Here is a 144,179-nt window from a genome sequence, read left to right on the forward strand (position 1 = left end):
TGGCATCTCACTTTATCCTTTGAAGTTAAGAATGAATGGCATCTATAGGAACTCAGAATCCAGATAGTGTTATTAATTCTCCTAGTTAAGTACGTTGATTTTTAAACACAGCTACTTTATGAGTCTTGGCCGTGATCCAAAGCATTTTGTTTTCCAGTTTTACCACCAGATACATAAATGCCACAGACACAAAACTGGGTGAACCTTTTCAGATTGTGACTCAGCTTTGCTAGAGTCCCCAATTAGAGGTGTCCAGAGCTCTTAAGCACAATTTTTTTGCTTTTGGACCACGACTTTAACCGCTCGGTCTCAAGTTTTTACTTGACACCTTCACGCCACAAGCACATGGTTCGGGACAGCTTGGTTTAGCCGCTTAGGCCAGGATTTTATTCCTGTGGGCCCTCCTATCCACTGATGCTCAAAGCCTTGGATCCCTTTTTTTATTTTACCCTTGCCTTTTGGTTTTAAGGGCTATTGGCTTTTTCTGTGTGCTTTTTCTTTCTCTCTCTTTTTTTTTTGAATCTTTTTTTTTCTGCAAGCTTTGCTATTCACTGCTTTTTCTTGCTTTAAGAATCATTTTTATGATTTTTCAGATCATCAACAACATTTCTCCTTTTTCATTATTCTTTCAAGAGCCAACAATTTTAACATTCTTTAAACAACAAATTCAAAAATATGCACTATTCAAGCATTCATTCAGAAAAACAATAGTATTGCCACCACATCAAAGTAACTAAACTGTTATAAAATTCGAAATTCATGCACTTCTTTTTCTTTTTCAATTAAAAACATTTTTCATTTAAGAAAGGTGATGGATTCATTTTCATTGCTTTAAGGTATAGACACTTAGACACTAGTGATCATGTAATAAAGACACAAACATAAATAAACATAAAGCATAATTTTCGAGAAACAGAAAATAAAGAACAAAGAGATTAAAGAACGGGTCCACCTTAGTGATGGCGGCTTGTTCTTCCTCTTGAAGATCTTATGGAGTGCTTGAGCTCCTCAATGTCTCTTCCTTGCCTTTGTTGCTCCTCTCTCATGGTTCTTTGGTATTCTCTAATTTCATGGAGAAGGATGGAATACTCTTGGTGCTCCACCCTTAGTTGTCCCATGTTGGAGCTTAATTCTCCTAGGGAGGTGTTGATTTGCTCCTAATAGTTTTGTGGAGGAAAATGCATCTCTTGAGGCATCTTAGGGATTTCATAATGAGGAAATTCCTCATGCTCTTGGTGAGGTTCTCTTATTTGCTCCATCCTTTTCTTAGTGATGGGCTTGTCCTCATCAATGAGAATGTCTCCCTCTATGTCAATTCCAACTGAATTGGAGAGGTGACAAATGAGGTGAGGGAAGGCTAACCTTGTCACAGTAGAGGACTTGTCTGCCACTTTGTAGAGTTCCTGGGATATAACCTCTTGAACTTCTACTTTCTCTCTAATCATGATGCTATGAATCATGATGGCTCGGTCTATAGTAACTTCAGACCGGTTGCTAGTGGGAATGATTGAGCGTTGGATAAACTCCAACCATCCCCTAGCCACGGGCTTGAGGTCATGCCTTCTTAGTTGAACCAGCTTCCCTCTTGAATCTTTCTTCCATTGAGCGCCCTCTTCACAGATGTCTATGAGGACTTGGTCCAACCTTTGATCAAAGTTGACCCTTCTAGTGTAGGGGTGTGCATCTCCTTTCATCATGGGCAAGTTGAATGCCAACCTTATATTTTCCGGACTAAAATCCAAGTATTTCCCTTGGACCATTGTAAGCCAATTCTTAGGGTCCGGGTTCACACTTTGATCATGGTTCTTGGTGACCCATGCATTGGTATAAAACTCTTGAACCATTAAGATTTCGACTTGTTGAATGGGGTTAGTGAGAACTTCCCAACCTCTTCTTCGGATCTCATGTCGGATCTCCGGATATTCACCCTTTTTGAGCTTAAAAGGGACCTCGGGGATCACCTTCTTCTTGGCCACAACTTCATTGAAGTGGTCTTAATGCACCCTTGAGAGGAATCTCTCCATCTCCCATGACTCGGAGGCGGAAGCTTTTGCTTTCCCTTTCCTCTTTCTAGAGGTTTCTCCGGCCTTTGGTACCATAAATGGTTATGGAAAAACAAAAAACTTTAGCTTTTACCACACCAAACTTAGAAGGTTTGCTCATCCTCGAGCAAAAGAAGAAAGAAGAGAGTAGAAGAAGAAGAAATAGAGGAGATGGAGGGGGCTTTGTGTTTCGGCCAAGGGGAAGAAGTAGTGTTTAGGTTGTGTGAAAATGAAGGAGTGAAGATGGGTTTATATAGGAGTGGAGAGGGGGGTATGGTTCGGCCATGTATGGGTGGGTTTGGGTGGGAAAGTGGTTTGAATTTGAATGGTGAGGTAGGTGGGGTTTTATGAAGGATGGATGTGAGTGGTGAAGAGAATGGTGGGATTTGATAGGTGAGGGGTTTTGGGGAAAGAGGTATTGAGGTGATTAGTGAATGGATGAAGAAGAGAGAGAGAGGGTGGGTAGGTGGGGATCCTGTGGGGTCCACAGATCCTGAGGTGTCAAGGATATCTCATCCCTGCACCAAGTGGCGTGCAAAAATGCCCCTTTCTGCCAATTATGGTGTTAAACGCCAGGCTGCTGCCCATTTCTGGCATTTAATGCCAGCTTCTTGCCCATTCCTGGCATTAAACGCCAGTCTGGTGCCCATTTCTAGCATTAAACGCCCAGAATGGTGCTAGACTGGGTGTTTAACGCCTATTCTGCTACCCTTTCTGGCGTTTAAATGCCAGTAAGTTTCTCCTCCAGGGTGTTCTATTTTTAATACTGTTTTTCCTTCTGTTTTTGCTTTTTCAATTGTTTTTGTGACTTCACATGATCATCAACCTAAGAAAACATGAAATAACAAAAGAAAATAGAAATTTAACATAGAACAGTAAAGATTGGGTTGCCTCCCAACAAGCGCTTCTTTAATGTCAATAGCTTGACAGTGGGCTCTCATGGAGCCTCACAGATGTTCAGAGCAATGTCAGAACCTCCCAATACCAAACTTAGAGTTTGAATGTGGGGGTTCAACACCAAACTTAAAGTTTGGTTGTGGCCTCCCAACACCAAACTTAGAGTTTGACTGTGGGGGCTCTGTCTGACTCTGTATTGAGAGAAGCTCTTCATGCTTCCTCTCCATGGTTACAGAGGGATATCTTTGAGCTTTAAACACAAGGGAGTCTTCATTTACTTGAATGATCAATTGTCCTCTGTCAACATCAATCATAGCTTTTGCTGTGGATAGGAAGGGTCTACCAAGGATGATGGATTCATCCATGCACTTTCCAGTCTCTAGTATTATAAAATCAGCAGGGTTGTAGTGGTCTTCAACCTTTACCAAGATATCCTCTACAAGTCCATAAGCCTGTTTCTTTGAATTGTCTGCCATCTCTAGTGAGATTCTAGCAACTTGTACCTCAATGATCCCTAGCTTCTCCATTACAGAGAGAGGTATAAGGTTTATACTTGACCCCAGGTCACACAGAGCCTTCTCAAAGGGCATAGTGCCTATGGTACAAGGGATTAAGATTTTTCCAGGGTCTTGTCTCTTCAGAGGTAATTTCTGCCTAGTCAAGTCATCAAGTTCTTTGATGAGCGATGGAGGTTCATCCTCCCAAGTCTCATTACCAAACAACTTGGCATTTAGCTTCATGATAGCTCCAAGGTACTTAGCAACCTGCTCTTCAGTAACATCTTCATCCTCTTCAGAGGAAGAATACTCATCAGAGCTCATGAATGGCAGAAGTAAATTCAATGGAATTTCTATGGTCTCTGTGTGAGCCTCAAATTCCCATGGTTCCTCTTCAGGGAACTCCATAGAGGCCAGTGGACATCCATTGAGGTCTTCCTCAGTGGAGATCACTGCCTCTTCCTCCTCTCCAGGTTCGGCCATGTGAGACGTGTTTATGGCCTTGCACTCTCTCTTTGGATTCTCTTCTGTATTGCTTGGGAGAGTACATGGAGGGAGTTCAGTAATTTTCTTACTTAGTTGACCCACTTGTGCCTCCAAATTTCTAATGGAGGACCTTGTTTCAGTCATGAAACTTTTAGTGGTTTTGATTAGATCAGAGACAATGGTTGGTAAGTCAGAGTGACTTTGCTTAGAATTCTCTGTCTGTTACTGAGAAGATGATGGAAAAGGCTTGCTATTGCTAAACCTGTTTCTTCCACCATTATTGTTGTTGAAACCTTATTGAGGTCTATGTTATTCCTTCCATGAGAGATTTGAATGATTTCTCCATGAAGGATTGTAGGTGTTTCCATAGGGTTCTCCCATGTAATTCACCTCTTCTATTGCTGGGTTCTCAGAATCATAAGCTTCTTCTTCAGAGGAAGCTTCCTTAGTACTGCTTGTTGCTGCTTGCATTCCAGACAGACTCTGAGAAATCATATTGACTTGTTGGGTCAATATTTTCTTCTGAGCCAATATGGCATTCAGAGTATCAATCTCAAGAACTCCCTTCTTCTGAGTTATCCCATTATTCACTGGATTCCTTTCAGAAGTGTACATGAATTGGTTATTTACAACCATTTCAATGAGTTCCTGAGCTTCTGCAGGCGTCTTCTTCAGATGAAGAGATCCTCCAGCAGAGCTGTCCAATGACATCTTGGACAGTTCAGACATACCATCATAGAAGATTCCTATGATACTCCATTCTGAAAGCATGTCAGAAAGGCACCTTCTGATCAATTGCTTGTATCTTTCCCAAGCTTCAAAGAGGGATTCACCTTCCTTCTGTCTGAAGGTTTGGACTTCCACTCTAAATTTTTATGATTTTATAAATTTTTTTGTGATTTTTTGAAAATTGAGTGGAGAAGAAAATAAAGGGGTTCAAAATTTTTAATAAGAGTTCCAGGAATCATTGCAATGCTAGTCTAAGACTCCGGTCCAGGAATTAGACATGGCTTACTAGCTAGCCAAGCTTTCAATGAAAGCTCCAGTCCAAAACACTAGACATGGCCAATGGCCAGCCAAGCTTTAGCAGATCATTGCTAACAACAGTAGAATTGATAGAAATCAACAAGCTCTTGTGATGATAAGTTGAAACCTCGGTCCAATAAGATTAGACATGGTTTCACAGCCAGCCAGACTTCACCAAATCATCATGAAACTCTAGAATTCATTCTTAAAAACTCTAAAGAACAAAATAGAAAATTTTTGTATTTTTTTAAAAAAAATTTTGAAAATAAAAAATAAAAAGTAAAAATACCTAATCTAAGCAACAAGATGAACCGTCAGTTGTCCAAACTCGAACAATCCCCGGCAACGGCGCCAAAAACTTGGTGCATGAAATTGTGATCATCAACAATGGCGCCAAAGGACTTGGAGCTCTCAAACGTGAATCACACTTTGTCATAATTCCGCACAACTAACCAGCAAGTGTACTGGGTCGTCCAAGTAATACCTTACGTGAGTAAGGGTCGATCCCACGGAGACTGTCTGCTTGAAGCAAGCTATGGTCACCTTGTAAATCTCAATCAGGCGGATTCAGATGGTGATGGAGAATTGATAATTAAATAAAACATAAAATAAAGATAGAGATACTTATGTAATTCTTTCGTTGGAATTTCAGATAAGCGTATGAAGATGCTTTGTTCCTCCTGAACCTTTGCTTTTCTATTGCCTTCTTCCAATCATTCATACTCCTTTCCATGGTAAGCTTTATGTTGGGCATCACCGTTGTCAATGGCTACTTCCCATCCTCTCAGTGAAAACATTCCAAATGCACTGTCACCGCACGACTAATCATCTGTCGGTTCTCGATCATGTTGGAATAGGATCCATTGATCCTTTTGCGTCTGTCACACGCCCAACAATCACGAGTTTGAAGCTCGTCACAGTCATCCCTTCCCAGATCCTACTCGGAATACCACAGACAAGGTTTAGACTTTCCGGATCTCAAGAATGACCGCCAATAATTCTAGCCTATACCACGAAGGTTCCAATCTTAGATTAGAAACCCAAGAGATACACATTCAAGCTTGTTTGCATGTAGAACGGAAGTGGTTGTCAGTCACGCGTTCATAGGTGAGAATGGTGATGAGTGTCACATAATCATCACATTTATCATGTTCTTGGGTGCGAATGAATATCTTGGAGAAGAAATAGACTTGAGTTGAATAGAAAAACAATAGTACTTGTATTAATTCATGAAAAACAGCAGAGCTCCACACCTTAATCTATGGTGTGTAGAAACTCCACCATTGAAAATACAAAAGTGATAATGGAGGTCATTGGCTTCAGCCCCAGAGAGGGAACCAGAAGAACCAAGATGAAAATACAATAGTAAAAGGTCCTATTTATAGAGAACTAGTAGCCTAGGGTTTACAGAAATAAGTAATTAATGCAGAAATCTTCTTCTGGGCCCACTTGGTGTGTGCTTGGGCTGAGCATTGAAGATTTCATGTGTAGAGACTTTTCTTGGAGTTAAACACCAGCTTTTGTGCCAGTTTGGGCGTTTAACTCCAGCTTTTGTGCCAGTTCTGGAGTTAAACGCCAGAATTCTTGAGCTGACTTAGAACGCCGGTTTGGGCCATCAAATCTTGGGCAAAGTATAGACTATTATATATTGCTGGAAAGCTCAGGATGTCTACTTTCCAACGCAATTGGGCTTCTGTAGCTCCAGAAAATCCACTTCGAGTGTAGGGAGGTCAGAATCCAACAGCATCTGTAGTCCTTTTTCAGCCTTTGAATTAGATTTTTGCTCAGGTCCCTCAATTTCAGCCAAAAAATACCTGAAATCACAGAAAAATACACAAACTCATAGTAAAATCCAGAAAAGTGAATTTTATTTAAAAACTAATAAAAATATAATAAAAACTAACTAAAATATACTAAAAACAATGCCAAAAAGCGTATAAATTATCCGCTCATCACTAGTTCATTAGTTGATTTATAAATAAGGCTGAATGTTGGCATGACTTTGTGATATAAACTTGAGTTACATTTCTTTAGACTTGAAAAATGAAAAAGGTCCAAAATAAAAGAAAGAAAATACAAGAGATAAGCTTGGATAAATGCCTGTGATGTTCTTGTACAAAGATAAGCTTGGATAACTAGGTTCTAAGTGGTGCTTCATCACCCCGCAACTTGGGTTAACTAACCTGGGATTGCCAACTGAAAGTCCACCATCAAGAGCTACTTTGAGACAAAGCATTTAGTGACCCAAAGAGGTGCTGGGCATCAATTTCCAAAGGACAAAACAAAGCTAAATGCCTGTGATGTGTGTGTGCTAAGGAGAGGCTTGAGCAAGTAAGCCCATAGGGGTGTTTCAACACCTAGCATCTTGAACCAAATGGGGCGGGAATGCTGGATGAAAGCTTACTCTAAAAAGCTGCCTTATCACATAACATTAAGCCTCAATTAAGCAATAAATCTCAATCAAAAGAAAGAGAGCAAGAAAAACTAAGGACCAAGTAATAACAAGTCTCACTTTTTGTGTAATTCAGGTAAGGATCCAAAGGAGTGTTGATGTCTCAGCCATAGAATAAAAATCTCTAAGATATCGTGCATGAAAACCCCATTAACCAATATTGAATGTTTTGTAAATAAAGACTTATACTCTTCTCTGTTTTGCTGCTTGCTTGGGGACAAGCAAGATTTAAGTTTGGTATTGTGATGACAAGTCATCTTACGCTACTTTCACAAGCCTACTTCATTAGTTTTCACTTGGTTTTCTTGCATTTTTAGGCAATAAGTAAGTATTTAAGTGAGAATTTCATGCTTGTCTTGATTCAATCAAACATTGGTAATTTTATGCATTTTCATTAGATTTCTTGCAAGATTTAGTTGATAATATGAATGATGCAAGATTTGCTGATTATGCCAAGGCTTTGATGTATTCATTTGGTTGATGATAGGTGAAAAGATGAAGGAGAAGGAGCAATAAAAGCATTAAAAGAAGAATCACAGACTCAAGGAGGAGCAAAGAGGAGTTGCAACCCTGACCTCTTTACACTCCAACAAGAATAACTCGAGTTACAAAACTCAAAATGAGGTGATTCTAGTGGCATTGGAAAGTAGCAATCTAGAGCTTTCCAAGCATATATGGCATTGCATGGTCGACACTAAATCTGGGGGAGAAAACTTACCCCGAAAGTGCAAAGATGAACATAGTATTAACCTGCAGTAAGGCAAGCTGACCTCTTCACCTTCCAAGGAGGATAACTTGAGTTGTAGAGCTTTAAATGATGCGCTCTCAAATGCATTAGAAAGTAGACATCCAGAGATTTCTAATGATATATAATAGTATGGGGTGAACATTAAGTTTCAGCCTCAGAAGCTGGTGCTAAATTTGGCCTCCAATGTAGCGTTCACTAAGTGAACGCCACGTTCACTAAAGTGAACGTTTTCGGCCTCCAAAACAGCATGACCAGGCCTTCTTCAAAGGACCATAACTTGAGCTGCAGATGTCCAATTGATGCACTTCTAGTTGTGTTGGAAATCTGACATTCAGAGCTTTCGAACGATATATAGCAATCTATATTTGGCATGAAAATGAAGCACAACTGATGGGAATCTTTAAGGCCAAAAAAAAAAGCACGCTCAATAGCCAAACAAAGCTAGCATTCACTTTCAAGTGAACGTGGTGCTCACTGTTCTTAACTTTTTCGTGAATTTTACCAAGGAGGCCACTCAACAAAGGCCAACGCTCAAAGAAGGCAACGTAGCACTCAACCAAGGGAGCGCTAGACAGCACTCAACCAAGGGAAGCAATCACCAAGGAAGGGTAGCGTTCAAAGAATGAACGTGTCGTTCACTAAAGCAACGTTGGAGGAACAAAGGTGCACCAAAGGCATCCCTTAGCAAAGTGAACGTAGAGTTCACTTTTCCAAACGGAGCGCTCCCCTGGGAGGAACCAAGCAACCCTGACCCATGCCACTTGAACCAAGCCATCGGGATCCACTATTCTTCAAATCCAAAGCAAGCAAAGCCCATTATCATCACTCAAAGGCACAAGAGATAGTTAAAATAGGAATTTCATTTAAATTGTAATTTGTTTTCAATTTTAATTTTATTTTTATTTTCTAAAGCCTATATAAAGGCATCAATTTCATTTCATAAAGGAGGCTGGCTCTGCTAGAGAGCAATAGGAGTAGGAGTAGGATAGAATAGAAAGCTCTCTTGTACACTTTTAATTTTCTGCAATTGTCAATTTGGTTTATGAAATTTCAGTTTCTGAATCTTCTCTTTTACAATTTACTTTCTTCAACTTTACATTTAGGCTTGCTGTGATCTGAATTTACTTTTCATGTAATTAAATATTCTGCACTTTTATTTCTCTGCAACTTTACATTTCTGTTCTTGATTCAATCTAATTTATTCTTCCTGCAAGTTTAATTTTCTACTATTGTTCTGAGATCGATCCACTGCTTTCATTTAATTTTCCAGCACCCAGCCCCCTTTACATTTGATGCAATTTATATTCCTTGTTTTTTAGGGTTCTGTCAATTATTTCCTGCAAGCTAGATCTGATGTAATTTTACTTTCCTTGTCATTTAAGCTTCAGCTAATTTACATTCTGCTCTTTACTTTCACTGCAATTTACTTTCTGCATTTTAAAATTCCTAGCAATTTTCTTTCTATTGGTTACATTTCACTTAATTCACCAATGTTAGCTTGACTAAACTAATCACCTCACTAAAGTTGCTTGATCCATCAATCCCTGTGGGATCGATCTCACTCTTGTGAGTTATTACTACTTGATGTGACCCGGTACACTTGCCGGTGAGGTTTGTGTGGAATCATTTTTCCCTCATCATCAAGCTCGGAGGGGATGTCAGCATGCCCTGTCCGCATCATCAGCTTCAGATGCTCATAGTGTCACTTGTTGCGAAGCTCAGACCACTTATAACGCTGCTGGTTGCGGCACTCCATCTGATCCAGGTGCTCAAACTGGTGATGCACAAGAAGGTAGATGGGCTGGGAAGCAGATGATGGTGCTGTGGGTGCGGGAGGTGTGGCAGGCACTGAAGGTGCTACGGAGGATGTGGCCGCATCAGTAGAGGCAGTAAGAGAAGGTGGTCTGTGGCTGAAGGGTCCAAACCACTTGCCGTGTAAAATAATCTTTTTGCATTCGACAACCGGTGGCTTCTCATTCGCAAGCTCCCAAGGCACCTCAGCTCGGCAGGCCATCTGGGTGACCAAGTACGGAAATGGTAGGGTACCTCTGACATGAACTCGAGCCATGTACTTCCTGATGAACCGTGGGAGGTACAGTTCCTTTCTTTTCATAACGCACCAAATGAGAATAATCATAGTGGCCGGCACCTCGGACTCGTGAGTGCTAGGCATGACATAGTTACTCAGTATTTGTTGCCATAGCCTAGCTTCATCATTGAGGTATATAATCATGATACCCTTGGGATTCACCTTTGATTTTTCCATAGCCCATGGAACAGCAGGATCAATGGCTATGGTACGCCTCACAGCATCCCAATCAAAGCTCATAAATCTAATGGACTCTTCATCTTTCTGATAACCATCTGGTTCATCTGATTTAGGTTGGAAGTGGAGGATGTCTTCTATGGCTTCCTCTGTGACCAAGATTTGCTTGCCTCTGAGCCGCACAACATCAAGGGTCATCTTGTAATAGTTATAGTAGAATTCACGTACCCAGGATGCATTAACCTCTGTCAGATTCCTGTCCAGAAGGATCCAACCTCTCTGTTTGATCTGCTCTGCAGTATACTGCTGTAATTCAGTTGGTATTCTGAGAGTCTTTTCCAAATAGAGGTGCCTCTTTTCCGCAAAGACCGGAAATTTTAGTTCACAGTAGCGATTCGCAAACTTGATTGGGTCAATTGCAGGAACTAGTTGATCTTCTTTTTCCTGTGGAGTGAAGTTCTTCTCACGCCAGGATTCATCCCCTAGAATATCTGACAGAGTGACAGGTGACTATCCTCCTTTCCTCTTACCGGAACTGGCCTTAGCCTTTCCTTTTCCTTTTGGATCAGACATGCTGAAAAACAAAAATTCCAGGATACAGAATAACAAATAAAGTGGAGAAATAAATAGACAATTAGTGGGCAAGCATAACAAGCAGTAGATAGGCAAAAGAGGAATGAAAGCTAAAGCAAGAAGTGAGTCATAAAGATATAGAATTTTGGACTGAATGCAAGGTAGGATTCAAAGAAATCAATCAAAAATCACAATTCAAAAATCTATTTAATGAAATTTAGAATACTCGTTTGTCAAGAAACAACAATAAACATGCATTGAAAGGGGTTGAAAAGAGTTACTGTAACCCTAAGAGAAACGTTAGGAAGTCAATGAAGTCAAGAGTTAGAAAGGTAAGTTAAAATTAGTGGCATGGTACTATAGTTCCTAGCTAAAAGAATTTCACAAGATTGAGGAACAAGCAACTCACATTCAAGCAGACAATGCAAATTATTGATGATAAAACATGTAAGGAAAGAAGCAGTAAGAAGAATAAAAATCATCAACAATGCCTTTCAAGTAGAAAGGGAACCAAAAGGAATGGGAATGCTAGCCTAGCATCTCATTTGGTTTAAACCAAATAAATCACAATTTCAGAAGCACTAAAGTCAATTCATGAGTGGAAGCTAAGTAAAACAGATTTCAAAAAAATTGGGCAGCATTTCGACAGTAAAAGGAATGTTCCCGGTGAAACAAACAGCAGAATCAACAAGCCATATGAATTTTGTAAGTGTCAGGCAGCATAAAGAACAAGAATTCAAACGAATCAGGCATCATAAAGCAAAATGGTGAAAACTCAATTTAAACAATTCAGATGTCCTATGAATTCATTAACAATTAAAAACACCAAAACCAAATGTAAATTCATAAGAATTAAACAAATGAGCCAACAAGATAGTGATAGGCAATTAATCCATCACCAAATCAAACATATGCAGCATGCAAAGGATTACAGAATGTTAACATTGGCATTACTACAACATAAATCAGAAATTGTGTATTCAAAAGAGTAGCCAATAGCATCAATAAATCAATTTAGTACCAAAGTAAGTCAATGAAACATTAACAGAGAATGAATAGCAATTTAAACCCATAAAGCAGCATCAAGCAAAGCAATTTGAAAATCAGATAATTCAAACAGCAAGAATGGAGCACTTATCAGACTTAAATCCACTAACCACATCCTAGCTAGCTAACCACCTAAAATCCACTATGAACATGCATCTCTAACTATCCTAATGCAACAGAATTCAAATTAAACTAACCAACCTAATTGAACAGAGGAATGAAATTGAAATGCACGGGTGGAAACAGGGAAACCTGGGGTTGCAGAAGTAGGATTGGAAAAGGAAGTGGGAAGGGGTAGTGATGGCCGGAGATGGCGGCGGCACAGCAGTGTCGGTGGCAGTCCGTGGCGAGATTGGTGAAGGCAGGGGTGGCGGTGGGAGGCGGAATAAGGAGAAGGAGAGAAGAAGAAGAAAAAGAGGAAGAGGAAGGGAGGAAGAGGGAGGGGCGGTCAGTGGCGGTCGGGGTCGCCGGTGGTGGTTGCGGTGTGAGGTGATGGTAGTGAGTGGTAGTTATGGAGGGAAGAGAAAAATGAGAGGGGGACATTGGAGAAGAGAGGAGAAAAGGCACGCGAGGGGGGCTAGGGTTTTCGCGTTAGGGGTTTATTAAAATTTAAATCCACGCATTCGCGTGGATCACACCTAGGCGTGGATGGAAGAAAAGTGCATCGACGCATAAGCGTCGTAGACGTGTGGGTTGATTTTTTTTTTGCAGAATGTAGAATGCAGATGCTGATGCAGACATGATGAATGAGCACTAATAAAAATAGGATAAGATAAAACTAAGAAGAAAACAAAGTAAAATAAAACTAAGATTGAAAAAGAATGATCATACCATGGTGGGTTGTCTCCTAGCTAGCACTTTTAGTTAAAGTCCTTAAGTTGGACATTTGGTGAGCTCCCTGTCATGGTGGCTTGTGCTTGAACTCATCCAAGAATCCCTACCAATGTTTGCAATTCCAATAGCCTCTGGGGTCCCAAACTAGGCACATAAAGCCTTCGAGCAAGTTAAAGCAAGTGACAAGGTTCCAGTAGTGTTGATTGTTAGAATGAATTCCGGGGTCCCAAACCTTGCTTTTGTACCCATCTTCTTGTTGATCATCATTGTTCCAATCGGGTGGCAAGCAATCTGAATTCTCAATGAAGCATCCAAACAACTTCCTAGAACCATGCAATCGAGCTCTACACTAATCCTTGCACTTCAACTTGGAGCGTGCAACCTTATTGAACCTTGCCTGCCAACTCCTACCACTAACCATTTCCCTCTTACTCTTAAAGCCACGAAGAGCTCTAAGTTGACCATCCGTTTCTAGTAAACCATATTCAGATGGGAAAGTAAAGGTTAAGGATAAGAATTTTACCAACTTGAATATTGTATTGGATGGTAATGGCTTCGGGAGAGGTGTTTCTAATGATCTTGCAGGCTCCACTCCCTTGTGCTTCTTCTTCTTTAATCTCCATCTCTTGATCAATCTCTACAAAGTCTTCAACCATGATATGCCTTGGAGGTTGTACACCCTCCTCAACATCAACATCAAACACCTTGGAAGGAGGCTCTATGACTGGACTTTCCCATGGAGGTTCTGCATCTCCCAAGTCTTCAACCACTTCTTCCTCTTCAACTATTATGGCTTCCTCCACTTGTTCCAATACAAAGTAACGTTTCTCATTGTCCACTAGAGTTTCTAGTGTATCCTTCATGCTATGCTCTTCATTAGATTTTTCACATGTAGCTATGGGAGTTCCTTGATTGATCAAATGTTGGAAAGCTAATCGGTTTACTACCTCGGTCAAGTCAGCCATGAATTCTAGTACCTCTCTTTACATCTCTTTTTGTCCTTGAAGGAGAATTCCAATAGTGTCATCCATTGGAGTTTGGGGTGGAAATGGGGGTTCATTGTTTGGGAGGAAAGGTTCATGATAGGAGGGTGGTTCATCATAATAAGGATGTGGCGGTTCAATACTCTCCATCTTTTTCACTTGTTTCACAACACACTCCACGGTTGCTCCTCCACAATCATTCTTGGGCACGTTTTGCTCGTAACATGAATCCCATGATTCTATCTTTTGACGGATGGTTGCTTGAAGCCGATCCATTGATTCTTTGAGACGATCCTTTGACTCTTGTTCTGCTTGGCTAACATAATTAGGATCATATGGCTCTTGGATTGATGGATATGGACATGGTGTATATGGAGGTGGTGGTTCTTGGGAGTAATTGGGTTGGAATTGGGGTGGTTCTATGTATGGTTCATATGGCTCACAGGGTGGTTGATATGGTGGATATGGGTTAAGATCATTTGAGGGTGTTTGGTAGTAGGGGGCTTGTGAGAAGGGTGGTTCAAAATTATGTTGAGGAGGTGGTTCATAAGCATATGGTGGGGCTTGTTGGTAAATACAAGGGGGTCCACCATATCCATCGTCTTGGTATGCACCCTGGAATTGCCCTTGACCATAGTAATTTGGTGGAGGTTGGTTGTCACGAAAGGGTCTACCAAAACTATTGTCTTGGGATGCATCGTAGAATGGTCACTGCCCATGGCACCTTGGAGGAAGTTGTTGCCAAAAGGGTTAATCAAATCCTTGTGGCTCCTCCCATGTTTGATTATTCCGACCTTGATGCATGTTCTCATTATAGCGTCCATTCCCTGCAACATAATTTGAACTAAACTTATAGCCAAAGGGGTGAGAATTCATAGTAGCAAGTAAAAATAAAAACTAATAAAAATTAACGAAAATAAATTCCTAAAACTAGAAACACTAATAAAGAAACAAAAAATCAAATATTTACAATAACCAATAATAAGGCACACATTTGCAATTCCCCGGAAACGGTGCCATTTTTGACGAACGGATTTTTGGCTGGTAAAGAAATTCACAATAAATTCTCGTTGCAAGTATAGTTTCTAAACCAACAATAATCCTTTCATACAAAAATTTGGTTGTCACTAAAGCAAACCCAATAAAAAGAAATTGAAGTATTTAAACCTCGGGTCGTCTCTCAAGGAATTGCAGGGAGGTGTACTTATAATTGGTTATGGGATTTTATCTTTTTGGGTTTTGAAATAAGGAACAAAAAAGTTAAATAACAAGAAGGTAAATCAATAACTAGAAAAGCTCTTGGCAAGGTATGAGAACTGGACGTCCTATCCTAGTTATCCTTATCAATTGTGATGAGAATTGCTCGTTGCTCCCACTTAGTTAACATCTAACTATGAAGGAAAGTCAACTGGACCAATCAATTTGACTCCTCCTGTCTTAGTCAACTCTTAAGGAAAGACTAGCTTTAGAGGGATCCAAATCAACCAGCAACTTACAATTATTAATCAACAAAGGAGTTTGATAACTCCAGAGTCTCCAACTACTCAACCAAAGCCAAGAATTATAAAAAGCTAATTTAAAACCCTCCCAAGCATTTTATCAAACACTTGGAAGGCATAACATAAAAATATAGAAAACTAGCAAGGAATATTAAAATCCAAACAATCAATTGAAAGCATAAAAAATAACAACGAAGAAAGGAACAATCATAAATATGGAAAACATAAATTGCATTAATAAGGAGATTGAATCTAACATCAAAAGTTCATAAACAAAATTGGAAAATAAATAAATAAACAAGAGAAATAGATAACTGAAGTGCTAGAATAAACAAGAGTAGAAGAGAAACTAATTAAACTAAGATAGAATCTGAAATTAAGAAAAGCTAATCCTAAAATCCTAAAACCTAAGAGAGAGGAGAGAGCCTCTCTCTCTAGAAACTACATTGAAAACCTAAATTGCGAATAATGAGAATTTCTTCGATGAATCCCCTATTCTGCAGCTTCTATTCTGTGTTCTCTGGCTTGGAATTGGGCCAAAAAGGAGCCCAGAAATTGCCCCCAGCGCTTTCTGCAAGTTTCTGCACGTGGTGCATGTCATGCGTGCGCGTCGTTTGGCACTATTCCTTGTCACGCGTACGCGTATGCGGCGCTTGTCTTCTGCGCTAGGCACGCGTGCACGTTGTCCACGTGTGCACGTCGCTGCCAATTTCTCAAAACTTCATTTTCGCATGTTCCTTCCACTTTTGTATGTTTCCTTTCCATCCTCTAAGCCATTCCTGCCTTATAAAGCCTGAAAATACTCAACACACAGATCACAGCATCGAATGATAATAAAGGATAATTAAAATTGACAGTTTAAAGGCCTAGGAAACATGTTTTCAATTATATCACAGGATTAGGTAGGATTTATAAAACCATGCAAATTATACGAATAAGTGAGCAAAGAATTGATAAAAACCACTTAAATTAGCACAAGATAAACCATAAAATAGGGTTTATTAGTTCTCGTTCGAGAAACTCCCAATGAAGCGAGGCGATCCTTTGGTGAATAGTCGCCTTGTATTGACTTGGAACCGTCAATAGCCGCTCCCAATGGATTGTACGCTTCTCAATAGCCTCGTATTGAGAGTCGGCTCTTCGGTTAACCAAGGTATCTAGTTTATCACCTTGGCGATTCCGCTAAAAATCAAGAGAGCGGGAGGTAGTTTGCGCAACCGGCGAAGTAACCGGTGCCTTACCCTTCTTTCTCATCTTGAAAATACAGACGAAAGAATTTTGAGACCATAGGGCAACAAATAAAGTAAAATCATTGATGAAGCACTAACAAGATTAAAAGAATCTTATATAGATAGTGTGATTTAGAAAAAAATGCGGTGTATATATTCCCATGATGCGCGTAGTTGGAATACACACACCGGCCGGATATCAGGGCAATCACATCCTTATCAATTAAAGTTTAACACTTCTCGACTAAATGCTTAAATTGCAATGCTAAGTCATGGACATAAAGGCAACTTCAAGCCTGCACGAATTCATTCATCAACATGCTCTGAATGCATTGGGTATTGAGGTTGTTGGCAATGAAGTTCATTAGCAAAAAAATGCACAACAACAATAGCCATTCACTCAAAGTGAAGCGTCAATTGCTCATCCTTAAGAAGTGGTAATCACATATGCAATGTTCTTAATTTAAGGCCTAAAGATGTTTGATCAAGAGATCATCTAAAGTTGAACAATTGTCTAGTGATTACCGAATAAAAAATTCCAAGATGAACAATGACAAATGATCTCATACAACACAATGCATTTGAAACCAAAAATTGCATATCGACAAACAAAGAAATGCATTGGTCATGTCCATCATTACCATCAAAAGTCATAATAGAAGTTGCACAATTCATACAATATGCCTAACAAGAGATGAATTGAACACATATGATGGCCAAGTCATATGAATCAAACAAAATATTCATGGAGGTATTTTATCGAACATTCGGTATGCAATGTGCAAGTTCATCACAATTAAGCTCAAATTTGATCATAACCAACCTGATAATCAAAACAAAACACTTTGCAAATCAAAGAAACAACAAAAAAAGCAATAAATTTAATCTAAGCAACATAAAAGAAATGGAAGCAATTACAAAAATAGGAACATAAAGAAAAAGGAAAAATAAGAACCTGAGGTATAGAGGTTGAAAACAACAAGAACAAGGGAGGAACAATGGCACTTCTTATAGCCACTGCGAAATCATGGCGTTTGGGTTCACCAAAAAAAAAAGCACCGGAAGAGAGAACTCATTAATGGTGAATAAAGAAAAGAGAAGGTAAAGAAAGAAAGAAAGGAAAGAGAAGAGAAGTAGGAGAAAGAGGAAAGGAGGGGTTACCGGCGGTGGGCTAGCGGCGGCGGTGGCTGGCAGCGGCGGTGGCCGGTGGCAGGGACAGGCAGAGCTGGGCAGACAAGAGGGAGGGAGCAGCTATGAAGAAAAGAAGAAAAGAGAGGAGCTGCCTCCTAACAGGGCAGGTTGCCCTGTTAATGCCCAGAACGCGTCGTGTGTGGACACACAAGGGCCTGTGCAGACACACAGAGGGTGCAACTAAGAAAGGTTGCTAACGCACACAACGTGCGATCGCTGCGACCAGAGAGGTTGCATAAAGACGTGCGTACGCACAGAGACGTGCGACAGCACAGAAAAGGCTTTTTTTTGTAAATTATAGTTGGGGACAAAAGTGTATGTGCGTGCGCACACAGGTCCGTGCACCCGCACAGGGGTTAGAAATGGGGGAGGTTGTTCCCACGCACAAGCTGTTCCCTCGCTCCTACCAGAGGGGTCTATAATGGGTCTGCGGGCGCACACGTCTGTGCGGCCACACAGATGAAGCGCAAAGGGGAACGCGTGCGTATGCACGAAGCCGTGCGCTCGCACAAATCAAAGAAAACTGGGCAGTGCGCATGCACAGGCTATGCTGGCGCTGCAACCAGAGGGCATATCAAGGCGTGTGCGGATGCACAGGCGGGTGCGTCCGCACAGATGGCGAAAAACACAGATTTGTGCGCACCCACAGCTTGGTGCAAATGCACAGATGCCCTGTTTCAGAAAATTGTTTTCTCTTCAAGTCTAAGGTTCCTACCCTTAGCATATCAACATACCAGTCCTAAATCATTCAAACAAGTACAATTTCATGGTTCACAAGTAATTTAACTTATTCAATTCAAAATCATCAAACTAAACCTAATCTAACCATTATATCACAAGAAAGCAAATAAGTTCAAAGACTATAAACAAGAGATAGGATTAGAATAATGTCACCATGGTGGGGTGTTTCCCACCGAGCACTTTAGTTTAGAGTCCTAAGTTAGACTTGCATGGGTTCATTGGTCACATGGAAACTTCACCAAGGAGAAAGATCTCCAACTCCTTGGCATTTTCGGGTTGAGTGTGATCCCTTGAGTTTCACTTCTTGGCAGCATCCTCTTCTTTTTGCTCCTTGCCATCCTCAATGACTTGCTCTTCAATTATGTCGCACCCAAAAATAGAATAAGCTTCAAGAACGGGCTTGTTGGACTCCTCCAAAGTGAACTTGACTAACTTGCCATCCGACTCAAAAGAATAGACTCCCGAATGTGCATCTAGCTTGAACCAGGTCGTCTTTAAGAATGGCCTTCCAAGGAGTATAGATGAAGGCTTGTTTGAGTCAATTGGAGGTGTCTCCAAAATGTGAAAATCAACTGGAAAGAGCAATCCTTGAATATTAACCAGGACATTTTTGACAATCCCAACAACTGACATAATACTCTTATCGGCTAGCACAAACCTCGCCTCGGACCTCTTTAGGGATGACAAATTCAATCTTTCATAAATGGGAAGTGGCATAATTCTCACGCACGCCCCTAGATCACACATACAGTCCATAAATTTCATCCCATCAATCAAGCAAGTGACCAAACATGGGCCGGGATCATTGCATTTTTCAGGAAGTAAAGAAGAGATAGAATCATCTACCGGCTTTGTGTTAAGGTTACCAAGCTTATCTTTGTGAGTGCAAACATCTTTAAGGAACTTGGCATATCTTGGCACTTGTTGAATGGCTTAGAAGAGGGGGACGGTGACTTCAACCTTCTTAAAAACTTCCACCATAGTGGGGTCAAGCTCTTCTTTTTTCTTGGCCTTCTTGGCTAAGGTCGGGAATGGAATGGGCAAAGGCTCTTCAAGCAAGGTCTTTCTCTTTGGCTCCTTGACCTTGGGTGGTTCTCCTTGCTTTTATCAACACTCTCGTCTTCATTCCTCGTCACCTCCATTTCATCTCCTGCCTCTTCATTGCTTGTCTCCTAACTCAACTTTGTAGGTATAGCAACATTCTTGTCCAGTTTAGTTCCGCTTCTAAGGGTAATGGCATTGATGCTACCCTTAGGGTTGGGTTGAGGTTGGGAGGGTAAACCACTTGAGGTTGAAGCTTGTTGGGTGTTTTGTCCGGTTTGAGGAGGGAGAGTTAAATGGGAAAGGGCTTCGGCTATTGTAGCTATATATGCCTCTTGTTTCTTATGGAACTCTCGTTGTTCTTGCATGAAGGTGTGAATTGTGTCATTCATGTGAGGTTGATTGGAAGGAAGGGCTTGGTTAACTTTAGGAGGGTAGGCCTACTATGTGGGTGTTGGTACTTTCCTTGAGGTTGAGATTGTGGGGTTGTTGGTATGGTTGTTGGTATTGTGGTTGACCTTAGGGATGTTGATGGTAGTAGACTTAAGAATTTTGATTGGGTTGAGCTTGAGGAGCTTGGTTCCACCTTTGGTTTTGATTTCCTCCTTGTTGATAGGATCCTTGGTTGTGATTTTGTCTTTGTGGATAAGAGTTAGCTACCGCCAATGTAGTGTCCTCTTAGAGCTGAGGACACTCATCGGTGTAATGAGTGTTACAAGCACAAACACCACATACCCTTGGTAGTCCTTCGATGCTTGGAGGTTGAGGTGGAGCACTTATCAAAGCTTGAGGAATTTGTTGTCCTTGGTTGATTTGTTGCAACAAGATTGTCATTTCTCCGAGAGTCTTGGTCAAAATAGCATCTCTGGAGGGAGAAACTTCATTCAAAGCTTTCGGTTGTAGACTCCTTGCCCTTGAGTGCTGAGTAGAGTCTGCTAGATTGGATATAACTTCCGACGCTTCTGCAGCGGTCTTGTTTTTGGTCAATGATCCTCCACTCGCAGCATCTAAGAGAAGCTTGACTTGGTGGTGCATTCCTTGACAGAAATAACTGATAAGAACCAACTCATCAATCCGATGGTGAGGACAAGCCTCCAGCAACTTCTAAAATCTCTCCCAATACTCATACAAAGTCTTCCCATCCCGTTGTACAATGCAAGAGATTTCTCTTTGCAACTTGTCTGTTTTCTGGGAAAGGTAGAACTTTTCCAAAAATTCTTTATGCAACAAGTCCCAATTGGATCTAACTTCACCTGTTTGAGTATAAAACCACTCCTTCGCTTTCCCCTCCAAAGAGAAAGGGAAAGCGAAGACCAACACTGCGGCTTCATTGGCCCATGTCTTCTCGTAGTTGCACATACAACTTGGAAATCCTTCAAATGCTTTAGAGGATCTTCCCCAGGTAGTCCATTATATTTGGGGAGCAAGTTTATCGTGCCAGACTTGAGCTCAAAATTTGGATCTAAGGCTAGAAATAAAATTTGAAGCGGTTGCAAATCGAGATCAGGAGCTCCGGCCTCCTTCAAGGTGATTCTTCGAGGTGGGTCCGCCATGACGGTGACACCTGAGTCACTCAAAGGGAATTCAGTACTCCCCACAGATAAATATAGACTCTCCTCGTTGATTGGAGAATGATAGTCACGGATAGGTGGTAATAGTAAATTGGCTTGCTCCTCAAGGGAGCCCGCTTCACTATCCACAAAAGCTAGCCGGCGCCGAGCTTGCCTTATACGAGTTAAAGTTCTTTCGATTTCTGGATCAAAAGTGGCCAAGCTCGGGTCTGGAAGCGACCGTGTCATTCAACTAAGGAGGCAATAAAACCATGCAATTATGAAAGGCAAAACAAGAATAAACAGGTAAACAAGAACCAACTTAACAATCAAAGACTACTAAAATTAACTAAGAGGGAAGCAGTATCTACAATTAGAGCCAAGTAGCAAACCAAATCGAGTATTTACAATATTCATATATTTACAACAACCAAAATAGAAGCACTCATCGCACTTAAAGTGAACTCCCCGGCAACAGCGCCAAAATTTTGACGAGGGCCAAAATTGCATATGGATTAGGACCTTGGTTATCCAAATCGGGATTAGTGTTGTAAGTATAGTCATAACCCGACAAATGGGACCTCAATCAAAATTGGTAATTCACAAGATGTGTCACAAGCAAAACCAATTCAAAATCGAGAGTATTTAACTCCCGAGTCGTCTCCCTAGGAGCACTTTTAGAACAATGAGTGTGCAATTCCGGTTGTAGTGATCAAGAGGTTGTGAAGGAAGAAATGAACATATAAAGCAATAAAAGAACATGCAAAATTGTAATGATTGAACTAATTAAGAAATTAAAGAACCGACTATGTAATATAAACAAGTAAAGTATGAAAGCGATTAACATAGAAATATATGAAAGCTTAAAAGCATAAAAAAGAGTCTTGGCTTGGAGTGAGCTAAGGGTCCTTTCCTTGTTGGAACCACAACTATGACAATTATGATGGATTAGTCTCACTTGATCAACCCTCACATCGGAAGGTAAGTTAAATGAGCATAAGTGTTCTCGACCCACAAATCCTAAATTGCTTGTTAATTACTTTAGCAATAAATTAGCGTTAGTGGGAACAAGAACAATTAACAACCCAAGAATTGAGACTAAATGTTGGACATCCCAACTCTAGGAAACCAATTTCTCACTTTACCCAAGCCAAGAACCAAAAAATTTAGCCTAAAACCATGTTTGACATTTTGTCAAACACTTGGTGGGCAAAAAGCTTAAACATGGAGAAAATGAGAAAATGCTTGAAAGTAAAAGCAACAATCAATCTCAATCAATAAGAATAACATAAGAAAGCATGAAACAACCATTAAACATCAAATTCATCAACAAGAAATTAAAATTGCAAGAGAGAAGCAAAATTGAATTATAACTTGAATTAGAAGAAAAGAGTAATGACAATGTATCTATAAAGAGTAATAACAAGAGAATACTTACAATGAAAGTAGCAAAATTCCAAGATCAAAATTGGAAATGGCACTTGAATATAAACCCTAATATAAACCCTAATAGAGATGATGAAAAACTTAGAGAAAAACTAAACTAAAACTTTCTACCACTACTCCTAAAACTATACTAATGATATGCTATCTTGTGTCTTCCTTTCCACCTCCAATATGAGCTAGAGAACTTCAGAAATAGGCCTCCAAAGCCCCCAAATCGTGAGGCACATGCTTTTTTAATGAAGTCATGTGCAGACACATGTGCGGACACACAGATGGGTGCGTCCGCACACCACGCGAAAAGTCCCGTCCTGTGCGTACGCACAAGCAGCCGTGCGCACGCACACTAGCGATGCTGGAATTGACACGCGACACGCTCGAAGCAATCCACGCGCTTTTCTTGGGCAGCTGTGTGTACACACAGGTAGCTGTGCGCACGCACACGTCTCTGAGCTCATCTCCTTTGATTATTCTTGTTTCCTCCACTTTGCATGCTCTTCTTCCATTTTCTCCAACCCATACTCACCTTATACACCTGGAATTACTCACAAACAATATCAAGGCATCGAATGGAAGGCTGATGGAATAAAAATAGATCAAATTAGGCACAAAAGAGCATATTTTCATAATCAAGCACAATTTGGGAGGAAAGTTCAAAATCATGCCATTCAAGGGAATAAGTGAAAGTTAATGTGATGAAAATCCATTCAATTCTAACCAAAAATCATCATCAAATATGGATTCATCAGCGTGCCACTTGAGTCTCAGGCGTCGCATGCCAATACTTGAAGAGGTTTAACCAACTACTTGGGCGTGCCACTTTCTGTCGAAGGTGTGGATGCCAATTTCAGCAACCAAAGAAGAAGAAGATTGGGCGTGCCACTTGAGCTTCAAGGCGTGGCGCGCCAAGACCAGAAGACCATGGGCGTGCCACTTCAATGCTGGGTGTGGCACGCCAGCCACTAGAACAAGAAACCATGCATACAATACATGGGCGTGGCACGCCAGCACTAGGGAGTGGCACGCCAGCACTAGGGAGTGGCACGCCAGTAATGTTTTCCAGAGAGGAAGATGAAGCACACACAATACGCGTGGCACGCGGCCACGCCAGTTCAAATTTCCAGAGAATAGGAGCAAGAAGAAAAAGCCTAGGCATTCCACTTGGGTTCGAAGGCGTGGCACGCCAGGGAGGGTAATCCAAGGGGTGTGCCACTTGAGGAGCTGGGCGTGGCACGCCAAGCTAAACTTAGTGGCTAGGCGTGGCACGCAACTCAAACGCCAGCCACACGCCAAGCTTAAGTGTCACGATTATTGAGTTCTCCTTTTTTCCTCCAACTGTAATTTTCTTTTCTCTTTTGTATTTTCTTAATTCTAGTGATAGGAGTAGTATAAATAACCCCTAGAAGTACTGAAAAAGGGGTTGGGAAGTTAGCTCTTGGATTGGCAAGTTTTAGTTTTACTTTTACACTTCACTTGTACTTTTTTCTAAGCTATTAGTAGCTAAACTCCCTCTCATTGGGAGAGGGAGCTCTGTTGTACTTGATAGATTAATGATAGTGAATTTCTTCTTCTCTTCATCTTCTCTTTAATTTGCTAGAAGGAATTTCGTTCTTCATGTTAGTGTTTAATCATCTTGGGAAAGAGGTTGAATATAAAATGGGTTTCATGAGAACCTTGGAAACAGAAACACAAAATCATGCTTGAAATCCTTTCTCATAATTGAATAGATCTGGGTTTTGGGATTGCATATAGTGACCTATAATCCACCCACTATTTGGATCTATGAGGATATGTGGTATAATCAAGGACCAAACATATCTCTCTTCATGAGAAATTAGACCAAGGAATTGGCTAATTATCAAGATTTGAGAGATTGAATCACCAAGGGATTGGGGTTTAATCAATCATAATTGCCAAAAGGTCAATGAGTTGCATGATTGAAGATGAGATAAGCTGGATTTAATCCAAAGAGAGAAACATCTCCTAATCCCAATGAATTTCCCTTATTCTTATCTTCCATATTCTTTATAGCTTTGTTTACATTCTGTCATTCCCTATTCCCATTTATAACTCAGTCATTTATGTTCTAGCACTTTACATTCTTGCCATTTACTTTTTTGCACTTTACTGCTTCTCTTTACTTTTGAGTTATTTACATTTCTGTTCATTTAGAATTCTGCAATCATAATCTATATTGCTCAGCTTGACTAATTCACCCATTGATTAAAATTGCTCAAATCTACCAATATTTGTGGATTCTACCCCACTCCTAGTGGGTTATTACTTGAAGATATATTTGGTGCGCTTGCCAAAGAACGGATTCATTTTATATGGGGAGTGAATTCCGGTCATCAAGTTTTATGGCGCCGTTGCCGGGGATTGGTTTGAATTTGACAATGATTAAATTGATGGATAGCTAGATTAAGCAATTTTAATTACCCTGCTAATTCTTTTAATTTCAGTTCCTTATTTTCTTCTTTTTCATTTGATTAATTCAGCTGTTCATTGTCTATATTTCCATTTTTCTTACTACTCCATTAACTGTTTGATTAATTGAACCAACTAAACTGACCATAAGTCTTAACAAGAGTGATTCCTTCACTTGTCCTCTGCTTTCTATTTGTTTAATGTATGACAGGTAGAAGAGGAGAATCTTCATCCTCTTTTGATAGTGAAGCTGAGAGGACCTTCCTTAGATTAAGGAGGGAAGCAAGAGGCAAAGGAATAGTTGGAGCGGAAGTAGTGGAGGAAGATCTGAGAGTTGCTATGGAGGAAGAGGTGCTTAACCATGTTAGGGAAGATGCTGGCAATCATGTTAGGCAAGAAAGGAGAGTTCTAGGCTCTTACATCAACCGAAATCCAGGAAATTGTGGTAGTAGCACCCTAAAACCAACAATTTGTGCTAACAACTTTGAGTTAAAGCCTCAACTCATCACACTTATCCAGAATAATTTCTCATTTAGAGGGAGTGCCCAAGAAGACCCCAACCAACATCTAACCACATTCTTGAGGATTTGTGACACTGTAAAGTCAAATGGTGTACATCCTGACACCTACAAACTACTTTTATTTCCCTTTTATCTCAGAGATAAGGCATCAAAGTGGTTGGAAGCATTTCCTAAGGAGAGCTTGACAACCTGGGATGATATTGTGAACAAATTCTTAGCAGGATTCTTTCCTCCACAAAGAGTCAATAGATTGAGAACTGAGGTGCAAACCTTTAGACAGCAAGATGGTGAAACACTTTAGGAGGCCTGGGAGAGATTCAAAGACTTGACAAGGAAGTGCCCTGCAGACATGTTCAATGAATGGGTACAACTGCATATCTTTTATGAAGGGCTGTCATATGAAGCAAAGAAAGCTGTAGACTACTCCTCAGGAGGTTCTCTCAACAAGAAGAAGATAATTGAAGAGGCCATAGATGTCATAGAAACTGTTGCTGACAATGAGTATTTCTATACCTCTGATAGAACTCAAAAAAGAAGAGTGATGGAGCTCAATTCTATGGACGCTTTATTAGCTCAAAACAAAGTGATCACTGCACAACTGGTAGCTCTAACTAAGAAGATGGAGAAGAACCAAGTCTCAGTTGTCGAAGCTCAAGCACCTCTATAAGAAGAAAATACCCCAGAAATTGAATGTGAATAGGAGCAAGCTAACTATGTGAATAACCCCTCTAGACCACCATATGATCCCAATGCCAAGACATACAACCCAGGTTGGAAGAACCACCCAAATTTTGGGTGGGGAAATCAACAAAACCACAGCCAAGATCACAAACCATACCACTCCAACCAATACAACAACAACAACTCCAACCATCAATCAAGCAACAACAGACCCTACCATTTTACCCAACAACCATATAACAAACACCCTCAAGATTGTCCTCAACCATGCAACCATGTGATATCAGCAGTAACTTTGCAAAATTAGAGGCTGCCATAGCACAACTAACAGGGACCGTTGCCACTATTTTAGAGAAACAAATGCAAGCTAACAAAAAGATAGATGCAAACCAAGAGGAGTTCAGATCCAACATAAGGAACTAAGGGGTAGCAATTTCAAAACTAGAAGCACAACTAGGGAGCTTGTCTAAACAGATACCAATGCCTACACATACATTCTCTAGTGATACCATGGCCAACCCAAGAGGGAAATGCAAGGTCATCACACTAAGAAGTGGGAAGGTTGTGGAGGAAGCATTCCCAAGTCAAAGCAACCAAGAAGAAGAAGCTGCAAATGAATCTGAAACCAAGAAGGAAGAAGAGACCCCTACACCATCCCCACCAAAGCAAGTCCTAAAGCCTTATGTGCCAAAAGCACCCTATCCACAAAGGCTGAGGCATTAGAGCAAATGCTACTCTATGCCAAGATTTTAAAGGAGCTCATGACAAGGAAAAGAAACTGGGGAGAAAAGGAAACCATAGTGCTCATAGAGGAATGTAGTGCCATCATACAAAAGAAGCTTCCCCAAAAGATGAAAGATCCTGGGCTTTTAAATTCCCTGCATCATAGGGGATATCAACATTGAGGAAGCATTATATGATCTGGGACCTAGCATCAACCTCATGTCCTTGGCCATGATGAAAAGAATGAGAATTGAAGAGGCCAAGCCAACAAGAATGGCACTTCAATTAGCTGATAGAACATTCAAGTTTCCTCATGGGGTAGTGGAAGATTTGCTGATAAAAGTAGTAGAGTTGATCTTTCCAGCTGATTTTATTGTGCTAGATATGGAGGAAGAGGCTAACACATCAATCATCCTAGGAAGGCCATTCCTAGCTACTGCTGGAGCCATAATTGATGTTCAAAAAGGAGAGTTAGTCTTGAGACTGCATGAAGAGAGAATGGTGTTTAATGTTTTCAAAGCAATGAGTTACCCAAAGGAATCCATTGGTGAATACATGATGGTGGACACCGTGGAGAAGCTAGTTCAAGGAGTTCTGGAAGAACAATATGAAGAAGTTATAGAACTAGAGTAACAAGCATCAGGTGGAGAATTTCCATAAGAAATCATAGAAGATTCAATCATGTTGAACCAGGCAAGTACCAAGAGAGTGGAGGTACCAAAGCTAGAGTTGAAAGCTCTACCTCCAAGCTTGAAGTATGCTTACTTGGGTGACAACAACACATACCCAGTCATCATTATTCCAGCTTGAATGAGGGACAAGAAAAAGAACTTATCCATGTACTGAAGCAACACAAGGATGCCATAGGATGGACAATGATGAGCGGATAATTTATACGCTTTTTGACATTGTTTTTAGTATGTTTTTAGTAGGATCTAGTTACTTTCAGGGATGTTTTTAATAGATTTTGTGTTAAATTCACATTTCTGGACTTTACTATGAGTTTGTGTGTTTTTCTGTGATTTCAGGTATTTTCTGGCTGAAATTGAGGGACTTGAGCAAAAATCAGATTCAGAGGTTGAAAAAGGACTGCTGATGCTGTTGGATTCTGACCTCCCTGCACTCAAAGTGGATTTTCTGGAGCTACAGAACTCGAAATGGCGTGCTTCCAATTGCGTTGGAAAGTAGACATCCAGGCTTTCCTGCAATGTATAATAGTCCATACTTTGGCCAAGAATAGACGACGTAAACTGGCGTTCAACGCCAGCCTTCTGCCCAAATCTGGCGTCCAGCGCCAGAAAAGGATCCAAAACCAGAGTTGAACGCCCAAACTGGCACAGAAACTGGCGTTCAACTCCACAAATGGCCTCTGCACGTGCAACACTCAGGCTCAGCCCAAACACACACCAAGTGGGCCCAGGAAGTGGACTTATGCATCAATTACTTACTTCTGTAAACCCTAGTGACTGGTTTATTATAAATAGGACCTCTTACTATTGTAATTGTTCATCTTTGGATTACCTTATGATCCTTTGATCACGTTTTAGGGGGCTGGCCATCTCGGCCATGCCTAGACCTTCACTTATGTATTTTCAACGGTAGAGTTTCTACACTCCATAGATTAAGGTGTGGAGCTCTGCTGTTCTTCAAAGATTAATGCAAGTACTACTGTTTTCTATTCAATTCATCTTATTTCGCTTCTAAGATATCCATTCGCACCCAAGAACGTGATGAAGGTGATGATTATATGTGACGCTCATCACCATCTCCCTTATGAACGCGTGCCTGACAAACACTTCTGTTCTACATGAAATAAGCTAGAATGAATATCTCTTAGATCTCTTAACCGGAATCTTCGTGGCGTAAGCTAGAATGATGGCGGCATTCAAGAGAATCCGGAAAGTCTAAACCTTGTCTGTGGTATTCCGAGTAGGATTCAATGATTGAATGACTGTGACGAGCTTCAAACTCGCGAGTGCTGGGCGTTAGTGACAGACGCAAAAGGAGGGTGAATCCTATTCCAGCATGATCGAGAACCGACAGATGAATAGCCGTGCCGTGACAGGGTGCGTGAGCATATTATTCACTGAGAGGAGGGGATGTAGCCACTGACAACGGTGATGCCCTTGCATACAGCCAGCCATGGAAAGGAGTAAGACTGATTGGATGAAGATAGCAGGAAAGCAGAGGTTCAGAGGAACGAAAAGCATCTCCATTCCCTTATCTGAAATTCTCACTAATGAATTACATAAGTACCTCTATCCCTATTTTACTATATAATATTCGAAAACACCATTATCACTTTATATCTGCCTGACTGAGATTTACAAGGTGACCATAGCTTGCTTCATACCAACAATCTCCGTGGGATTCGACCCTTACTCACGTAAGGTATTACTTGGACGACCCAGTGCACTTGCTGGTTAGTTGTATCGAAGTTGTGACAATTATGAAATAAGATCAGAGCACCAAGCTTTGGAGCCATTACCAGGATTTGTTCGAGCCTGGAGATCACAATTTCGTCAACCAAGTTTTTGGCGCCGTTGCCGGGGATTGTTTGAGCCTGGACATCACAATTTCGTGCACCAAGTTTTTGGCGCCGTTGCCGGGGATTTAATTGTTCCTGTTTGGCGCCAAGATTCGTCTGAGATCCCAATCCCGGCAACAACACCAAGTTTTTGGCGCCGTTGCCGGGGATTGTTTGAGTTTGGACAACTGACAGTTCATCTTGTTGCTCAGATTAGGTAATTTTCTTTTCGTTTTTTTTCAAAAAATTTTTCAAAAATAATTTCTAAAATTTTCTCATCTGTTTTCGAAAAAAAAAATTTTTAAAATGTTTTCAAAAATTTTATTCAAGATTTTTAAGAATGAATTCTAGTGTTTCATGGAGCATGTAAAGCCTGGCTGGCTGTAAAGCCATGTCTAAATTTATTTGGACTGAGGCTTGCAATTTGTTATAAAGAACAATATACTCTCGTGTTAAATGCTGAAGCTTGGCTAGCCATTGGCCATGTCTAGTGTTTTGGACCGGAGCTTTCATTGAAAGCTTGGCTGGCTAGTGAGCCATGTCTAATTCCTGGACGGAAGCTTTAGACTAACATGGCAAGATTCCTGGAATTCATATTAAAAATTTTGGAATCCTTATTTTTCTTTTTCAATTAAATTTTTCGAAAAAAAAAATCCAAAAAAAATTAGAAAATCATAAAAATCAAAAATATTTTGTGTTTCTTGTTTGAGTCTTGAGTCATGTTATAAGTTTGGTGTCAATTGCATGTGCATCTTGCATTTTTTCAAAAATTCATGCATTCATAGTGTTCTTCATGATCTTCAAGTTGTTCTTGGTAAGTCTTCTTGTTTGATCTTGATGATTTTTTGTTTTGTGTCTTTTCATGTTTATCATATGCATTCTTGACTTCTTAGTGCGTAAGCATTAAAGAATTCTAAGTTTGGTGTCTTGCATGTTTTCTTTGCACTAAATTTTTTTCAAAATTGTGTCTATGATGTTCATCTTGACATTCAAAGTGTTCTTGGTGTTCATCTTGACATTCATATCATTCTTGCATGCATTCATTGTTTTGATCTAAAAATTTCATGCATTGCATAATTTTCATGTTTTCATAAAAATTTCAAAAATCAAAAAAAAAAAAATATCTTTCCCTTTTTCTCTCATCAAATTCGAAAATTTGAGTTGACTTTTTCAAATGTTTTTAAAATCAAATTGTTTCTTATGAGTCAAATCAAATTTTCAATTTGAAAATCATATCTTTTTCAAAATCTTTTTCAAAAATCAAATCTTTTTTCAAAATTCTTAGTTATTTTCGAAAATTCCAAAAATAGTTTTCAAAAATCTTTTTCTTATTTTTATACCAAATTTTCGAAAATAACATAATCAATTAATGTTTTGATTCAAAAATTTGAAGTTTGTTACTTGCTTGTTAAGAAAGATTCAAACTTTAAGTTCTAGAATCATATCTTGTGATTTCTTGTGAATCAAGTCATTAATTGTGATTTTAAAAATCAAATCTTTTTCAAAAACTAATTTCAATCATATCTTTTCAAAAATATCTTCTTATCTTTTTCAAAAATTTGATTTCAAAATATCTTCTCTAACCTCCTAACTTCTTATCTTTTCAAAATTTGTTTCAACTAACTAACTAACTTTTTGTTTGTTTCTTAACTTGTTCAAAACCACCTAACTAACTCTCTCTCTCATTTTCGAAAATATCTTCCCTCTTTTTCAAAAATTTCTTTTTAATTAACTAATTATTTTTATTTTCTATTTTTGATTTCAAAAATTTTCGAAAATTACTAACATTTTTCAAAAACCATTTTTGAAAATCACTAACTCTTTTTCAAAATAATTTTCGAAAATTATCCCTCCCCATCTAATTCTATTTATTCATTCATATCCTAACATCTCATTTCACCTCTCTTCCATCCTCACAGTTGTGTTTCTTCCATTATATTACATTCTTTATCTCCCCCTCTTCTTCTACTCACACAGGAATCCCTATACTGTGGTATAAAGGATCTCCATTATTATTATTATTTTTCTGTGCCCTCTTCTATGTCATATGAGCAGGAGCAAGGATAAGAACATTCTTGGGGAAGCAGATCCAGAACCTGAAAGGACTCTGAAGAGAAAATTAAGAGAAGCTAAATTACAACAATCCAGAGAAAACCTTTCAGAAATTTTTGAACAAGCAGAGGAGATGGCAGCCGAAAATAATAATAATGTAAGGAAGATGCTTGGTGACTTTACTGCACCTAATTCCAATTTACATGGAAGAAGCATCTCCATTCCTGCCATTGGAGCAAACAACTTTGAGCTGAAACCTCAGTTAGTTTCTCTGATGCAGCAGAACTGCAAGTTTCATGGACTTCCATCTGAAGATCCTTTTCAGTTCTTAACTGAATTCTTGCAGATATGTGATACTGTTAAGACTAATGGAGTAGATCCTGAAGTCTACAGGCTCATGCTTTTCCCTTTTGCTGTAAGAGACAGAGCTAGATTATGGTTGGATTCTCAACCCAAAGATAGCCTGAACTCTTGGGATAAGCTGGTCACGGCTTTCTTAGCCAAGTACTTTCCTCCTCAAAAGCTGAGCAAGCTTAGAGCGGATGTTCAAACCTTCAGACAGAAAGAAGGTGAATCCCTCTATGAAGCTTGGGAAAGATACAAACAGTTGACCAAAAAGTGTCCTTTTGACATGCTTTCAGAATGGACCATCCTGGATATATTCTATGATGGTTTATCTGAGTTATCAAAGATGTCATTGGATACCTCTGCAGGTGGATCCATTCACCTAAAGAAAACGCCTGCAGAAGCTCAAGAACTCATTGACATGGTTGCTAATAACCAGTTCATGTACACTTCTGAAAGGAATCCTGTGAGTAATGGGACGCCTATGAAGAAGGGAGTTATTGAGGTTGATACTCTGAATGCCATATTGGCTCAGAACAAAATATTGACTCAGCAAGTCAATATGATTTCTCAGAGTCTGCATGGAATGCAAGCTGCATCCAACAGTACTCAAGAGGCATCTTCTGAAGAAGAAGCCTATGATCCTGAGAACCCTGCAATAGCAGAGGTAAATTACTTAGGTGAACCTTATGGAAACACCTATAACTCAACATGGAGAAATCATCCAAATTTCTCATGGAAGGATCAAAAGCCTCAACAAGGCTTTAATAATGGTGGAAGAAACAGGTTTAGCAATAGCAAGCCTTTTCCATCATCAACTCAGCAACAGATAGAGAACTCTGAACAAAATGCTTCTAATTTAGCAAATCTAGTCTCTGATCTATCTAAGGCCACTGTAAGTTTCATGAATGAAACAAGGTCTTCTATTAGAAATCTGGAAGCACAAGTGGGCCAGCTGAGTAAAAGGATCACTGAAATCCCTCCTAGTACTCTCCCAAGCAATACAGAAGAGAATCCAAAAGGAGAGTGCAAGGCCATTGACATAAGCGCCATGGCCGAACCTGTGAGGAGAGGAGAGGACGTGAATCCCAAGGAGGAAGACCTCCTGGGACGTCCAGTGGTCAATAAGGAGCTTCCCTCTGAGGAACCAAAGGACTCTGGGGCCCATCTAGAGACCATAGAGATTCCATTGACCCTCCTTATACCCTTCATGAGCTCTGATGAGTATTCCTCTTCTGAAGAGAATGAGGATGTCACTGAAGAGCAAACTGCCAAGTTTCTTGGTGCAATCATGAAGCTGAATGCCAAATTGTTTGGCATTGATACTTGGGAAGTTGAACCTCCCTTGTTCGTCAATGAACTAAGTGATCTGGATCAACTGACATTGCCTCAGAAGAGACAGGATCCTGGAAAGTTCATAAAACCCTGTACCATAGGCACCATGATCTTTAAGGCTCTGTGTGACCTTGGTTCAGGAATAAACCTCATGCCCCTCTCTGTAATAGAGAAACTGGGAATCTATGGGGTGCAAGCTGCTAAAATCTCATTAGAGATGGCAGACAGCTCAAGAAGACAGGCTTATGGACAAGTAGAAGATGTATTAGTAAAGGTTGAGGGCCTTTACATACCTACTGATTTCATAGTCCTGGATACTGGAAAGGAAGAGGATGAATCCATCATCCTAGGAAGACCTTTCCTGGCCACAGCAAGAGCTGTGATTGATGTTGACAGAGGTGAAATAGTCCTTCAATGGAATGAGAACTCCCTTGTATTCAAAACTCAAGGATCTCCCTCTGCAACCATGGAGAAGAAGCTTAAAAAGCTTCTCTCCAAGCAGAGTCAACCAGAGCCCCCACAGTCAAACTCTAAGTTTGGTGTTGGGAGGCCACAACCAAACTCTAAGTTTGGTGTCGAACTCCCATATCCAAACTCTAAGTTTGGTGTTGGAAAGTCTCAACAAAGCTCTGCACATCTGTGAGGCTCCATGAGAGCCCACTGTCAAGCTATTGACATTAAAGAAGCGCTTGTTGGGAGGTAACCCAATGTTTATCTAATTCTTATTTTTATTGTTTTTCATGTTTTCTTAGGTTCATGATCATGTGGAGTCACAAAATAAATATAAAAATTGAAAATGGAATAAAAAACAGCAGAAGAAAAATCACACCCTGGAGGAGCATCTGTCTGGCGTTCAAACGCCAGAACAGAGCATAGTTCTGGCGCTGAACGCCCGGAATGGGAGCATCCTGGCGCTGAACGCCCAGAACAAGCATGGTTCTGGCGTTCAACGCCAGAAATGGCAGGAAAGGGGCGTTGAACGCCCAAAATGGGCACCAACCTGGCGCTGAACGCCCAGAGTTGTGTGCAAGGGCATTTTACATGCCTAAATTGGTGCAGGGATGTAAATGCCTTGACACCTCAGGATCTGTGGACCCCACAGGATCATCTCAGGATCTGTGGACCCACAGGATCCCCACCTACCTCATCATCTCTCTTTCCATTCATGATCATCCCTTCTTTTTTTTCCATTTACCACTCACATCCATACAACCACTACCTTCAAAATTCAACATCTCTCTCCCACCCAATCCCACCCATATGGCCGAATACACACCTCCATCCATCTCCTCCATATCCTCTTCTTCTTCTTCTATTCTTTCTTCTTTTGCTCGAGGGCGAGCAACATTCTAAGTTTGGTGTGGTAAAAGCATAGCTCTTTTGTTTTTTCCATAACCATTGATGGCACCTAAGGCCAGAGAAACCTCTAGAAAGAGGAAAGGGAAGACAAAAGCTTCCATCAAGGGTCTATAGCTCAGTGGTAGAACATTTGACTGCAAATCAAGGGATCCCTGAGATACCTCAGGGGATACATTTTCTTCCACACAATTATTGGAAGCAACTAAGGGTGGAACATCAAGAGCACTCCATCATCCTTCATGAAATCAGAGAAGATCTAAAAGCAATGAAGGAGGAGCAGCCAAGGCAAGGAAGAGACATAGAAGAGCTCAAGGACATCACTAAGGTGGAATCATTCCTTGTTCTTACTTTCTCTGTTTTTCATTTTCTATGTTATGTGCTTATCTATGTTTGTGTCTTCATTACATGATCATTAGTAGTTAGTAACTCTGTCTTAAAGTTATGAATGTCCTATGAATCCATCACCTCTCTTAAAACAAAAACTGTTTTAATTCAAAAGAACAAGAAGTACATGAGTTTTGAATTTATCCTTGAACTTAGTTTAATTGTATTGATGTGGTGATAATGCTTCTTGTTTTCTGAATATATGCTTGAACAGTGCATATGTCTTTTGAAGTTGTTGTTTAAGAATGTTAAATATGTTGGCTCTTGAAAGAATGATGACTAGGAGACATGTTATTTGATAATCTGAAAAATCATAAAAATGATTCTTGAAGCAAGAAAAAGCAGCAAAGAACAAAGCTTGCAGAAAAAAAATAGAAAAAAAATAGGCAAAAAAAAAAAATTAGAAAGAAAAAGAAAAAGCAAGCAGAAAAAGCCAAAAGCTCTTAAAACCAAGAGGCAAGAGCGAAAAGCCAATAACCCTTAAAACCAAAAGGCAAGGGCAAAAAAAAAAAGGATCCCAAGGCTTTGAGCATCAGTGGATAGGAGGGCCTAAAGGAATAAAATCCTGGTCTAAGCGGCTAAACCAAGCTGTCCCTAACCATGTGCTTGTGGCGTGTAGGTGTCAAGTGAAAACTTGAGACTGAGCGGTTAAAGTCAAGGTCCAAAGCAAAAAAAAAGAGTGTGCTTAAGAACCCTGGACACCTCTAATTGGGGACTTTAGCAAAGCTGAGTCACAATCTGAAAAGGTTCACCCAATTATGTGTCTGTGGCATTTATGTATCCGGTGGTAATACTGGAAAACAAAGTGCTTAGGGCCACGGCCAAGACTCATAAAGAAGCTGTGTTCAAGAATCATCATACTGAACTAGGAGAATCAATGACACTATCTGAACTCTGAGTTCCTATAGATGCCAATAATTCTGAACCTCAATGGATAAAGTGAGATGCCAAAACTATTCAAGAAGCAAAAAGCTATAAGTCCCGCTCATATGATTGAAGCTATGTTTCATTGATAGTTTGGAATTTATAGTATATTCTATTCTTTTTATCCTATTTTGATTTTCAGTTGCTCTGGGACAAGCAACAATTTAAGTTTGGTGTTGTGATGAGCGGATAATTTATACGCTTTTTGACATTGTTTTTAGTATGTTTTTAGTAGGATCTAGTTACTTTCAGGGATGTTTTTAATAGATTTTGTGTTAAATTCACATTTCTGGACTTTACTATGAGTTTGTGTGTTTTTCTGTGATTTCAGGTATTTTCTGGCTGAAATTGAGGGACTTGAGCAAAAATCAGATTCAGAGGTTGAAAAAGGACTGCTGATGCTGTTGGATTCTGACCTCCCTGCACTCAAAGTGGATTTTCTGGAGCTACAGAACTCGAAATGGCGCGCTTCCAATTGCGTTGGAAAGTAGACATCTAGGGATTTCCAGCAATGTATAATAGTCCATACTTTGGCCACGAATAGACGACGTAAACTGGCGTTCAACGCCAGCCTTCTGCCCAAATCTGGCACAGAAACTGGCGTTCAACTCCACAAATGGCCTCTGCACGTGCAACACTCAGGCTCAGCCCAAACACACACCAAGTGGGCCCAGGAAGTGGACTTATGCATCAATTACTTACTTCTGTAAACCCTAGTGACTAGTTTATTATAAATAGGACCTCTTACTATTGTAATTGTTCATCTTTGGATTACCTTATGATCCTTTGATCACGTTTTAGGGGGCTGGCCATCTCGGCCATGCCTGGACCTTCACTTATGTATTTTCAACGGTAGAGTTTCTACACTCCATAGATTAAGGTGTGGAGCTCTGCTGTTCTTCAAAGATTAATGCAAGTACTACTGTTTTCTATTCAATTCATCTTATTTCGCTTCTAAGATATCCATTCGCACCCAAGAACGTGATGAAGGTGATGATTATGTGTGACGCTCATCACCATCTCCCTTATGAACGCGTGCCTGACAAACACTTCTGTTCTACATGAAATAAGCTAGAATGAATATCTCTTAGATCTCTTAACCGGAATCTTCGTGGCGTAAGCTAGAATGATGGTGGCATTCAAGAGAATCCAGAAAGTCTAAACCTTGTCTGTGGTATTCCGAGTAGGATTCAATGATTGAATGACTGTGACGAGCTTCAAACTCGCGAGTGCTGGGCGTTAGTGACAGACGCAAAAGGAGGGTGAATCCTATTCCAGCATGATCGAGAACCGACAGATGAATAGCCGTGCCGTGACAGGGTGCGTGAGCATATTATTCACTGAGAGGAGGGGATGTAGCCACTGACAACGGTGATGCCCTTGCATACAGCCAGCCATGGAAAGGAGTAAGACTGATTAGATGAAGATAGCAGGAAAGCAGAGGTTCAGAGGAACGAAAAGCATCTCCATTCCCTTATCTGAAATTCTCACTAATGAATTACATAAGTACCTCTATCCCTATTTTACTATATAATATTCGAAAACACCATTATCACTTTATATCTGCCTGACTGAGATTTACAAGGTGACCATAGCTTGCTTCATACCAACAATCTCCGTGGGATTCGACCCTTACTCACGTAAGGTATTACTTGGACGACCCAGTGCACTTGCTGGTTAGTTGTATCGAAGTTGTGACAATTATGAAATAAGATCAGAGCACCAAGCTTTGGAGCCATTACCAGGATTTGTTCGAGCCTGGAGATCACAATTTCGTCAACCAGACACTTACTGATCTAAAGGGGATTTGTCCTTCAATGTGTATGTATAAAATCCTACTTGAGGAAAATGCCAAGCCCTCAAGACAGCAACAAAGAAGGCTAAACCCAACAATGAATGAAGTAGTCCAAAAAGAAGTGTTGAAGTTTTGGCAAGCAGGGGTGATCTACCCAATTTCAGATAGCCCTTGGGTAAGCCCAGTGCAAGTAGTCCCTAAGAAGAGAGGGATCACTGTTGTACCAAATGAGAAGAATGAATTGATACCAACAAGAACAGTGACTGGCTGATGCATCAGCATAGATTATAGGAAGCTTAATGAAGCCACCAGAAAGGACCACTTCCCCTTACTTTTCATAGACCAGATGCTAGAAAGACTTGCGGGACATGAATATTATTGCTTCTTGGATGGATATTCTGGCTACAACCAAATAGTTGTAGACCCCAAAGACAAAGAGAAGACCTCCTTTACTTGTCCTTATGGTGTCTTTGCTTATAGAGAATAACCTTTGGATTGTGCAGTGCACCTGCAACATTCCAAAGGTGCATGCTTGATGAGTAATTTTGGTGGAAAAATGAATTTCTCCCAAAATACAAATCTAACCGACAAGTGCACCGGGTCGCATCAAGTAATAAAAACTCACGGGAGTGAGGTCGATCCCACAGGGATTGATGGATCAAGCAATTTTAGTGGGTGATTAGTTTAGTCAAGCTGACATTTAGTGAATTGTGTGAAATTGTAGCCAACAGAAAGTAAATGACAATGAATTTAAAGTTGCAGAATGTAAATTGGCAAGTAACTTAAAGAACAAGAAATGTAAATTGCAAGAATCTTAAATGACAAGAAATATAAATTGCATTTAATGTAAAGGGAATTGGGAATTGGATTTGCAGAAATTAAACAAGGAAAAGTTAAATTTCAACAGGCAGAGAAGTAAAAGATGGATTTGATTGATTCGGAACCAAAACAGAAATGTAAATAAACATGAAAAGCAATAAACAGAGAATGTAAAATTGGAATTAAGATCTCAAGACCCAAGAGACTAGATAACCAAGTCTAGATCTCAATGCCTTCCTAGATCCAACAAGAACAATTGCAAAGGAAATGTAAATTGCAGAGAAAGTAGATGAAGAGCAATTAACAGAAAATTCGATTCAATTAAGCAGTAAAGAAAGCAGAGAGAAATCTCAGAGGGAGAATGAAACAGAACACCTTCAATTCTCCACCCAAGACTCAAAAACAAAGAAAAAAAAATTAAAGAGAGCTCTCAAATCCTCGTGCTCCCTAGTGGAGCCAGCCTCCCCACAAATATGAAAATGATGCCTTATATAGGCTTTACAAAATGGAAATGAAAATGAAATTACAATTAAATGAAATTCCTATTTTATCTATCTCTTGTGCCTTTGAGTGATGATAATGGGCCCTTGCTCTTGATGGAATTGGGTTGATAGAGGCCTTGGTTGATTGCTCTTGGAGTTTGGAGAGGAACTGAAGTGAACCGGGTTTAAAATCATGAAAGCTTGAGTAAAAGTTGGAGCAAAAGTTAGGGTCTAACTTTTGGTCCAACTTTTCATATCAGCCCCCATATTTTGCTGATACTCACGTTGGTGCAAAAGTTAGGGGTCTAACTTTTGCTCCAACGTTGGCCTCCCTTATGCATGTTCATGGCGCCAACTTTGTCCTCTTGTCATGTTGCCAATTTTATGCCCAATATAGACTATCATATATGGTTGGAAAGCTCTGAATGTCAGCTTTCTAACCCACTTGGAATCACGTCAATTGGACATCTACAACTCAAGTTATGATCATTTGAAGAGGGCATGGTCGCTGGCTTTGGTGTGCAGCGTTTGAGGTAAAGTTTGCCTCAAACGTTGGCGAAAACGCCAGTTCTGGAGGCTCAAACGTATTGTCCACCCCATACTATTAAACATTGTTGGAAAGCCCTGAATGTCTACTTTCCAATGCCTTTGGAATCACATCAATTGGAGCTCTACAGCTCGAGTTATACTCCGTTGAAGGTGTAGAGGTCAGTTGGCCTCACTGCAGGTTGCCACCATGTTCGTTTATGCACATTGCGGGGCAGTTTTCTCCCTCAATTTAGTGTCCACCATGCAGTGCCATATATGCTTGGAAAGCTCTTGATTCCTACTTTCCAATGCTTTTTGAATCACCTCATTTGGAGCTCTGTAGCTCAAGTTATTCTTGTTGGAAGTATACCCCTTGCATGCCTTGTGGCGCCAACGTTAGCCAAAAAGTTAGAGGCTAACGTTGGCGCAAACTTTTGCTCCCCTGGGTGTGTTGTTCATGCGCCAACGTTAACCCAAAAGTTAGAGGCTAACGTTGGCGCAAACTTTTGGTGCCCAGGGAGTAACTTTCATGTGCCAACGTTAGCCCAAAAGTTAGGGGCTAACGTTGGGGCTAACTTTTCACCCAAAAGTTTGTGCAAAAGTTTGAGGCTAACTTTTGGTCCAGCTTTTTGCTTCCTGGTTCATTTTCACTTATTCCATTGTCCTCTCTTTACTCCTAGCCATTCCTTCTTGCTTCAACCTTTCTTCAAGCTTTCTTCACCTATCATTAATCAACCAAACACATCAAAGCTATGCTCAAAATCATGAGATATTCATTCTTTCATAATATGTGACAATTATAGCATAAAACCTCATAAAATAGCATGAATTCATACATGGTTGATTAAATCAAAGGAAACATGAAAATCTACCCAATTGGCTTGCTTATGGATCAAGAAAGTGCATAAAACCTATTGAAAACAAATGAAAAAGCATAGAAAAACATGACATGGTGACATGTCATCAATGCTCTCCATATTTTCTGACATGATTGAAAGATTTATTAAAGTGTTTATGGATGACTTTTCTATATTTGGTGATTCATACTCTAAGTGCTTGCACCAACTTGCCTTGGTGCTAAAGAGATGCCAAGAAACCAACCTAGTTTTGAACTGAGAAAAGTGTCACTTTATGGTCACAGAAGGGGTGGTTCTTGGTCACAAAATCTCTAAGAAAGGCATAGAGGTGGACAAGGCCAAGGTAGAAGTGATTAAAAAATTGCCCCCACCTTGCAATGTCAAAGCAATTAGAAGTTTCATAGGACATGCTGGGTTTTATAGAAGGTTTATTAGAGATTTTTCAAAGATTGCCAAACCTCTAAGTAACTTGTTTGTCCCTAATGTACCTTTTATATTTGATAGAGAATGCATGCTAGCCTTTAATGAGCTTAAAAACAGACTTTCCTCTGCACCTATTGTAGCACCACCTAGCTGGGATTTACCTTTTGAATTGATGTGTGATGCATCAGACTTTGCTGTTGGTGCTGTTTTAGGACAGAAAAGGGATAAGCCGGTACATGTTATTTATTATGCTAGCAAAGTTCTTAATGAGAATCAAAGGAACTACACCACTACAGAGAAGGAACTTATTGCCATAGTTTTTACATTTGATAAGTTTAGATCATATCTTATTGGTTTTAAAGTCACTGTGTTTACTGACCATGCAGCTCTCAAATATTTGCTTACCAAAAAAGAGTCCACGTCTAGATTGATAAGGTGGATCTTGCTACTCTAAGAGTTCAATATTGAAATTAAGGATAGAAGTAGAGCACAGAACAAGGTGGCTGATGATTTGAGCGAGTTCTTGTGTTGGTATAGAATTTCCTCAAATGAATGAATTCTCGTTGCAAGTATAGTTCTACACCAACAAAGAATCTTCCCAATCAAAAATTTTGGTTGTCACAAAGAGCAAACCCCAAATAAGAATTAACCGGTGTATTTGGACTCCGGGTCGCCTCACAAGGAATTGCAATGAAGTGTATAATTATTGGCTATGAAGGATGTATGGAGAGGTTTTGATTGATAAGAGGGCAAGAAATTAAATGTGCAAGAAAAGTAAATCAAGTAAGCAATTAAAGAAGACAAGTAAATAAGAGAAAGCAAGTAATAAAGAGAGACATTCGTGGCAAGAATTGAGATCATAGGCTTTCTATCCTAGTCATACAATGATTAATTCATCTTATCTAGTTAACTCCAACAAATGGAAGAAGATATCATGTCATCTTCACGTAGGGAGAATGTCAAACAAGACTAATCAATCATATCATAATAATAAACAAGAATTTATCTCATTACGTCATCCCCGAAGATTGGAAGAAGGTATAAGTTATCTTCCATGAGAGAAAGTCAAACAAGACTAGTTAATCTCAATCTAAATGTACTAATCAACTCACTAATAGAATTAGCAAAAGATTAGAGTCAAAGGAAATCAAATTAACTAACAACTCTAGATCACCAACATTAGTTGGGTATTCATGACTCAAGATTGCCTAATTACTCTTTTCAAGCCAAGAATGCTGAAATCCTACTCTAAAGCCCAACCAAGCATTCTGTCAAACACTTGGTGGGTACAAATGGAAAGCATGGTAAATAAACAAGAAATAGTAAAATCTACCAACTACAATTTGCAAAGAAAGTAAGATCTCCACTCAAATCAACACTGAAAGAACATCGAACATTAAATAGCGTTAGAAGTAAATCAAATCCAACAAGAGCATCCATGAACATAAAAGAGAAATTAACATGAAAACTAAGAGAATCAAGTAGTAGGAACAAAAAATTATCAAAAAAACAAGATGAAAACATGTAATTGAACTTAGATCTAGAAGAATTAACCTAACCTAATTCTAGAGAAAAGAGGGAGTTTCTCTCTCTAGAAACTAACCTACATGATGCTAATCCTACAACTAATTTCTCCCCCTTTGCTTGGACTTCAATTCTGCATAAAATACACTCAGAAACAAGTTGGATTTGGGCCTGGGCAGCTCAGAAATCGCCGCAAGTGTTTTGCCTTTAAGTGGGCCACGTGAGAGTATCGGCGCGTGCACGCCATGTGCGCTTGCACGTCGATTTGGCTATTCCTTCATCCGCGCGGATGCGTCATGTATGCGTGCGCGTCTTTATGTGAAACCACTTCTGCGCGTGCGCGCCCATTAATGCATTCCCAATCTTTGTTTCTTCATGCATTCTCCACTTTGCATGCTTTTCTCCTCATCTCTTCCATCCAATACTTGCCTTATGAACCTGAAATCACTCAACAAACATATCAAGGCATCGAATGGAATTTAAGTGAATCAAAATCACCAATTTAAGGACCTAAAAAGCATGTTTCTACACTTAAGCACAATTCAAGGGAGAATTAAAAAACCATGCTATTTCATTGAATAAATATTAGAAAAGGTGAATAAATCCCCTAAAATAAGCACAAGATAAACCATGAATTTGGAGTTTATCAGCTGACCACTTATCAAGGATCCCATAAGAAGAAGATGAAGCACACCAACTTGCAGTGAATGAGAGCTTCCGTGATGAGCAGCTGATGATGGTCCAAGAAGCTCCCTGGTTTGCAGATATAGCCAATTTTAAGGCTATTGGAGAGTTACCAACCAACATCAACAAGTACATAAGGAGAAAGCTACTCAATGATTCTAAACACTACATTTGGGATGAACCTTACTTGTTCAAAAGGTATGCTGATGGGATCTTAAGAAGGTGTATTTCCCATGAGGAAGGATAAGAAGTTCTCTGGCAATGCCATGGATCTACATATAGAGGACATTTTAGTGGAGAAAGAACTGCAGCCAAGGTGCTGCAGTGTGGGTTCCTTTGGCCAACAATATTCAAGGATGCAAAGGAATTGGTGACAAGATGCAATGAGTGTCAAAGAGCAGGAAACCTACCCAAGAAAAATGAGATGCCACAGAGGTTCATCATGGAGTTGGAGTTGTTTGATGTATGGGGGATTGATTTCATGGGACCATTCCCATCCTCGTACTCAAACAACTATATATTGGTGGTTGTGGATTATGTGTCAAAGTGGGTGGAGGCCATAGCTATATCAACAAATGACAACAAAGTGGTGATTGATTTTTTGAGGAAGAATATATTCACCAGATATGGGGTTCCAAGAGCTCTTATAAGTGATGGGGGGACTCACTTTTGCAACAAGCAACTTGAGACAATCCTCCTTAAATATGGTGTCAAGCACAAAGTGGCAACTCTATATCATCCACAAACCAATGGTCAAGTTGAAATTTCAAATAGAGAGCTCAAGAGAATCCTTGAGAAGACTGTTGGAAACTCAAGAAAAGATTGGTCCAAGAAGCTGGATGATGCGCTATTGGCCTATAGGACAGCTTTCAAGACACCTATTGGCATGTCTCCATACCAATTGGTGTTTGAAAAAGCTTTTCATCTACTAGTAGAGCTTGAACATAGAGTATTTTGGGCTCTAAAAATGTTGAACTTTGATAACCAAGCTGCTGGGGAAAAAAGATTACTACAACCCAATGAGCTGGAAGAATTCAGGAATCAAGCTTATGAAAATGCCAAGATTTACAAGAAAAACACAAAAAAATGGTATGATCAAAATCTAGCAAGAAGAGAGTTTGTAGAAGGTCAAAAATTGCTGCTGTACAATTCAAAGCTCAAGTTCTTCCCAGGGAAGCTAAAGTCAAGATGGTCTGGACCCTTCACAATCCTCAAGGTGTCTCCCTATGGTCATGTAGAGCTTATGGAGGAAAAGACACAGAGAACTTTCACTATCAATGGCCACAGGCTCAAGCACTACTTGGGGAACTCATTGGATGAGCAGAGAGTGAACTATAACCTCAACTGAGGAGGAAGGAACGTCAAGCTAGTAACGTTAAAGAAGCACTAGTTGGGAGGCACCCCAACACTCATATCCTTTCATTTTTTTTCTGTTTTCTAAAAGTAGTGAACTTAGGTAGTTTAAATTTTAGCCTCTAGGTTAGTTAATTAGTTGATAGTTCCTTGGTTTATTTTCAGTTTATTGGAAGTGCAAGGTTGAATAATACACTAATTGAGGTTGATTGAATGGGCTGAGAAACTAGCTAAACAGCTAAGTTTGGTGTGGCCATTAACCCACTAAATTTAGGCTTACAACTAATTGGTTGAAATAACTTTGAAAGTAAGCCCAAAAATTAAATTTGGTGTGGCCACCACCATAGGAAATTGGTACGTGGAATCATGATTACACTTTAATTATGTAAAATTCATTGTTCTTTCTTTCCCTGGAACTGGCGCCAAAAACATGATGCCAAGACCATGGTTCACAACTCCGTGTAACTAACCAGCAAGTGCACTGGGTCGTCCAAGTAATACCTTACGTGAGTAAGGGTCGAATCCCACGGAGATTGTTGGTATGAAGCAAGCTATGGTCACCTTACAAATCTCAGTTAGGCAGATATAAATTGATAATGGTGTTTTCGAATTTAATATAATAAAATAAGGATAGAAATACTTATGTAATTCATTGGTAGGAATTTCAGATAAGCGAATGGAGATGCTTTCGTTCCTCTGAACCTCTGCTTTCCTTCTATCTTCATCCAGTCAGTCTTACTCCTTTCCATGGCTGGCTTTATGTGATACATCACCACTGTCAATGGCTACTTTCGATCATCTCTCGGGAAAATGATCCAATGCCCTGTCACGGCACGGCTAATCGTCTGGAGGCATCACCCTTGTCAATGGCTTCATCTTATCCTCTCAGTGAAAATGGTCAACGCACCCTGTCACGGCACGGCTATTCATCTGTCGGTTCTCGATCATGCTAGAATAGGATTTACTATCCTTTTGCGTCTGTCACTAACACCCCGCAATCGCGAGTTTGGAGCTCGTCACAGTCATTCATTCATTGAATCCTACTCGGAATACCACAGACAAGGTTTAGACTTTCTGGATTCTCTTGAATGCCGCCATCATTCTAGCTTACGCCACGAAGATTCTGGTTAAGAGATCTAAGAGATACTCATTCAGTCGAAGGTAGAACGGAAGTGGTTGTCAGGCACGCGTTCATAGGGAATGATGATGATTGTCACGTTCATCACATTCAGATTGAAGTACGAATGAATATCTTAGAAGCAAAACAAGATGAATTGAATAGAAAACAGTAGTACTTTGCATTAATCTTTGAGGAACAGCAGAGCTCCACACCTTAATCTATGGAGTGTAGAAACTCTACCGTTAAAAATACATAAGTGAAAGGTCCAGGCATGGCCGAGATGGCCAGCCCCCAAAACGTGATCAATAGATCAAAAGATAATCCAAAGATCCAGGATGGTCAAAAAGACTAGTAAAATGTCCTATTTATAATAAACTAGCTACTAGGGTTTACATGAGTAAGTAATTGATGCATAAATCCACTTCCGGGGCCCACTTGGTGTGTGCTTGGGCTGAGCTTGAGTGTTGCACGTGTAGAGGTCCTTCTTGGAGTTGAACGCCAGCTTTTGTGCCAGTTTGAGTGCAGGAAGGTCAGAATCCAACAGCATCTGCAGTCCTTCTTCAACATCTGAATCTGATTTCTGCTCAAGTCCCTCAATTTCAGCCAGAAAATACCTGAAATCATAGAAAAACACACAAACTCATAGTAAAGTCCAGAAATGTGAATTTAACATAAAAACTAATGAAAACATCCCTAAAAGTAACTAGATCCTACTAAAAACATACTAAAAACAATGTCAAAAAGCGTATAAATTATCCGCTCATCACAACACCAAACTTAAATTGTTGCTTGTCCCCAAGCAACTGAAAATCAAATAGGATAAAAAGAAGAGAATATACTATAAATTCCAAACTATCAATGAAACATAGCTTCAATCATATGAGCGGGACTTATAGCTTTTTGCCTCTTGAATAGTTTTGGCATCTCACTTTATCCATTGAAGTTCAGAATGATTGGCATCTATAGGAACTCAGGGTTCAGATAGTGTTATTGATTCTCCTAGTTCAGTATGATGATTCTTGAACACAGCTTCTTTATGAGTCTTGGCCGTGGCCCTAAGCACTTTGTTTTCCAGTATTACCACCGGATACATAAATGCCACAGACTCATAATTGGGTGAACCTTTTCAGATTGTGACTCAGCTTTGCTAAAGTCCCCAATTAGAGGTGTCCAAGGTTCTTAAGCACACTCTTTTTTTTGCTTTGGACCTTGACTTTAACCGCTCAGTCTCAAGTTTTCACTTGACACCTTCACGCCACAAGCACATGGTTAGGGACAGCTTGGTTTAGCCGCTTAGACCAGGATTTTATTCCTTTTAGGCCCTCCTATCCACTGATGCTCAAAGCCTTGGGATCCTTTTTATTGCCCTTGCCTTTTGGTTTTAAGGGTTATTGGCTTTTTGCTCTTGCCTCTTGGTTTTAAGAGCTTTTGGCTTTTTCTGCTTGCTTTTTCTGCTTGCTTTTCTTTCTATTATTTTTTTTTCGCCTATATTTTTTTTTTCTGCAAGTTTTGTTCTTTGCTGCTTTTTCTTGCTTCAAGAATCATTTTTATGATTTTTCAGATTATCAAATAACATGTCTCCTAGTCATCATTCTTTCAAGAGCCAACATATTTAACATTCTTAAACAACAACTTCAAAAGACATATGCACTGTTCAAGCATACATTCAGAAAACAAGAAGCATTGTCACCACATCAATATAATTAAGCTAAGTTCAAGGATAAATTCGAAACTCTTGTACTTCTTGTTCTTTTGAATTAAAACATTTTTCATTTAAGAGAGGTGATGGATTCATAGGACATTCATAACTTTAAGACAAAGTTACTAACTACTGATGATCATGTAATGAAGACACAAACACAGATAAGCACATGACATAGAAAACGAAAAAACAGAAGAAATAAGAACAAGGAATGAATCCACCTTAGTAATGGTGGCATTTCCTTCTTGAGGAACCAATGATGTCCTTGAGCTCTTCTATGTCTCTTCCTTGCCTTTGTTGCTCCTCCCTTATTGCTTTTTGATCTTCTCTTATTTGATGAAGCATGATGGAGTGCTCTTGATGTTCCACCCTTAGTTGTCCCATATTGGAACTTAATTCTCCTAGGGAGGTGTTGATTTGTTCCCAATAGTTTTATGGAGGAAAGTGCATTTGAGGCATCTCTGGGATCTCATGGTGATGAGCTTCATACGCCTCTTGAGCTCCATGAATGGGCTCTCTTGCTTGCTCCATCTTCTTCTTAGTGATGGGCTTGTCCTCCTTAATGAGGATATCTTCCTCTATGTCAATCCCAGCCGAATTGCATAGGTGGCAGATGAGGTGAGGAAAGGCTAACCTTGCCATAGTAGAGGACTTGTCAGCCACCTTGTAGAGTTCTTGAGGTATAATCTCATGAACTTCCACCTCTTCTCCAATCACGATGCTATGGATCATGATGGCCCGGTCTATAGTAACTTCAGACCGGTTGCTAGTGGGAATGATTGAGCACTGAATGAACTCCAACCATCCTCTAGCCACAGGCTTGAGGTCCAATCTTCTTAGTTGAACCGGCTTGCCTTTGGAGTCAATCTTCCATTGAGCTCCTTCTACACATATGTCCATAAGGACTTGGTCCAACCTTTGATTAAAGTTGACCCTTCTAGTGTAGGGACGTTCATCTCCTTGCATCATGGGCAAGTTAAACGCCAACCTCACATTCTCCGGACTAAAATCTAAGTATTTCCCCCGAACCATTGTAACATAGTTCTTTGGATCCGGGTTCTTACTTTGATCATGGTTCTTGGTGATCCATGCATTAGCATAGAACTCTTGAACCATTAGGATGCCGACTTGTTGGATGGGATTTGTTAGAACTTCCCAACCTCTTCTTTGAATTTCATGTCGGATCTCCGGATACTCATTTCTTTTGAGTTTGAAAGGGACCTCAGGGATCACCTTCTTCTTGGCCACAACATCATAGAAGTGGTCTTGATGGGCTTTGGAGATGAACCTTTCCATCTCCCATGACTCGGATGTGGAAGCTTTTATCTTCCCTTTCCCCTTTCTAGAGGATTCTCCGATCTTAGGTGCCATCAATGGTAATGGAAAAATAAAAAGCTTATGCTTTTACCACACCAAACTTAGAATTTTGCTCGTCCTCGAGCAATAGAAGAAAGAATAGATGAAGAGAAGAAGAAATGGAGGAGAGGGAGAGTGGGAAGTGTTTCGGCCAAGAAGGGTGTAGAGGGGTGTGTTGTGTGAATTTGATGAAGAATGGAGGGCTTTATATAGGGAAGGGAGGGGGGGAAAGGTTTCGGCCATGTGGGTGGGTTTAGGTGGGAAATTGGTTTTGAATTTTGAAGGTAGGTGGAGTTTATGAGGTAGGTTTATGGGGAAGAGTGGATGGATGTGAGTGGTGAAGAGGTGATGGGGAAGAGAGATTGAGGTGATTGGTGAAGGGTTTTTGGGGAAGAGTGTTTATAGGGTTGTGTGAAAGAGAGTGGTGAGAAGAAGTGAGTGGAGGTAGGTGGGGATCCTGTGGGGTCCACAGATCCTGTGGTGTTCAAGGATTTACATCCCTGCACCCATTAGGCATGTAAAAATGCCTTTGCACACAACTCTGGGTGTTCAGTGCCAGGTTGGTGGCCATTTTGGGCGTTCAATGCCCATTTGTGTGCCATTTCTGGCGTTGAACGCCAGAACCATGCCTGTTCTGGCGTTCAGCGCCCAGAAGCTGCCCATTTTGGGCGTTCAGCGCCAGAACCATGCTCTGTTCTGGCGCTGAACGCCAGACAGATGCTCCTCCAGGGTGTGATTTTTCTTCTGCTGTTTTTGATTCTGTTTTCAATTTTTCTATTTATTTTGTGACTCCACATGATCGTGAACCTATAAATACATGAAAAACAATGAAAATAAAAATTAGATAAACATTGGGTTGCCTCCCAACAAGCGCTTCTTTAATGTCAATAGCTTGACAGTGGGCTCTTCATGGAGCCTTACAGATGTTCAGAGCATTGTTGAAACTCTCCAACACCAAACTTAGAGTTTGGATATGGGAGTTCAACACCAAACTTAGAGTTTGGTTGTGGCCTCCCAACACCAAACTTAGAGTTTGACTGTGGGGGCTCTGGTTGACTCTGCTTTGAGAGAAGCTTTTTCTGCTTCCTCTACATGGTTGCAGAGGGAGATCCTTGAGTTTTAAACACAAGGGAGTCTTCATTCCATTGAAGGACTATTTCACCTCTGTCAACATCAATCACAGCTCTTGCTGTGGCCAGGAAAGGTCTTCCTAGGATAATGGATTCATCCTCTTCCTTTCCAGTATCCAGGACTATGAAAGCAGCAGGGATGTAAAGGCCTTCAACCTTTACTAACACGTCCTCTACTTGTCCATAAGCCTGTTTTCTTGAACTGTCTGCCATCTCTAATGAGATTTTAGCAGCTTGCACCCCATAGATTCCCAATTTCTCTATTACAGAGAGGGGCATGAGGTTTATTCCTAAACCAAGGTCACACAGAGCATTAAAGATCATGGTGCCTATGGTACAAGGTATTATGAACTTTCTAGGATCCTGTCTCTTCTGAGGCAATGTCAGTTGATCCAGATCACTTAGTTCATTGATGAACAAGGGAGGTTCAACTTCCCAAGCATCAATGCCAAATAATTTAGCATTCAGCTTCATGATTGCACCAAGAAACTTGGCAGTTTGCTCTTCTGTAACATCCTCATTCTCTTCAGAAGAGGGATACTCATCAGAGCTCATGAAGGGCATAAGGAGGTTTAATGGAATCTCCATGGTCTCTAGATGAGCCTCAGAGTCCTTTGGTTCCTCAGAGGGAAGCTCCTTATTGATCACTGGACGTCCCAGGAGGTCTTCCTCCTTGGGATTCACGTCCTCTCCTCTCCTTACAGGTTCGGCCATGGTGCTTATGTCAATGGCCTTGCACTCTCCTTTTGGATTCTCTTCTGTATTGCTTGGGAGAGTACTAGGAGGGATTTCAGTGATCCTTTTACTCAGCTGGCCCACTTGTGCTTCCAGATTTCTAATGGAAGATCTTGTTTCATTCATGAAACTTACAGTGGCCTTAGACAGATCAGAGACTAAGTTTGCCAAATTAGAAGTATTTTGTTCAGAGTTCTCTGTCTGTTGCTGAGTGGATGATGGAAAAGGTTTATTATTGTTAAACCTGTTTCTTCCACCATTATTAAAGCCTTGTTGAGGCTTTTGATCCTTCCATGAGAAATTTGGATGATTTCTCCATGATGAGTTATAGGTGTTTCCATAAGGTTCACCTAAATAATTTACCTCTGCTATTGCAGGGTTTTCAGGATCATAAGCTTCTTCTTCAGAAGATGCCTCTTGAGTACTGTTGGATGCAGCTTGCATTCCATGCAGACTCTGAGAGATCATATTGACTTGCTGACTCAATATTTTATTCTGAGCCAATATGGCATTTAGAGTATCAACTTCAAGAACTCCCTTCTTCATAGGAGTCTCATTGCTCACAGGATTCCTTTCAGAAGTGTACATGAACTGGTTGTTAGCAACCATGTCAATGAGTTCTTGAGCTTCTGCAGGCATTTTCTTTAGGTGAATGGATCCACCTGCAGAAGTGTCCAGTGACATCTTTGATAGCTCAGATAAACCATTATAGAATATATCCAAGATGGTCCATTCTGAAAGCATGTCAGAAGGACACTTTTTGGTCAACTGTTTGTATCTTTCCCAAGCTTCATAGAGGGATTCACCTTCTTTCTGTCTGAAGGTTTGAACATCAGCTCTAAGCTTGCTCAGCTTTTGAGGAGGAAAGTACTTAGCTAAGAAAGTCGTGACCAGCTTATCCCAAGAGTTCAGGCTATCTTTAGGTTGAGAGTCCAACCAGATTCTAGCTCTGTCTCTTACAGCAAAAGGGAAAAGCATGAGCCTGTAGACTTCAGGATCTACTCCATTAGTCTTAACAGTATCACATATCTGCAAGAATTCAGTTAAGAACTGAAAAGGATCTTCAGATGGAAGTCCATGAAACTTGCAGTTCTGCTGCATCAGAGAAACTAATTGAGGTTTCAGCTCAAAGTTGTTTGCTCCAATTGCAGGAATGGAGATGCTTCTTCCATGTAAATTAGAATTAGGTGCAGTAAAGTCACCAAGCATCTTCCTTACATTATTATTATTTTCGGCTGCCATCTCCTCTTCCTGTTCGAAAATTTCTGAAAGGTTATCTCTGGATTGTTGTAATTTAGCTTCTCTTAATTTTCTCTTCAGAGTCCTTTCAGGTTCTGGATCTGCTTCAACAAGAATATTTTTGTCCTTGCTCCTGCTCATATGACAAAGAAGAGGGCACAGAAAAAATAATAATAATAATAATATGAATCCTTTATACCACAGTATAGGGATCCCTGTGTGAGTAGAAGAAGAGGGGGAGACAAAGAATGTAATATAATGGAAGAAACACAACTGTGAGGAGGGTTGAGATGTGAGATGAGATGTTAATAGATGAATAAATAAATAGAATAAGATGGGAGAGGGAGAATTTTCGAAAATAATTTTTGAAAAAGGGTTAGTGATTTTCGAAAATGGTTTTTGAAAAAAGTTAGTATTTTTCGAAAAAGTTTTAAAATCAAAAATAAAAATAAAAATAATTAGTTAATAAAAAAGAAATTTTTGAAAAAGAGGGAAGATATTTTCGAAAATTAGAGAGAGAGAGTTAGTTAGGTAGTTTTGAAAAAGTTAAGAAATAAACAAGAAGTTAGTTAGTTAGTTGGAACAAACTTTGAAAAGATAAGAAGTTAGGAGGTTAGAAAAGATATTTTGAAATTAGATTTTTGAAAAAGGTAAGATAAGAAGATATTTTAGAAATTAGTTTTGAAAAAGATTTGATTTTTAAAATCACAATTAATGACTTGATTCATAAGAAATCACAAGATATGATTCTAGAACTTAAAGTTTGAATCTTTCTTAACAAGCAAGTAACAAACTTCAAATTTTTGAATCAAAACATTAATTGATTATGTTATTTTCGAAAAATTTGGTATAAAAATAAGAAAAAGATTTTTTGAAAAATATTTTTGGAATTTTCGAAAATAACTAAGAATTTTGAAAAAGATTTGATTTTTGAAAAAGATTTTGAAAAAGATAAGATTTTCAAATTGAAAATTTGATTTGACTCATGAGAAACAATTTGATTTTAAAAATTTTTGAAAAAGTCAATCCAAATTTTCGAATTTGATGAGAGAAAAAGGGAAAGATATTTTTTTTTTTGATTTTTGAATTTTTATGATGAGAGAGAAAAACAAAAAAAAGACTCAATGCATGAAAATTTTGAATCAAAACAATGAATGTATGCATGAATGATATGAATGTCAAGATGAACACCAAGAACACTTTGAATGTCAAGATGAACATCAAGAACATATTTTTGAAAAATTTTTGATGCAAAGAAAACATGTAAGACACCAAACTTAGAAATCTTTCATGTTTAGACTCTAAGAAACGAAAAATGCACATGTAAAACAAGAAAAGACACAAAATATGAAAACATCAAGATCAAACAAGAAGACTTACCAAGAACAACTTGAAGATCATGAAGAACATTATGAATGCATGGAATTTTCGAAAAATACAAGATGCATATGCAAGTGACACCAAACTTATGATATGACTCAAGACTCAAACAAGAACACAAAAATATTTTTGATTTTTATAATTTTCTAATTTTTTTGGATTTTTATTTTATATTTTTCGAAAATTATTTAGAAAGAAAGAAAAATAAGGATTCCAAAATTTTTAATATGAATTCCAGGAATCTTGCCATGTTAGTCTAAAGCTTCAGTCCAGGAATTAGACATGGCTCACTAGCCAGCCAAGCTTTCAATGAAAGCTCCAGTCCAAAACACTAGACATGGCCAATGGCCAGCCAAGCTTCAGCAGATATGGATACTTTTCAAGTATAGAGCAACTAAGTGTGTGAGAATCTCTTCTTTTGTGATGGTAAGTTGAAACCCCAGTCCAAAAGATTAGACATGGCTTACAGCCAGCCAGGATTCAACAAATCATCATGAAACACTAGAATTCATTCTTAAAAATTCTGAATAAAAATATAATTTTGAAAACATTTTTTTTTTCGAAAACAAAAGGAAAATTTTTGAAAAATTTTTGAAAATAAAACAAAAAGAAAATTACCTAATCTGAGCAACAAGATGAACCGTCAGTTGTCCATACTCGAACAATCCCCGGCAACGGCGCCAAAAACTTGGTGTTGTTGCCGGATCAAACTTGGCACTGATGTTACCAGACCAAAAGCTTGCCGAAAACTCAAACAATCCCCGGCAACGGCGCCAAAAACTTGGTACGCGGAATCGTGATTACACTTTAATTATGTAAAATTCAATGTTCTTTCTTTCCCTGGAACTGGCGCCAAAAACATGATGCCAAGACCATGGTTCACAACTCCGTGTAACTAACCAGCAAGTGCACTGGGTCATCCAAGTAATACCTTACGTGAGTAAGGGTCGAATCCCACGGAGATTGTTGGTATGAAGCAAGCTATGGTCACCTTGCAAATCTCAGTTAGGCAGATATAAATTGATAATGGTGTTTTCGAATTTAATATAATAAAATAAGGATAGAAATACTTATGTAATTCATTGGTAGGAATTTCAGATAAGCAAATGGAGATGCTTTCGTTCCTCTGAACCTCTACTTTCCTGCTATCTTCATCCAGTCAGTCTTACTCCTTTCCGTGGCTGGCTTTATGTCATACATCACCACTATCAATGGCTACTTTCGGTCATCTCTCGGGAAAATGATCCAATGCCCTGTCATGGCACGGCTAATCGTCAGGAGGCATCACCCTTGTCAATGGCTTCATCTTATCCTCTCAGTGAAAATGGTCAACGCACCCTATCACGGCACGGCTATTCATCTGTCGGTTCTGGATCATGCTGGAATAGGATTTACTATTCTTTTGCGTCTGTCACTAACGCCCCGCAATCGCGAGTTTGGAGCTCGTCACAGTCATTCATTCATTGAATCCTACACGGAATACCACAGACAAGGTTTAGACTTTTCGGATTCTCTTGAATGCCGCCATCATTCTAGCTTACGCCACGAAGATTCTGGTTAAGAGATCTAAGAGATACTCATTCAGTCGAAGGTAGAACGGAAGTGGTTGTCAGGCACGCGTTCATAGGGAATGATGATGATTGTCACGTTCATCACATTCAGATTGAAGTACGAATGAATATCTTAGAAGCGAAACAAGATGAATTGAATAGAAAACAGTAGTACTTTGCATTAATCTTTGAGGAACAGCAGAGCTCCACGCCTTAATCTATGGAGTGTAGAAACTCTACCGTTAAAAATACATAAGTGAAAGGTCCAGGCATGGCCGAGATGGCCAGCCCCCAAAACGTGATCAATAGATCAAAAGATAATCCAAAGATCCAGGATGGTCAAAAAGACTAGTAAAATGTCCTATTTATAATAAACTAGCTACTAGGGTTAACATGAGTAAGTAATTGATGCATAAATCCACTTCCGGGGCCCACTTGGTTTGTGCTTGGGCTGAGCTTGAGTGTTGCACGTGTAGAGGTCCTTCTTGGAGTTGAATGCCAGCTTTTGTGCCAGTTTGGGCGTTCAACTCTGGTTTTGGCTCCTTTTCTGGCGCTGGACGCCAGATTTGGGCAGAAAGCTGGCGTTGAACGCCAGTTTACGTCGTCTATTCTTGGCTAAAGTATGGACTATTATATATTGCTGGAAAGCCCTGGATGTCTACTTTCCGACGCAATTGAAAGCGCGCCATTTCGAGTTCTGTAGCTCCAGAAAATCCACTTTGAGTTCAGGGAGATCAGAATCCAACAGCATCAGCAGTCCTTCTTCAACCTCTGAATCTGATTTCTGCTCAAGTCCCTCAATTTCAGCCAGAAAATACCTGAAATCATAGAAAAACACACAAACTCATAGTAAAGTCCAGAAATGTGAATTTAACATAAAAACTAATGAAAACATCCCTAAAAGTAACTAGATCCTACTAAAAACATACTAAAAACAATGTCAAAAAGCGTATAAATTATCCGCTCATCAGAAATTCACACAGCAAGCCTAACATGGCTTCAGTTTGAAAGCATTTAGTAAATTGGTGGTGCATAAAAGGCTGCTTTATTGTGTACAAAGGGGATGGAAGTGGAAGAGTGTGGATGAATTAAATTTACTCCACCCATTATGTACACATTAAAGTCTAATGATGAAACCAATTTACCAGATGCAATGGATTTAAGTTTGGTATCCCAAAGGACACTCATCAATAGCATTTTAATTATATTTTTAATTAAGGGAATGTGAAGCAATTTTTTTCATTACTGATGGAGGTTTTTGGATTGAATTTTCAGGAAAGGTGGGGCCCACATGGTTGATAGCTCATTGGGTCAAAGAGTCAAAGTGTACTTGCACTCTGGAACTAAACATCTGAAGAAAGCTAAAAGGGTAAGGTTTGGCGCCTCTTCCCACGCTAGGCGCCATTCCTAAGTGGGAAAACATTGAATTCCTTTTGTTTCCCACCTTCCAGAATCTCTTTCTCGGCACTATAAAAGCAACTCACCTTTCCACTTTTCTCCATACTTCAAAACTCAACTTCACACCCGAAACAACCTCTGCACTCCCCCTACTTTTCTTTCTTTTCCTTACTATTCTCCTTCTCTTGATTGGGACAATCAAGTTCTATGTTTGGTGTTGGAGCAAACCCTTGCTTTGCTCTCTTTCTTTGCCTCCTTCTTTATTCTTTCCTTCAACCCTTCAAACCCTCTTTTCTCACTTCAATGGCACCACCAAGAGCCTCCTCATCAAAGAAGAGAAAGACCATGGAAACTACCTCCGGATCCTCAAACTTCAATGAATACAAGTTCTTCTCAGCATTCAACTAAAACCAATTCTATGGTTGGGTGAGTGAGAGGCAAATCATTCCAGAGGTGGACTCCCAACTTGGAAGGAATGAGCATATAGAGATTAATAGAGAGATCAATAACATAGGGTGGGTACTCTTGTATAACCCAGGTGGAGGAGAGCTTAGTTAGGGAGTTTTATGCCAATGTCATGCGATAACTTTGGCAACCCTATGGCTACCTAAGCTATGTGAGGGGGAAGGCTATTGACTATAGCCCTTCCAACATAGATAGAATACTGATGATGAAGCACACTATTCCACCCAGAGCTACGAAGAGAGTGAAGCAGCAAGACCCAGGATTTGAAGAAATCCTTACTGAGATATGTGTCATCAATGTGCAATAGATCAATGACAAAGATGGAAGGCCCAACCAGTTGAGGAGAAGAGATTTGAGACCCCAAGCTAGAGGGTGGCTGGACTTTGTGAGGAGATCCCTCAACCCTACATCCAACACTTCAGAGGTAACATTGGAGAGAGCAGTGCTCATATGGAGCATAATGAGGGGAGAGAATGTCAACGTTGTGGAGATGATAGTCAATAACATCAATAGGGTGCTGAAAAGCACCAAGGATAGCACAAGGTTGGCCTTCCCAAGTATCATCCAGAGGCTGTGTGATGAAGCTGGGGTAGAAGAGATCATTGATGAAGTTCTAGTGAATCAAGAGAAGCCTATAACTGCTAAGAAGATGGCCAAAGTGGTGGCCGTCAACCCAGCACAACAAAGGGTAAGAGGGCATAGAGCTCATGCTCAAGATCCACAAAGTCCACCACAACAAGAAGAAGCTGAGTTTCAACCACAATACCTACCACTTCCACCACCATATCCACAAGTCCCTGAAGGTTTCAACTGGGAGCAAATGCAAGGAGACATCCACCAAATAAAGGGAGATATACACCACTTGAGAGAAGATGTCAACCAACTCAAGGAACAACAAAAACAATGGGACCAAGTGCATGAGAGCATGCAACAACTCCAAGGAAGCATGGAGTATACGAAGGAACAACAAGGCCAGTTCAACTGGGGGGAAATACAAGGCAGCCTCAACAAAATCATGGAGTAGGATAAATGGCAGCAGAGGAGCGTTGCTGAGTTTAGGCATCTTTATGATGTTAGAACTACTTCAAGGAGGCAGTATGACATCAATACACAAGAAAAGCTGAATCACTTGTGCAATGCTGTGGCCGCCTTGAACCCCGGATATCCAACATTCATGCAAGGGATGGAGGAGCTGAGTGCTAGGCAAGAAGAGATATTGGCCAAGCACAAGGAGGATGAGAGGACCTACATGAGAAGGCTAGGATTTTGGAAGCCCAAGGATACAAAAGCACAAGAAGGATCCTCCAAGAAGGATGGTGATGACTCCTCCTCCAAGAAGAAAGACAAGGGAAAGGGGCCAATGAATTGAAGCTGCTCCAAGGATAAAAGGTTGTTGAGTCCCATGGTTAAAAATTTTAAAATTCTGAATTTCTATTAGTATTTTGTTATTAGTTTGCATTAGTTGTTGTTTAGTCTTTTATGTTTTGAAGTATTTTTATGAGTCCTTTATGCTTATATTTCAATTTGAAGAAAGAAAATGCAATGTTGTTCAAGTTTCATTAGCATCAATAAAAAGTAGTTTGTTTTCATATGAGTCAATGGTGAGTTGTTGCAAAAACAAGGGTAAAGAGACTAAGACTAAGTGAGATAATTCAGAACCAAGAGGTAAGGAACTAAGTATAGAACCTTGAATGAATTTGAAAGGAAATAAGTTATAATGAGCAATTGGACTTAGAGGATATGACAAGTAGATGCTAAGGATGACTCTTGAATATCCATAGAATCAAGAAGTAGTGAGCAAAAGACCCAAGGCTCTTAGCATCAACTACTAGAATAAAAGAAAGAAACAAATAGCTCAAAAGAGCCAAAGACCCTAGTAGATGCTTGTGGTGAAGATGTGTCAAGAAGAGAGACCTAAGCAAGTAAATTCTTAGGGGTGTCTCAAAACCTAGTACCCTAAAACTAACTGGTTTGGGAGTACTAATTGAAAGCCTAATCTAAAGGGTCGTCTTGAGACAAAATACTTAGAGTCGTGGTCAATTGAAAAGAAAGAACAATCAAAGGAAAAGGAACAATTCTTGCTACTTCAAGGTGACAATCTATAGAAAGGGATCCGAAGGCAAACACTTGAAAGAATCCTCAAGAGTCTAGGAATTCACTGTGACATGAGAACAATAAGATTCATACATAAGTTAACACTTAGCCCCTATCTCTGTTAATGAATGCATTTCTTTTAAGGTCAAGTCTCAATCCATTTAAGAATACCTCACATTGATTTGCTTGGGGACAAGCAAAGCTTAAGTTTGGTATTGTGATGACTTGCATCATCTACCTCTTTTTCCTATCTAAAACGACCATAAAAAGAGCATAATCTCGTTGAATCAATGCAATTTCATGAACCAAATGATAAATATTATGGTTCATTTCTTTGAAATGGGTTAGTGTTGAATTTTAGGTGAAAAGAGCAACAAAAAGGGAAGGAAACAACAAATAAAGCTGGGCGTGTGAAGCTGGGCGTGCCACTTGATACAAACGCCATGATTTTTGTATGGGCATGGCACACAAACACTAGGGTGTGGCACGCCAGTTGGTAATTCCAGAAAGAAGTTCTTGAAGTTTAACAAGGGCGTGGCATGCCAGGAGCCAGGCGTGGCACGCCAGTTACATTTTTCAGAGAGCAAGATTGAAGGCCACAAAAGGGGCGTGGCACGCCAGGCTGGGTGTGGCACGCCAACCACATCATACACAATTGGCGTGCCACTTGAACTTGTGGGCGTGTCACGCCAGTTCACTAATCCAGAAGGGGACAAACACTTGGGCGTGCCACTTGGTATCGAAGACGTGGCACGCCAACTTTAACGCAACACTTGGGTGTGCCACTTGGGATTCTAGGTGTGGCACGCCAGGCTTGAAGTAGTCACACCAACATGGGCTTGCCACTTGAACACCAAGGCGTGGCACACCAGTTACATTTTCCAGAGGAGGAGGTGAATGTCCAAACACTTGGGCATGCCACCAGGTATCGAAGGCATGGCACACCAGCTATCATCCTTGACTTGGGCGTGCCACTTGAGTCTCAGGCATGGCACGCCAATACTTGAAGAGATTTAACCAACCACTTGGGCGTGCCACTTGATGTCGAAGGCATGGCACGCCAATTTCAGCAACCATAAAGGAAGAAGTCAGGGCGTACCACTTGAGCTTCAAGGCATGGGACGCCAAGACCAGAAGACCATGGGCGTGCCACTTGAATGCTGGGCGTGTCATGCCAGCCACTAGAACAAGGAACCATCCATACAATACGTGGGCATGGCATGCCAGCACTAGGGCGTGGCACGCCAGTAATGTTTTCCAGAGAGGAAGATTGATGAGCGGATATTTTATACGCTTTTTGGGGTTAATTTCATATAGTTTTGATTATGTTCTAGTTAGTTTTTAGTCTATTTTCATTAGTTTTTAGGAAAAATTCATATTTCTGGACTTTACTATGAGTTGTGTATTTTTCTATAATTTCAGGTATTTTTCTGGCTGAAATTGAGGGAGCTGAGCAAAAATCTGATTCAGGCTGAAAAAGGACTGCTGATGCTGTTGGATTCTGACCTCCCTGCACTCAAAGTGGATTTTCTGGAGCTACCGAACTCCAAATGGCATGCTTCTAATTGCGTTGGAAAGTAGACATCCAGGGCTTTCCAGCAATATATAATAGTCTATACTTTGAACAAGGATAGACGACGTAAACTGGCGTTCAACGCCAGTTCTCTGCCCAATTCTGGCGTCTAGCGCCAGAAAAGGATCAAAAGCTGGAGTTGAACGCCCAAACTGGCACAAAAACTGGCGTTCAACTCCACAAATGGCCTCTGCACGTGAATTGCTTAAATCTCAGCCCCAGCACACACCAAGTGGGCCCCAGAAGTGGATCTCTGCATCATCCATCATAGTTTACTCATTTTTTGTAAACCTAGGCTACTAGTTTAGTATTTAAACAACTTTTAGAGACTTATTTTGCATCTCATGACATTTTAGATCTGAACTTTGTACTCTTTGACGGCATGAGTCTCTAAACTCCATTGTTGGGGGTGAGGAGCTCTGCTGTGTCTCGATGAATTAATGCAAGTATTTCTGTTTTTCATTCAAACACGCTTGTTCCTATCTAAGATGTTCATTCGCGCTTAACTGTGATGGAGGTGATGATCTGTGACACTCATCACCTTCCTCAAACCATGAACGTGTGCCTGACAACCACCTCCGTTCTATATACGATTGAATGAGTTTCTCTTAGATCTCTTAATTAGAATCTTCGTGGTATAAGCTAGAATCGATGGCGGCATTCATGAGAATCCGGAAAGTCTAAACCTTGTCTGTGGTATTCCGAGTAGGATTCAAGGACTGAATGACTGTGACGAGCTTCAAACTCCTGAAGGCTGGGCGTTAGTGACAAACGCAAAGGAATCAAGGGATTCTATTCCAACCGGATCGAGAACCAATCGGTGATTAGCCGTTTGTGACAGAGCGCGTGAGCGTAGTTTTCACTTGAAGGATGGAAGGTAGCCATTGACAACGGTGATCCACCAACACACAGCTTGCCATAGGAGGACGTGCGTGCGTGAACAAGAAGACAGAGGAAAGCAGAGATTCAGAAGACAAAGCATCTCCAAAACTCCAACATATTCTCCATTACTGCATAACAAGTAACCTTTAATCCATGCTCTCTTGTTTATTTGCAATTCAACTGATAAACATAATTGACTTCCTGACTAAGATTTACAAGATAACCATAGATTGCTTCAAACTAACAATCTCCGTGGGATTCGACCCTTACTCACGTGAGGTATTACTTGGACGACCCAGTGCACTTGCTGGTCAGTGGTACGAGTTGTGAAAAGTGTGATTCATAATTTGTGCACCAAAGATGAAGCACACACAATGGGCGTGGCATGCCAGACCCTGGGCGTGCCACACCAGTTCAAATTTCCAGAGAAGAGGAGTGATAGCAAGGATTTATACCGGTTCGGGATTCCACAAAATATTTCCGTTGTTAGTATAGTCCAAACCAGTAGTCAATCCTCACATCAAATTAAATTTTGGTTTTGTCACAAGTAACAAACTCCTAAATTTTATAAACCGAAGTATTAGAACCTCGGTGCGTTCTCCCTAGAAATTATAATAAAGTGCCTTGTTATTGGTTATGGAGTATGTTTTGGGGTTTTTGAGATGATGGAAAAGAAATATAAATGGCAAAGGAAATAAACTAACAAAAAGGTCTTGGCAAGGTTAGATGGTCAAGGATCTCTATCCTAATCACTAACCACAACATGAGAATTGGCAAGGATCAATCCCACTAAGTTAACCCCTAACTAATAGTAGAGGAAAGTCAAATGAGTTATATCAATCCAAGTCCATAAGTCCTAGTTCTACACCTAATCAATTGGTGAGATCTAGCATTAATGGCTCCCAATGATCAATCACTTGGACATTAGTGACTCAAGAGTTCCTAAGTTACCTTTCCAAGCCAAGAGCACAAAATTCTACTCTAAGATCCAACCAAGCATTTTATCAAATACTTAGAAGGCATAAAAAGAAAGCATAGTAAAATTTTAAGGAATATAAATCTACACTACTCAATCGCAAGGAATTAAACAACAATAAAGCAAATCAATGATAAAAGAACATGAATCATAAATTGCATTAAAAGAAAATAGAAGAAGGAAGAGTGCATCAACAACAAAGCAAGCAATTACAAGAATGAAATACAAAATTAGAGAGAGGAAGAGTAGAGGAACAAGAAATTGTAAAGGAAAAGTAAATCAAAGAATCAATTAAACCTAGATCTAAGAAATTCTAATCCTAATTCTAGAGAGAAGAGGGAGCTTCTCTCTCTAGAAACTAACCTACATGATGCTAATGCTACAAAAAATTGTTCCCCCCTTGCCCAAGCTTGAATTCTGCATGAAATAGCATTATAAATGAGTTGGGTTGGGCCCAAAGTGATTCAGAAATTGCTGGGGGCGATTTCACTTTAGTGGGCCACGGACAGCATCGGCGCGCACGCGTACATGGCGCGTTCGCGCCCCTGAACGCACAGTAACATATGGCAAATTTTAATCATTTTGAAGCCCCAGATGTTAGCTTTCCAACGCAACTGGAACCGCCTCATTTGGACCTTTGTAGCTCAAGTTATGGTCGATTGGGTGCGAAGAGGTCAGGCTTGACAGCTTTACGGTTCCTTCATTTCTTTATGAGTTCTCCCACTTTGCATGCTTTTCTCCTCACTTTTTCCATCCAATACTTGCCTTATAGACCTGAAATCAATCAACAAACATATCAAGGCATCGAATGGAATTAAAGTGAATTAAAATCACCAATTTTAGGGCCTAAAAAGCATGTTTTCACATTTAAGCACAAATCAAGGGAGAGTTACAAAACCATGCTATTTTATTGAATAAATGTGAGAAAAGGTGATAAAATCCTCCAAAATAAGCACAAGATAAACCAAAAAATTGGGGTTTATCAAATCTCCCCACACTTAAACCAAGCATGTCCTCAGGCTATGAATAAAGAAGGACAAGAAAAGGGTATGAACATTTATTCAATGCAAAGAAACTATATAAACCTATCTACATGCATGCAACTAAATGCAAAATGCTTCTACCTACTTGGTTAAAAGTAAATCAATCTCCAAGCACATACATAAGCAAGTAGGGCAAAGGTCATATGACGACTCACAAACTCTACCAATTCAAATATCAAAATGAAGTTCAAATAGACTTGCAAGAAGAAAGCTCATGAAAGCCGAGAACAATGAATTGAGTATCGAACCCTCACCGGAAGTGTATCCGCTCTAGTCGCTCTAGAGTATAGGGTCGATTCACTCAATTCTCCTCTAATCATGCTTTCCAAGATTTGTTTTTCTTCTAACAATCAACAATTATTCAATGCATGCATACATTCATCATGAGGACTTATTCATAGGTTGTAATAGGGCTAGGGTAAAGGTAGGGATGCATATGGTCAAGTGAGCTTGGAATTTGAATCTTTGATTAACCTAGGATCTCACCAAACACATATAACAACCTATATAATTCTAATATAATACCTAGCTACCCATGATTCCCACTTTTTCACATACTCATTCATTCTCTTTAATTCACCACACATATGCGTTGATTTTTATTGAACTTTACTTTGGGGCATTTTTGTCCCCTTTTTATTTCTTTTTCTCTTATATATATATATATATATATTTTCTTTTTTCTTTATCATCATTTTTTTAAAGTATATACAAATGTATCAATGCATATGGTTTTACATATAGTGCATGAATATGTACCCAATTCCCAAAAATCTTCAACAAAATACAAAAACACATTTTTCTCTCAACCAATGTCCCAAGTTTCCCATACTCAAATGATACACACTCTCACTAGCCTAAGCTAATCAAAGATCCAAATTAAGAACATTTATTGTTTTTCACTTAAGGGTAGTGATGTGCTAGCATTAAGAACAAAAGGGATTAAATAGGCTCAAAATTGGCTAATAATGGTTGATGGGAGGTAGGCTATTTGGGTAAGTGAGCTAAATAAAATGATAGCCTCAATCATATAAATGCATGTATACATGGAGTAATGGACATAAAGAATCAAACAAATCAAAGATCACAATCATAAAAAGAGAACAATGCACACACGAATGGAAAATAAGTGGTTATATGATGTAACCACACAATTGGGCTCAAAACTCACATGCTTGTGTTCTTAACTCAAAAACCATGTTCCAAAATACATTCTTCAAGCAAGTTTGTCACAAAAAATTTTTTTTTTCAAATTGGTAGGGAACCCTAAAAATAATTTTTCTTGGAAAAGAAATCATCACCCTAACCAAGTAGTCCTAACATAAAAAGAAATGGTGAAATATGTATAAATTCTAACTAACATGTAATTTATCATGCAATGCAACAACTAATCTAACAAAGACAAAAATTGAAAAATTGGTGTTGAAAAGGGAAGTTGTTACCCATGGAGGTCGGTCGGACGACCTCCTCACACTTAGGAATTTGCACCGTCCTCGGTGCATGCAAAGAAGAACAAGGTGGACGGGTTGCTACAATTGATGAGCTCCTTCAAAAGGTTGTGCGGATGAACTTGTTTGTTGCCCCATTTAGAAGCTTTTCCCTCCCTTTCCTTCTTAGTGGCCAACCTAAAAGGAAAGAAAGAGAAAGAGAATTAAGCCTACAATAAAGATATCAAAGCAATAAAACATAGGCGGGGGCTAGTGCCAAATAAGAGTAAGGTTCTCCCTACATGTTAGCTACGCATGTAAGTGAAAAAAAACAATATAGGCAAAGGGCATATCAATTAATACTTGATGCAAGGAAAAAGTCAAAGCCTGGGTACATGTCATGAAGAGCATGTTGCATCAAGCTTAATCAATAAATGACACAAACAAGATTAGTGATAAGCATGAGAGCATTTGGTCCCATCCTAACTCAATGATGATGAGGTACAAAAACAAGGGATCAGGAGTCAGGAAGAACTAAAGCACTAATCTTGTGTGTAGAACAAATATTACAATTAATGCCAAACAAGTCACAAAGCACCAAGATTAACCAAGAAATTCTCAACAATTGAATATAAGAATCCAACACCATTATTAAAATAAGAAACTTAGAAAAGAAAACAAGAACAAGTTATAAAAACAAAATTAAAATGCAATGGGTGATAATATGCAAATGCAACATATAAAAGAAAATGAAAATAAAAAAAATAAAAAGTGGAATTTTTGAAAAGAAAAGAAGAAGGGAAAGAAAGTAAGAAAGGAAGAAAGAAAACAGGGGAGAAACAGGGCGCAGAAGGCGACGCGTACGCGTCACGCACGTGTGCGCGTGGGTGGGCAGACGGGACAAGCGATGCATACGCGTGGATGTGCAGATGGCGACCGATGCGAACGCATCATGCACGCTTGCGCGTGGGTCTCGGACACATAGCAGGCACAACTTTGGCACAACTCTCTGGTTTTTGTACCAGAGTGCGATATGCACCACCGGCGCGCGCGCGGATGCCCGTTATTCCTTCTCTTTTCTTTTTTTCTTTCAAAAATAGGGTACTCTCCTAATCTACAAGCATTCTAAAACAATCAAAAATCAAATTTAACAAAAAATCTTTTTGGTTTTTGAAAAATTTTCAGATATACTGAAAACAAAACTTATACTACAAGAAAAATGCAATTCAAAAATAACTATTCTAATCAAAGCATGAATCTAATAAGCAATCAATCAAAGCAAGACATTCAAAAGTATGAAAAGAAGAAAACTACCTAACAATGGCAACTCAATGCATTCATTGATTATATATACAAGAGAATGGAAAGAGTTTACCATGGTGGGCTGTCTCCCACCTAGCACTTTTAGTTTAAGTCCTTAAGTTGGACATTTGGGAAGCTCCTTGTTATGGTGGCTTGTGCTTGAATTTATCTTGGAATATCCACCAATGCTTAGTTTTCCATTGTGCTCCAAAATTTCCAGTGAGTTGCAACAAGTCTTGATGGAGTCCTTCACAAGCTAAGGGTTCCCAAAATTGATCCTCATATATACCCGGATCCCAAATCTTGTTTCCATACCCATCTTCAAGTTGATCATCACAATTCCAATTGGGTGAGAAGTGATCCGAATTCTCAAGTAAACATCTAAACATTCTCCTAGAACCCTTTAGTTGAGAACTATACCAACTATTGCACTTAGACTTTAAGCTTCCAACCATAAAGAACCTTGATTAGCATTTCCACCCACTACTCAATTTCCTTTTGTTGTTAACCCCACAAAGACCTCTAAGTTGCCCATCATTTTCAATCAAACCATATTCAAGTGGGAAAGTAAAGATTAGAGATAAGAATTTTACCCACTTGAATGTTGTGTTGGATGGTGACTTAGGAAGGGACGTCTCCAATGGTCTTGTAAGTTCCATTCCCTTGTGCTCTTCTTTGAATACCTCCACCTCTTGGCAAGTTTCTTCCATCTTCACCTCTTGACAAGGCTCTTCATGTCCAATTACTTTCTCACCAACCTCTTCTAGCTCTTCTCCATTCTTCATATCATAACTTGGAGGTAATGTGGAACTTATCTCAACATCCACCTCAATTTCAAGAGGAGAAGATTCCTCAAATACCAAAGGATCATGTGTTGGTGTGGGCTCATCTCCAAGAGGAAGATTTGTTATTTGCTCTCCTTCTTCCAATTCTTCATTATTCATTATATGCTTAGGAGGTTGCGCATTATCCTCCTCAACACCAAATTCAAACTCATTGGAAGAAGGTTCAACAACTTCCACAAAATCATCAACAATGTCACTTAGTGTGGAAGTGCTCTCAAGTTTGAAATCCACCTCTTGCTCAACTTCGCCTAGCTCTTCAACCACTTTTTCTTCTTCAACAATCTCTTCCTCCTCCACTTGTTGCAAGACATACCCATCTCCTTGTCCTCATGTTGAGATTCTAAAATCTCCTTCATGCTCCTTTCTTCGGTTGATTTCTCACATTCATCCGTGGAGATGCTTTGCTTGTTGCATGAGTCCCATGAGTCCAAGTTGGCTTGAATTTTGGCAAGGTTAGCCTCGATAGCTTCATAATTATTTTGGGCTTCCTCTTGCTCCTTTTGATGGATTATTGCTTGAAGTCGATCCATTGCTTCCTTGAGGTGATCCATTGGCTCTTGGATTGATGGATATGGGTATTCTTCTATAGAGGGTTGTGGTGGAAAGGGAAATTCATTTTGTGGTTGAAAGTTATCATGCATGGGAGGTGATTTATCTTGGTGATAATATGGAGGTGGTGGTTCTTGAGGGTATTGGTGGTGGAATTTGGGTGGTTCTTCATATGGTTCATATGGTTCACAAGGTGGTTGGTATGGTGGATATGGGTTAGGATCATATGGAGGTGTTTGGTGAAAAGGGGCTTGTGAGTAAGGTGGTTCAAAATTATGTTGAGGAGGTGGTTCATAGGCATATGGTGGTGGTTGTTGACAATCACAATAAGGGTCACCACATCCATTAGATTGATATGCAATAGGATGAGAGTTATACCCATAAGAATCCGGAGGTTGTTGTGGCCAAGAAGGGTGATCAATCCCTTGAGGCTCCTCCCATCTTTGATTGTTCCATCCTTGATGCACATCCTCATTGTAGCTCCCATTTCCTACAACATAATTTGAACCAAACTCATAGCCAAAAGAGTGAGAACTCATAGTAGCAAAGAGAAACAAAAACTAACAAAAATGAGAAGCAAGGTTCTAAGACTAACAAAAACTAACAAATAAGCAAAAAGCAAACATATTCACAATATTCACAATAGCCAATAATATAACACCATTGCAACTCCCCAGCAACGGCGCCATTAATTTGATAGCAAGGATTTATACGGTTCGGAATTCCATAAAATATTTCCGTTGTTAGTATAGTCCAAATCAATAGTCCATCCTCACATCAAATTAAATTTTGGTTTTATCACAAGTAACAACCCGCTAACTTTTATAAACCGAAGTATTGGAACCTCGGGTCGTTCTCCCTAGGAATTGCAATAAAGTGCCTTGTTATTGGTTATGAAGTATGTTTTGGGGTTTTTGAGATGATGGACAAGAAATATAAATGGCAAAGGAAATAAACTAACAAAAAGGTCTTGGCAAGGTTAGGTGGTCAATGATCTCTATCCTAATCACTAACCACAACATGAGAATTGGCAATGATCAATCCCACTAAGTTAACCCCTAACTAATAGTAGAGGAAAGTCAAGTGAGCTATATCAATCCAAGTCCATAAGTCCTAGTTCTACACCTAATCAATTGGTGACATCTAGCATTAATGGCTCCCAATCGTCAATCACTTGGACATTAGTGACTCAAAAGTTCCTAAGTGACTGTCCCAAGCCAAGAGTACAAAATTCTACTCTAAGATCCAACCAAGTATTTTATCAAACACTTGGAAGGCATAAAAGGAAAGCATAGTAAAATTGCAAGGAATATAAATCTACACTACTCAATTGCAAGGAATTAAACAACAATAAAGCAAATCAATGATAAAAGAAAATGAATCATAAATTGCAATAAAAGAAAATAGAAGAAGGAAGAGTGCATCAACAACAAAGCAAGCAATTACAAAAATGAAATACAAAATTAGAGAGAGGAATAGTAGAGGAACAAGAAATTGTAAAAGAAAAGTAAATCAAAGCATGAATTAATCCTAGATCTAAGAAATTCTAATCCTAATTCTAGAGAGAAGAGGGAGCTTCTCTCTCTAGAAACTAACCTACATGATGCTAATGCTACAAACAATTGCTCCCCCTTGCCCAAGCTTGAATTCTGCATGAAATAGCTTTAGAAATGAGTTGGGTTGGTCCCAAAGTGCTTCAAAAATCGCTGGGGGCGATTTCACTTTAGTGGGCCACGGACAGCATCGGTGCGCACAAGTACATGGCGCGTGCGCGCCCCTGAACGTGAAGTAACATATAGAAAATTTTATATCATTTTGAAACCCCGGATGTTAGCTTTCCAACGCAACTGGAACTGCCTTATTTGGACCTCTGTATCTCAAGTTATGGTTGATTGAGTGGGAAGAGGTCAGGCTTGACAGCTTTATGGTTCCTTCACTTCTTTATGAGTTCTTCCACTTTGCATGCTTTTCTCCTCACTTCTTCCATCCAATACTTGCCTTATGGACCTGAAATCACTCAAAAAATATATCAAGGTATCGAATGGAATTAAAGTGAATTAAAATCACCAATTTTAGGGCCTAAAAAGCATGGTTTCACATTTAAGCACAAATCATGGGAGAATTGCAAAACCATGATATTTTGTTGAATAAATGTGAGAAAAGGTGATAAAATCCCCGAAAATAAGCACAAGATAAACCGCAAAATTGGGGTTTATCAAGGATCAAGAAGAAAAAGCCTGGGCGTGCCACTTAGGCTCGAAGGTGTGGCACGCCAGGCTAACTAATGTTGAGAAGACCCTAGGTGTGCCACTTGGGCTCGAGGGCGTGGCACGCCAGGCTAACCAATGTTGAGAAGACCCTGGGCGTGCCATTTGGGCTCGAAGGCGTGGCACACCAGCAATGGTAATGCAAGGGGCGTGCCACTTGAGGAGTTGGGCGTGGCACGCCAAGCCAAACTTAGTGGCTAGGCGTGGCACGCCACTCAAACGCCAGCCACACGCCAAGCTTATGTGCCACAATTATTGAGTTCTCCTTTTCCCTCCAGCTGTAATTTTCTTTTCTCTTTTGTATTTTCTTAATTCTAGTGAGAGGAGTAGTATAAATAACCCCTAGAAGTACTGAAAAAGGGGTTGGGAAGTTAGCTCTTAGATTGGCAAGTTTTAGTTTTACTTTTACACTTCACTTCATCTCTTCCATCTCTTGTACTTTTCTCTAAGCTATGAGTAGCTAAAATCCCTCTCATTGGGAGAGGGAGCTCTGTTGTACTTGATGGATTAATGATAGTGAATTTCTTCTTCTCTTCATCTTCTCTTTGATTTGCTAGAAGGAATTTCGTTCTTCATGTTAGTGTTCAATCATCTTGGGAAAGAGGTTGAATACAAAATGGGTTTCATGGGAACCATGGAAAAAGAAACATGAAATCATGCTTGAAATCCCTTCTCACAATTGAATAGATCTAGGTTTTGGGATCGGATATAGTGACATATAATCCACCCACTATTTGGATCTTTGAGGAAGTGTGGTATAATCAGAGACCAAGCATATCTTTCTTCATGAGCAATTAGACCAAAGAATTGGCTGATTATCAAGATTTGAGAGATTGAATCACCAAGGAATTGGGGTTTAATCAATCATGATTGCCAAGAGGTCAATGAGTTGCATGATTAAAGATAAGATGTGCTGGATTTAATCCAAAGAGAGCAACATCTCCTAATCCCAATGAATTTCCCTTATTCTTATCTTCCATATTCTTTATAGCTTTCTTTACATTCTGTCATTCCCCATTCCCATTTATAATTCAGTCATTCATATTTTAGCACTTTACATTCTTGCCATTTACTTCTCTTCACTTTACTGCTTCTCTTTACTTTGGAGTTATTTACATTTCTGTTCATTTAGAATTCTGCAATCACAATCTATATTGCTCAGCTTGACTAATTCACCCATTGATTAAAATTGCTCAAATCTACCAATCTCTATGGATTCGACCCCACTCCTAGTGGGTTATTACTTGACGATATATTTGGTGCGCTTGCCAAAAAATGGATTCATTTTATATGGGGAGTGAATTCCGGTCATCATCCACCCAAACCATCTCTAAGGATGTGATTTCTCCTAACACCAGAATACCTCTTTGTGGCTCTATTTTTGGCAGTCCTTGGTGTAACACTTTTTTGGGTTTCGAGCTATTTATCTTCTTCCTAGGTGTAACAACCTTTTTTGGACTTAGGGTAATACCTTTTTTCTTGGGTGACTGGTGCACAAAATTGAACTCGCATAACTTCACCAGCAAGTGCACCGGGTCGTCCAAGTAATACCTCAAGTGAGTGAGGGTCGATCCCACGAGGATTGTTGGATTGAGCAAGCAGTGGTTATCCTGCAGATCTTAGTCAGGCGAATAGAAAGATAGTGGTTGTTGTTATAGGCACATAAAACAAAATAATAAAGAAAGCATTAAGGAATTAATGTAAAAACAATAATGACAAATCAGTTAAGGATTTAGAGATGATTTATCTTTCCGGATTAATACTTCTTACTAACTATTTCAACAATGAATGATTCATTCTATGGAAAAGTTGTAAGTGATTAACTCCTGTCTTCTCAGTAAGTTAATATCCTCTAATCCATATCAAACGCCGTTGTCAATGGTCATTCAATATGAACGAAGATGAAGCTCACGCAATCCACACTCCATTGATCTTACTTAAAGTTTCACAGACAAGGTCAGATCTTTCGGATCGGAGAATGATGCTCAATATTCTACCCTTACCGCCACAGAAACCTCATCATCCATAACTAATCGGATTATATATCACATATCCTCAATTAGCCCAGATGAATTATTGGTTTAGGTGATGTATTCTCAAGATTTAGCTCAATAGTATCCAGGTCAGGACTCGTAAGAACTCTTGTAGAATAAGGGGCCATACTTTTGTTCCACCCCAGATTCATTTAGATGAAGAACGATAATATATCATAGAATGAAATCAAACATATATTAAAATAGAAAAAGTAATATTATTAATCCATAGGAATAAGCAGAGCTCCTAACCTTAACTAGGAGGTTTAGTTACTCATACTTTACAAAGAAAACAGAGAAGAATGTGTAAAGTAATGTGCCTATGCTTCTCCCCTCCTGGGAGGCATGATCCTCAAGAGGAAGGAAGTCTATTAATTATAGTAAAAACATCTAAGATTAAACCTAAAAGATGTTAATTTAAATTTAAAAGTTACAAGGATAAGATAAGATAAGCTAAGGTGTGCAAAAATCCACTTTAGGGCCCACTTGGTGCGTGTTTGGGCTGATGCCTGGCGTTCAACTTGGAATCTGGGCATTGTACGCTGAAAAGTGGGTAAATTCGCTGGCTTTTGCTCCTCGGCTAGTGCTGAACGCCAGTTTTGGGCGTTCAACTTGGGAGGTTGATCCCTCTTTGGCGTTGAACTCCATATGTGGACGTTCAATGCCCGTTTTGGGCAGCCAATCTGGAAGAAAATTAAGACTATTATATATTGTTGGAATGCTCTGGAAGTTAGCTTTCCAACACCATTGAGAGTGCGTCAATTGGACCTCTATAGCGCATGTTATGCTCATTGGAATGCACAGAGGTCAGGATTTGACAACATCTACTATCCTTTCTTTGTCTCTAACCAAGACTTTGCCAATTTTGCCAATTTCGCCCAAAAATCCCCTAAAATCGTAGGAAAAATACAAAAACTCAAAGTAGCATCCAAAAGGTGAATTTTGCACTAAAACATACTAAAACTTAATAAAATATAAATAAAACGCTAAGAAAATGCAATGAAAAAGTGAATAAGATATCCACTTATCACAACACCAAACTTATATTGTTGCTTGTTTTAAAGCAACCAAAAACAAGTAATAGACTAAAGAAAAGAAAAATACATAAGATTTTAGAATTGTCAATGAAGCTCAGTTTCAATTACTGAATGGGGCTATTAGCTCTTTACTTTTGAATAGCTTTGGCATCTCACTTTTCTTTGATGCTTAGAACATTGGCATCCTTTGGAACTAGAATCCAAATGATATTATTGATTTTCTTCTTTTAGTTTTTCTTGATTCTTGAACACAGCTTATTTTTGGTGCTTTGCACCTTTGAACCTAGCAGTGACTCTAAGCATTTTGTTTTCAAGTATTACCACCGGATACATAAACGCCACAAGCACTTAACTAGGAGAACCCTTTGGATTCGAATTTAGCTTTGCTTAAATTCTCAGACAGTGGTGCTCAGAGTTCTTAAGCGTACTCTTTATTGAATTGAATCATGACTTTAAATGCTCAGTCTCAAGATTTTCTTGACACTTTCACACCACAAGCATATAGTTAGGGATAGCAACTCATTTGAGCTTTTTAGGCCAATTTTGACCCTCCTAACCATTGATGCTCAAAGCCTTAGACCCTTGTCTTGGTTTTCGTTTTCTTCTTCTTTTTTTTTTGCTGTTTCTTTTGCTTCAAGAATCAATCTTTTTTATTTTTCAGAGAATCAATAATACTTCTCTAAATTCACTATTTTTCAAGAGCCAACATGCTTAACTTCAATATCAATTATGCACAGTTAATTCATACATCCAGAAAATAAAGATAAGGCCACCCACATCAAAGTTGTCAAGATAACTCATAATATAACTCAAGATCTTTATGTATTTTACTACTTCTTTTTCAAAAATTTCTTTTTTAAGCTTAATGTGTAATGCTTGAGACATCTTCTAACCATAAAAATTTCAAAAATAAAATACTAAAACAAAGAAATTTTAAGAGTGATCATAAAAAAGCTAGAATAGAAAATAGGAAATAAAATAAAGGAAGGGATAATGAAACTTAACCACCTCAGTTATGGTGGCTACTGATCTTCCTTGAAGATGATTCACTTTTTTTTGGTGCCTTTGATGATAATATGATCCCAGAGCTCACTCTGCAACACCAAACATAAAAAGTTATGATGCCAGGGCATCTTGGCTAGTTTCACAAATCATTTTTAGTTTGTTTTAGGGTAGTTTCATGCATTTCTTAGGTAATAAGTAAGTATTTGGATGAGAATTTCTTGCATGCCTTGATTCATTCAAACATGGTTAAATTGATGCATTTCCATGAGATTTATGATATATTTACTTGTGTGTTAAGAATGGTGAAAAATCTTGTGAATTTAGCAAAGCTTTGATGCATGTGTTTGGTTGATGATAGGTTAAAAGAAGAAGAGGAAGAGCAAGGAAAGGGGGCAAGGCAACATTCTGCAAGAATCTAGTGCCAACATTGGAGGGAATGTTTACCTCCAACGTTTCTCAATACAGTTGGCTTTCTAGAAATTGGAAAAATTTGCTGCGACGCGCGGGTGATGCGTACGCATTGGTATACCAACGTTCCCTCCACCGTTGGCACCAGATTATTGCAGAACGTTTCCTTGCTCCCTTTCCTTGCTCTTCCTCTGCTTCTTTTCACCTATCATCAACCAAACACATGCATCAAAGCTTTGCTAAATTCACAAGATTTTTCACCATTCTTAAGACACAAGTAAATATAGCATAAATCTCATGAAAATGAATCAATTTAACCATGTTTGAATGAATCAAGGCATGCATAAAATTCTCATCCAAATACTTACTTATTGCCTAAGAAATGCATGAAACTACCCTAAAACAAACTATAAAAATGGCTTGTGAAACTAGCCAAGATGCCCTGGCATCACAACACCAAACTTAAATCTTGCTTGTCCACAAGCAAGTGATAGAAGATGAGAAGGATGAAATGAAAATACAAGAGATACAAGTCCTTATTCAGAGAATTCAAATCCTTGGTTCATTGAGTTTCATGCATGGCAATTTAGGTTCATGTTCATGATGGTTTCTAGGCTCTTATATGTTCTTGAATTCTCACTCTAGTGCCTTCTATGAGACTTTTATTCTTGATCCTTAACTTCTCTGTTTTTGTTTTTCTTCCTTCTTTAGAGCTTATTGCTTTCTGTAGCTAAGTGTTCTATATTGAGACAACTTTTTAGGATAGGCTTTCAGCCAAAATTTCCGAATCAGTTGGTTCAAGATGCTAGGTGTTGAAATACCCCTAAGGACTTAATCACCCAAGTCTCTCCTCAACACATATACAGCACAAGCACATGGTTTATTATTCATTCCTTAGACCTTGGTGTCTAGCACCTCTTTGGGTTGCTAAATATTTTGTGACAAGGTTGCTCTTGATAGTGGATTTTCAGTTCGTAATCTCGGGTTAGTTAACCCAAGTTGTCAAGTGATAAAGCACTCCTAAGAACTTACTCATCCAAGAAGATCCTTGCACAAAAACACCGCAGGCACATGCCTTAAGGTTCAAACTATTGGTGCCTAGCTTTGTTTGCTCTCTTCTTTCTTTTTCCTTCTCTTTTTCTCTTTTTTTAGGATCTTAATAATTCATTTAAGTCTCATAGAATGCACTTCAAGATCATAATTCAAGAGATATATTAGCCTTGTACCTTATTGATAAACCAACTTAGCTAGCAATTACCACCACAACACTAGGACTTAATTCTGCAACATCGGATTTCACTCTTATTTTTCACAATAAATTCTCATAATTTCTTTTATTGAGCTCAAGAACACAGCATACAATTCAAGCAAGGATGTAGTGGTCTAGGCACTTAGACTAGCATACTTAAATGACAAGCACAGAAAGCAAGCACACAGAATGTAGACACAGGTAAACTAATCAGCAGGGTACAATTAGACTTCTAATTAAAGCACTACAAACCCGAAACAGTTAAGTACAATACAACCTCTTGGTGTCTTCTTGTTTCTTCCTTGTCATCATCATCCATAGCTTTTGCATCCTTCTTTGTCTCCTTGGATGATGGTGCATATTTTTTCCAAGAGATTGATTGAATTCCTGCAAAGTTATTGGAAGTTGTTTGTTCCCCAAGCACTTGAGAAATAGTTAGCATGCATGTATGCTTGTGAATTTCTGAACTTAAGTTGGTGTGTGAACACCAAACTTAGTTCCTTGCCTAATGCAGCAGATTGAATACATGCAGAGAACCTCATGTGCTTTTATTAAGAAAACAACTATGAACTAGAAATTGAGCAACTGTTAAGTAGTTCCCTGATTGGTTGGAGCTAGTGACTATTCATGCAGAGGGTTACAATGTGTTCTTAATGAAATCTTTGGTGGAACACCAAACTTAGAATTACACATTCACCACTAAATTATTTTGGTTTGCAACACCAAACTTAGCTCCTTGCAATGCAGATAAATCTACTTAACTCTTTTATTGAAACAGCTAGGAAAAGAAAATTACCTTTGGTTGGGTTGCCTCCCAACAAGCGCTCGTTTAATGTCATTAGCTTGACATTTTGTTCATGAATTTCTTCCTCTTCTTCCAGTTTGTCAAGAGGAATGAACTCAAGTGGCAAAAGGAGCCAGTTCATGCCCCTTGTTGTGAGTACCTTTTTTCAGCAAGCTTTCTTTTGTGATTGGCTTGAGTGAACTTGCTTGTTGGATCAGGAGTTGAATTATCTTTTGACCTTCCCTTTTTCATGAATATGATCCTTTGTTTTTCGGTCACAATCCTCCTTTTGGTGCTTATTTCTATTGCCTTCACATCTTTGATCTAAAGACTTGGGTATTATTGGATAGTTGGAGCATCCTCTTCATCAAGAGCTTCTTTAATTGGTGGTTCAATGAACTCACCCTCTATGCAACTCTCTGTTTCATTGGAGTGTGGACTCCCTTGATTGACTTCCTCCCTTTCTTCTATATGATGTTGCATTGAGTCTTTTGGGAGTGAGTTATCATGTTCCTTTGTCACCCCTAGTAGCCTCTGTGGGTATGGAGCCTTAGGTTTATATACTCTCACAACCTCCTCCTTCTTCATAGGAATCTCACTTGGTATGGGTGCCTCTTTTTCTTGTTCTTTTGATTCCTCCCTTATACTCACCATTTAGTCCTCATCCTCCTTGCTAAGCACCACTCCAAAGTGTTTTGCTATATAGTTTAAATGTGCTTCAATGTTTCTGAAGGTGACAGCTTGTTTTTCTGTCAATGCTCTCGACCATTGAATGAACTCCTCAGTTTCTGGAAAGAGTGAAGTGGTCTCTCTATGTGACCTCAGCTCTTTAATGAATTGTTCTTCATAATAGGATTGTGCTGTCTGTCTCAATTTTTCTTCATGCTCTCTTTTTACTATTTTCTCCTCTTCGTTTGTCTTTATCATTTCTTCAAGGAGGAGTTCTATCCTAGCAAGTTGATCTTCTTCTCTTCTTTTTTTGAGTTCTTCAATGATGAGTTCCATCCTAGCAAGTCTATCTAAAGGAGATTTGATGCACCACTATTTCGTGGTACATTTTATGCTTAATTAAGTAGATTTTATCAACTTTTCCCACATTTATTCAATGAAATAGCATGGTTTCATAATTTTTCCTTAATTTGTGCTTAAGTGTGAAAACATGCTTTTTAGGCCTTAAATTCGCTAATTTTGATTTACCTTTGATTCCACTAGATGCCTTGATGTGATTGTTAGTGAATTCAGGTTGAAAATGCTAGGAATGGATCAAAGGAATGAAGAGAAAAGCATGCAAAGTGGAGAAATCATGGAAAATTAAGGATTTGGGATGCATTCATCGACGCACACGCGTGAAACGACGCGCACGCATGAATTTGAAGTCGCATGGCGACGCGTACGCGTACATCATGTACGCGTGGATAGCAAAAACGCTAAACGACGCATACGCATCACTGCTCGCACGTGACCTCATTAAAGTGAAAATGCTAGGGGCGATTTCTGAGCTTCCCACGCCCAGATCCAACTCATTTTCTGAGCCTATTACAAGTAGAAATGAGAGGAATCAAGGGAGGGATCACAGAGTTTAGTTTTCATCATGCTTTAGTTAGTTTCTAGAGAGAGAAGCTCTCTCTTCTCTCTAGAATTAGGTTAGATGTTGCTTAGGAATTCTTAAATCTACGTTTAATTCATGCTTTAATTTACTTTTCCTTTTCAATTTCTTGTTCCTCTACCATTGCTCTCTTAGTTTAGTATTTTTCTTTTTGTAATTATTTACTTTGTTGTTGATGCACTCTTATTTCTTCCATTTTCCTTTTAATGCAATTTATGTTTTGTGTTCCTTTATTGTTGATTTGAGTTGTTGTTGTTAATTTCCTTGCAATTGATAGTTATAGATTTACTTTTCTTACAATCCTATTTTGCTTTCCTTTTATGCCTTCCAAGTGTTTGATTAAATGCTTGGAAGGATGTTAGAGTAGATTTTTGTGTTCTTGGCTTGGGATGGTAACTTAGGTAAACTTGAGTTGCTAATGTCCAAGTGTTGATAGTTGGTGTCCTTTGACTCTAGCCTTTCCTTAAGTAATTAGTGAGATGGTTAGGACTTATGGATTAGGATTGGTGTAGCTCATTTGACTTTCCTCCACTCGTTAGAGGATGACTTAATGGGATTAATCCTTGCAATTATCATGTTGGGGTTAGTGACAAGGATAAAGATCCTTGACCATCATTCCTTCCCAAGACCTTTTTACATTTGAGTTCCTTTTACTTTCTTGCAATTTACTTTTCTTGTTTCTTATTCCAAAACCCCAAAATATGCATCTCATAACCAATAACAAGAACACTTTCCTGCAATTCCTTTGAGAGATGGCCCGAGGTTTGAATACTTCGGTTATTTTTATTGGGGTTTGCTACTTGTGACAATCAAATTTTTTGCATGAGAGGATTATTTGTTGGTTTAGAAACTATTCTTGCAACGAGATTTCAATTGTGAAATTCTATACCAACCAATCTTCCCTTCATCAAAATGGTGCCGTTGCCGGGGAATTGCAAGTGTGTGCCTTGTTATTGGTTATTGTACATATGTTAGTATTGTGAATAGTTTGCTCTTTTGTTGGTTTGCTTGTTTGATTTAGTAGTTAGATTTTATCTCCTTATTTTTGTGCTTTTTGTTTTTGCTTATCTACTATGAATTCTCATAATTTTGGCTATGAGTGTGGTTACAATTATGTTGTAGGAAATGAAAGCTTCAATGAGGATATGCATCAATGATGGAACAATCAAGGTTGGGAGGAGCCTCCAGCCTATGGACAATCTTGATGGCAACAACCTCCTCTGGTTTCTCATAGGTATAATCCAATCCCTAATGCATATCAATCCAATAGCTATGGTGGACCCCCTTGTAGTTACCAACAAGCACCACCATATGCTTATGAACCTCATCCTCAACATAACCCTCAACTATAGTCACAAGCCCTTTTTACCAACCACCTTCATATGACCCTAATCCTTACCCACCACACCAACAACCATACGAGCCATATGAACCACATATAGAACCACCACCATTCCAACATCAACATCTTCAAGAACCACCCCCTCTATATTATTATCAAGATGAACCACCTCCAATATATGCAAATTTTCACCCACAAGATGAATTCTACTTTCCACCACAACCCTCCATGGAAGAATATTCATATCCATCGATCCAAGAGTAACATGATCTTACTTATGTTAGCAATTTGGAACAAGAATCAAGAGATCGCCTCAAGGAATCAATAGACCGGCTTCAAGCAACCATCTGTCAAAAGATAGACTCATAGGATTCATGCCATAAGCAAAACGTGTTCAAGGATGATTTTGGAGGAGCAACCGTGGAGTGTGTTATACAACAAGTGGAAAAACTGGAGAGTGTTGAACCGCCACACCCCTACCAAGAAGAACCACCATCCTATTATGAACCCTTCCTCCAAAATAATGAACCTTCTTACCCACCCCAATCTCCAATAGATGAAACCCTTAGTCTTCTCCGTCAAGGGCAAGAAGAGATGCAAAGGTACTAGGATTCACGGCCACCTTGGAAGAGGTAGTGCATCGATTAGCCTCCCAATGCTTGAACACTCGAAGCACTTCCTTGGCCACATGTGGGGAATCAAATGAAGAGCATAGCATGAAGGAGAGATTGGAAACTCCGGTGGGAACCTAGAGTTGAGGGAAACCCCTCCAACAAGATTGAAGTTGATGTTGAGGAGGAAAGTGCACATCCTCCAAAGCATATTCCATATGAAAAATTGGATGGGATAGAGCAAGAATTGAGTTCCCATGGCGATGAAGATCAAGCCTCAAATCCTAGTGGCGAAGAATCCTTTAAACTTGAAGAACCTTCTCCCAGTGAACTTGAGAGTGTTGTGGAGGTAGATTTTTCTCATCCTCCCAATCATGGTTTGAGTAAGGGAAAAGAGTTAGATAAAGCTAATGAGAAAAGGATTGAAAGTGAAAAATCTTGTGAGGAGGTGGAGGTCCTTAGAAAAAGAAGGACGGGAGTTGAATGCAGTTTGTCAAGATCCTTGGAAGCTTCTTTACCTAGGTTGTCAAATTCTCCTACACTTGAGTGGGTGAAAGTCATTTCTATTAGCTTTATTGTCCCACTTGAGTATGGTTTGCTTGAAACGGATGGTCAACTTAGAGAACTTTGTGGGATGAAGCGTAAGAGAAGGATGTTTCGTGGTTGGCGTTGCAAATCAAGGCTCCTTATGGTTGATACTTCAAAGATGAGGTACAAAAGTTTGGCTAGTGCTCAATTAGATGGGTTTAGAAGGAGAGTTAGGCACTTCATTGAGAATTCATCTTACTTACCACCCGGATGGAATAATGATGATCAACTTGAAGATGGGTGTCAAAAAAAGTGTGGGATCCCGGATCGCACAAGGAGAATCAAATTTGGGAGCTCATAGCTTGTGAAGAACTCCATCAAAGCTTGGGGCTATTACTTTTGAACAATGGAGCTTATTGGAAGTCCAAGCATTGGTGGATGTTGAAGCATTGAATCAAGCACAAGCCATCTTGATGAGGAGCTCCCCATAATTCCAACTTAAGGACAATAAATAAAAGTGCTAGGTGGGAGACACCCCACCATGGTAAAATCTTTTCATTTTCTCTTTTGTACATATTGGTAATTAGTTAATTTCATGTTTTAATTGGTTTGTTGAGTTTATTTGGTAGTTTGGTATGTTAAATAAGGTTTAAGAGTGTTTTGGTAGCTGTTTGGAGGTTTGGAATGCATGGTTTGGTGCAAGAACTTGGATAAATTTTGAAAAATAGAGCACCAACCCACGCGTACGTGTGCACCATGCGTACGCATGAACTCAAGCTTTTCGATCATCCACGCACATGCGTCACTCACGCGTACGCGTAGATTCTAAATTTTCACCTCCCAGCCAAAAACCAAAGAGTTGTTCCTACTTCATGCCAAGTTTATGCCCGAGGCACAACTCTGTCGACGCGCACGCGTCACCCCATGCGTACGCGTCGACGCGCTGAATAACCCACCACACGTACACGTGACACACGCGTACGCGTCGCTTCCATTTCACCACCCCACGCGCACGTGTCACTCCACGCGTACACGTGGGTCACCTTGTTTCAACACTCCTCTTTTCTTCTCTCCTTTCCATTTCTTTCCTTCTTCTTTCTTCTTCTCTTTTCTTTCCACTCATCACCTATCATCCAACACTACCAAACACCCTCTATAACCATTTCTTTTAGTTAGTTAGTTGTTTGTTTAGTTTAAATTTTGTTTAATTTTCTATCTTTCATACTAAGTGTTGGATTATTAATCTTGTTTACTGTTTATTGCTACTGATCACTGATAGGATGTTAGTGTAACATCATTTTTGTTACTTGTCATTGTTGGATTCTTTGTTGAGATCATAATTTACTACTTGGTTTTGAATCTTTCATGCTTAACTTCTATGGATACCAAGTACATGAGAATTGCCTTCAATGAATGTTAAATCTTTTTGAATTGCATGATTTGGCCACCATGTGATTTGAATCCTTTCCTTTGATTAGGTGATTTCTTGATGGATGTTGTGCATTTATCTCAAAGCATTGTGTTTCTTAATCACATGCATCCATATGTTTTTTGGCTTGAATGCTTTTATGTTTCTTTATTGCTTGTCTTAACTCACAAGTTTCTTTCGAAGCATCTCAAGCACACTAGAATGAGTGAAGAGCATGCTTCTCTTGTGACATAGCTTTTTATGCTAGTGTATGTTCTAAAATTGCGCACAACTTAGGACTCACACACCTATTTCCTTAACGTCACACTAATTCACTCACTCAATTCTAGTGGTTTTTACCTCATCCCAACAATATATGCTTCCTTGCTTTCGCATTTACTTCTTTTACTATCATGTCTGCTAATTTTAGGATGAAGCATTATAAGCAAAAATGGAAGTGGGAGAAAGAACACGCAGCAGCGGGTTGATCCGCTAGCTAAAGGTGGCAACCCGTACTGTCGTCGTACCCCTTTGCTCATCTGTGGATGCACCGAGGACGGTGCAAACTTTTAAGTGTGGGAGGTCGTCCGACCAATCGGCATTTTTGGGTGACAAATTTCTAATCCCAACACTTTTGCACTTCATTTTTTAGGTCTTTTACAATTTTTGTTGTATTTTCTTATTTTGCATATATATACATAATAAGCTTGGTCAAAATAATAAAATTTTTCCAAGGAATTTATCTGTAGGGCACATCAATTGATTTGAGTAAAAATTTTTCACTGAACTTGCTTGAATTAAACACATATTGTGAGCATGTTTTTGAGCTAAGAACACAAGCTTGCGAGTTTTGAGCCTAAGTGTGTGGTTACATCTTATAACCACTTATTTTTCTTCTTGTGTGTATTATTCTCTTTCTATGATTGTAATCTTTGATTTGTTTGAGTCTTTATGTCCATTATTCCTTGTATACATGCTTTTATATGATTGAGGCCATTGTTTCAATTAGCTCACTTACCCAAATAGCCTTACCGTTTATCTTCCATTGTTAGTCAATTTTGAGCCTATGATTAACCCACTTTGTTCTTAATATAGCACATTACAAGCCTTTAAGCGAAAAACAATAAATGTCCTTAATTTAGATCTTTGATTAGCTTAGGCTAGTGAGTGTATATATCATCCAAGTGTGGGGAAACTTGGGACATTGGTTAGGAAAAGGTGTGTTTTGTATCTTTATTGAAAATCATGGGAATTGGGTACATACTCATGTGTTAATTAAATGTAAAACCATATGCATTGATACTTTTGTATATCCTTTATTGCAAAAAAAAATGAGAAAATAAAAAGAAAAAATATATATATGAAAAGGAAAAATGTAGAAAAGGAAAGAAAAAAGAAAAGCAATAAAAAGGGGACAAAATGCCCCAAAGTGAAGTCCAATAATAATCAATGCATATGGGTTGTGATAAAAAAGAGAATGCACGAGTGTGTGAATAAGTGAAGAATGGGTAGTTAGGTTAGCTTTGAAATTGTATAGGCTGTCATAGGTTAGGTGGGAAGTTTAAGTTAATCAAAGATTCAAATCTCTAGTCCACTTGACCATATGCATCCTACCTTGACCCTAACCCCATTACAACCTATGGATAAGTCCTCATGATATTTTATGCTTAATTGAGTAGATTTTATCAACTTTTCCCATATTTATTCGATGAAATAGCATGGTTTCATAATTTTCCCCTAATTTGTGCTTAAGTGTGAAAACATGCTTTTTAGGCCTTAAATTCACTAATTTTGATTTACCTTTGATTCCACTAGATGCCTTAATGTGTTTGTTAGTGAATTCAGGTTGAAAAGGCTAGGAATGGATCAAAGGAATGAAGAGAAAAGCATGCAAAGTGGAGAAATCATGGAAAATCAAGGATTTGGGATGCATTCATCGACGCGCACGCGTGAATTTGAAGTTGCATGGCGACGCGTACGCATACATGACGTGTATGCGTGGATAGCAAAAATGCCAAACGACGCATACGCGTGACCCACGCATACGCGTCGCTGCTCGCACGTGACCTCATTAAAGTGAAAACGCTGGGGGCGATTTCTGAGCTTCCCAGGCCCAGATCCAACTCATTTTCTAAGCCTATCACATGCAGAAATGAGAGGAGTCACGGGGGAATCACAGAGTTTAGTTTTCATCATGCTTTAGTTAGTTCTAGAGAGAAGAATCTCTGAATTAGGTTAGATGTAGCTTAGGAATTCTTAGATCTAGGTTTAATTCATGCTTTGATTTACTTTTCCTTTTCAATTTCATGTTCCTCTACCTTTGCTCTCTTAGATTAGTATTTTACTTTTTGTAATTCTTTACTTTGTTGTTGATGCACTCTTATTTCTTCCATTTTCCTTTTAATGCAATTTATGTTTTATGTTCCTTTATTGTTGATTTGAGTTGTTGTTGTTAATTTCCTTGCAATTGATAGTTGTAGATTTACTTTTCTTGCAATCCTATTTTGTTTCCTTTTATACCTTCCTAGTGTTTGATTAAATGCTTGGAAGGATGTTAGAGTAGATTTTTATGTTCTTGGCTTGGGATGGTAACTTAGGTGAACTTGAGTTGCTAATGTCCAAGTGTTGATAGTTGGTGTCCATTGACTCTAGCCTTCCCTAAAGTAATTAGTGAGATGGTTAGGACTTATGGATTAGGATTGGTGTAGCTCATTTGACTTTCCTCCACTCGTTAGAGGATGACTTAATGGGATTAATCCTTGCAATTATCATGTTATGGTTAGTCACAAGGATAAAGATCCTTGACCATCATTCCTTGCCAAGACCTTTTTACATTTTAATTCCTTTTACTTTCTTGCAATTTACTTTTCTTATTTCTTATTCCAAAACCCCAAAATATGCATCTCATAACCAATAACAATAACACTTTCCTGCAATTCCTTTGAGAGACGGCCCGAGGTTTGAATACTTCGGTTATTTTTATTGGGATTTGCTACTTGTGACAACCAAATTTTTTCATGAGAGGATTATTTGTTGGTTTAGAAACTATACTTGCAACGACATTTCAATTGTGAAATTCTATACCAACCAATTTTCCCTTCATCAAGGTTGCGTAGGTTGTGATGGTTGGTTGTGGTTGGCTTATGAATGGAATTGGTTGTTTTGTAGTTGTGTGTTCTGAAAGTGGTATGACTCTTGTGGGTAATGGAATGAGTTTTGTGGATGGTGAAATGAATTGTATGGATTTGGGACGGAATTTTGTGCTGAGGCATACTCAAGTGATGAAGAATTTACACATGTAAAACTAGGAGGTGAGGTTGGATAACTAAGAGGTGATGGCTCTTGATGAATGGGGTATGAATGAGTGAAATCTCTTTGATTTTGATCTTCCCAGCCACAACTTAAGTGGTGATCAATTTCACCAAAATATGGACTATTTTGTGGCTCTGGGAAGTACCCCATTTCATGTTCTTGATACTCCCACCCACCATTAGCATAATAACGTGAGTCATTCTGTGGTGGTGGAAAGTTTCCTACGAAATTTGATTGACCAAAATATGATGAATACTCCTTTCTTTCTTGCAAAATGTTCTGTCTCAAACAATAATCACCAAAAGAAATTAGAATCTCCATTGTCATAAATAAGGAATTCTTAGTGAGGCAATACCACAAACAGCTAGTGATTATTGTGCTAACAAGTAAATAAACAAAGAAAAATGGCTTAAAGTGCAGAGAATATACTAACAAACTGAAACAGAAACTAATTACAAAAGAAAAGAAAAGTGTTCAATCTAGTTATCCTCCAATTTAGTAATTGTCAATACAAAACCAATCTTCGGCAACAGTGCCATAAACCTGATACACGAAACTTGTCTCTCAACAAATTTCCACCGGCAAGTGCACCGGATTATTGTCAAGTAAAAACTCACTATAGAGTGAGATCGAATCCCACAGAGATTGGTTGGTTGATCAACGTTAATTGGAGAAGTGTTCTAGTTAAACTGAATCAGAATTGAATTGAGGTTGCAGAATTTAAATTGGCGGGAAACTTAGAGAGCAAGAAATATAAATTACTGAATGTAAATAATAGAAATTAAACTACAGAAGGGAAATTGCAGGAAATTAAAGTGCAGAAGCTTAAATTGCAAGAAATTAAAAAGGAATGGGGATTGTTAAGCATAAATGTAACAGCAGAATTGAAAGAATGGGTAAGATCAGAAATGGGGGAGTCATTGGGCTTAGGAGATATTGCATTCTCCGGATCAAATTCATAGATCAAAGTATTGGTAGGATTACATGTCACGATATCCATCCAACCCCCAATCTAATCCAATGTGAAAAAGCATTTCTAGCATGATCCCCTCCTCCCTCTCTCGAGGATCAGAGGAAATCAAATTACGAATAGCTTTTCTGTCAAGACAACTATTCAATTAAACTAAGATCGAAAGCTTTCTAGCAAAATCAAGAGAAAAGACAGAAGAAGAAGAATGAAAACTGTTATTGATCCATTGAATTACAACAGAGCTCCCTAATCCAATGAAGAGGGATTTAGTTGTTCATAGCTCTGGAAATGGAAATTGAAATTAAAAAAAATAAGATTGCAGAAGTAAACTAAAATTTGCAGAGAAAGTGAATTATGCAGAAAGTTCCAATTCTAGATCACAGATCCAATCTGTCCAACCCCTAAAGGAAAAGAAAATGGAAATACATAAAAGAAAAAGAAAAGTGCAGAGAGAATAAACAGAGTTCTGAACTCCCAGAGCCCCTTCAGGGCCCCTAGAGAGCTCATTCTATCTTCAACAACCCTTCTATTTATACTCTTCTTCTCATCTTCAATTGAATCAAGTACTTGGATGTGGGCCTTGGCTGAAGCAGTTAGGAGTGATTCTTAATGATATTTGATAATGGACGTTTGGCAACTAACTGCATACTACAACAAATACGGGCTTTAGCAACGCCAAATTTTGCAACGCCTTAAAACCGTTCTCTTAGATAATTTTAGACAATGGTTTTTTGTAGTGTTACTATTGAATTCAATTTTTCATTATTTTATAGCAACAAATTAAAATCGTTCTCTTTGACTATTTTAAAGAACGGTTTTATAACCGTTACTATGATTTGTTTTTAAGCAACGGTTTTTTATTGTTGTTTAAATAATTGTACAAAAGAAACGCATAAAAACCATTGCCAAAATGCTACACTTTAAAACCGTCCTATTAGATGGTTTTAGACAATGATTTTTACAGTATTGCTGATGAAGTTCAATTTTTCATTACATTATAGGAACAAAATAAAACCGTTCTCTTTGACTATTTTAAAGAACGGTTTTATAACCATTACAACAATTGTTTATCAAATAACAATTTTCTAATATTATGTAAATAATTATACAAATTAAAAGATACATATAAAAATAATTATAAATAATCATACAAATTAAAACAATTTTTTCTATAAATACTAAATTTATAAAATACTCAAAAACTATTCTTATAAATATATAACACATATTATTTTTAGAAAAAATAAAATTAAAATACATTTATAATAAATATTATATATTTTTTTATAAATAACAAGCATGTGAGTTTTGAGCCAAATTGTGTGGTTACATCATATAACCACTTATTTTCATTCTTGTGTGCATTGTTCTCTTTCTATGATTGTAATCTTTGATTTGTTTGATTCTATATGTCCATTGTTCCATGTATATATGCATTTATATGATTGAGGCCATTATTTCATTTAGCTCACTTACCCAAATAGCCTACCTTTCATCAACCATTGTTAGCCAACTTTGAGCCTATTTAATCCCTTTTATTCTTAATTATAGCACATCACTACCCATAAGCGAAAAAAACAATAAATGTCCTTAATTTGGATCTTTGATTAGCTTAGGCTAGTGAGGGTGTGTATCATTTGGGTATGGAAAACTTGGGACATTGGTTGAGATAAAAGTGTAATTTGTATTTTTGTTGAAAATATTGGGAATTGGGTACATATTCATGCACTATATGTAAAACCATATGCATTGATACAATTGTATATACTTTAGAAAAAAATGAAGAAAAAATATATATAGAAAAAGAAAAAGAAAAATATATAGAAAAAGAAAAGCAATAAAAAGGGGACAAAAATGCCCGAAAGTAAAGTTCAATAAAAATCAATGCATGTGGAATGTTAATTAAAAAGAATGCATGAGTATGTGAAAAAGTGGGAATCATGGGTAGCTAGGTTGTGTATTAGAGTTGTATAGGTTGTTATATGTGTTTGGTGAGAGCTTAGGTTAATCAAAGATGCAAATTTCAAGCTCACTTGACCATATACATCCCTACCTTTACCCTAGCCCAATTACAACCTATGAACAAGACCTCATGATGAGTGTATGCATGCATTGAATAATTGTTGATTGTTAGATGAAAACCAAATCTTGAAAAGCATTATTAGAGGAGAATTAAGTGATCGACCCTATACACTAGAGCGACTAGAGCGGATACACCTCCGGTGAGGGTTCGATGCTCAATTCCTTGTTCTCGGCTTTCATGAGCGTTCTTCGTGCAAGTCCATTTATACTTCATTTTGATATTTGAATTGGTAGGATTCATGAATCATCATATGATCTTAGCCCTACTTATTCATACATGTGTTCTTGGGGATTGATTTACTTTTAATCAAGTAGGTAGAATCATCTTGCATTTAGTTGCATTCATATAGATAGGTGCATATAGTTTATTTGCATTGAATAAATGTTCATACCCTTTTCTTGTCCCTCTTTATTCATAGCATGAGGACATGCTTGGTTTAAGTGTGGGGAGATTTGATAAACCCCGATTTTGTGGTTTATCTTGTGCTTAATTTAGGTGATTTTATCAACTTTTCTCACATTTATTCAATGAAATAGCATGGTTTTGCAATTCTCCCTTGATTTTTGCTTAAATGTGGGAGAACTCATGAAGAAATGAAGCAATCGTAAAGCTATCAAGCCTGACCTCTTCGCACTCAATCGACCATAACTTGAGCTACAGAGGTCCAAATGAGACGGTTCTAGTTGCGTTGGAAATCTAACATCCGGGGCTTCGAAATGATATAAAATTTGCCATATGTTGTATGACGCATAGGGGCACGCACGCACCATGTACGCACGCGCCGATGGAGCACGTGGGTCCACTAAAGAGAAATCATGGCCAGCGATTTCTAGCTCATTTTGGGCCCAATCCAACTCATTTCTGATGCTATTGAACCGAAGAATTGAGGGGGAATGAACCAAATAGTCATAGTTTAGTTTCCATCATGTTTTAGGATAGAATTTTAGAGAGAGAGGCTCTCTCCTCTCTCTAGATTTTAGGGTAGTTTTAGTTAATTCTTCTTGGATCCAAGTTATAATTCTTGTTTTGATTTAGTTCTTCCTTTTAATTTCTTGTTATTACATCTTTATTCTTCTAGTTTTACTTGTCATTTTCTTTATTTTGCCATTTTTATGTTTATGAACAATTGTTGGATCTTAATTTTCTTTAATGCAATTTTATGTTTCCATGTTCTTTTATGTTGATCTTGCTTACTATTGTTGATTTCTTGCTATTGATAGTTAAGGGTTTCCTTTAATTCTTGCATTTTGTTATGTTTACTTTTCTTGCATTCTAGGTATTTGATAAAATGTTTCCTCTAGTTTTTGGGTAGTTCTCTTGACTCTTGGCCTAGGCTAAGGAAATTGAGTGACCTTGAGTCATTGGGTCTCATTGAATTGGAGATTTGATAACCCTTGGTGATCAATTTGATACTCATTGACGCCAACCCACTACTAATCTAATTAGTAGGTAGGTTGGGACTTATGGGTTGATGTGATCAAACCTATTTGACGTACTTCAAGCCTAGGAGTAGATATTATGTACTTAAGGCTTTGGAAGTAGACTTAATAGGTTGGCCTCTCATAATTATCAATATATGGTTTGTTGACAAGGATGGTGATCTCAATTACCTATGTCTTGCCAAGAGTTGTTTTCCTTTATTTTATTAGTTAATTGTTCATTTACTTTTCTTGCCATTCATTTTCTTGCAAAAATTATAAATCAAAACCCCCTTGTCCCCTCATAGCCAATAATCATACACATCATTGCAATTCCTCGTGAGACGACCCGGAGTCTAAATACTCTGGTTAATTCTTATTTGGGGTTTGTACATGTGACAACTAAATTTTTTTATGAAAGGACTATTGTTTGGTTTAGAAACTATACTTTACAACGTGAATTCATTAGTGGAATTCTAGACCATACAAAAGTTTGTTCATCACCGTCATACTCAATTTCACCAAATTGGACATACATTTACCTTGAAGCAGCTTGGTCTGATCATTGGCAAAGGTCGGTGATTCATTATATTAGTAGCTTGACATTGTGGTTTAGTTCTTTTACTTTTATATTCATTGCATAGGACAATAATTTGTGCATTTTTTTTCCTTTGAATCTACTGCTGCTTGTGCAATCTGATGATGAGAATTTTTTTAATGGGCGAGTATATGGCTAAATTCTTGCATAGGAAAATAATTGGTTTCCATGTGGTGTTTGTAATTGAAACAGCCTAATTTAAATAAGTTTGTATTCTTGAAAGGCCAGCGTGGAAGGAAGCTTGTGCTACTCTTCAAAAGCTCCTTTCAGGTACAAGTTGCAACCTCAATTTGTTCTTTTCTTTTACTTTGTTTCCACATTCTAATGCCTTAAAAGCTATACTTTCACTCTCTTTCAACCTAAAACCACACTTCTCTGTCACTTGCTCTGCCTCTTCTTCCGGTACCACAGTTTCTTCTTCTTCTCATTATGCTCTTCATTTTGTCCAATTTAGCTTCTTTTTCTTTTTTATATTTCTTTCAGTTCATTTATTTTTTGAAGTGGTAGTGTAGCTACTAGTGTGATAACAAAGGCGACGTTGCTAGTTCCTAATAGCATTCAGTTTTAACAAATTTGTTGCTTTAGATAGTGGTGCAAATTGTTATAGGAGAGGGTAATTCAGGTATTTTTGAGTCTTTGAGATGAATCAATTAATTGAGATTGTTGAAGTTGATTCATTGAAGGCATGGAGAAAGAGAGGAAAAAGTTCTGTTAACAATTAACATTCACTTGTATATTTTACAGAAATGAGTAATATTGTTCAAATTTGGGAGACTGTTATAAGCATTTATTTCTCTTGATTACTCTTTTATTTTCTTGATTATACTCATTTAAGCAAGAGAAATTCATGATTTTTTCTTTAGATCCTCTGCTGGTGAAAGGCTGCCAGAGGAGAAATATCCATCCTTTCGAGAGAGGTCGGAGACAACTGATCTCATTGTAGAAATTTCTTTGCATCCTTGGAATGCCTTTAGGCCTGATGGAGTGAACATTTTCTCTGACATCCTTATGCCTCTTCTTGCATTTAGGGTCGAATTCGACGTAGAAGACGTAAGGGGTCCTGTTATTCAGTCCCCAATACGCACCAAGGAGGGACTAAAGGCTCTACATCCAATTGACCTGGAAAAGCTCAGTTTTGTTGGAGATTCACTCAAGATATTACGCAAGGAGGTAAACCTAGTTGCATTACCGCTTCTATATATCATGGCTATCCTTCAAAGGAGCCGTTTTCCTTACTTATTGCTTTTTACTTAGGTTGGTGTTGATGCTGCCATTTTAGGTTTCATGGGAGCACCTTGGACAATAGCAATATATATAGTGGAAGGGGGTACAACACGCACCTATACAACCATTAAGAGTATGTGCCATACAGCACCACATTTATTGCGGACTCTGCTCTCTCATTTAGCGCAAGCAATAGCAGATTATGTTGTTTTCCAAGTGGAGTCTGGGGCTCACTACATACAAATATTTGATTCATGGGGTGGAGAACTACCACCTGATATGTGGAAACGCTGGTCAAAGCCTTATATCAAAGAGGTAATGTAGAAAAGTTCCCATTTATTTTCATCTTATTGAAATTGTGTTCTAATTTTTTAAACTGTTCTATTTGGGATCCATGTCATAGAAAGCCTAAGTGTATCTATTTCAACTTTTGCTTATTTGTTTAGTTGAATCTTTGAACTAGACAAACCATGTGTTGCTTTCAAAGGTTTGCAATGATTACAGGTTTTTTTTTATGTAAATTATTGTTTTGTTCCAAGCTCTCATGATTGTCATTTGGGTGGTAAATAATAAGATGAGCTAAGAGCTTGTAATTTGTAAGCATCAAGTGGTAAATAAGCTTGCTTGATCTTGGTCTTCTGAATTTCGGAGAGAAAGTCCAAATCAGAGGCTACACCTTCAAACTTTTTTATTTAATTGAAACTATGTTGCTGTTAGTGCATCATCATAATTTGTAAAACATAAAATATTTGCAAATTGAACGTTGGGCACAAGATGCTATTGTTCCATATTTTTCCTCTTTTGCCATGTACTGATTTCTAAACATCCAGATTGTAGATTTGGTCAAGAAAAGATGTCCTGAAGCCTGAGACACTGATTGTTCTTTATATAAATGGAAATGGTAGCCTCCTTAAGCATATCAAAGATACTGGAGTTGATGTTATTGGGCTGGACTGGACTGTGGATATGGGAGATGGAAGAAGAAGATTGGGTAGTGGAATAGGTGTGCAGGGAAATGTGGACCCTGCCTACTTATTCTCCCCACTTCCTACCCTCACTGAAGAAATTCAGAGGTTGGCGATTTAATTTGACATTCTTTATTCTCGATAGTCATATCCTTCCTTTGTGTTTGTCTTTTTAATGCTTAGTATCCAGGTTTTCTAATCTGCCAAAAATGTTTATACAGATAAAGATCAGATTTAAGATACTTTCTAGTTCTTTATGTGGAGCAGTTCCCATTGAAGCCAAGAGAGTCCACTCAAGCTGAGTTACCACACCAACTTTATTGAAGAAAAATGAAGAAATTGCCACCCTTAGGCTATAGTACTATAGTATTTTGAAAAATAATGCTGATATAAGTAAAAGTGGTTATGGCCTAGATTAGTATTATGTTATTTTGCAATGATGATATAATGTGATTGTGGATCTTACAACAATTTTCGTAAGTCAAATTTGATAGTAAATGTTCAATTAGTTTTTTTAGTAATTTGATTCAAATAATTTAGGTTATTTATTGACAATAAAATAAAAAAAATGTTGGAACTAGTTTCATTCATGAGAAAACTCTTGTAAATAAAGAATTATATTACAAAAAACCATTGTTAAAAGTCACAAAAGGCAATAGTGTTAAAACTGTTGTCAAAGATAACTATAAAATGGCAATGGTATTAAAACCGTTGCCAAAAAATGACACTAGTGGCAATGCTTTAAAACCGTTGGCTTAGTGAATAATAAAACTACAACAGTTTAAAACCGTTGCCTATCCTGTTATGGTTTTAAACCGTTACGTTATGAAAGAGAACGGTTTTAAACCGTTGCCTATCTGGCAACGGTTCTATACCGTTCTTTAAAAATTGTTGTCAAAACTATTCTCTATACCAGTAACTATGGCAACGGTTTTTCGGTTGCCGTTGCCTTTGAGCATTGGCAATGGCCGCATATACCACAGGTCAAAAACCATTGCCAAAGCATTGCCTAAAGTTTTGGGAACGGTTTTTCGATCTACGACAACGGTTTTTTACCGTTGCGAAAACCCTTATTTGTTTTAGTGTCGCATAGTCTGCATAGGTGCAAATTGGAATGGAATTAGCCTTAACGTTGGTGTCTACGTTTGTATAAAAACGTTGGGTTAAACGTTACTTGAGAAAAATGAAGTCTGGGTGTTGCCAGCAACGTTTGACTCACCGTGTGGTCTACGCGTACGCGTCGATGGTCAAATTTGCCATTCCACGCGTGCATGTCGCCCACGCGTACGCATCAAACAGGTTTTTGTGTGTATGCGTCACTCAAGCGTTCGCATGCAAGGCCAAAATGCCCATTCACGCGTACGCATCATCAACGCGTACGCGTCACCTCAAATTTTTCCAATTCAAGATTTGAATCTCTCATCATAGGCGTTGGACTCAACGTTGCTTCACCAACGTTCCCTCCAACATTGGCCTTTCCACGCGTGTGCGTCACCCACGCGTACGCGTGGATTGTTAAATTTCCGCGCCCACGCGTACGCGTCGCCCATGCATGCGCGTTGCATCAAATTTTTCCAATTTCCAGAAAGCCAACTGTATTGAAAAATGTTGGAGGTAATGTTGGTTTACCAAATATTCCTTCCAACGTTGGCATCAGATTCTTGCAGAACATTGCCTTGCCACATTTCCTTGCTCTTCCTCTGCTTCTTCTCACCTATCATCAACCAAACACATGCATCAAAGCTTTGCTAAATTCACAAGATTTTGCGCCATTCTTAATACACAACTAAATATAGCATAAATCTCATGAAAATTCATCAATTTAACCATGTTTGAATGGATCAACGCATGCATGAAATTCTCATCCAAATACTTACTTATTACCTAAGAAATGCATGAAACTACCCTAAAACAAACTAAAAATGGCTTGTGAAACTAGCCAAGATGCACTGGCATCAAGATACTTGTCCCCAAGGAAAGAAAAATTGGTCCCTTCTTGGCGTTGAACGCCAGGACTGCTTCCCTTATGGACGTTGAACGCCCAAGCTCTCTCCTCCCTTCTGTCGTTGAACGCTAGTAAGGGGAACCCTCTAGGGTGTTCTATTCTCCATTTTGGGTTTGTCTATCCCTGTTCTAAATTTCTATGCATGATCACAAACATTAGACAAGCTAGGAAAACTATGAAAATCAATGACAAAGAAAAAGTTACTAAAAGAAATTTAAAAGAGAACTGAAATCAAAACATAAGGGTTAAGTACGATTTTGGTCCCTAACGTAGAGGCCAAAAATTTATTTTGTCCTCGGCCTTTTTTTCGCTACAAAATCGTCCCGAAGGTTTAACTTAATTTTAAAATTATCCTTCGGACCAAAATACCCCTTCTCCTCCTTCACTAAAATACCCAGTTCTTCTTCTTCGTTACAGTAATACCCAGTTCTTCTTCTTCTCCATCATAGATTCGCATCAGCATCAAAATAAGGAAGCAGAAGAACACAAGAGCAATATAATTTTAATAGCAACAACATAATTTCAATTAACAAATATCAAGAAACTAAAATAGAGAAGCAAAAGAGAATGGAATAGAATCAGAAACAAAACAAAACCAAAAAATAATGAAATCAATCAAAACATAATCAGAGTCAAAATCAACAAATCAACCAATCTAACAGTGTAATTAACAAATAAAAATAGAAGCAGAATAATCAACTTAATCATAAACAGAATTAGAACCCAGCGGTGAGGAGCAGCGAGCTAGCAAAGAAGAGGTACAGCGACGAGATCTGGCATCGGGATCCAGCAGTGAGGACGCGAACGACGAGGAGCAACGGCGAAGAGCAGCTGCGAGCTAGCGAGGAAGAAGAGCAGCGGCACCACCACCACCTCCAAACATCCAACCACCACCACCTCACTTCCCAAACGCAGACAAGTTTGCACTCCAAATCGACGTCAAGTCGGTCCACCGCCTCTTGGAAATTCACGCTACTGTCCTCCACCGTGGCCTGGAGCGCCACTTCCCTATTCTCCCCTTCAAGCTCCAATCATCATACTCCTTCCCAGTCTCCCCATTCTCCCCTTCAAGGTCCTCATTTCCCTTCTTCCCTGACACCCCTCCCCTATAAATGTAATTCCCTTTCCCCCATTCCCTTTAAGTCTTTAACCTGTTTTCTTTTTTTTATAATTTTTTATTTAGGAGTAATTTGGTAATAAAAATAAAAAATTTGGTGAAAAAGACGATTTTAAAACTAAGTTAAATCTTAGGGACGATTTTGTAGTGAAAAAAAGGCCGGTGACGAAATAAATTTTTAGCATCTACGTTAGGGACCAAAATCCCACTTAACACCAAAACATAATTAAACTAAGGGATACGTATAGTTGGATTGCCTCCCATCCGAAAATCTTCTATTTTCATAAGGTTTTCGTGACTGGTATTAAAAAGGTCCAATAATGTATGTATATTAGACCTTTTGAGACAATTATAGATCCTGGGAGGCAATTCTAATTGGTCAATAAAAAAAGATTGCCATGGTAAGGAAGAAGGGGGAACAAGCACATCAATCTATTAGGTATAGGATTACAAAAAAAGGTATAGGTCGAACTTATTAGCTACCGGTAAAATAAGAACCGCTCATGCCTGGCAATGCAAGATCCATCCTTACATCTCCTACTACTGGTGGGGTGACCGCCAGTTTCGGCATGTTGGGCGATATCATTATTGCCGAACCCGATGCTTACATTGCATTTGCGGGTAAAAGAGTAATTGAACAAACGTTGAATACGACAATACCCGAAGGTTCACAAGTAGCTCAATATTTATTCCAAAAGGGCTTATTTGATTCAATCGTACCGCGTAATCCTTTAAAAGGGGTTTTAAGTGAGTTATTTCAGCTCCATGCTTTCTTCCCTTTGTAAAAAATTTAGCAGAGCTTAAAAGATTTTTTTTCTTTTTTCAAATAAAAAAATGAAAAAGTGTATTATCATACCTATGTGCTTCTTTAATGTCATTAGCTTGACATTTGATTGTTGAATTTTCTTCTTCTTCTTCCAATTGGTTAAAAGAAATGACTCTATGGGAGAAGAGGAGAAGATTAGTGCCCTCGGATGTGAATTCTTCCTAACAAGCTTTCTAGTATTGTTATCAGCTTGATTCTCCTTGCTTGTTAGGGTATGGGTTGGATTGCTTCGGGCTGACCTTCTCTTTTTCATGGATATCATCTTTTGTTCCTTGGTCACAATCCATTTTTAGTTCTTTCCTTGATTATCTTTAGCACCATGAATTCAAGACTTGGGTGTTATTTGATCAGTAGAATGTACCCTTCATCAAGAACTTCTTGAATTGGTGATTCAAGGAACTTAGCCTCAAAGCCATTCCCTGTTTTATTGCAGTGGAAGTTCCCATAGTTATTTTCCTCCCTTGTCATTGGGGTTTCACTTGGTACAGGAGCCTCTTTTTTTCCTCTTGCACTTCTAACTCTTCTTCTTTTTCAGGGGTAAGTGATGCGTGAGCATCTTTTCTATCTTTTTCTAGTGAATTTGTATTTGAATTGTTAAGTTTAATCAAGATTTAAATATCTTCTAGCCACTATGGATGCTACTTTGAGTTGTGTGTAATTCTATTTATTTCAGGTAGCATTCGGATGGATTTGATGGAGTTTCTGTACAAAAAGAGAAGAAGTGAATGATGTTGTCAACTTTGACCTCTTGGCACTCCAATGGGAATAACTTGAGTTACAGAGGTTCAATTGACGTGGTTCTAGTGGCATTCGAAAGATAACTTCCAGAGCTTTTCAACAATGTATAATAGTATACACTTCTTCTCCAGAAATTCGGCCATACTGGCGCCTAACTTGGAATTCTCCAAGTTAGGCGCCAAGACAAAAGGAAAGCCTCGAAGTGGTTCTTGCCAAGGTGGCGCCTAACTTCAGAATTCTGAAGTTAGGCACCAGTGATCATCAACACGCCCAATTGCTCACTGCCAAGCTTAAGTCTAACTTCACTTTAGTGAAGTTAGGCACTACGCTAATGAGAAGCAATGGTCCCCACGCTCAATCAAGCAAGCAACGAAGATTTTATTTTATTTCGATTAAAACTTTATTTTATTTTAAGTCTAACTTCACTTTATTTTATTTTTGGTACGACCCGATGCACTTGTTGGTTAGTTTGTGGGTTATAAATTCCGCACCAAGGTTTTGGCGCCACTGCCGGGGATTGAATGTGATTGACATCTATTAGTTGTTTGATTGCTTAGATTAGGCATTTTAGTTTTAATTTTAGTTATTTTGGCTTGTTGATTTTTGAAATTTATTGCTGTTAATTTTTCCTTAATTTCTGCAATTAAGTTTGGTGTTACCTAGTTAATTATATTTTAATTTTCTTATTCTTTTTTTCTTTATAAATTTCAAATTTCTAGCTCAAGTTTATCTATAATTTTCAAAAATTTATTGTGTTAATTGTTTTGTATTTTATTTTATTTCTTTACATAGGTTACCTCACTGGGAATTCTCTACACTCTGACGTAGAGAATCCCACTTTTCTTGTTTTCTGTTTGTTTATGAGTAGGAAAGGAGACAAGGAACCTCTTACAGATTTTGATCCTAAACCTGAAATAACTTTGAGGCGACACTTGCAACAAGCTAGACTTTACAAGGCTAGTGAAAATCTAAGTGAGACCTTTGAAAGGAAAGCTGCAGAGTCCACTATGGATCATAATCATGCTGTTAATGTCAATGTGGCAATTTCGAATGAGAATGATCGAAATAGAAGAGTGCTTGGCTCATACACTGCTCCCAATCCAGATCTCTATGGGAAAAGTATTATAATGCTTGCTATAGCTGCAAATAATTTTAAACTAAAGCCTCAATTAGTCACTCTTGTGCAGCAAAATTGTTAGTATCACGGACTCCAACAGGAAGATCTAAATCAATTTATCTCTAACTTCCTATAGATTTGTGACACTGTGAAAACAAATGGAGTGAATCCTGAGATTTACAAGCTCATCCTCTTTCCATTTGCTGTAAGGGATAGAGCAAAGTTGTGGCTAGATTCTCAACCCAAGGAGAGCCTGGACACTTGGGATAAGGTAGTGGCGCACGAAATTGTGATCTCATTGGCACCAACAACTTGGTACACACAATCGTAATCTCAATTCTTTGTCACAACTTCGCACAACTAACCAGCAAGTTGATGAGATATTTTGGTGGAGAAACGAATCTCTCCCAAAACACCCGAATCTAACCGGCAAGTGCACCGGGTCGCATCAAGTAATAAAAACTCACGGGAGTGAGGTCGATCCCACAGGGATTGAAGGATTGAGCAATTTTAGTTTAGTGGTTGATTTAGTCAAGCGAATCGAGTGTTGGTTGGGTGATTTGTGATTTGCAGAATGTAAATTGCATGAAAGTAAAGAGTGCAGGAAATTAAATTGCTGAATCTTAAGGAACAAGAAATTAAATAGCAGAAACTTAGAGTGCAAGAAATGTAAATTGCGGAATCTTAAAGCGCAAGGAATGTAAATTGCTTGAAATGTAAAGGGGATTGGGATGTGGATTTGCAGAAATTAAACAAGGAAAAATTAAATTGCATCAAACAGAAGAGGGAAAGGGAATTGGGATTGAACCGGATATGAAGCAGAAAAGTAAATGAACGTAGAAGGCAGTAAACAGAGAAATGAAATGAGAAATTCAGATCTCAGGTCCCAGAGACTAGAAAACCAAGTCTAGATCTCAATGCCTTCCTAGATCCAACAAGAACAATTGCAAGGAAATTGTAAATTGCAAGGAAAATAGATGAAGAGCAATTAACCGGAAATGAAATTCAATTAGCAGTAAAGAAACAGAGATCCAAGATTGTGATTGAAACAGAATTTCTTCAATTCTCCAATCCAAGATCCAAGACAAGTGTAAAATGAAATTGAAAGCAATGAAAGCAAAGAAATTAAAGTTCACTAAATAACAAAAGCACTCCGAAAACTATTATGAAAATTCCAAAAGGAAAGCTCCCCGAATAACTTGAATTTTATCGTATTTATACACTTTCTTCAAATGATCTTCAAGGCTTGAGTTGGGCCTTTGCTCTTGGTGGAATTGGGTTGAAAGAGGCCTTGGTTGATTGCTCTTGAAGTTTGGAGAAGAACCGAAGTGAACCAATTGAACCGGTTTAGAGGTTAGCAAAAGTTGGACCAAAAGTTTGAGCCAAAGTTAGAGGGGTCTAACTTTGGCTCCAACTTTTCATAGCAGCCAGCACAATTTGCTGGTATGAACGTTGGTGCCAACGTTAGGGGTCTAACTTTGACCCTAACGTTGGCAATGCCTTGTGTGCTAGTGGCGCCAACGTTAGCCACCAAGTTAGGGGGCTAACGTTGGCGCAAACTTTTGCTCCTTCCCCATTGTAATTCATGTGCCAACGTTAGCCTCCAAGTTAGGGGGCTAACGTTGGCGCAAACGTTGGATGGCCCGGGAGGAATTCATGTGCCAACGTTAGCCTCAAAGTTAGGGGGCTAACGTTGGCGCAAACTTTTGGTGCCCAGGGGAGAAATCCATGTGCCAACGTTAGCCTCAAAGTTAGGGGGCTAACGTTGGCGCAAACTTTTGAAGCCCAGGGGAGAATTTTCAAGTTCCAACGTTAGCCTCCAAGTTAGGGGGCTAACGTTGGGGCTAACTTTTCAACCAAAAGTTTGTGCAAAAGTTTGATGCTAACTTTAGGTCCAGCTTCTTGCTTCCTGGTTCAATTTCACTTATTCCATTGTCCTCTCTTCACTCCTAGCCATTCCTTCTTGCTTCAACCTTTCTCCAAGCCTTCTTCACCTATCATTAATCAACCAAACTCATCAAAGCTATGCTCAAAATCATGAGATATTCATTCTTTCATAATATGCAACAAATATAGCATAAAACCTCATGAAATGGTATGAATTCATATATGGTTGGTTCAATCAAGGGAAACATGAAAATCTACTCAATTAGCTTGCTTGTAGCTCAAGAAAGTGCATAATTCTAATGAAAACAAAAGAAAAAGACTAGTTAAAATAGGCTAGGATGACTTGTCATCACAACACCAAACTTAAAGCTTACTTGTCCCCAAGCAAGAAAAGATTTATTGAGAAGAAAGAATGAAATGGAAGAGGATGTTCATGCTAGCAGAGTATTATTGATAGTTCATGGGGTTTTGTGTGGATATGCAAATACTCACTTCTTATTGACTCCTAGGCCTAGAAAGTCTCCTTCAAGCTTCAAGTGACATACTGCTATGACCTCTCATTATTCCTTTATCCTTGGCTATTACTTTGTTCATAAGCTTTATTTGAGTGTCATGTGTAGCAAGTTCATTTTCTTTTCTTTATACTTGACACATTATTCACCATAGACACTTGGCTCACATTCCTTCTTAGAACATTGATGCCCAGAACCTCTTTGGGTTACTAAATGCCTTGTAGTTAAGTTGCTCTTGATAGTGGACTTTCAGATGATGATCCCGGGTTAGTTAACCCAAGTCACCAAGTGTTGATGCACTCCAAAGAGCTTAATAATCCAAGCAGATCCTAATACAAAGACACCACAGGCATATATTCTAAGGTTCAAGCTATTGGTGTCCAGCTTTGTTTCTTTTTGTTTTTCTTTTGTTCTGCCACTTTTTTGGCTATCCCTTTTTTTTTTCTTTCTTTCCTCCTTTTTTTTTTGTTTTTCTTTCTAACCAAGGAATTTAATTCAATTGAGATTCATAGACAGTAAGCCACTCTTTACTTAGAAGGAGATATCCTGGCTCTTTATTCACTAAAAGTGAGCTATTATACAATCACACACATACCACCACTTACTTTTATTCTACTTCTATCTAACAGAGACTATCTTGCTTCACATTCAAACTGTTCTTTTATTGAATTTAAAGATGCAGGGGACAACACATGCTTCTTGTCAAGTGAAAGTGAACACACAAGCACACACATAAGCTAGTTTACTTATTGTAAAAGAGACAAACATAAATGATGCACAGACTACCAAACTAACAGTTACTGTTAAAATGGGCATATTCACACTTCCAATTGAGAGCAATTCAATGCTGATGGAGTTAAGTGACAATACAACCTCTTGGTGGCTTCTTCTTTCTTTCTCTCAGCTAATGGTGTGTAGTCCTCCCAAGAGAGTGATTGAATTTCTGCAGAGTTAATGGAAGTTGCTTGTTTCTCAAGCCCTTAGATGACTGGTTAGTGTGCAAGACTTTCTTGTAGGCGTTTGAACTTACTTTGGTGTGTGAACACCAAACTTAGTCTCTTGCCATGTTTCTTATGCATAACCATATGTGAAAGCCTAAGTCTTTGCTAAAGGTAATAAAACTAAAAACTAGAAACAGACAATGCTTAAATGATTTATCAGATTACTTGGAGCTAGTAACCCTTTATGTAGAGAGTGAGAATGTGCTTTTAAGTGAGATTTTGGTGGAACACCAAACTTAGAATCCTTTATTCTCCTTAATTTGTTTTGGTGTGAAACACCAAACTTAGCTCCTTGCAATACATACCAATCATTTAACCTTTTTATGGAAATAACTATGAAAAGAAAACTACCTCAGGTTGGGTTGCCTCCCAACAAGCGCTCTTTTATTGTCACTAGCTTGACACCTTTTAATTCTTTTTAAGAGGGCTGTAGGTGTTGAACCTCTTTTTCCTTAACCCATTGTCCTCCCAAGTATAGCTTTGTTCTGTGACCATTTACAGTGAATTGATTCTTCGTTGCCTCATCTAGCAGTTCAATATTCCCATAGGGAAAAATCTTTGTCACCAAGTATGGGCCAGTCCACTTAGACTTCAGTTTGCCAGGGAAGATTTTAAGCCTCGAATTATACAGGAGCACTTGCTGTCCTGGCTTGAATTCCTTCTTTGTGATCTTCTTGTCATGCCACTTCTTAGCTCTCTCCTTGTATATCTTCGCACTTTCATAAGCTTCCAGTCTAAATTCATCCAGTTCATTTAGTTGTAACAACCTTTTTTCTCCTGCAGTTTGGGGATCAAGGTTGAGGAGTTTAGTGGCCCAGAAAGCTCTGTGTTCAAGCTCTACAGGGAGGTGGCAAGATTTGCCATACAATAGCTGGAAGGGTGACTTGCCAATAGGAGTTTTAAAAGCTGTCCTATACGCCCACAATGCATCTTCTAGCTTTCTAGCCCAATCTTTCCTTGTGATTCCCACTGTTTTCTCTAGAATCTTTTTTAATTCTCTATTTGCAAGTTCAGCTTGGCCATTAGTCTGAGGATGGTAAGGTGTGGCTACTTTGTGAATTACTCCATACTTGTGGAGGAGTTTCTCCATTTGTTTGTTGCAAAAGTGACTACCGCCATCACTAATAAGACCCTTTGGCACTCCATACCTAGTGAAAATGTATTTTTTTAGGAATTGGAGGACAATCTGTGCATCACAGGTGGTTGTGGCTATGGCTTCCACCCACTTTGAGACATACTCCACTGCTACCAAGATATATCTAAAAGAATAAGAAGGAGGAAAAGGCCCCATAAAATCAATTCCCCAAAGATCGAACAATTCTAATTCTAAGATAAAATTTTGAGGCATCTCATTCCTTTTTGTTAATCCTCCTGCTTTCTGGCATTCATTACATTGGTGTATATATTCTCTGGCATCCTTGAAGATAGTTGGCCAATAGAAGCCACTCTGCAATATTTTTGTGGCTATTTTTTCTGGGCCAAAGTGTCCACCATAAGCTGAACCATGACAATGCCACAAGATGTCCCTCATTTCACTTTCGGGAACACACCTTCTGATTACTCCGTCAGAGCATCTTTTGAACAAGAAGGGTTCATCCCATGAAAATTTCCTTGCTTCGTTGATCAACTTCTTCACTTGTTGCTTAGAGAACTCTTGCGGTATTTTCCTTCCCACTTTGTAATTTGCTATGTCAGCAAACCATGGTGCTTGCTGGATTTGCAGAAGGTACTCATCTGGGAAGCTTTCATTTATAGGCTGGGATGCTTTTTGATTTGTTTCATGTGGTAACCTCGACAGATGATTAGCGACCTGATTTTCAGTGCCCTTCCTATCTCTTATCTCTATGTCAAATTCTTGTAGGAGCAGTATCCATCTGATGATTCTTGGTTTAGCATCCTGCTTTGACATCAAATACTTAAGTGCAGCATGATCAGTGTAAACCACAACCTTGGATCCTACTAGATATGATCTAAACTTATCAAATGCATAGACTACAGCTAGCAATTCCTTTTCTGTTGTGGTGTAATTTCTTTGGGCCTCATTCAACACTTTACTTGCATAATATATGACATGATGCAATTTTCCTTTTTTTTTGTCCAAGTACAGCACCAATTGCAAGATCACTTGCATCACACATGAGTTCAAAAGGTAATTTCCAATCTGGAGGTGTGATGATTGGTGCTGTTGTGAGTCTATTTTTTAAAGTTTCAAAGGCATGCTGGAAGTTTTCATCAAAAACAAAAGGGTTATCAAGCATTAACAGATTACTCAAAGGTTTGGCTATTTTTGAAAAGTCCTTGATAAACCTTCTGTAAAATCCGGCATGCCCCAAGAAACTTCTAACAGATTTCACATTGATTGGTGGAGGGAGTTTTTCTATGATCTCAACCTTTGCCTTATCAACCTCTATCCCCTTTTTTGAAACTTTATGGCCAAGAACAATCCCTTTGGGTACCATAAAATGGCATTTCTCCCAGTTTAAAACCAAATTAGTTTCCTGGCATCGTTTCAAGACAAGGGTTAAATGGTTTAGGCAAGCATTGAAATTATCACCAAAAACAGAGAAGTCATCCATGAAAACTTCTAAAAATTTTTCGACCATATCAGAGAAAATGGAGAGCATACACCTTTGAAATGTGGCAGGGGCGTTGCAGAGCCCAAAGGGCATCCTCCGATATGCAAAAACTCCAAATGGACATGTGAAGGCAGTTTTCTCTTGGTCCTTGGGGTCCACTACGATTTGATTATACCCAGAATATCCGTCCAAAAAGCAGTAATAGGCATGGCCGGCTAACCTTTCCAGCATCTGATCAATGAATGGGAGAGGGAAATGATCCTTCCTGGTGGCATCATTCAATCTTCTATAGTCTATGCACATCCTCCACCCAGTCACTGTTCTAGTAGGGATCAACTCATTCTTTTCATTAGTGATGACCGTCATTCCTCCCTTCTTTGGTACAACTTGAACCGGGCTTACCCATGGGCTGTCAGATATTGGGAAAATTATCCCTGCATTCCACAACTTCATTACTTCCTTCTGGATAACTTCCTTCATTGTGGGATTTAACCTTCTTTGCGGTTGAACCACTGGTTTGGAATTATCTTCCAAAAGGATCTTATGCATACATACTGCAGGGCTGATTCCCTTCAGGTCATCAATGGTCCATCCTAAAGCATCTTTGTGAGCTTTGAGTACGTCAAGAAGTTCTCCTTCTTCCTTCTTTGTTAGGGATGAATTAATGATTACTGGGAAGCTCTCCGATGTGCCAAGGAATGCATATTTGAGATGGGTGGGTAAAGGTTTCAGTTCTTGTCTTCGTACATCTTCCTTCTTATCTTGCCTTTCATCTTGCTCAGTAGAGGTCTCAGCCACTTGTTCCTCTGTTGCCCCTTGATTTCCTTCTTGCTCTTGAAAATTTTCTTCTAATGCTTCTTCCACCAAACTATCTATCATATCCACTCTTACGTAATCCTCTTGCTCAGGAGCATTTTGCATTGATTTGAACACATTTATGACCATTTGTTCATTATGGACCCTGAAGGTCATTTCTCCTTTTTCTACATCAATGATGGCCCTTGCTGTGTGTAGAAATGGCCTTCCCAGAATGATTGAGTCGTTTCCTTCTTCTTCAGTGTCCAAGATTACAAAATATGCTGGGAAAATAAACTCCTCAACCTTCACCAACAGATTCTCCACAATTCCATTGGGTGTCTTGATTGATCTGTCAGCCATGACTAGTGACATCCTGGTGGGTTTAAGCTCTTCTATGGCAAGTTTTCTCATCATTGAGAGAGGCATTAAATTGATGCTGGCACCCAGGTCACAAAGAGCCTTGTTGAGAATTATCTTGCCAATAGTGCATGAGACTACAAAGCTTCCCGGATCCTTAAGTTTTGGTGGAATGCCCCGTTGAATCACAGCACTGCATTCCTCGGTGAGTAATACGGTTTCCCTTTCAAGCCAACTTCTTTTCTTGTTGATAAGATCCTTCAGAAATTTGGAATATAGAGGCATTTGCTCAAGTGCTTCCGCCAAGGGAATATTGATTTCCAGCTTCTTAAAAATCTCAAGGAATTTGTGAAAATGCTGGTCTTTAACCTCTTTGTTGAACCTCTGGGGATATGGCAGTGGAGGTGTGATGCTCTTTCCTATTTGCTGCTGTCCCTAAGCTACTTCCTTTGAGCTATGTGGCTGGTTGTTCTTCTCTTTAAGTTTCTCAGTGCTTTTGTTTGGCATCACAACTTGCTCCTTAGCCTCATCTGCCTTTGTTTGCTTTTCATCCTCTGTTGGTTCTTTGATGTTCTCTGCTTGCTTCCTTGTAGTGTCATTGTTGCTTATCAATGTTCTCCCACTCCTTAATTGTATTGCCTTGCATTCCTCTTTGGGATTTGAAATTGTGTCACTGGGCAGTGAGTTTGAAGGTCTCTCAACAGATACTTGCTTGGAGAGTTGCCCCATCTGTCTCTCTAAGCTCTTCAGGGAGGCTTCTTGATTCTTGGTCACCATTTCTTGGTGTTTCAACATTTTGTCTATCATGGCCTCCAAGTGAGTGATTCTTTGGGCTTCAGGTGATACTTGAGGTGGGTTATAAGATGTGGGTGGTGGATGGTAGGCATTTTGGTTGGTGGGTTGGTTATTAGATTGGTATTGGTTGAGGTTGGGGTAGTTATTTTGAGGTTTTCTGTAAGGGTTTTGGTTAGTTTGTTGCTGGTTGTGGTTTTGGTTGCTTCTTGGGTTGTGTTGGTTTGAGTTCCTCTGCCATGGTTGTTGGTTTTGGGTATGGTTATCTCCCCATCTGAGGTTTGGGTGGTTTTTCCAGGATGGATTGTATGTATCACCATACACTTCATTTGGTCCTTGGTTGTGCATATAATGTACTTGCTCTTGTTGTTGTTCTTCTTGAGTTTCTACACTCTGTCCCCATGTGGTTGATGGTTGGCTGGTGTTAACTGCTGCAACTTGGAGACTATCAATCCTCTTGGCCATTTGCTCAAATTGTTGTTGAATTTGCTGCTGCATCATCTTGTTTTGAGCCAGGATTGAATCCACTCCTTCTAGCTCCATTACTCCTCTCCTTTGTGATGGTTGGCGGCCTCTTTGATGAGCAAAGAAATATTGGTTGTTGGACACCATATCAATGAGTTCTTGAGCTTCTTCTGCAGTTTTCATGAGTTGCAAGGAACCTCCAGCTGAATGATCCAAAGATTCCTGGGATTTCAGTGTCAAGCCTTCATAAAAGTTTTGAAGCTTCTCCCACTCATTAAACATGGCAGGGGACATTTCCTGATCAGAGCCTTGTACCTCTCCCATGCCTCATAGATGGGTTCGGCCTCCATTTGTGTAAATGTTTGTACCTCAGCCTTTAACCTTATAATCCTCTGAGGTGGATAAAATTTGGCAAGAAACTTAGTTACCAAATCATCCCAGTTGTTAATGCTGTCCCTTGGAAACGATTCCAACCATTAAGTGGCCTTGTCCCTGAGAGAAAATGGGAATAGCATCAGTTTGTAACTGTCAGGGGTCACTCCATTAGTTTTGACAGTGTTGCATATCCTCAAGAAAGTGGATAAATGTTGGTGTGGGTCCTCAAGTGGTCCTCCACCAAAAGAGCAATTGTTCTGAACCAAAGTGATGAGTTGTGGCTTGAGTTCAAAATTGTTGGCATTGACATTTGGAGCCAAGATGCTGCTCCCACAATGTCTAGGATTTGCAAAGGTATAGGAAGCCAAAACTCTCCTCTGGGGTGGGTTGCCATTGTTGTTGTCTTCTCCACCTGGTGGATTGGTTAAATGTTCCTCCATCTCTTGGAATTCTTCGTCTGATTCCTCTTCTCCAACAATATTTTTCCCTCTTTCAGCTCTTCTTAACCTCCTGAGAGTTCTTTCGTCTTGTTCATGAAAATTGGGTATGGTTCTTCTTGTACCTGACATACAAGCAGAGCATGAGAAATGCACAAAACCAGTGGCACTTCAATTTACTGCCAGATTGAAGTGTTAGTTAGTTTAAGCAAAAAATCAAACAGTTAGTGGGTTAATCAAAATTAAAGAAAAAGTGCTTGATCTAGATCACCACCTCACTTTATCATTGTCAATCTAATCAATCCCCGGTAACGGCGCCAAAAACTTGATGAGATATTTTGGTGGAGAAACGAATCTCTCCCAAAACACCCGAATCTAACCGGCAAGTGCACCGGGTCGCATCAAGTAATAAAAACTCACGGGAGTGAGGTCGATCCCACAGGGATTGAAGGATTGAGCAATTTTAGTTTAGTGGTTGATTTAGTCAAGCGAATCGAGTGTTGGTTGGGTGATTTGTGATTTGCAGAATGTAAATTGCATGAAAGTAAAGAGTGCAGGAAATTAAATTGCTGAATCTTAAGGAACAAGAAATTAAATAGCAGAAACTTAGAGTGCAAGAAATGTAAATTGCGGAATCTTAAAGCGCAAGGAATGTAAATTGCTTGAAATGTAAAGGGGATTGGGATGTGGATTTGCAGAAATTAAACAAGGAAAAATTAAATTGCATCAAACAGAAGAGGGAAAGGGAATTGGGATTGAACCGGATATGAAGCAGAAAAGTAAATGAACGTAGAAGGCAGTAAACAGAGAAATGAAATGAGAAATTCAGATCTCAGGTCCCAGAGACTAGAAAACCAAGTCTAGATCTCAATGCCTTCCTAGATCCAACAAGAACAATTGCAAGGAAATTGTAAATTGCAAGGAAAATAGATGAAGAGCAATTAACCGGAAATGAAATTCAATTAGCAGTAAAGAAACAGAGATCCAAGATTGTGATTGAAACAGAATTTCTTCAATTCTCCAATCCAAGATCCAAGACAAGTGTAAAATGAAATTGAAAGCAATGAAAGCAAAGAAATTAAAGTTCACTAAATAACAAAAGCTCTCCGAAAACTATTATGAAAATTCCAAAAGGAAAGCTCCCCGAATAACTTGAATTTTATCCTATTTATACACTTTCTTCAAATGATCTTCAAGGCTTGAGTTGGGCCTTTGCTCTTGGTGGAATTGGGTTGAAAGAGGCCTTGGTTGATTGCTCTTGAACTTTGGAGAAGAACCGAAGTGAACCAATTGAACCGGTTTTGAGGTTAGCAAAAGTTGGACCAAAAGTTTGAGCCAAAGTTAGGGGTCTAACTTTGGCTCCAACTTTTCATAGCAGCCAGCACAATTTGCTGGTATGAACGTTGGTGCCAACGTTAGGGGTCTAACTTTGACCCTAACGTTGGCAATGCCTTGTGTGCTAGTGGCGCCAACGTTAGCCACCAAGTTAGGGGGCTAACGTTGGCGCAAACTTTTGCTCCTTCCCCATTGTAATTCATGTGCCAACGTTAGCCTCCAAGTTAGGGGGCTAATGTTGGCGCAAACGTTGGATGGCCAGGGAGGAATTCATGTGCCAACGTTAGCCTCAAAGTTAGGGGGCTAACGTTGGCGCAAACTTTTGGTGCCCATGGGAGAAATCCATGTGCCAACGTTAGCCTCAAAGTTAAGGGGCTAACGTTGGCGCAAACTTTTGAAGCCCAGGGGAGAATTTTCAAGTTCCAACGTTAGCCTCCAAGTTAGGGGCTAACTTTTCAACCAAAAGTTTGATGCTAACTTTAGGTCCAGCTTCTTGCTTCCTGGTTCAATTTCACTTATTCCATTGTCCTCTCTTCACTCCTAGCCATTCCTTCTTGCTTCAACCTTTCTCCAAGCCTTCTTCACCTATCATTAATCAACCAAACTCATCAAAGCTATGCTCAAAATCATGAGATATTCATTCTTTCATAATATGCAACAAATATAGCATAAAACCTCATGAAATGGTATGAATTCATATATGGTTGGTTCAATCAAGGGAAACATGAAAATCTACTCAATTAGCTTGCTTGTAGCTCAAGAAAGTGCATAATTCTAATGAAAACAAAAGAAAAAGACTAGTTAAAATAGGCTAGGATGACTTGTCATCACAAGTGCACTGGGTCGTCCAAGTAATAAACCTTATGTGAGTAAGGGTCGATCCCACGGAGATTGTCGGCTTGAAGCAAGCTATGGTCACCTTGTAAATCTCAGTCAGGCGGATTCAAATGGTTATGGTGAATTGATAATTAAAATATAAAATAGGATAGAGATACTTATGCAATTCAATGGTGAGAATTTCAGATAAGCATATAGAGATGCTTAGTTCCTTCTAAATCTCCGCTTTCCTACTGCTTTCATCCAATCCTTTATACTCCTTTCCATGGCAAGCTTTATGTAGGGCATCACCGTTGTCAATGGCTACTTCCTGTCCTCTCAGTGAAAATGGTCCAAGATGCGCTGTCACCGCACGGCTATTCATCTATCGATTCTCGATCATACTGGAATAGGACTCAGTAATCCTTTTGCGTCTGTCACTACGCCCAGCACTTGCGAGTTTGAAGCTCGTCACAGCCATCCCTTCCCGGATCCTACTCGAAATACCACAGACATGGTTTAGACTTTCTGGACCTCAAGAATGGCCGCCAATAGTTCTAGCCTATACCACGAAGACTCTGATCTCACGATCAAAAGGCTAAGAGATACACATTCAAGCTTGTTTGCATGTAGAACGGAAGTGTTTGTCAGGCACGCGTTCATAAGTGAGAATGATGATGAGTGTCACATAATCATCACATTCATCAGGTTCTTGTGTGTGGATGAATATCTTAGAGAAGAAATAGGCTTGAATTGAATAGAAAAATAATAGTATTTTGCATTAATTCATGAGGAACAGCAGAGCTCTGATGCCAAGGCATCTTAGGCTAGTTTCACTAGCCTTTTTCTTTTATTTTTAGTTGTTTTATGCATTTTCTTGAGCCTTAAGTAATCATTTTGGGCCAAATAGTCATGCTTGTCTTAAATCATTCAACATGAAGATTTTGATGCAAATTCCATGAGTTTTTAGTTATATTCCTTGAAAGCTATGAATGGAAGAATTCTCATGAATTTTTGCAAGACTTTGATGCAATTGTTTGGATGATTTCAGGGAAGAAGAGGCTAGGCAAGGAAGCAACAAAATCAATAAAGGAAGCTTGAATATCACATGTGGAGTTTAAGTTCCAGTTTAAGCTTAAACTGGAACTTAAACTACCAAGCCATATAATGCTGGAATTGAAGTTTAACCTCCAGTTTAACCTTAAACTGGAGGTTAAACGCCAGAATGAGAATACCAATCAGGAAGCATGTCCGCCATTTCCACGTTTAAGCTCCAGTTTGACCTTAAACTGGAGCTTAAACATGTTCGACCAAGTTTCTCCTCCAGGGTTGCTTTCTCCATTTCCACGTTTAAGCTCCAGTTTAACCTTAAACTGGAGCTTAAACGTGTTCGACACCTCCAGGGCTACCTTTCTAAGCTTCCACGTTTAAGCTCCAGTTTAACCTTAAACTGGAGCTTAAACGTGTTCGACCTCCAGGGCTACCTTTTCCATTTCCACGTTTAAGCTTCAGTTTAACCTTAAACTGAAGCTTAAACGTGTTATATGGAACAGCTTGACCATGCCTTCTTCAAACATAAATAACTTGAGCTACAAAACTCCAAATGAGGTGATTCAAAATGCATTGGAAAGAAGACATCTAGAGCTTTCCAAGCATATATGGCATTCATGGTGGATACTAAAAATTGAGGGAGAAAACAGCCCCGTAATGTGCATAGAAGAGCATAGTACCAACATGCAATCAGGCCAGCTGACCTCTTCACCTTCCATGGAGTATAACTCGAGTTGTAGAACTCCAAATGATGCGCTTCCAGTTGCATTGGAAAGTAGACATCCAGAGCTTTCCAACGATATATAGAAGTATGGGGTGGACAATGCAACTGAGCTCCCAAAATTGGCATTTTCGAGCACGTTTAAGTGACTTAAACGTTGGCTTAAACGCTGTCGAACCAACCAGCAACCTTGTCACCTTCAATCAAGCATAACTTGAGCTATAGAGATCCAATTGAGGTGCTTCCAGTTGCGTTAGAAAGCTGACATCCATAGCTTTCCAACGAGGTATAATAGTCTATATTTGGCATCAAATTGGCAAGGTTGACAAGAGAACAAAGTGACGACTCAAGAAAGGGGGGTGCAACGTTTGAGTGTAGTTTAATGGATCATTATCCTTTTTGGATCAATTATGTCACTCTACCCTTCAAGCAAGCAAGGCCCATCAACAACACCAAATCAAGGCCACAAGAATCATCTAGAATAGTTTATTTTCATTTGATTGTAATTTGCTTTGAATTTCATTTTCATTTTGTAATTTAGGGAGCCTATTTAAAGGCCTTAGTTTCTACATTTGAGACAGACACGGGGGATTGAAGGGGAATCCAGCCCCTGAGGGGGAGAGAACTGGAACTTTTCATTTTAGCTAGTTTTCATATCTTTGTAATTGAATTCAGAGCTATGACTCACTAAACCCCCTTTCATTGGGTTAGGGAGCTCTATTGTAATTCAATGAATCAATAATAGTTTATCTTCTTCTTCAATCTTTTCTCTTGAATTTTGTTAGAAAGCTTCTCGATCTAATTCCATTGGGTAGTTGTCTTGGTAAAGAAACTACCCATAATTGGAATCCTTCGGAACCTTGGGAAAGGAATGGAGGATTCATGCTAGAGAAGCTTTCTCACAGTGAATTGGATTGGGGTTTGGATGGATATTGTGACATGTAATCCTACCAAATTGTGGTTCATGAAGCTGTGTGGTATAATCAGTGATCGAGCATCATCTCTTCTTATGAACATTTAAACCAAGGGATTGGGAATTTGTTTGTTTTTAGAGAGAATTGGTGAGCCAAGGGATTGGGATCCAATCATATAAGATTGCCAAGCAAAATTTAATGAACGCATTGGTTGAGGAAGAGATAAACATGTTTTGATTCGGAGATCTCAATATCTCCTATAACCCAATGAATTCCCCATTTCTGATTTCCACTTTCTCTTTACATTCTGCAACTCAATTCATGCAATCACCCCCATTCCCTTTTAATTTCAGCAATTTAGCTTCTGCTCTTTAATTCATGCAATTTATGATTCCGCCATTTCAATTTCTTGTCATTTACTTTTCCCGCCAATTTTACATTCCGCAATTCTCATCTAAATCTTGATTCCGCTCAACTAGAACACACTTCTAATCTGAATTGCTCATTCAACCAATCCTTGTGGGATTCGACCTCACTCTATTGTGAGTTTTTACTTGACGATAACTGGTGCACTTGCCGGAAGGAATTTTGCCGATCGTGCAATTTCCTAAATCGTAGCATAACAAGTTTATGCACATCAAGTTTATGGCGCCGTTGCCGGGGATTGGTTTTCGATTGACAATTCTCCAATTGGAAGTTAACTAGATTGAGCAATTTTTCTTTTCTTTTGTTAATAGTTTTTGTTTCAGTTTATTACTGCTAATTTCTGCAAATTTTAATTTGTTTTCTTTGCTTATTCACTTGTTAGCATACTAACCACTAGCTGTTTGTGATATTGCCTCACTATGGAATTTCCACTATCTTTGGATGAGTATTGTTTGAGACTGAGCACATTGCAAAAAAGAAAGGAGTATCCATCATCTTTTGGTCAATCAAAATTCATGAGAAACTCTCCACCACCACAGAATGATTCATGTTATTATGCTCATGGTGGGTGGGAGTATCAGGAACAGGAAACGGGGTACTTCCCAGAGCCACAAAATGGTCCATGTTTTGGTGAATTTGATCACTACTCAAGTTGTGGCTGGGAAGATCAAAACCAAAGAGATTTCACTTATTCACACCCCATTCATCAAGAGCCATCACCTCTGAATTATCCAACCTCACCTCCTAGTTTTACATATCCAAATTCTTCATCACTTGAGCATTTCTCAGCACAAAATTCCTTCTCAAATTCATACAATTCATTTCACTATCCACAAGACTCATTCCACTACACACAAGAGTCATACCACTACCAACACTCCAACCAAAGACTCTATCAGCCCACACAAAACACATACTCCCAGCCACCATATCACAGCCAAGATAATCAACCTCATCAACCCAATCCGAACCAACAATTTCAAGATCAATTAAACAGGATAGAAGGAATGATTGCAACTATGGGCAGAGATGTGGCCGATTTGAAAAGCTTTAAGGAAGAAGTGATATCCAACTTACAAAATCATGGTGCTGCCATTCAAAAGCTAGAAGCACAAATTGGATATCTATCAAAGCAAATCCCTACCCACAATTCTTCTAGTGATACCATGGCAAACCCAAGGGAGGAATCAGAAGAACAAGAAAGGGAGAAAGTCAATCAAGGGAGATCACACTCCAATGACACAGAGAGTTGAAAAGAGGAAGGGTTCATTGAACCACAAATTCAGGAAGCTTTTGATGAACAGGATACTCCAACTGTCCAACAACAACCAAGTTCTGAGATCAAGGATGTGAAGGCAGTAGAAACAAGCACCAAAATGAGGATTGTGACCGAGAAACAAAGGATCATATCCATGAAGAAGAGAAGGTCGAAGAACAATCCAACTCCTGAGCCAACAAGCAAGTTCACTCAAGCCAATCACAAGGGAAAGCTTGCTGGAAAGAAGCATTCACAACAAGGGGCACTAACTAGCTCCTTTATCCACTTGAAGTCATTCCTCTTAACAAACTGGAAGAAGAGGAAGAAAGTCAGGAACAGCATGTCAAGCTAATGACGTTAAAGAAGCGCTTGTTGGGAGGCAACCCAACCAAAGGTAGTTTTTCTTTTCTAGTTATTTCAATAAAAGAGTTAAGTAGATTTATCTGTATTGCAAGGAGCTAAGTTTGGTGTTGCACACCAAAACAATTCAAGGGTGAATGTGAGATTCTAAGTTTGGTGTTCCACCAAAAACTTCATTAAAAGCACATTTCTACCTCAGCATGACTAGTCACTAGCTCCAACCAATCAGGGAAACTACTTAAACAATAGTTTAATTTCTAGATCATAGTTATTTTCTTAATAAAAGCACATGAGGTTTTCTGCATATGATCCAAATTGCTGCATATGGCAAGGAACTAAGTTTGGTGTTCACACACCAATCTAAGTTCAGAGGCCTACAAACATACATGCATGCTAACCAATTCTCAAAGTGCTTGGGGAACAAGCAACTTCTAATAGCTTTGCAGGAAGACAATCAATCTCATGGAAGGAATATACATCATCATCAAAGAGAACACCAAGGCTAGGAAGGATGATGAACAACAAAGAAGATGCTAAAAGGTTGTATTGTCACTTAATTGCTTGTACTTTGAATTGCTGATATTGGAAGTTTGCATGCACCCCTGCTTTAAGTTTGAGTCATTGCAGTTTTTGTTTGTCTGTTTGTTTAATTTCCAAATAAGTGATAGTCTAAGTGTCTGGATAAACTTCACTTGCTTAAATGTATGCTTGCCATGCTTGTTCTGTTTCCAAAAATAAAAGAAAAGTTTGAACAAAAGTAACTCAATTCCATTTAGTAAGAAATCAAATAAGATTAAGTGGTGGTATGCATGTTTGGTTGAATAGTTAGCTCACTAAGAAATAAAGTTAGAATTGTCACTTTTAGTGGAATTTAGGATGCTGTCTATGGATCTTGATGAATAAATGTCTTTGGCCATGAAAAAGAAAGAAGAAGAAGAAGAAAAAGCCACTGAAAAAGGGCAACCAAAAAGCAAAAAAAAAAAAAAAATTGAGAAAATAAGCTAGGCACCAATGGTTTGAACTTCTGAGACAAATGCCTGTGGTGTTTATGTATTAAGGATATGCTTGGATGAATAGGTTCTGAGGAGTGTTTCAACACTTGGTAACTTGGGTTAACTAACCCGGGATTATCAACCAAAAGTCCATTATCAAGAGCAACCTAAATACAAAACATTTAGTACACAAAGAGGTGCTGGGTACCAATGTCTCAAGAAGAAATGTGAACTAAAATGCCTGTAGTGGATATGTGTAGTGCACTGATAAGAAAAAGAAAATGCCAAAGGCTTGTGCAACACATGACACTGAGCAACAAGGAGCAAATAAGCTCAAAGAAAAAGAAAAACAAAGAAAAGAAACTTGCCAAGGATATGTGAATAACAAGAGGCCATAGCAGTGTTTTAGTGGAAACATAAAAAGTGACATTCTTACCTAAGAAACAATAAAGTGATGCTGCAACAACTTTCTGCATGAACACCCCATTAATCAATTACTTACTGATATGGCTAATGAATTTACTTTCTGTTTCATTCTTTCTTCTCAATAATTCAGAACTTGCTTGGGGACAAGCAAGGATTAAGTTTGGTGTTGTGATGCCAAGGCATCTTAGGCTAGTTTCACTAGCCTTTTTCTTTTATTTTTAGTTGTTTTATGCATTTTCTTGAGCCTTAAGTAATCATTTTGGGCCAAATAGTCATGCTTATCTTAAATCATTCAACATGAAGATTTTGATGCAAATTCCATGAGTTTTTAGTTATATTCCTTGAAAGCTATGAATGGAAGAATTCTCATGAATTTTTGCAAGACTTTGATGCAATTGTTTGGATGATTTCAGGGAAGAAGAGGCTAGGCAAGGAAGCAACAAAATCAATAAAGGAAGCTTGAATATCACATGTGGAGTTTAAGTTCCAGTTTAAGCTTAAACTGGAACTTAAACTACCAAGCCATATAATGCTGGAATTGAAGTTTAACCTCCAGTTTAACCTTAAACTGGAGGTTAAACGCCAGAATGAGAATACCAATCAGGAAGCATGTCCGCCATTTCCACGTTTAAGCTCCAGTTTGACCTTAAACTGGAGCTTAAACGTGTTCGACCAAGTTTCTCCTCCAGGGTTGCTTTCTCCATTTCCACGTTTAAGCTCCAGTTTAACCTTAAACTGGAGCTTAAACGTGTTCGACACCTCCAGGGCTACCTTTCTAAGCTTCCACGTTTAAGCTCCAGTTTAACCTTAAACTGGAGCTTAAACGTGTTCGACCTCCAGGGCTACCTTTTCCATTTCCACGTTTAAGCTTCAGTTTAACCTTAAACTGAAGCTTAAACGTGTTATATGGAACAGCTTGACCATGCCTTCTTCAAACATAAATAACTTGAGCTACAAAACTCCAAATGAGGTGATTCAAAATGCATTGGAAAGAAGACATCTAGAGCTTTCCAAGCATATATGGCATTCATGGTGGATACTAAAAATTGAGGGAGAAAACAGCCCCGTAATGTGCATAGAAGAGCATAGTACCAACATGCAATCAGGCCAGCTGACCTCTTCACCTTCCATGGAGTATAACTCGAGTTGTAGAACTCCAAATGATGCGCTTCCAGTTGCATTGGAAAGTAGACATCCAGAGCTTTCCAACGATATATAGAAGTATGGGGTGGACAATGCAACTGAGCTCCCAAAATTGGCATTTTCGAGCACGTTTAAGTGACTTAAACGTTGGCTTAAACGCTGTCGAACCAACCAGCAACCTTGTCACCTTCAATCAAGCATAACTTGAGCTATAGAGATCCAATTGAGGTGCTTCCAGTTGCGTTAGAAAGCTGACATCCATAGCTTTCCAACGAGGTATAATAGTCTATATTTGGCATCAAATTGGCAAGGTTGACAAGAGAACAAAGTGACGACTCAAGAAAGGGGGGTGCAACGTTTGAGTGTAGTTTAATGGATCATTATCCTTTTTGGATCAATTATGTCACTCTACCCTTCAAGCAAGCAAGGCCCATCAACAACACCAAATCAAGGCCACAAGAATCATCTAGAATAGTTTATTTTCATTTGATTGTAATTTGCTTTGAATTTCATTTTCATTTTGTAATTTAGGGAGCCTATTTAAAGGCCTTAGTTTCTACATTTGAGACAGACACGGGGGATTGAAGGGGAATCCAGCCCCTGAGGGGGAGAGAACTGGAACTTTTCATTTTAGCTAGTTTTCATATCTTTGTAATTGAATTCAGAGCTATGACTCACTAAACCCCCTTTCATTGGGTTAGGGAGCTCTATTGTAATTCAATGAATCAATAATAGTTTATCTTCTTCTTCAATCTTTTCTCTTGAATTTTGTTAGAAAGCTTCTCGATCTAATTCCATTGGGTAGTTGTCTTGGGAAAGAAACTACCCATAATTGGAATCCTTCGGAACCTTGGGAAAGGAATGGAGGATTCATGCTAGAGAAGCTTTCTCACAGTGAATTGGATTGGGGTTTGGATGGATATTGTGACATGTAATCCTACCAAATTGTGGTTCATGAAGCTGTGTGGTATAATCAGTGATCGAGCATCATCTCTTCTTATGAACATTTAAACCAAGGGATTGGGAATTTGTTTGTTTTTAGAGAGAATTGGTGAGCCAAGGGATTGGGATCCAATCATATAAGATTGCCAAGCAAAATTTAATGAACGCATTGGTTGAGGAAGAGATAAACATGTTTTGATTCGGAGATCTCAATATCTCCTATAACCCAATGAATTCCCCATTTCTGATTTCCACTTTCTCTTTACATTCTGCAACTCAATTCATGCAATCACCCCCATTCCCTTTTAATTTCAGCAATTTAGCTTCTGCTCTTTAATTCATGCAATTTAAGATTCCGCCATTTCAATTTCTTGTCATTTACTTTTCCCGCCAATTTTACATTCCGCAATTCTCATCTAAATCTTGATTCCGCTCAACTAGAACACACTTCTAATCTGAATTGCTCATTCAACCAATCCTTGTGGGATTCGACCTCACTCTATTGTGAGTTTTTACTTGACGATAACTGGTGCACTTGCCGGAAGGAATTTTGCCGATCGTGCAATTTCCTAAATCGTAGCATAACAAGTTTATGCACATCAAGCTCCACACCTTAATCTATGGTGTGTAGAAACTCTACCGTTGAAAATACATAAGTGATGATGGTCCAGGCATGGCCGAATGGCCAGCCTCCATAAAGGTCTAAGATAGCATAAAACTAATCAAAGATCAGATGTAAATACAATAGTAAAAAGTCCTATTTATACTAAACTAGTTACTAAGGTTTACAGAAATGAGTAAATGATGCAGAAATCCACTTCCGGGCCCACTTGATATGTGGTTGGGCTGAGCATTGAAGCTTTTACGTGTAGAGGTCTTCCTTGGAGTTAAACGCCAGTTTGTTACCTGTTTCTGGTGTTTAACTCTGCTTTGCAACCTGTTTCTGGCGTTTAACTCCAGAATAGGGCAGAAAGCTGGCGTTGAATGCCAGTTTGTGTCATTTAAACTCGATAAAAGTATGGACTATTATATATTTCTGGAAAGCCCTGGATGTCTATTTTTCAAAGCAATTAAGAGCGCGCCATTTGGACTCATGTAGTTCCAGAAAATCCACTTTGATTACAGAGATGTCAGAATCCAACAGCATCTGCAGTCCTTCTTCAGCCTCTGAATCTGGTTTTTGCTCAAGTCCCTCAATTTCAGCCAGAAATTACCTGAAATCACAGAAAAACACACAAACTCATAGTAAAGTCCAGAAATATGATTTTTATTTAAAAAATAATAAAAATATACTAAAAACTAATTAAATCATACTAAAAACTACGTAAAAACAATGCCAAAAAGCGTATAAATTATCCGCTCATCACAACACCAAACTTAAATTGTTGCTTGTCCCCAAGCAACTGAAAATCAAATAGGATAAAAAGAAGAGAATATACTATAAACTCCAAAATATCAATGAAACTTAGCTCCAATTAAATGAGTGGGACTAGTAGCTTTTTGCCTCTGAACAGTTTTGGCATCTCACTTTATCCCTTGAAGTTCAGAATGATTGGCATCTATAGGAACTCAGAATTTAGATAGTGTTATTGATTCTCCTAGTTCAGTATGTTGATTCTTGAACAAAATTACTTTATGAGTCTTGGCCATGGCCCTAAGCACTTTGTTTTCCAGTATTACCACCGGATACATAAATGCCACAGACACATAATTGGGTGAACCTTTTCAGATTGTGACTCAGCTTTGCTAGAGTCCCCAATTAGAAGTGTCCAGGGTTCTTAAGCACACTCTGTTTTTGCTTTGGACCTCAACTTTAATCGCTCAGTGTCAAGTTTTCACTTGACACCTTCACGCCACAAGTACATGGTTAGGGACAGCTTGGTTTAGCCGCTTAGGCCAGGATTTTATTCCTTTGGGCCCTCCTATCCACTGATACTCAAAGCCTTGGATCCTTTTTGTTACCCTTGCCTTTTGGTTTAAAGGGTTACTGGCTTTTTGCTCTTGCCTTTTGGTTTAAAGGGCTCTTGGCTTTTTCTGCTTGCTTTTTCTTTTTCTTTCTTTCATTTTTTTTTGCCAATTTTCTTTTCTTTTTTTTTCGCAAGCTTTTGTATTCACTGCTTTTTCTTGCTTCAAGAATCAATTATGATTTTTCAAATTATCAAATAACATTTCTCCTTTTCATCATACTTTCAAGAGCCAAAATATTTAACATTCATAAACAACAATATCAAAAGACATATGCACTGTTCAAGCATTCATTCAGAAAACAAAAAGTATTGTCACCACATCAAAATAATTAAACTAATTTCAAGGATGAATTCGAAACCATGTACTTCTTGTTCTTTTGTTTTTAGAACATTTTTCCTTTAAGAGAGGTGATGGATTCATAGGACATTCATAACTTAAGGCATAGACACTTAAATACTAATGATCATGTAATAAGACACAAACATAAACATAAAGCATAGTAAACAAAAAACAGGAAAATAAGAACAAGGAGATTAAGGAATGTGTCCACCTTAGTGAGGGTGACGTCTTCCTCTTCTTGAAGAACCAATGGTGCTCTTGAGCTCTTCTATGTCTCTTTCTTGTCTTTGTTGCTCCTCCCTCATAGCTCTTTGATCTTCTCTAATCTCATGGAGGATGATAGAGTGCTCTTGGTGTTCCATCCTTAGTTGTCCCATGTTGGAGCTTAATTCTCCTAGGGATGTGTTGATTTGCTCCCAATAATTTTGTGGAAGAAAGTACATCCCTTGAGGCATCTCAGGGATTTCTTGTTCTTGGCCACAACTTCATAGAAGTGGTCTTGATGGACCTTTGAGATGAATCTTTCCATCTCCCATGACTCAGAGGTGGAAGCAATTGCCTTCCCTTTTCTCTTTCTTGAGGTTTCTCTGGCCTTAGGTGCCATTAATGGTTTTGGAAAAAACAAAAAGCAATGCTTTTACCACACCAAACTGAAAATGTTTGCTCGTCCCCGAGCAAAAGAAGAAAGAGAGGGGTAGATGGGGATCCTGTGGGGTCCACAGATCCAAAGGGGTCAAGGACTTAGCATCCCTGCTCTAATTAGGCGTGCAAAACGCCCTTAGAGTTCATGTCTGGCATTAAACGCTAGCTTGCTGCTTGTTTCTGGCATTTAACGCAACTTCCATGCTCTGTTCTAGCGTTAAACGCCAGTCTGGTGCTTGTTTCTGGCCTTTAACGCCAGCTTGATGCTTCTTTCTGGTGTTAAACGCCAGCTTGATGCTTCTTTCTGGTGTTAAACGCCAGTTTGATGCTTCTTACTGGCGTTTAAACGCCAGTAAGTTCTTCGTCCAGGGTGAGCTGTTTTTAAAGCTGTTTTTCATTCTGTTTTTGATTTTTCAGTAGTTTTTGTGACTCCACATGATCATCAACCTAATAAAACACGAAATAACAATAAAATAAAAAAGATATAATTAAATAACATTGGATTGCCTCCCAACAAGTGCTTCTTTAATGTCAATAGCTTGACAGTGAGCTTTCATGGAACCTCACAGATGTTCAGAGCATTATTGGAACCTCCCAACACCAAACTTAGAGTTTGAATGTGGGGGTTCAACACCAAACTTAGAGTTTGGTTGTGGCCTCCCAACACCAAACTTAGAGTTTGACTGTGGGGGATTTGGTTGACTCTGCAGTGAGAGAAGCTTTTCATGCTTCCTCTCCATGGTTACAGAAGGAGATCCTTGAGTTTTAAATATAAGGTTGTCCTCATTCAGTTGAAGGACTAATTCTCCTCTATCAACATCAATTACAGCTTTTTCTGTGGCTAGGAAGGGTCTTCCAAGGATGATGGATTCTTCCTCATCCTTCCCAATGTCTAGGATTATGAAATCAGCAGGGATGTAAAGGCCTTCAACCTTTACTAGCACATCCTCTACCAGTCCATAAGCCTGTTTTCTTGAGTTGTCTGCCATCTCTAATGAGATTCTGGTAGCTTGTACCTCAAAGATCCCAAGTTTCTCCATTACAGAGAGTGGCATTAAGTTTATTCCTGACCCCAGGTCACACAGAGCCTTCTCAAAGGTCATGGTGCCTATGTTACAGGGAATTAGGAATTTACCAGGATCCTATTTCTTTTGAGGTAGAGTTTGCTGAACCAAGGCATTTAGTTCCTTGATGAGCAATGGAGGTTCATCCTCCCAAGTCTCATTACCAAATAATTTGGCATTCAACTTCATGATTGCTCCTAAATATTGAGCAACTTGCTCTTCAGTAATGTCTTCATCTTCTTCAGAAGATGAATAGTCATCAGAGATCATGAATGGTAAAAGGAGGTTCAATAGAATCTCTATGGTCTCTAGATGAGCCTCAGATTCCTTTGGTTCCTCAAAGGAAAACTCCTTATTGGTCACTGAACGTCCCAGGAAGTCTTCCTCACTAGGATTCACGTCCTCCTCCTCCTCTCTGGGTTCGGCCACACCAAGTAAGGTAATGGCCTTGCACTCTCTTTGTGGATTCTCTTCTGTATTGCTTGAAAGAGTACTAGGAGGAGTTTCAGTGACTCTTTTACTTAGCTGGCCCACTTGTGCCTCCAAATTTATAATGGAAGACCTTATTTCATTCGTGAAACTTAAAGTGGCCTTAGATAGATCAGAGACTATATTTGCTATGCTAGATGGATTCTGCTCAGAATTCTCTGTCTGTTGCTGAGTGGATGATGGAAAAAGCTTACTATTGCTAAACCTGTTTCTTCCACCATTATTAAAGCCTTGTTGAGGCTTTTGTTGATCCTTCCATGAGAAATTTGGATGATTTCTCCATGAGGGATTATAGGTGTTTCCATAGGGTTCACCCATGTGGTTCAGAAGATGCTTCTTTAATACTTTGGACGCAACTTGCAATCCATTCAGACTTTTGAGAAATCATATTGACTTGCTGAGTCAATATTTTATTCTGAGCTAATATGGCATTTAGAGTATCAATTTTAAGAACTCCCTTCCTTTGAGGCGTCCCATTACTCACAGAATTCCTTTCAGAAGTGTACATGAACTGGTTATTTGCAACCATGTCAATGAGTTCCTGAGCTTCTGCAGGCATTTTCTTTTGGCGAATGGATCCACCTGCAGAATGGTCCAATGACATCTTAGATAATTCAGACAGACCATCATAGAATATATTTAAGATGGTCCATTATGAAAGCATGTCAGAAGGACACTTTTTGGTCAGTTGCTTGTATCTCTCCCAAGCTTCATAGAGGGATTCACCTTCTTTCTGTTTGAAGGTTTGAACATCCACTCTAAGCTTGCTAAGCTTTTGAGGAGGAAAGAACTTGGCTAAGAAAGCAGTGACTAGCTTATCCCAAGAGTTTAGGCTATCTTTAGGTTGAGAGTCCAACCATATTCTAGCTCTGTCTCTTACAGCAAATGGGAAAAGCATAAGCCTGTAGACCTCGGGATCAACCCCATTGGTCTTAACAGTATCACAGATCTGCAAGAATTCAGTTAAGAACTAAAAAGGATCTTCTGATGGAAGTCCATGAAACTTGCAGTTCTGTTAAATCAAAGAAACTAATTGAGGCTTTAGCTCAAAATTGTTTGCTCCAATGGCAGGGATTGCGATGCTTCTTCCATGTAAATTAGAATTTGGTGCAGTAAAGTCACCAAGCATCTTCCTTGTATTGTTATTATTTTCGGCCATGTCTCCTTCTTTTTTGAAAATTTTTGTCAGATTTTCTCCAGAGAGTTGTGCTTTAGCTTCCCTTAGCTTCCTCTTCAGAGTCCTTTTAGGTTCAGGATCAGCTTCAACAAGAATGTTCTTATCCTTGTTCCTGCTCATATGAAAAAGAAGAAAATAGAAAAGAAAATATGGAATCCTCTATGTCACAGTATAGAGATTCCTTTATGTGAGTAAAAAAAGAAAGGAATATAAGAAGAGAAATCCGAGCACTAAGAGGAAGAGAGGGTTCGAATTTTGAGATGAAGAGAAGTATTAGTAAATAAATAAATAATTAGAAGGAGATGAGAGAGAGAAAAATTTTCGAAAATAATTGAAAAGAAAAGAAAAAATATTTTTGTTTTTAATTTTAAAATTAAAGTTAAAATTCGAAAATTAAGAAAGGAAAATAAAATTAAATCAAATTAGAATTTAAAACAAATAGTTAATTAAAAAGGAATTTTGAAAAAGAGGAAGGTGATTTTCGAAAATTATAGAGAGAGAATTTGTTAGGTAGTTTTGAAAAAGATAAGGATCAAACAAAAAGATAGGATTAATTTGAAAAAGATTTGAAAATCAATTTGAAAAGATAAGAGGTTAGAAAAGATTTTGAAATTGATTTTGAAAGAGATGTGATTGACATTTATTTTGAAAAAGATTGAAAAAGAAATTTAAAAAGATTTGATTTTGAAAATTAAAGTTGATTACTTGACTAACAAGAAACAAAAAGATATGATTTTAAAATTTAAAGATTGAACCTTTCTTACTAGGCAAGTAACAAACTTAAAATTTTTTTAAATCAATCACATTAATTGTTAGTAAAGATTTTGAAATTATGAAACAAAATTAGAAAAAGATTTTTGAAAATCAATTTGAAATTTTCGAAAATTATGAAAGAAAAATGAAAAAGATTTGATTTTTGAAAAAGATTTGAAAAAGATAGGATTTTTAAATTGAAAATTTGACTTGACTTATAGGAAATAACTAAATTTTAAAAAGTTTTGAAAAAGTCAACTCAAATTTTCGAAATTTATGAGAGAAATAAGGGAAAGATATTTTTTTTTATTTTTGAATTTTTAATGAAGAAAGAGAAAAACAACAAAAATACTCAAAACATGAAAATTATGAATCAAAACACACAATGCATGCAAGAACACTTTGAATGTCAAGATGAACATCAAGAACACTTTGAATGTCAAGATGAACACCAAGAACTTATTTTTGAAAAAATTTTAAGAAAAGAAAAACATGCAAGACACCAAACTTAGAAATTTTCAAACTTTAGACACTAACAAATTGAAAATGCATATGAAAACAAAAAAGACACAAAACAAGAAATTTTAAAGATCAAACAAGAAGACTTATCAAGAACAACTTGAAGATCATGAAGAATGCAATGCATGAATTTTTGAATATTTAAAGAAAAATTAAAACACATGCAATTGACACCAAACTTATAATTTGACACTAGACTCAAACAAGAAACACAAAATTATTTTTGGTTTTATAATTTTATAAAATGTTTTTGGATTTTTTGAAAATTATTTTGAAAAGGAAAATAAGGATTTCAAAATTTTTAAAAGGAATTCCGGGAATCTTGTAATGTTAGTCTAAAACTTTGGTCCAAGAATTAGACATGGCTCACCAGCCAGCCAAGCTTTCATTGAAAGCTCCGGTCTAAAATACTAGACATGGCCAATGGCCAGCCAAGCTTCAGCAGATACAAATCAGGCATATAACAGCTGATTAGATGAGAATCCACAGACTCTTGTGATGATAAGTTGAAATCTCGGTCCAAAGGATTAGACATGGCTTCACAGCCAGCCATAATTCAACAGATCATCGTGAAACTCTCGAATTCATTCTTAAAAATTCTGAAGCCATAGAATAATTTATTTTTGAAATTTTATTTTATTTATTTATTCTTTTTTTTGAAAATTTTTCAAAAATAGAAGAATAAAAACAAAAAGCTTAAAATTAAAATAAAATTACCTAATCTGAGCAACAAGATGAACCGTCAGTTGTCCAAACTCGAACAATCCCCAGCAACGGCGCCAAAAACTTGGTACACAAAATTGTGATCTTATTGGCGCGAACAACTTGGTACGCACAATCGTAATCTCAATTCTTTGTCACAACTTCGCACAACTAACCAGTAAGTGCACTGGGTCGTCCAAGTAATAAACCTTACGTGAGTAAGGGTCGATCCCACGGAGATTGTCGGCTTGAAACAAGCTATGGTCACCTTGTAAATCTCAGTTAGGCGGATTCAAATAGTTATGGTGAATTGATAATTAGAATATAATTAAAATATAAAATAGGATAGAGATACTTATGCAATTCATTGGTGAGAATTTCAGATAAGCGTATACAGATGCTTAGTTCCTTCTAAATCTCCGCTTTCCTACTTCTTTCATCCAATCCTTCATACTCCTTTCCATGGCAAGCTTTATGTAGGGCATCACCATTGTCAATGGCTACTTCCCGTCCTCTCAATAAAAATGGTCCAAGATGCGCTGTCACCCCACGGCTATTCATCTGTCGGTTCTCGATCATACTGGAATAGGATTTAGTAATCCTTTTACGTCTGTCACTACGCCCAGCACTCGCGAGTTTGATGCTCGTCACAACCATCCCTTCCCGGATCCTACTCGAAATACCACAGACAAGGTTTAGACTATCCGGACCTCAAGAATGGCCGCCAATAGTTCTAGCCTATACCAGGAAGACTCTGATATCACGGTTAGAAGGCTAAGAGATACACATTCAAGCTTGTTTGCATGTAGAACAGAAGTGTTTGTCAGGCACGCGTTCATAAGTGAGAATGATGATGAGCATCACATAATCATCACATTCATCATGTTCTTGTGTGCGAATGAATATCTTAGAGAAGAAATAGGCTTGAATTGAATAGAAAAATAATAGTATTTTGCATTAATTCATGAGGAACAGCAGAGCTCCACACCTTAATCTATGGTGTGTAGAAACTCTACCGTTGAAAATACATAAGTGATGATGGTCCAGGCATGGCCGAATGGCCAGCCTTCATAAAGGTCTAAGATAGCATAAAACTAATCAAAGATCAGATGTAAATACAATAGTAAAAAGTCCTATTTATACTAAACTAGTTACTAGGGTTTACAGAAATGAGTAAATAATGCAGAAATCCACTTCCGGGCCCACTTGATGTGTGCCTGGGCTGAGCATTGAAGCTTTTACGTGTAGAAGTCTTCCTTGGAGTTAAACACTAGTTTGTAACCTGTTTCTGGCGTTTAACTCTGCTTTGCAACCTGTTTCTGGCGTTTAACTCTAAAATAGGGCAAAAAGCTGGCGTTGAACGCCACTTTGCATCATCTAAACTCGGGCAAAGTATGGACTATTATATATTGCTGGAAAGCCCTGGATGTCTACTTTCCAACGCATTTAAGAGCGCACCATTTGGACTTCCGTAGCTCTAGAAAATCCACTTTGAGTGTAGGGAGGTCAGAATCTAACAGCATCTGCAGTCCTTCTTCAGCCTCTGAATCTGATTTTTGCTCAAGTCCCTCAATTTCAGCCAGAAATTACCTGAAATCACAGAAAAACACACAAACTCATAGTAAAGTCCAGAAATGTGATTTTTATTTTAAAACTAATAAAAATATGCTAAAAACTAATTAAATCATACTAAAAACTATGTAAAAACAATGCCAAAAAGCGTATAAATTATCCGCTCATCAGATAGTCATTGGATTTTTGTCTATATTCTTCCCACCATAGAAGCTGGCTAAGCTAGGGGTGGAGGTTCAGACCTTCAGGTAGAGAAATGGTAAGACCCTCTATGAAGCCTGGGAGTGGTACAAGTTGCTAACCAAGCAATGCCCTCCTGACATATTTTCTAAATGGACTCAATTGGAGATTTTTTATGAGGGCCTATGTGAAATGTCCAAAATGTGTTTAGACAATTTTACAGGTGGTTCATTACACATGAAGAAAATGCCTGAAGAGACTACTGAGCTTATTGAATTGGTTGCTAACAACCAATATCTCTACTCATCTAACAGGAATCATGTGAACTCTGGGACTCCTCAGAAGAAAGGTGTTTTGGAAGTGGAGACCTTGGATGCTATTCTTGCTCAGAACAAGGTTATCTCTCAACAGATTAATATGCTTACTTAGCACTTGAGTGGGATGCAGGTTTCAGCTGTTAATGCTCTAAATGCCCCTCAAGAGGCTCCTTATGACATGATTAGTAGCTTTATGCAAGGTGAGAATTATGATTATGCTGAATTTCCTTCTGAATAGGTCTACTATGTGGGACTGCTCCTAGAAACCCCAATTATGATCCATATGCCAAGACCTATAATCAGGAGTGGAGAAATCACCCAAATTTAAGGTGGAGAGAGCTACCTTAGAGACCACAGAATTTTAATAATAATTCTCAAGGTGGTTTTCAACAGAATAATTTAATAACCACCAGTTTCAGTCATCTCAGCAAACAACTCCTCAGTCTCAGAAGACTACTAATTTAGAAACACTAATGGCGAGTTTTATACAGGAAACCAGAGTATCAATCAAGAACTTGGAGGTTTAGATGGGTGAATTAGCCACAAAAGTTAATGAAATTGATCAGAGGACCACTAATAGACTTCCTGGTAACACAATTCCAAATCCAAGAGAGGAGTGCAAGGCTATCACCTTGATAGGTAGACAAGTATTAAGTACGGAAGCACTAGTTACTGAAGACACAGTAGTACACGCCCTTCCTAGGCGTGCAGACAATCCTTTTCCAGTCACTCTTGACACACATCCAACCTTACCTAAGGCTCCTGAATACAAGCCTAAGATGCCATATCCTCAGAGACTTCAAAAGGAAACCAAGGACAAGTAGTTTTCAAAGTTCTTGGAAGTCTTCAGAAAGTTGCAAATCAATATTCCTTTTGCTGAGGTTTTGGAGCAAATGCCTCTCTATGTCAAGTTCGTGAAGGAGTTGTTGTCAAAGAATAAGCCTTTAAAGGGAGATGAGATAGTGGTATTGACTAAAGAATGTAGTGCCATAATTCAGAATAACTTGCCAAGGAAGATGCCAGATCGAGGGAGCTTTCAAATTCCATGTACCATTGGGAGCACCACCTTTGAGAAAGCCCTATGTGATCTGGGTGCAAGCATAAATCTAATACCCTTGTTTGTAATGAAGAAGTTGCAAATCCAAGAGGCAAAACCCACAAGGATAGCATTACAGATGGCAGACAAATCACTAAAGCCTGCATATGGATTAGTGGAGAATATTTTGGTCAAAGTGGGCCAGCAGATTTTGTGATTCTTGACATGGGGGAGGATGAGAATGCCTCTATAATCCTTGGAAGACCATTCCTAGCCACTGGGAGAGCTCTGATTGATGTGGAAGAAGGTGAACCCGATGTTTTCGTATCCTTAAGTTTGATTTTTATTTTGATTTTTTTATTTTAAATTTTATTAGTTTTGTTTGAGTTTATACTATTTTTCCTTTGTTTTACGTATATTTTGATTATGCAGAGTGATTAGAACAGAAATAGGTGCAATAAGACAGAGTTTCAGACACCTGGAAGAAGCTGAAGTTAGACACCACATGCAGATCAATTTTAAAGGAAGCTACTATAGAGGTGGCGCCTAACTTGAATTTCTCAAGTTAGGCGCCATATGGTGAACACAATTCAGGAATGCTTCGGGAGGGGTGGCGCCTAACTTGGCAATTCTGAAGTTAGGCGCCACTCAAGTGAAGTTAGGCACCATAAGAGACGTCAAAGCAAAGTTAGGCGCCATAAATCTTAAAGTTAGGCTCCAGCTTCCTATTTGTTCTAATTCCTCACCAAATCAATGATTTCTGAACCAAATCAATAGCATTAATCCCCACGCCTGATGATTCGCGGGAATTTGCCTCTCAACAAATTTCCTACCGACAAGTGCACCAGATTGTCATCAAGTAAAAACTCACTGTGGAGTGAGGTCGAATCCCACAGAGATTGGTAGATCGAGCAATGTTAATTGGAGAATTATGCTAGTTGAGCAAAATCAAAATTGAATTGGGAATTGCAGAAAGTAAAAATTGGCGGGAAACTTAAATTGCATGAAATTAAATGACAGAAAATTAAATTGCTGGAAATAAAGAATAGGAACTTAAATTGCAAGAAATTAAAAGGGAATGGGGATTTAACATGAAAGTAAAGAAGTAGAATGTAAATAGAATGGGTAGATCAGAGATGGGGGAATCATTGGGTTTAGGAGATGTATAATTCTTCGGATCAAATTCATTTTCATCTCTTCCGCAATCAATTGGCAATCTTAATTGATTAGATCCCAATTTCTTGGCTCACCAATCTCTCTAAGCATGAACAATTTTCCAATTCCTTGATTTAAATGCTCATGGGAAGAGATGAAGTTTGGTCACTGATTATACCACACAAATTCATAGATCAAAGTGTTGGTAGGATTACATGTCACTATATCCATCCAAATCCCAATCTAATCCAATGTGAGAAAGCATTTCTAGCATGATCTCCTCATTCCTCTTCCAAGGTTCCGAGGAGATCCAATTATGAATAGCTTCTTTCCCAAGATAACCATCCAATTTGATGAAGAACAAAAGCTTTCTAGCAAAATCAAGAGAAAAGAAAGAAGAAGATGAATGAAAATTACTATTGATCCATTGAATTACACAGAGCTCCCTAACCCAATGAAAGGGGTTTAGTTGTTTATAGCTCTCAAAACGGAAATTGGAATTGAAAGATACATTCTGGAAATTAACAAACAGAGAATGAAAAATAAAATGTAAAAGTGCCCAGAAAAATAAAAGTTTTCTCTAACTTAAATTCTAAGCTATTTATACACCTTCTTCTATTGATCTTCAAGCTCTGAATTGGGCTTTTGGCCATGATGGACTTGGGTTGAAAATGGCTCCAATTGGTTTTCCTTGGTGTTGAGAAGAGATCTGTGTGAATTTTGAATCCTGATGCATTACGTTTGAGTCAACGTTTGAGGGCCAACGTTGACTCAAACGCCTTACAGAAGAAAACCAGAAAAAACCATATATTTTACTGTCACTGGCATTTGACTCAACGTCGGAGGGCCAATGTTCTGCTATTCACGCGCATGCGTGCTTTGCGCATCCGCGCAAAATGGTCAAAAATGCTCATCCACGCGTACGCGTGCTTCACGTGTGCGCGTGGATGCAGAGATTTCATTTTGCAGTTTCAAAACCAAGCAGGGGACGTTGGCTTCAGCGTTGGACCTCCAACGTTCCCTCCAACGTTGGACTTTTCACGCGTGCGCGTACTCCACTTTTACGCGTGCATTACCTTTTTTTCCATCCATGCGTACGTGTCATTGACGCGTACGCGTCGATTTACTTTTTTCAAATTTGAATTATGGGCTGAGCATCGCAGACATTGGAGGCTAGCGTTTGAGGCAACGTTGGACTCCAACATTCGTGTAATGACGCGGACGCATGACGCACGCGTACGCCTGGATGGTCGATTTTGCCATTCCACGCATGCGCGTGACTCACGCTTGCGCGTGACTCACGCTTGCGCGTGACTCACGCGCTGACTCACGCTTGCGCGTGGATATGAAAAATTTGCTTTTTCACGCGTACGCGTCATTGACGCCTACGCGTCACTCAAAAATCCTTCAGCCCCAGAATGGATCATTTTCTCATAATGTTGGGGTTAACGTTGGATCTCCAACGCCACCTCCAACATGAGCATCAGCAGTGTTTACAGAGAAGTGCTCTGTTTCTCTTCCAACATTTGAGGCAACGTTGGTGGTCCAACTTGGCCACCAACGTTGCTTCCTCTCTATCTTTTCCATGCTCCTTCTTCAACCTTCCTTCATGCTTTCTTTCACCTATCATCAACCAGCACATGCATCAAAGCCTAGCTAAAGGAATTCGAACACAATGAAAGAAAGAAAAGGTAAAACAAGATAGAAAAAAGTTTAAGAAAGAAAACAAGAACAATTTTCGAAAATCAGGAGTAAGAAAAATAATTGACCAAAACTACTAAGAAACACCAAACTTAAAATTTTGACACTGATGACATGTCATCATGTCATGTTTTTCTATGCTTTTTCTTTGTTTTTTTTAGGTTTTATGCACTTTCTTGAGCCATAAGTAAGCCAATTGGGTAGAATTTCATATTTCCTTTGATTCAATCAACCATGGATGAATTAATGCAATTTCATGAGATTTTGTGCTATAATTGTCATATATTATGAAAGAATAACAAACTCATGATTTTGAGCATAGCTTTGATGTGTTTGATTGATTGATCATAGGAGAAAAGAGCTTTGAAGAAGGTTGAAGAAAGAAGAAAGGGCAAGGAACAAGAGAGAACAAAAAGCTTGAGCAAAAGCTTGCCTCAAACTTTAGCTCAAACTTTTGGAAGAGTTGAAAACACCCTGGATGGAGCAAAACCTTACGCCAACGTTTGCCTCAAGCTTTTTGGCAAACGTTGGCACCACAAAACAAACACCCTGGAAGAAAAAGCTTGCGCCAACGTTTGCCTCAAGCTTTTTGGCAAACGTTGGTGACACACCAACATACCCAGGGGAGAAAAAGCTTGCGCCAACGTTTGCCTCAAGCTTTTTGGCAAACGTTGGCGCCACACATGCATACAAGGGGATCCACGTTTGGCTTAAAGTTTGACCTCAAACTTTAGCTCAAACGTGGATAGCAGCAAAAGGGGGTGGCTGGTATAAAAATCTTGAGCCAAAGTTTACCTCAAACTTTGACTCAAGCTTTTGTGCTTTATGTCCCGATTCACAATGGGTTTCTCTCCAACTCCAAGAGCAATCAACAGAGGCCATCTTCAACCCAAATCCAAAGCAAGCAAAGCCCATTATCATCACTCAAAGGCACAAGAGATAGATAAAATAGGAATTTCATTTAATTGTAATTTGTCTTTAATTTCACTTTCATTTTCATTTTCATTTTGTAAAAGCCTATATAAGCCATCATTCTCATTATTGGAAGGGGGCTCTGATTGAGAGCATTGAGAGGTTGGCTCCACTAGGGAGCATTGGCATTAGAGAGCTCTCTCTCTTTAGTTTTCTTTTCTTGGTTTTTGAGTCTTGGGTGGAGAATTGAAGGTGTTCCGTTTCATTCTCCCTCTGAGATTTCTCTCTGTTTACTTGCTGCATAATTTGAAGGAATTGTGATTTGGATCTAAATTGTCTTTACTGCTTTCTTCTCTATTTTCTTCTGCAATTATCTGCTGTTGAATCAAGGAAGGGCTTGAGATCTAGACTTGTTTTCAAGTCTTTTTGATTCCCTGAGATCTTCAATTTTATTTTGTAATTGAGCTAAGCATCTGAGCGTTCCTTAATTCACTGCACTTCACAATCTCAATTCTGTTTTAATTCCCAGCATCCAATTTCCTTTATTCTTCCGGTAATTTAAATTTCCAGTTGCTTGATCTATTGCTTTCTTTAATTTTCAGCACCCACTCCCCTTTAATTTCATGCAATTTACATTTCTTGCAATTTAAGATTCTTGCAATTTACATTTCTTGTTCTTTAAGTTACTTGCCAATTTACATTCTGCAACTTTAAATTCATTGTCCTTTACTTCCTGTTGGTTACAATTTCACACAATTCACATCAATGTTAGCTTGACTAAACTAATCACCCACTAAAGTTGCTTGATCCATCAATCCCTGTGGGATCGACCTCACTCTAAGTGAGTTTTACTACTTGATGCGACCCGGTATACTTGCCGGTTAGATTTGGGTGTTTTGGAAATTTGTTTTTTCCGCAAAAACCCCATCAGACACAAAATTCGAAAAAGAGAAAAAGATGACTAAGACGAATTTTTTGAAAAATTTTAAGAAACACAATTGAAAGAAAAACTAGTAAAAAGTACCTGATCTAAGTAGCAAGACAACCAATAGTTTGTCAATCTCGAACAATCCCCGGCAACGGCACCAAAAACTTGGTGTGCGAAATTGAACTCGCACAACTTTACCGGCAAGTGCACCAGGTCGTCCAAGTAATACCTCAGGTGAGTGAGGGTCGATCCCACAAGGATTGTTGGATTGAGCAAGCAGTGGTTATCCTGTAGATCTTAGTCAGGAAAATAGAAAGATAGTGGTTATTGAGTTAATCTCCTCTAATCCATATCAAACACCATTGCCAATGATCATTCAATATGAACGAAGATGAAGCTCACACAATCCATACTCTAGCCATAGCGCCACTGAAACCTAATCACCCATAACTAACCGGATTATATATCACATATCCTCAATTATCCCAGAGAAGAAGGTGTAAAGTAATGTGCCTATGCTTCTCCCCTCCTAGGAGGCATGATCCTCAAGAGGAAGAAAGTCCCTTATTTATAGTAAAAATCTCTAAGAATAAACCTAAAAGATGTTAATTTAAATTTAAAAGTTACAAGGATAAGATAAGATAAGATAAGATAAGATAAGGTGTGCAAAAATCCACTTTAGGACCCACTTGGTGCGTATTTGGGCTGATACCTAGCGTTCAACTTGGAATTTGGGCGTTGAACACTGAAAAGGGGGTGAATTCACTGGCTTTTGCTCGCTGGCTAGCGTTGATCGCCAGTTTTGGGCGTTCAACCTGGGAGGTTGATCCCTCTTGGGCGTTGAACTCCAAATGTGGACATTCAACGCCCGTTTTGGGCAGTCATTCTGGAAGAAAAGTATAAACTGTTATATATTGCTGGAAAGCTCTAGAAGTTAGCTTTCCAATGTCGTTGAGACCGTGTCAACTGGACCTCTATAACTCAAGATATGCTCGTTGGAATGCTTAGAGATCAGGATTTGACAACATCTGCTATCCTTTCTTCGTTTCTGAACAAGACTTTACCAATTTTGACAATTTTTCCCAAAAATACCCTAAAATCATAGAAAAAATACAAAAACTCAAAGTAGCATCTAAAAGGTGAATTTTACACTAAAACATACTAAAACTTAATAAAATATAAATAAAACGCTAAGAAAATGCAATGAAAAAGTGTATATGATATCCACTTATCGGTGACACAATCTTTTGTTTCTTTCTCTTATCCTTCTCCCTTTTAGCCACTGATGAGCCGAATTCCCTACCCATATAAAAATGGTGAATCCGTTCTTTTGGCAAGTGCACCAAAATTATCGTCAAGTAATAACCCACGGTGGAGTGGGATCGTATCCACAGAGATTGGTAGATTTGAGCAATTTTAATCAATTGGTGAATTAGTCAAGCTAAGCAGAATAGATTGTGATTGCAGAATTGTAAATGTGCAGAATATAAATGACTTAAAAGTAAAGGAAAGTAGTAAATGGCAGAATTGGAAATGGCAAGAAAGTAAAGAGCAGAAAATTAAATGACTTAATTGTAAATGGGAATGGGGAATTGCAGAATGTAAAAGAAGCTATAAAGAAAGTGGAAGATAAGAATAGGGGAATTCATTGAGATCAGTAGATGTTGTCTCTTTGGATTAAATCCAGCTCATATCCTCTTCAATCATGCAACTCATTTACCTCTTAGAAATCATGATTGATTGAGCCCCAATCCCTTAGTGACTCAATCTCTTAGATCTTGATCAATAGCCAATTCCTTGGTCTAATTGCTCATGAAGAGAGATATGCTTGGTCCCTGATTATACCACACATCATCATAGGTCCAAGTAGAGGGAGGATTTTATGTCACCATATCTAAACACCAAAACCCAGATCCTACTCAAGTGTGAGAAGATATTTCTAGCATGATTTCATGTTTCCTTTTCCAAGATTCCCATGAAACCTATTTTGCATTCAGCCCCTTTTCCATGGTGATTGAACACTAGCATGAAGAACGAAATTCCTTCTAGCAAATCAAAAAGAAGATAAAGAGAAGAAAAAATTCACTATCATTAATCCATCATGTACAACAGAGCGCCCTCTCTCAATAAGAGGGAATTTAGCTACTCATAGCTCAAGGAAAAGTAAGAGATGGAAAAGTGAATCTAACTATGGTTCAACTAATAGCTCAACTACTTCACCCTTTTTTCAGTACTTTCAGGGGGTATTTATACTACTCCTAGCACTAGCAAATAAAGAAAATACAAAAGCTTGCCTCAAACTTTAGCTCAAACTTTTGGAAGAGTTGAAAACACCCTGGATGGAGCAAAACCTTACGCCAACGTTTGCCTCAAGCTTTTTGGCAAACGTTGGCGCCACACATGCATACAAGGGGATCCACGTTTGGCTTAAAGTTTGACCTCAAACTTTAGCTCAAACGTGGATAGCTGTAAAAGGGGGTGGCTGGTATAAAAATCTTGAGCCAAAGTTTACCTCAAACTTTGACTCAAGCTTTTGTGCTTTATGTCCCGATTCACAATGGGTTTCTCTCCAACTCCAAGAGCAATCAACAGAGGCCATCTTCAACCCAAATCCAAAGCAAGCAAAGCCCATTATCATCACTCAAAGGCACAAGAGATAGATAAAATAGAAATTTCATTTAATTGTAATTTGTCTTTAATTTCACTTTCATTTTCATTTTCATTTTGTAAAAGCCTATATAAGGCATCATTCTCATTATTGGAAGGGGGCTCTGATAGAGAGCATTGAGAGGTTGGCTCCACTAGGGAGCATTGGCATTAGAAAGCTCTCTCTCTTTAGTTTTCTTTTCTTGGTTTTTGAGTCTTGGGTGGAGAATTGAAGGTGTTCCGTTTCATTCTCCCTCTGAGATTTCTCTCTGTTTACTTGCTGCATAATTTGAAGGAATTGTGATTTGGATCTAAATTGTCTTTACTGCTTTCTTCTCTATTTTCTTCTGCAATTATCTGCTGTTGAATCAAGGAAGGGCTTGAGATCTAGACTTGTTTTCTAGTCTCTTTGATTCCCTGAGATCTTCAATTTTATTTTGTAATTGAGCTAAGCATCTGAGCGTTCCTTAATTCACTGCACTTCACAATCTCAATTCTGTTTTAATTCCCAGCATCCAATTTCCTTTATTCTTCCGGTAATTTAAATTTCCAGTTGCTTGATTGATGCGCATAAACTTGTTATGCTACGATTAGGAAATTGCACGATCGGCAAAATTCCTTCCGGCAAGTGCACCGGTTATCGTCAAGTAAAAACTCACAATAGAGTGAGGTCGAATCCCACAAGGATTGGTTGAATGAGCAATTCGGATTAGAAGTGTGTCTAGTTGAGCGGAATCAAGAATTAGATGAGAATTGCGGAATGAAAATTGGCGGGAAACGTAAATGACAAGAAATTGAAATGGCGGAATCTTAAATTGCATGAATTAAAGAGCAGAAGCTAAATTGCTGAAATTAAAAGGGAATGGGGGTGATTGCATGAATTGAGTTGCAGAATGTAAAGAGAAAGTGGAAATCAGAAATGGGGAATTCATTGGGTTATAGGAGATATTGAGATCTCCGAATCAAAACATGTTTATCTCTTCCTCAACCAATGCGTTCATTGAATTTTGCTTGGCAATCTTATATGATTGGATCCCAATCCCTTGGCTCACCAATTCTCTCTAAAAACAAACAAATTCCCAATCCCTTGGTTTAAATGTTCATAAGAAGAGATGATGCTCGATCACTGATTATACCACACAGTTTCATGAACCACAATTTGGTAGGATTACATGTCACAATATCCATCCAAACCCCAATCCAATTCACTGTGAGAAAGCTTCTCTAGCATGAATCCTCCATTCCTTTCCCAAGGTTCCGAAGGATTCCAATTATGGGTAGTTTCTTTCCCAAGACAACTACCCAATGGAATTAGATCGAGAAGCTTTCTAACAAAATTCAAGAGAAAAGATTGAAGAAGAAGATAAACTATTATTGATTCATTGAATTACAATAGAGCTCCCTAACCCAATGAAAGGGGGTTTAGTGAGTCATAGCTCTGAATTCAATTACAAAGATATGAAAACTAGCAAAATGAAAAGGTAAAAGTTCCTTCCTAACTTAAATTCTATCCTATTTATACACTTTCTATATTGAGCTTCTGTTGTGTTTCTTGGGCTTTGAGGCCTCTCCATGCTTTCCTTTTGCTTTGGGTTTATGATCCATAATCTTGATGAGGCTGCTGATCCACATTCTGTAACATTCATTGAGCCAACTTAGTGATAATCAAGTAATGACACATGACTCAACAATTTGAAATTCCAGACTCATCAATCCTTCAGGCCCAATCCCATAAACCATGATATTCAATTGGGTTTCATACCAGAGTAAGTTTAAGTTAATGTTTGTGCTCAAAAGCTAACTTAAACTGCAATATTTTTGGCCCAAAAACCTTTTCCAATAGTGGCGTTTAAGTTGCAGTTTAAGCTTAAACTGCAGCTTAAACGCCAGACACTTCCAGTGATGCCTTTTGTGGAAGCACGTTTAAGCTTCAGTTTAAGGTTAAACTGAAGCTTAAACGTGGAAATGGAAGAAGGCAGCCCTGGAGGGTAACGTAGTCGAACATGTTTAAGCTTCAGTTTAAGGTTAAACTGGAGCTTAAACGTGGAAATGGCTCCCTGGTGCATTTCCCATTTCTGGCGTTTAACCTCCAGTTTAAGGTTAAACTGGAGGTTAAACGTGGAAATGCTTCCTGAGTGGAATTCTCATTCTGGCGTTTAACCTCCAGTTTAAGGTTAAACTGGAGGTTAAACTTCAGTTTCAGCATTTCTTAGCCTTCATGATTCTGGCGTTTAAGCTCCAGTTTAGGCTTAAACTGGAACTTAAACGCCATTTCCAGCATTATATGGCTTGGTAGTTTAAGTTCCAGTTTAAGCTTAAACTGGAACTTAAACTCCACATGTGATATTCAAGCTTCCTTTATTGATTTTGTTGCTTCCTTGCCTAGCCTCTTCTTCCCTGAAATCATCCAAACAATTGCATCAAAGTCTTGCAAAATTTCATGAGAAATCTTTCATTCATAGCATTCAAGGAATATAACTAAAAACTCATGGAATTTGCATCAAAATCTTCATGTTTGAATGATTTAAGACAAGCATGACTATTTGGCCCAAATGATTACTTAAGGCTCAAGAAAATGCATAAAACAACTAAAAATAACAGAAAAATGCTAGTGAAACTAGCCTAAGATGCCTTGGCATCATTGATCTATTGCTTTCTTTAATTTTCAGCACCCACTCCCCTTTAATTTCATGTAATTTACATTTCTTGCAATTTAAGATTCTTGCAATTTACATTTCTTATTCTTTAAGTTACTTGCCAATTTACATTCTGCAACTTTAAATTCATTGTCCTTTACTTCCTGTTGGTTACAATTTCACACAATTCACATCAATGTTAGCTTGACTAAACTAATCACCTACTAAAGTTGCTTGATCCATCAATCCCTGTTGGATCGACCTCACTCTAAGTGAATTTTAATACTTGATGCAACCCGGTATACTTGCCGGTTAGATTTGGGTGTTTTGGAAATTCGTTTTTTCCGCAAAAACCCCATCAAGTTTTTGGCGCCGTTGCCGGGGATTGATTTAGATCAACAATGATTAAGTGGGTGAGAAGTCTAGATCAAGCATTTTCTTTGTTTTTGTTCTCTGTTCTAAGTTGAAACCAAGGTGTTTGAGTTATTGCCTCACTAAGAAATTCATCTCTGAGATATGAATTTCAATCTTCCTTGGTGTTGTGTTTTACAAAATTTAATTGGAGTTCAACTCATCTTATGATCAAACAAATTTTATGAGATATTACCCACCATCACCAATCTCTAATGGTGGCTGGGAATATCACCAAGAGAATACACATTCTGAGCACTCCAATTCATGGATATTTGCTTCAGAGACACAAGATGAGCAAGAAAATCATTTGGGATACCAACCACCACCACAAAATGATTCATATCATTATCCTCATGGTGGATGGAAGCATCACCAAAGAATGGAAGAGCATCCACCCTCACGTTCCAGTTTCTCATTTGAAAGTTCTTCATCACCTGATTATGCCTCAACACAAAGTTTCCTCCAAAATCCATACAAGTCATCCCATCAACCACACAACTCATTCCATACCCCTCAACACAACTTCACCACAACACATCCATGTCACCAAAATTACTCTCAACCTTCATCTCTTGAATTAGCAGTTGAGGATTACCTTCAATGGTCCAAAGAACCTTTAGAAAGCCAATGCCAAGCCATTGAAATACACAGAAAACTCGTGGAAAGATACACACAACCCTAATCCTGGAAAGAAACCATCCTCAAGAAGATGAATGGGCCCTTAGAGCAAACAAGGGGGAACTTAGAACCATCAAACAGTGAGGATGAAGACCAATTTGTGGGTAAGGAAGTGGAAAAACAAGAACCAAAGGTCCCTGTGTCAAGTGAAATTGTACTGAAGAATGAGGAACATGAGCCAAGGATTTTACATTCACAAGAACTAATTGAAGTGACAATAGAACACGAAGACTCCCTCCCAAAGGACTTGATAGAAAGTTGTGAAAAAGTAATGGAGGAGGACAATCAAGAGAAGTCACACTCAATTGAAGCAGAGAAGTGCATAGAGGAAGGGCTCATGGAACCACTAATTCAAGAGGCTCTGGATGAAGATAAAACTCCAACAATCACACAACCACCAAGACTTGGATTCAAGAAAGTGAAGCCAATTAACAAAAGCACCGAGAAGAGGATTATGACCAAGCTACAAAGGACAATATTCATGAAGAAAAGAAGGTCAACTACATGCAATCCTTCCCCTGATCCAGCAAGCAAGCTCGATCAAGCCATGTACAAAAGGAAGCTTGCTGAGAGGAAAACAAGACAGGGGGTAATAGCTGAATCTTCTCCTCCCTTGAAGTCATTCCTCTTAACAAACTGGAAGAAGAGGAAGAAAGTGAACAACATGTCAACCGTAGGTATAATTTCTCTTCTCTGCTTTGTTTTTGTTCTTTGTTTTGTTTAAATTCAATAAATTAGCATATGGTTACATTCTAAGTTTGGTGTTGCCTTGCAACAAATTGTTTTCAATCTTTTTCGATGATTGCATCAAATCAAAAATGAAAGTGACACAGCAAGATTCTAAGTTTTGTGTGCCACCTATTTTTCTATGCAAATCATTCAGCAACACCACTTGTCTGCATAACCATAATGTCTTTGCAGTGTTAATTTTCTTTTGGTTTGATATTTTGTTATTCTGTTTACCTTAGTTAATTCTTTGTTTTTAAGGCTTTCATTTTAGTTTGCTTATTTACTGTATTTATTAATACATTACCAAGAGAGCTTTATTAATAACAGATTCTTGGCTTGGTGATTGTACTTAATAAATAACAGTTTCATTTGCTTGGTTTTAATTCAAATAAATTGACATATGGTTGCATTCTAAGTTTGGTGTTGCTATGCAACAAAAATTTGCTTCTAATCCTTACAAGATACTTGCATCAATTCCAAGTGAAAGTGTCACACTAAGTTGGGTGTGCCACTTATTCTTTATGTAAAGTATTATGCTCACCTTCTTAAGTTTGCAATCACAATGTCTCTATCTCTTGTGCCTTGATTGTTATCTTTAATTTTTCTTGCTTGAAACACATGTATTGCTAACACTTCATTGTGTGAGACACTCATGATCCATCTTAGCCCATAGCCATTATTCTAATTGTTGCTTGAGGATGAGCAAGCATTCTGAGTTGGCAAGGGAAAGAGGAAGAATAGAGGAAAAAAGGACAACAATGACGAAAGATGAACTACAAGGTTGTAGAGTTCCTTTTCCTATCATTTATTTCCAGCACTTAAATTACATGATTGTCTTCATCCTTTCTGTTTGCATGTGTGTATGAATAAAGCATAACTTGAATCTTGATTTGTAACATGTTGCCATGCCATTATGACTACCAACTTAAGTTTTGTAAAGCTTAAAGCAGTAAAGTATCATGATCATAAACAAACAAGGCATTAAAGAAGATTTTAGCTTGTGCATACAAGTATTGGAAAGCTAGTATGATTAATTGTTGCTCAATTGCATTGGATTTTATTTAATTGAAGTTTTCATCTAGTACATTTTGTGAAATCTTTTGAAAATCATGAAAACATTGAAAGAAAAAGCAAAAAAGGGCAAGAAAAGAAAAAGGGAAAGAATGAGAAAGCTGAAGGCTCTGAGTACCAATGGCAATTTATTTGTTAAGTACTTGTGGTGTTTATGTATCAAGCCAAATGCTTGAAAACAAAACACTTAGAAGTCAAGGCTAGGCTCAAGTGCAAAAGCACTCCCTCAAAGCTCAAGGCTCTGAGCATCAATGATTAGAGAGTCAAGAAAAGAAAAGAAAAATGAGCTTAATGAAGTCCTCTAATCAAATGCTTGTGGTGCTTATGTATCAAGTGGTAATACTTGAAAACAAAGCATTTAGAAGTCATAGCTTTGTTATCAACTCGTGGGGCAAAGCACCCAAAAGGAGAAGCTAGTAAGAAAATCAAAAGCTTGTTTCAAGGAAGAAATATAAGAGAAAGATTTCATAAATTGAGCTAGAGAGAAGCATCAATTTTACATCTCTTTTGTAATTGTAGCATGCATAGAAAACTAGCTTGCCATGAACATTGAGTTGCTATTCTTCTCACCTTGGATTGTCAATCTCTATTGCATGATTCTTTTCTTGCTTGGGGACAAGCAAGGTTTAAGTTTGGTGTTGTGATGACATGTCATCATGTCATGTTTTTCTATGCTTTTTCTTTGTTTTTTTTAGGTTTTATGCACTTTCTTGAGCCATAAGTAAGCCAATTGGGTAGAATTTCATATTTCCTTTGATTCAATTAACCATGGATGAATTAATGCAATTTCATGAGATTTTGTGCTATAATTGTCATATATTATGAAAGAATAACAAACTCATGATTTTGAGCATAGCTTTGATGTGTTTGATTGATTGATGATAGGAGAAAAGAGCTTTGAAGAAGGTTGAAGAAAGAAGAAAGGGCAAGGAGCAAGAGAGAACAAAAAGCTTGAGCAAAAGCTTGCCTCAAACTTTAGCTCAAACTTTTGGAAGAGTTGAAAACACCCTGATGGAGCAAAAGCTTGCGCCAACGTTTGCCTGAAGCTTTTTGGCAAACGTTAGCGCCACACATGCATACAAGGGGATCCACGTTTGGCTTAAAGTTTGACCTCAAACTTTAGCTCAAACGTGGATAGCAGCAAAAGGGGGTGGCTGGTATAAAAATCTTGAGCCAAAGTTTACCTCAAACTTTGACTCAAGCTTTTGTGCTTTATGTCCCGATTCACAATGGGTTTCTCTCCAACTCCAAGAGCAATCAACAGAGGCCATCTTCAACCCAAATCCAAAGCAAGCAAAGCCCATTATCATCACTCAAAGGTACAAGAGATAGATAAAATAGGAATTTCATTTAATTGTAATTTGTCTTTAATTTCACTTTCATTTTCATTTTCATTTTGTAAAAGCCTATATAAGGCATCATTCTCATTATTGGAAGGGGGCTCTGATAGAGAGCATTGAGAGGTTGGCTCCACTAGGGAGCATTGGCATTAGAGAGCTCTCTCTCTTTAGTTTTCTTTTCTTGGTTTTTGAGTCTTGGGTGGAGAATTGAAGGTGTTCTGTTTCATTCTCCCTCTGAGATTTATCTCTGTTTACTTGCTGCATAATTTGAAGGAATTGTGATTTGGATCTAAATTGTCTTTACTACTTTCTTCTCTATTTTCTTCTGCAATTATCTACTGTTGAATCAAGGAAGGGCTTGAGATCTAGACTTGTTTTCTAGTCTCTTTGATTCCCTGAGATCTTTAATTTTATTTTGTAATTGAGCTAAGCATCTGAGCGTTCCTTAATTCACTGCACTTCACAATCTCAATTCTGTTTTAATTCCCAGCATCCAATTTCATTTATTCTTCCAGTAATTTAAATTTCCAGTTGCTTGATCTATTGCTTTCTTTAATTTTCAGCACCCACTCCCCTTTAATTTCATGCAATTTACATTTCTTGCAATTTAAGATTCTTGCAATTTACATTTCTTGTTCTTTAAGTTACTTGCCAATTTACATTCTGCAACTTTAAATTCATTGTCCTTAACTTCCTGTTGGTTACAATTTCACACAATTCACATCAATGTTAGCTTGACTAAACTAATCACCCACTAAAGTTGCTTGATCCATCAATCCCTGTGGGATCGACCTCACTCTAAGTAAATTTTACTACTTGATGCGACCCGGTATACTTGCCGGTTAGATTTGGGTGTTTTGGAAATTCGTTTTTCCGCAAAAACCCCATCAAGTTTTTGGCGCCGTTGCCGGGGATTGATTTAGATCAACAATGATTAAGTGGGTGAGAAGTCTAGATCAAGCATTTTCTTTGTTTTTGTTCTCTGTTCTAAGTTGAAACCAAGGTGTTTGAGTTATTGCCTCACTAAGAAATTCATCTCTGAGATATGAATTTCAATCTTCCTTGGTGATGTGTTTTACAAAATTTAAATGGAGTTCAACTCATCTTATGATCAAACAAATTTTATGAGATATTACCTACCATCACCAATCTCTAATGGTGGCTGGGAATATCACCAAGAGAATACACATTCTGAGCACTCCAATTCATGGATATTTGCTTCAGAGACACAAGATGAGCAAGAAAATCATTTGGGATACCAACCACCACCACAAAATGATTCATATCATTATCCTCATGGTGGATGGAAGCATCCCCAAAGAATGGAAGAGCATCCACCCTTACGTCCCAGTTTCTCATTTGAAAGTTCTTCATCACCTGATTATGCCTCAACACAAAGTTTCCTCCAAAATCCATACAAGTCATCCCATCAACCACACAACTCATTCCATACCCCTCAACACAACTTCACCACAACACATCCATGTCACCAAAATTACTCTCAACCTTCATCTCTTGAATTAGCAGTTGAGGATTACCTTCAATGGTCCAAAGAACCTTTAGAAAGCCAATGCCAAGCCATTGAAATACACAGAAAACTCGTGGAAAGATACACACAACCCTAATCCTGGAAAGAAACCATCCTCAAGAAGATGAATGGGCCCTTAGAGCAAACAAGGGGGAACTTAGAACCATCAAACAGTGAGGATGAAGACCAATTTGTGGATAAGGAAGTGGAAAAACAAGAACCAAAGGTCCCTGTGTCAAGTGAAATTGTACTGAAGAATGAGGAACATGAGCCAAGGATTTTACATTCACAAGAACTAATTGAAGTGACAATAGAACACGAAGATTCCCTCCCAAAGGACTTGATAGAAAGTTGTGAAGAAGTAATGGAGGGGGACAATCAAGAGAAGTCACACT

General features: G+C 38.7%; 1 protein-coding gene, 3 non-coding genes and 1 pseudogene across 4 annotated transcripts; 4 read left to right on the plus strand and 1 right to left on the minus strand.

Moving 5' to 3' along the window:
- Positions 1–32,005: 32,005 nt before the first annotated feature.
- LOC112752923 (small nucleolar RNA R71) lies at positions 32,006–32,113 on the minus strand. Its single transcript, XR_003177332.1, has one exon. It is a non-coding gene; the product is annotated as a small nucleolar RNA R71 (small nucleolar RNA).
- An 11,789-nt stretch (positions 32,114–43,902) lies between these two features.
- Positions 43,903–44,283, plus strand: LOC112748510 (uncharacterized). The gene has a single exon (XM_025796744.1). The coding sequence runs from the start codon at positions 43,903–43,905 to the stop codon at positions 44,281–44,283; it is 381 nt and encodes a 126-aa protein (XP_025652529.1).
- Positions 44,284–51,069: 6,786 nt separating this feature from the next.
- LOC112752487 (small nucleolar RNA R71) lies at positions 51,070–51,177 on the plus strand. Its single transcript, XR_003176922.1, has one exon. It is a non-coding gene; the product is annotated as a small nucleolar RNA R71 (small nucleolar RNA).
- A 6,369-nt stretch (positions 51,178–57,546) lies between these two features.
- On the plus strand, positions 57,547–92,023 carry LOC112748509 (uroporphyrinogen decarboxylase 1, chloroplastic-like; annotated as a pseudogene).
- A 30,425-nt stretch (positions 92,024–122,448) lies between these two features.
- LOC112752172 (small nucleolar RNA R71) lies at positions 122,449–122,556 on the plus strand. Its single transcript, XR_003176619.1, has one exon. It is a non-coding gene; the product is annotated as a small nucleolar RNA R71 (small nucleolar RNA).
- The last annotated feature ends 21,623 nt before the right edge of the window (positions 122,557–144,179 follow it).

This window comes from Arachis hypogaea, chromosome 15 (assembly GCF_003086295.3).
Source record: "Arachis hypogaea cultivar Tifrunner chromosome 15, arahy.Tifrunner.gnm2.J5K5, whole genome shotgun sequence".
Classification (NCBI taxonomy): domain Eukaryota; kingdom Viridiplantae; phylum Streptophyta; class Magnoliopsida; order Fabales; family Fabaceae; genus Arachis; species Arachis hypogaea.

What these genes read in the sequence shown, in the direction of transcription:
- LOC112748510 (XM_025796744.1), top strand. Translation starts at nt 43,903, where the DNA reads ATGTTGAACTTTGATAACCAAGCTGCTGGGGAAAAAAGATTACTACAA.